This window comes from Mesoplodon bidens, assembly GCF_964165515.1.
Source record: "Mesoplodon bidens genome assembly, chromosome: 5".
Lineage (NCBI taxonomy): Eukaryota > Metazoa > Chordata > Mammalia > Artiodactyla > Ziphiidae > Mesoplodon > Mesoplodon bidens.
In genome coordinates, this window is record NC_138161.1 from 6666373 (window position 1) to 6810551 (window position 144179).

Below are 144179 nucleotides of genomic sequence, written 5' to 3' on the forward strand. Positions count from 1 at the left end.
ATTTTTTTTTTTGTGTGATGATTCATCCTTAGGCAAATTCTTAAACTTTCTAAGCCTCAGTTTCCTCATTCTTAAAATGAGAGAATAATAGAGTCTAGCTCAGACTTGCCTGTGGTGAGATAATGCACGTATTACGCATTTTCAAATTTCAGCTCCCTCACCTACTAGCTGTGTGATCTTGTCTAGGTCCCCTGGTCTTTGGGCTCTGATTTCCTCCTTTATGAAATGCGGCAAGGGCAGAAAGCATTTTGCAGTGCTTGTGCTCAGTTTAAGGTAGTGCTGTCCCACTGGGCTTGCAGCTACATGTCCTTGGGCCCTTCTCAATCTCTCTGGGCCTCAGCTTTCTCAGTTGTGAAGTGAGCGTATTAACAGCACCTGACCGTTGTGAAGATCAGTGATGTGTATCCAGGATGCTTGCCAAAGACTAAAACATCATAGTAGTTCCCTTTTAGTGGAGATGGGTGATAGCATTATAGCTGATGTCACCAGCCATTAAGATCTTCCAACCCTTGCTTACCAAGCACTTTTTCGATAATTTAGTTTTCCATGTAGCTTTCCTGTGGTGAAATTCAAAAGCTATTTCCATTTACCCAAAAGCAAACCTTAGTGTGTGCATTTGGAATGGCTTGGATTCAATTGCGTGAGAGACCCAAACATGATTCTCGCCTTATTTGGAGGCCACTTCAAATAAGGCAGGTCCCAACTATGGACTTGCTGATGGACAGTTTTCCCCCCTTTCCTCCTCTTCACTGGTGTAAGTGGGAGTCAAATCTGGGTTTCTGTCACTTGACAGCTGAAGGGGGAAGATATTCTGCCTCTTGTCAGAAATCCTTGCGTCTCTATTCCAAACCTAGGAACAGTGCTTGTCATGGACGTCAGGGTAAGTTGTAAAGGAACTAGTAGGGCTTGTACAAGGGAAAATTCCTGTCATCTTTTCTGACCTCTTGTAATGGTTACCATGCTGCCCACACCAGAATTGCAGTTTTGGACAATGACCAGTGCTTGGGATATAAATTCTTGTAACATGTTTTGGGGCTGTCTTTTACTTTTATGATTTTGCTACAAAATGAAACACGCAACTCCTTCGTCTATCTCTGAAAGGTTAAATTCTCTCCTCTTCATGTCTTTGTTATTTGCTAACTTTGGTAATCTTGAGCATCAGATCGTACTGTCCCACAGGAATATATGCGCTGTAACTTCAACTAATCAAGTTGTTCCAAGTAGTTATCCATCGTAACAATTTAACCAGCCTGGATGCCCTATTTCAGTTGGTGGCACAACCTTGACCTACTAAGCCCCAAACTTGAGATTTTTGTGACTTTTCCTCTCATTCCACTTCAACCTCACCTTACTGATTGAACTTCCTATTTCTGAGCTTCTTTTTGTTCTTTTTAAAATTTATTTTACTTATATTTATTTTTGGCTGCATTGGGTCTTCGTTGCTGTGTGCGGGCTTTCTCTAGTTGCGGCGAGCGGGGGCTACTCTTCGTTGTGGTGCGCGGGCTTCTCATTGCGGTTTCTCTTGTTGTAGAGTATGGGCTCTAGGCACGCGAGCTTCAGTATTTGTGGCGTGTGGGCTCAGAAGTTGTGGCTCGCGGGTTCCAGAGTGCAGGCTCAGTAGTTGTGGCACAAGGGCTTCGTTGCTCCATGGCATGTGGGATCTTCCCAGACCAGGGCTCGAACCCGTGTCCCCTGCCTTGGCAGGTGGATTCTTAACCACTGCACCACCAGGGAAGCCCTGAACTTCCTATTTCTGAACCCGTCTCTCTCCACCTTTACAATGATTGCCCTAATGCATCTCATCTCTTTCCTATTTTTGGGGTCGACTAAGTGATTTTCCTGCCTCTTGGTCTTAACCCTTTCAAATCTATCCTACAATGAAAAGAATCCTTTCTGGCTTAGAACCCTTCAGTTGTTCACAATTTTAACTCCCCCCCCCCCATTTAAACTTTGATTTAATGGGTCCCATTCATACTTCCAAAGTCACCCCAAGTAGTCATATTAAACTTGAATTCCTTAAACTTGGAATGTTATTCATGTCTTGGCCCTTTGTTGTTCATGTACCTGGAATCTCTTTCCACACACTGAAGACTCAAACTTCTAACATCTCCCCCTCCCACAGGTGGGTTAACCTTCCTTCCTGTCATTCTTTGAAATGATGTAAGCATCATTTCTCCTAAAAGACACTGAAATCTTGGATGGCAAAGCTGTAGCTCATTCCTTCATCTCAATCCCCATCACTTGATAAGTGTTTGCTGAACCAACAGATTCAAGAAAAGACTGCTGATGCACTCGTTCAAACACGTTTCGGTCGCTCCCTTACAAACATATATAAAAACTTTTGCTATGTGGTGTCTAAATAATTAAAAGCTGGCACGTACAGGGTGCTTGTTGTATGCTAAGAACACATATTAACCCATTACACCCTCACAACCCTATAAAGTAGGCACAAATGTTATCTACAGTTTACAAGTGAGGAAAATTGAGGCTCAGAGGTTGTGATTTGCTCAAAGTCACACACTGAACAGCCCGGCAAGGCCCAGGGTCAGTCCCACTCCAGGGTCTGCTCTAAACCACTACCGTTAACTTTTCTATGCTGTGGTTGTTATTCTACTGCGTAGGAATTGGAATTACAATGTCCTCTCCACGAGGGCAGTATTTTGCTCGCTGTTGTACCTTAGGACTCCGAATAAGGCTCGTTGGCTATGCCGAGTGAATGAATCCGCAGCCTACCACGGCATTAAGGGAATTTTCTGGACCTCTGTGCACTGCTCCAGCCTCAAATCCTACTACTGTCTTCCAAGAGCATCCTAATGACGCATGGTTCCCCCCCGCCCCCCCCCCCCCGGGTGTCCCTCAAGGGACTGGGCTGCTGCGTGTCTATTGCCCGCTTCCTCCCACCCGCCTTCCTATCCGGCTAAGTCATCGCCGGCCTGGACTGCCTTCCCGGACTAGCGAGGTTGACATCCTCAGCGTTGTACTGCATTTTCTTTAACCCTTTCTACGAGACTGCTGGGTTCTCCTAGGACTGCGGCTCGGCCTCATGATTCTATCTTCTTCTACTGCACGCGGCAACGTGGACTCTTAGCAAACGTTTTTTGTGCCCTCCGAGCCACAAAGGCTCAGTGCCCGCGGCCCCCCGGTCCCCACCCCCATCCTGTGACTTCCCCACATCCCTCCTCCCCTCCCGGGGGAAAGCTTCTCGGCCGGCCTTCTCTTTGCGGGCGACACGATTCTCAGTTGTAAGGGTTTAGCGTCCTCGAAGCAAGCGCTCTTCCGTGGGGGGCAAACACACTGGTCCCAGATGACCGTCCGTGAGGTCCTTTCCGAGAGCCCAAAGCTGGCGACCCCGCTGCACCCGCCGCGCGCCCTGGGCCCCCCAGGTTCCGCGTCGAGGGGGGTCCGCTCTGACCGGAGAAGCGGAGACCTGTCCCTCTCCCGTCCCCCCACCCACGACCCCCACCCGACCTCCGCCCCGGCCGCCCTCCCCTCCGCGCAGTCGGGCCGCCGCCTCACAATGGCCGGGTGCCTTCTCACCGCGCGCAGGGATCCCGGCCACGCGCGCTCCCCTCCCCCACGCCCCGCCTCCCCCGGGGCTCGGCCCCTGGCGCATATAGTCTCCTCCCTGCGCCCCCTGAAGCGGAGGAGAGGGAGGCGAGGCGCGCACTTCCGGCCGCGGCCCGACCGCCATTCGTCCGGTGGCGCCGGCGGCCCCCCACGGAGGAACTACTTTCTCTCCCTCAGGGGCACTACTTCGCGGAGGCGTCGACGCTGGCGGCGCGCACGGCATGGCGGCGGCAGCGGCGGCGGCGGCGGCGCGCCTGAGGTAGAGAGACGCCGGCCCGGTCAGGCCCCGGCGCGGCCTACACGCTTCGTTCACCCGCTCCCGCCCCGGCTCCGCGCCCGGCCATGGCGGAGTCCTCGCCCGCCCGACGCCCGGTGCCCCTCATCGAGTCGGGTAAGACGCGTCGCCCGCGGCGCCCCCGCCCCGGCCGCGGCCCCCTCCCCGCCGCCGCGCCCGCTCCTGACCCGACTCCCCGTCTCCCCGTCTCCCCGCAGAGCTGTACTTCCTTATCGCCCGGTACCTATCGGCCGGCCCGTGTCGGAGAGCCGCCCAGGTGAGTGCGGGCCCGCGGGCGGCGGCCGCGCTCCGGGGGTCGCGGCCCCGCCGCCGCCTGGGGTCGCGGGAGGAGGGCGCCTGGAGGACCGGGGTGCGGCCCCCGCCCCCCTAACTGCGCGTCTCTTCGGCTGCAGGTGCTGGTGCAGGAGCTGGAGCAGTACCAGGTCTGTGCTGCGCGGCGGCGCCCGGCCCGCCGCGTTCCCTGCGTCCCCTGCCGGCCCTGCCCGGGGGCCGCTCGCCCGGTTCCCATGTCCCCCGTCCCCCGTCCCGCCGCCCCCCGCCCCGCCGCCCGCCCCCTGCCCGGCCCCGCGCGGTGGTCACTCGTGTGCGTCTCGGGTCTTTGCAGTTGCTGCCGAAGAGGTTGGATTGGGAGGGCAACGAGCACAACAGGAGCTACGAGGAATTGGTGAGAGTTTTGACATTTCCATCCCGGTGTTTCCTAGCGCCCGCCCCCCGCCCCCTTTTCGGGGCTCCTGCTGGAGGGGCGAAGTGACCGAGCGGCGCTCGAAGGGGGCGGGAGGGCGGCCCGGGCGTCACCGGGACGACGGGACTCCCTCCTGTAGGTAGTATTTTCCTTTGGGGTGGCCGGGTTTGTTTGGGTAGAAAACGGCTCCGGGGGGCGAGGTGGCGGGGTGGGTCCCCAGGTGCGGTGCCTCTGGTGAGAGCCGGGGGCGTGCCAGCCATTCAGCGAGCTGCTCTCATCCGTGTTTCTCCTGAACCCGACTTGTAACTCGACCTGTGATTGGTCTTCCTCCTTTTGCCCCGCCCATCTTCTCCAACCACTTGTTCCTAGGAATAGAAGCATCGGTGTCTGAAAGGTGGAGAAATGTTCCTCTTTTTCCCCCCAGCAGAGTAATAAAAAATCTTGGCTGCTGTGAGACTGTGCCGCTCCTCCAATACTTGTGCCGCTGTAAACTGTGCTACACTTGTTGAATGCCTTAGGAAACTTAATGTGGTGAATTTTTACGTTGCTGTTTGGTGTATGTAACTTAATATAGGCTCTAAATACGCAGTTTCTCTTTCTGGAGCACCATTTAACATAGATTACAGTTCTCTTTCCATTGTATTTTGTCGTCTTTTTTAGTTGCTCTCACAGTATATGATTTGGTTTGATTCACTCGTTTTGTCCTTAGTGAAATAAAACATTTTTCAGGAAAATATTTTTCCAATTTGTATATTAGGACAAAGGATTTCTTTAGTTGCCAGGTCATAGTCAGCATCTTGTATGCACAAAACAACTGGGGGAAAAAAAAAGAGCTCCTGAATGATTTTTTACCACAGTTCTAATACCTGCAAGCAGAAGTTGGTAGAATATGATCACCATTGTTGAATTATACAAAAGAACAGAAATAGGGGGATTTGTTATCTGTATGTGAACAGTTAAGTATCTTTTTAAAAACTTAATTGAAGTATAGTTGATTTACAGTGTTGCGGTAATTTCTGCTATACAGCAAAGTGATTCAGTTATATATACATTCTTTTTCACATTTCTTTCCATTATGGTTTGTCACAGGATATTGAATCTAGTTCCCTGTGCTCTACAGTAGTACCTTGTTGTGTATCCATCCTCTATATAATAGTTGGCATCTGCTGACCCCAAGCTCCCGGTCCTTCCCTCCCCCACTTCCCCCTCCCCCGTGGCAACCTCAAGTCTGTTCTCTGTCTATGAGTCTGTTTCTGTTTTCGTAGATACTGAACACGTAAGTTTTAACAGTTAAAGTTGGTTGAATGTAACAAAAGATTCTATTTCAATTGTCAGTTTTAATATTTGCCTTCCTAGAGTTTTTTGAAGCAAACACTTAAAAGTGAATATTTTCAAGCACGTGAGCTCTAAAGGTTCTGTATCATGGCAGTTTTTATGTTTTCTTGAGTTTGACATTTTGAGACTTAAGGAAATGTTTAAAGGACTGCTCCGTTTTATTGTTTTACTCCTGTTGTTAGGTGAAAACAGTGTTGTCAGGGAAGCAGAAAAGCATTATTTTTTAAATTTATTTTTTATTGAAGTATAGTTGAATTACAATATGTTAATTATTGCTGTACAGCAAAGTGATTCAGTTATACATATATATATACCTTCTTTTTCATATTTTGCATCATGGTTTATCATATATAGTTCCCGTGCTCTACAGTAGGACCTTGTTGTTTATTCATTCTATATATACCAGTTTGCACTGCTAATTCCAAACTCCCAATCCAACCCTCTCCCACCTCCCCCTCCAGAAAAGCATCACTGACATGACTGCTGAAGTGAAAATTGCTTACATTTTGAAATAAGCGTAATGCTATAACTACTGGAGAAGTTTCTTTAAAAATAGATTTGTATATCTTTTGGCTTTTGCTGGTAGAATTGCTTAAAACTTAAAATTCTGCTTTAAATTATTCAGAATCTCTCTTTGTGATACATCCCTATGATGTGGCTGAGACATATATCTTTTCATTGTCTGGATGATTGTCTGATGGGTATCCTCTTCCTCCTTTGCCTTCCTGCCTCCTCCTCTTCCAGCACTAAATGGTAGAGAATGAGTTTCCTGTATAGAGAATTATCCTTTTGTCAAGGGTGTGAGTAGCTTCTAGTTCTCCAACAAAGTCTCCTTTTTAAAAAAAAATTTTTTAAGAAGTGTTCAAATATGCACAAATGAGAATAATGTAATGAATCTGCATATATCATAAACAAATTCATTAGCAATTTTTTTTTTCTTTTGGCCTCACCCTGTGGCATGTGGAACTTCCCTGACCAGGAATTGAACCTGCGCCCCCTGCAGTGGAAGCACTGAGGCGTCACCATTGGCCCCTTGGGGAAGTCCCCCAATTTGCTATACTTATTTATTTTTTTATATTTGGCTTGAATTGGGCTTCAGACAAGTTCCATGCATTGGGCCAAAATTAAATCTCTTTTTATCTTGCATAGTTTTTTTCCCCGTGCTGTTGATTTACTGAAGAGACTGAGTTATTCTGTAGAATGTTTCACATATTGGTTTTGTCTGATTGTTTCTTATAATGTTGTTTGTTTCTTTACTTTGTTTAGTTTATTCCTTTTTCTCAGTAGTTCGCATTCTTGGATCAGAACCACCTGGGAGCTTTATAAAATCTGGATGCCCAGGCTATGCCCCAGACCAGCTAAATCAGAATCTTTGTGGTGGGGTTGGACATCACCATTTTTTAAAGCCTTTCAGGTGATTCCCATATCACTGTTTACAAAGCTATAGTTTATCTTAGACTTGTGACCATGCTGTTATTCCAGCCTGTACTTTGGATGTAAGAATGTTTTTGATACTTCTCAGGAGAATTGAGACTAGTTATCTCTCAGTACCTAACCCTGCATTAGCAGTTGGGCCTGTGAATTTAATTGGAATTTTTATGATTTATAAGTGGTGAAGAAAGGGGAAGAATGAAATAGAAGTGTAGAACTGGGCGTGGGAATTGGGAAGGACTAGGTTTGTGAAAGGAAAGTGGTTTGATATACTTTGTGATTGAGTAACATGATAGATCAGTTTTTGTAGGCAATCTCTTAACCAGAAAAAAAAAATCAGAAGATTCTTATAGTGTAGCCTATCATTGGGGGATTTATTGTCATTAAGTCATCATTTATTTATTTTTGGCTGCGTCCGGTCTTCGTCGCTGTGCGTGGGCTTTCTCTGGTTGTGGTGAGCATTGCGGTGGCTTCTCTTGGTGTGGAGCACGGGCTCCAGGCGCGTGGGCTTCAGTAGTTGCAACACGCAGGCTCAGTAGTTGTGGCTCACGGGCTCTAGAGCGCAGACTCAGTAGTGGTGGCACATGGGCTTAGATGCTCCGCGGCATGTGGGATCTTCCTGGACCAGGGCTCGTGTCCCTTGCATTGGCAGGCAGATTCTTAACCACTGTGCCACCAGGGAAGTCCCTTGATATATATATATATATTTTAAATAATGTTTGAGGAGGCCTTTTGTGTGAGGAAAAGTCTTCAGAGTTATTTGTACTGAAATCAGTATCTGGTTTATTAGAATTGTAAGTGGTCATATTTTTTAAACTTTTACGTTCATTTACAAATTTTAGAAGTCTAGTAACATATATAGAAACAAGTATATTTGTTTTTACATTTTGATTAGTGTTTAATTTGTCACAAGAATTTAATCTTAAAGTATTTAACACCAACAATATTGTTAATTAAATTTCCTTGGGGGTTTCCACACTATATATACAAATAGATGATGATTTTAATCTATAGATGCCTCAAGATGGCAAACATAAGATCTAAGCATAATCTTTCTAAGAATTTAACTGTTGTAAGTTTGTTTGTTTGTTTGTTTGTTTGTTTATATTTTTGCCCGCTCCATGCAGCACGCGGGATCTTTGTTCCCCAACAAGGGATCGCACCTGTGCCCCCTGCATTGGAAGTGCAGAGTCCTAACTACTGGACCACCAGGGAATTCCCAGTATATTTTTATTTTATTTTATTTATTTATTATAAATTCATCTTAATTAATTAATTTTTGGTTGCCTTGGGTCTTTGTTGCTGCATGCGGGCTTTCTCTAGTTATGGCAAGCGGGGGCTACTCTTCTTTGTGGTATGAGTGCTTCTCATTGTGGTGGCTACCCTTGTTGTGGAGCACGGGCTCTAGGCGTGTGGGCTTCAGTAGTTGTGGCATTTGGGCTCACTAGTTGTGCCACATGGGCTTAATCGCTCTGCGGCATGTGGGATATTCCCGGACCAGGGTTCGAACCCGTGTCCCCTGCATTGGCAGGTGGATTCTTAACCACTGTGCCACCCGGGAAGTCCTATTTTATTTATTTTTATTTTCAAAATATTTATTTATTTATTTATTTGGCTGCATCAGGTCTTAGTTGCAGCATACGGGATCTCTCATTGTGGCGCATGGGCTCCAGAGCTCGTGGACCCAGTAGTTGTGGTGTGTGGGCTTAGTTGCCCCACTCCATGTGGAATCTTAGTTCCCCCATCAGGTATCGAACCCTTGTCCCCTGCATTGGAAGGTGGATTCTTTTTTCTTTTTCTTTTTTTGCATTATGCGGGCCTCTCACTGTTGCGGCCTCTCCCGTTGCGGAGCACGGGCTCCGGACGCCCAGGCTCAGCGGCCATGGCTCATGGGCCCAGCCGCCCGCGGCATGTGGGATCTTCCCGGACCGGGGCACGAACCTGTGTCCCCCGCATCGGCAGGCGGACTCGCAACCACTGCACCACCAGGGAAGCCTGGAAGGTGGATTCTTAACCACTGGACCACCAGAGGAGTCCCATAAATGTATTTTAAATTTATTGTAGTAAATTATTCTTTTTTACTCTTACAAACATTAAAAATAGTTGCGTTATTACAAAACTTGTTACTATATCAGAATAACTATAACTTGCACAAGTGTATCCATACTTCTTCATCTCTACTTATTTGTCAACCTTCCTTGGTTTATGAATTCACTGTCCAAACCAAGGGGAGAGTGGTATTACCATCTTGAGCTCCCTACTGGATTAAGGACTCAGGTTATGATTGAAGATTATGACTCAGGACTTGAAATTCGGGTGCACTGCCACATAGACTCTACTGTAGTCTCAAATTGAGCCTTTTTTAAAAAATAGCAAGGCTACTTATTTACCCATGTAAAACAAAAGAACTCCTGGGACTTCCCTGGCGGTCCAGTGGTTAAAAATTCCCACTTCCACTGCAGGGGGCATGGGGTCGATCCCTGGTTGGGGAACTAAAATCCCGTATGCTGTAATGCACAGCCAAAAATAAATAAATAAATAAAACTCTGTATTCCCCACCTGTATTGCCCTTAGTCATGTTACCGTTTTATTTTCATCGTGGGCTTCTAAAGACCCTTCATCCTGAGTGCAGCTTATTTCTTTCCTCTTTGTAGGGATTCTGTATTTTCTTTGTACTTGACTATAGAGATCTGTCATTCTACAGGCATTTCATTGACAACACTTGGGAACACTTAATGATCATGGTAGTGTGATGATAAGTTACAGTCTAGCAATAGAGCAGTATTAAATTAGAAATTTGGGTTTTGGTGCCAGGTGGCTAGGCTGTAATCCTGACTTTTTAGCATTATTTACTAGATATTCTAAGGCAGATTATTTAATCTCTACCTCAGTTCCTCGATTTGCAAGACAAGGGTAATAATAATTGTATCAAAGTGTTGTTGTGAACCTTATATGGAAATAAATTATTTTATTTTATTTTATTTTTTTTTGCAATACACGGGCCTCTCACTGTTGTGGCCTCTCCCGTTGCGGAGCACAGGCTCCGGATGCGCAGGCTCAGTGGCCATGGCTCACGGGCCCAGCCGCTCGGCGGCATGTGGGATCTTCCCAGACCGGGGCACGAACCTGTGTCCCCTGCATCGGCAGGTGGACTCTCAACCACTGCGCCACCAGGGAAGCCCGGAAATAAATGATTTTGCAGTGTTTATTAGTAACAATGTTGATAGGACGGTAAGGCATAATATTGTTAGACTTCCCTTTCACCTAATTTATATTTGTAGGGTCTTATGAAATAACAAAATACAGTCTCTATGAGCTCTAACACTTGTATGAATGATACCTGGTATTCACCCTCATGGATGACCACAGAGTAGGAAGGGGAACGGCAGTCTCTATACCTTAGTCTTGAATAACGGTAGTGGTGTCGCTATCTGAGTCACTTAGCCTTGACTCTGGTACTTTATTAGTTATTTATTTATTTAATTTTTTGGCTGCATCGGGTCTTAGTTGTGGCGCACAGACTCTCTAGTTGTGGCGCACAGGCTCAGCAGTTTGCACGGCCTTAGTTGCCCCATGGCATGTGGGATCTTTATTCTCCAACGACGGGTGGAACCCGCATCCCCTGCCTTGGAAGGCGGATTCTTAACCAGTGGACCACCAGGGAAGTCCCTTGACTGTGCTACTTTAAAAGAGAATAGTTATTAGTTACTTTGTTTTCATAGGCTCATCAAATCATAACAGTTATTTTCCTCTAAAGCAGGGGTCTCTAACCCCTGTGCTGCAGACTGGTACCTGTCTGAGGCCAGTTAGGACCTGGGCCGCACAGCAGGAGGTGAGTGGCAGGCAAGCGATAGAAGCTTCATCTGCCCCTCCCCATTGCTCCCCATCACTTGCATTATGCTTGAACCATCACCTCCCCCACCCCCACCACCGCCCCCATCTGCGGAAAAATTGTCTTCCACAAAACTGGTCCCTGGTGCAACGAAGGTTGGGGACCGCTGCTCTAAAGGACAAAGGTCATGTGACGTTTTTCCTTTCAAATTGTCTAAATCCTTAGATTTTTACAGCCCTAAAAATCCTCTGTGCTCTGCCTAAATATCCCTCCCTTCCTCCCTTCTTCCCTCCCACTGATGTTTTTGCTGTCTCCATAGTTTCACCTTTTCCAGAATTTGACCCTTATTTTTTTAATTATTATTATTTTAAAATTTATTTATTTTAAAATTTATTTATATTATTTTTGTTTATTTTTGGCTGCATTGGGTCTTTGTTGCACACAGGTGTTCTCTAGTTGTGGTGAGTGGGGGCTACTCTTCGTTGCGGTGTGTGGGCTTCTCATTGCGGTGGCTTCTCTTGTTGTGGAGCACAGGCTCTAGGCACGCGGGCTTCAGTAGTTATGGCTCGCGGGCTCTAGAGCGCAGGCTCTGTAGTTGTGATGCACGGGCTTAGTTGCTCCGCGGCATGTGGGATCTTCCTGGACCAGGGCTCGAACCCATGTCCCCTTCACTGGTAGGCGGATTCTTAACCGCTGCACCACCAGGGAAGCCCTGACCCTTTTTTTAAAAATTAGGAAATACTCCCTCTTCATACTTCTTGCCTTAAAATCTAACATTGCCTCGTGTTATTGTAGCCAGCCCAGCTTTCGTTTGGTTAGTGATGGCATAGTATGTTTGTTTTTATCCTTTTACTTTTGGTATTCCTGTGGTCTCATTTTTAAAGTGTGTCTCCTGAAGCAGCATGTAGTTTTATTCAGTCTTTTAGTTGGAGTGTTTAAACCATTTGTATTTAATATAATTACTTAAACATGATTGTGTTAGACCTACCAAGTATCTGTTTTATATATGTCCCATTTGTTTTTCCTCTTACTTTCTTTTGGATTAACCAGCTGTTACTCTTATTTTTTTTATTGCTTTTCCATAATATATCTTTTAATTGTTTTAGTGGTTACCCTAGAGATTATAATATGCATTACCATTTACTTTAGGTACTTTAACCACTTCTCATATAAATGGAGTTAAAACTATTAATTGTCACCCTCTTGTCCTTTGGGCTATTATCATATTTTACTTTTACATATGTTATAAATTTTTCCAGATGTTATCGTAGTTGTTTTATTTTATTTTATTTTATTTTATTTGGCCATACTGCACAGCATGCAGGATCTTAATTCCCTGACCAGGGATCATACCTGCATACCCTGCATTGGGAGCGCGGAGTCTTAACCACTGGACCACCAGGGAAGTCCCTGTAGTTGTTTTAAAGTCAATTTTCATTGGCTTATCCACCTGCATACCTTTCCTGATATTTTTAATTCCTTCCTGTATTTGCATGCCTCTTATATGTGATTATTTTTTCTTCAGTCTCCACAACTTATTTTGGTATTTCTTTTAATGAAAGGTGGTTGGCAGTGACTTCATTTTTCCTTTTTCTTTCTTTCTTTTTTTTTGGTTTGAAAACTTCTTTGTTTTGACTTTATTTTTAAAAAAACATTTATTTTTTTGATTTATTTATTTTCTTATTTTTTGGCTGTGTCTGGTCTTAGTTGCGGCATGTGAGATCTTTCATAGTGGCGTGCGATCTCTTTGTTGCAGTGCTCAGGCTTCTTTGTAGTTGTGGCGTGTGGGTTTTCTCTCTCTAGTTGTGGCTCATGGGCTCCAGGGCATGTGGGCTGTGTAGTTTGCGGCATGCGGCCTCTCTCATTGAGGTGCACGAGCTCAATGGTTGTGGCGTGTGGGCTTAGTTGCCTTGCAGCGTGTGGGATCTTAGTTCCCTGACCAGGGATCGAACCCGCCTCCCCTGCGTTGGAAGGCAGGTTCTTTACCACCGGACCATCAGGGAAGTCCCTTGACTTTATTTTTAAAGTTTCTTTTCATTGTTTAATAATTTTTACTCATTATTATTAAAAAAATAGTTTTTAAAAATTCATTTCATTTATTTTTGGCTGTGTTGGGTGTTTGTTGCTGCGCGCTGGCTTTCTCTAGTTGTGGCGATTGGGGGCCACTCTTGGTTGTGGTGTGCAGACTTCTCATTGTGGTGGCTTCTCGTTGCAGAGCATGGGCTCTAGGTGCACAGGCTTCAGTAGTTGTGGTGCGCAGGCTCAGTAGTTGTGGTGCACGGGCTTAGTTGCTCTGCGACATGTGAGATCCTCCTAGACCAGGACTCGAACCTGTGTCCCCTGCATTGGCAGACACATTCTTAACCACTGTGCCACCACAGAAGCCCAGATTTTTTTTAAAATTAATTAATTAATTTGGTTGGTTTTTTTGGGCTGTGTTGGGTCTTCGTTGTTGCGCGTGGGCTTTCTCTAGTTGTGGCGAGGGGGGGGCTACTCTTCCTTGCAGTGTGCGGACTTCTCATTGTGGTGGCTTCTCTTGTTGTGGAGCACGGGCTCTAGGCACGCAGGCTTCAGTAGTCGTGGCACGTGGGCTCAGTCTTTGTGGTTCGCAGGCTCTAGAGCGCAGGCTCAGTAGTTGTGGTGCATGGGCTTAGTTGCTCCGTGGCATGTGGGATCTTCCCGGGCCAGGGCTCGAACCGGTGTCTCCTGCTTTGGCAGGCGGGTTCTTAACCACTGTGCCACCAGGGAAACCCCCCAGATTTTTTTTTTTTTTAAGCTGTGAAATTCTGGTTGGTTGGTTGGTTCTGGTGTTTTTCTCTTTCAGCACATTAATATTGTAAAGCCAGCAGTCTTACTATTGCGTCTTTCAAGATAATGTTTTTTCCTCTGGTTGCTTTTTAAGATTTTCATTTTGTCTTTAATTTTCAAAAGTTTTACTATGATATACCGTAGTCGTTATCTATCACTACATAAAAAATTATCCTAAATTTAGTGACTTAAAACAACACAGATTAATTAAGTAATTATTTTTACTTGGCTGCGCCACACAGCATGTGAGATCTTAGGTTCCCCGACCAGGGATTGAACCCGTGCCCCCTGCATTGTAAGAGCAGAGTCTTAACCACTGGACTGCCAGGCAAGTCTCACAGATTTATTATTGTCTCTATTTAAGTCAGGAGTCCAGGCACAGCTGAGCTGAGTCCTCTGTCTCAGTCTCTCTCAAGGCTGCAATCAAAGTGTTGGCCAGAGCTGGGGTTTCAACGGAAAGCTTGACTGTGGAAGGATCTGCTTCCAAGTTCACATCATTTTTGGCTGGCTTCAGTTCCTGGAGCGGATTGTTAGACTGAGAGCCTCAGTTCCGAGTTGGCTCTTGGCTGCTCTCAGATCCTTGCCACATTGATCTCTCCAACACAGCAGCGTGCCTCATCGAAAGATGAAGGCAATAGTCTGCAGGCAAGACGGAAGTCAGTCTTTTGTAACCTAATGATGGACGTGTTACTCAATGTTAGTGTGTTCTGTTGGTTAGAAGTAACTTACTCAAGGGGAGGGGAGTTCACAGGTCTGAGTACCAGAAGGTGGGAATGTTGGGGTCCATGTCAGAAGCTGCCTACGACGTGTGCCTAGGTAGATTTCTTGGCACTTACTTTGCTTGGGGTTCTCTGAGCTTCTTGACTCTGTAGTATATCGAGTAGTTCACTGTATAATTAAAGTCCCATATGGAAAGCATAGAAGAATAGGGCAGAATACGTATTTTGAAGAGATAATGGGTGAGCATTTTCCAACATCTGGGCCATCTCTGGGTCTGCTTCTTTTCGCCACTCCCTCTCTTGACCCTGGGTCTCGTATTTTGCTTTGTTGTATGTCTCATCATCATTTTTTTTTTTTTTTTGGTGGTAGGCGGGCCTCTCACTGTTGTGGCCTCTCCCGTTGCGGAGCACAGGCTCCGGACACGCAGGCTCAGCGGCCATGGCTCACGGGCCCAGCCACTCCGCGGCATGTGGGATCTTCCCGGACCGGGGCACGAACCCGTGTCCCCTGCATCGGCAGGCGGACTGTCAACCACTGCACCACCAGGGAAGCCCTGTCTCATCATCTTTTGAAGTATACTGGGCCTTTTTGTGTTAGAAGAGTAGTGTAGTTAGTCTCAGTAAAGGATGTGCATTTTTTCGTCTCTCAAAGCTGTTAGTTTCTGGGGTTGGGTCAATCTGATTTGTAGCTGATCATCTCTGGCCTTTGGTGCAGCTTTAGTTGCATTCACTTCATAACTGGCTTCACGTGTTTTGAGGGTGGGATTGAGACTCTTACAGCAGAGTTTGGAATTTGGGCACCAGTGAGATTCTTTTTTTAAAAATTAAATAATTAATTGATTACATTTAATTTTGGCTGCGTTGGATCTTAGTTGATGGCATGCGGGATATTCGTTGAGGCATGTGGGATCTTTGCGGCGCACGGGCTTCTCTCTAGCTGTGGCGTGCGGGTTTTCTCTTCGCTAGTTGTGGCACGTGGGCTCTGTAGTTGTGGCGTGTGGGCTCTCTAGTTGAGGTGTGCGAGTTCAGTAGTTTTGGTGTGTGGGCTTAATTGCCCTGCAGCATGTGGGATCTTAGTTCCCTAACCAGGGATCGAACCTGTGTCCCCTGCATTTTAAGGTGGATTCTTTACCACTGGACCACCAGGGAGGTCCCACCAGTGAGATTCTTGAGAGGTCTGTACTTTATTGCTGAGTTGCCAGCTTTCCAAATTTGTAAGATCTTGCACTATTTTATAGTCCAGTTGTCTGTGTTGTGGTTCATGAAGAGTTCTCTCTGCTCTCCAGTTCCACCTGGTGTCCTGTCCTTAGCCACGTGCTCTGCATCCAGTTTTTGGCCCTGTGCAGTTGGTGAAGGCCTGTGGAAGGGAATCGGCATGGGTGCAACTCACTCTGAGGAGGCTCCTCAGTGTTCTAATCAGTCCTCAGCCCACAGGTGGCTCTTTAAAAGTTTGTTTCCTTTTTCCTTATGTCTGTGTCAGTTCTTCCTGCCTGTTTGCTATGGATGAAAGCAGCTGTGAGTGTTTTTTCTGTTCACAGAAGGGCTCATCCGTTTCTGGGGTACAGTTAATTTAGATTTGTTTCCTTAGCCCTGTGAAGGGGGTAGATAATCCAGCTTGTTCTTATTTTTAAGGTGAGAGTAGTGGTTTTTCTTGGCATTATCTCCTTCGAAATAGTTGGAATAGATAAATGATTACTTTTGACTTTTAAAAATTATGTGGGACAGGAATTCCCTGGTAGCACAGTGGTTAAGAATCCACCTGCTGATGCAGGGGACACAGGTTTGAGCCCTCGTCTGGGAAAAGCCCATATGCTGCCGAGCAGCTAAGGCCATGCGCCACAACTACTGAGCCTGCACTCTGGAGCCCGTGAGCCACAACTGCTGAGCCCCCCACGCCTAGAGCCCATGCTCCGCGACAAGAGAAGCCACTGCAATGAGAAGCCCACACACCGCAACGTAGAGTAGCCCCCGCTCGCCCCAGTTAGAGAAAGCCCGCACACAGCAACGAAGACCCAACGCAGCCAAACATAATTAAAAAAAAAAAAAAATTTATGTGGGACATACAACCTGTAGTTATTTGTAGGTACAACTAATTATATTTCTTGGCACATAGTAGGCTCTCAGTATTTATCAAAATAATTAATGTTTAATGCTTAGTATATTTTTTTTACTGAGAACTGGTCATTAACAGTTTGGTTATTAAATAGTGTTTTGTCTGATCTTTGATTTCTTAAAATTTCTTTAAGAAGTGTACTTCATTTGTAGGGCAGTTAGGGCAGTGTTTAGCACCGAATGGTCATGCGATACATGGAAGTTATACATCCCTTTTTTTTTTTCTTAAAGCTCCTTAGTCCATTTCATTAGGAACCTACAAAATAGAATTTTTCAATGATTGTTTATTATCTTTCCTTTTTTATGTGGAAATGGGGAAATGGCATTTTTTTGAATTATGTATATTCAAATGATGGTGTTTTAATTCACACTGAACAACAACAACAAAATCTTGATAAAACAAGAAATGGGAGAAATAAAAACTTATTTCTGAACCAAATGTGTACTTACACAATAGTGAATCACTGGGAAATGTAGTCATGGAGTAGGTAAGCTCCATGTGAAGAAAACTGCACATAGGAACTCAAAAGCGTTATAGCACATACTTTTTGTTTTTTAAATAGATAGGCCTCAAAGTTTTTTTTTATAGCACATCTTTTTAAAATAAATTCTCACTTTTTTTTTGTTTTGGCTGCATTGGACCTTCATTGCTGCACGCGGGCTTTCTCTCGTTGTGGCGAGCGGGGGCTACTCTTGGTTGTGGTGTGCAAGGCTTCTCATTGCGGTGGTTCTCTTGTCATGGAGCATGGGCTCTAGCCTCGCGGGCTTCAGTAGTTGTGGCACATGGGCCCTAGAGTGTGTGGGCTTCAGTAGTTGTGGCTCGTGGGCTCAGTAGTTGTGGTGCATGGGCTTAGCTGCTCCATGGCATGTGGGATCTTCCCAGACTAGAGATCAAACCCATGCCCCCTGCATTGGCAGGTGGATTCTTAACCACTGCGTCACCAGGGAAGCACCAGGACTATTTTCTTAGGGAAGTACGTTTATTGGCAGTTGATAATTCATCTTTTCTGAACTGCCTTTTTATATCTTTTACCTGCTTTTCTCCTGCTGTCTTATTGTTTTGCAAGAATTCTCCATATGTTAGGTTATTTTCTAGTCTGTCACATATTCTAAATTCCTTTTTCCAGTTTGCAGGTTGCTTTTTAGTTTTCTTTGGAGGTTTTATTTTTAGAGGTTTAAGATTTTTAACTTTTTACATGTCTTAATCTATATTTTGCTTTTATGGTTGTTCTTTTTTTTTTTTTTTTTTTTTGCTGTACGCGGGCCTCTCACTGCTGTGGCCTCTCCCGTTGCGGAGCACAGGCTCCGGACACACAGGCTCCGCGGCCATGGCTCGCGGGCCCAGCCGCTCCGCGGCATGTGGGATCTTCCAGGATAGGGGCACGAACCCGTGTCCCCTGCATCGGCAGGCGGACTCTCAACCACTGCGCCACCAGGGAAGCCCTATGGTTGTTCTTAAACCATACTTTCTGTACTAGAAAATTGTAAAGGCAATATTATGTATTTACTCATTTATATTTTTCCTAGGCCATTTATAATTTTTTATTTTTATTTTTATCGTTTTATTTTTTTAAAATATATTTATTTTATTTACTTATCTTTGGCTGTGTTGGGTCTTTGTCGCTGTGCGTGGGCTTCTAGTTGTGGCGAGCGGGGGCTTCTGTTCCTTGCAGTGCGCGGGCTTCTCATTGTGGTGGCTTCTCTTGTTGCGGAGCACGGGCTCTAGGCTTATAGGCTTCAGTAGTTGTAGCTCACAGGCTCAGTAGTTGTGGCTCGCAGGCTCAGTAGTTGTGGCTCGTGGGCTCTAGAGCACAGGCTCAGTAGTTGTGGTGCACGTGCTTAGTTACTCCACGGCATGCGGGATCTTTCCGGACCAGGGCTTGAACCCATGTCCCCTGCATTGGCAGGTGAATTCTTAACCGCTGCACCACCAGGGAAGCCCATAATTTCTTTTTAAATGTTTTTATGTAGAGTTTATTTTAGCATTTGGTTGGTATGATATATGGATCTAGCCTTTTCCAGATTGTCAGTCAGTTTGCAGGTAACATCTGAGTCATCTTCTTTCTCTGCAGAGAATGCAATCATTATCATTTTCTAAGTTCTTTCTGACTTTGCTCTATGGACTTTTTCTGTTCTTGTGACATTCTGTACTATTTTTATGATTGAACTTTTTTTTTTAACGTCTTTATTGGAGTGTAATTGCTTTACAGTGGTGTGTTAGTTTCTGCTTTATAACAAAGTGAATCAGCTATACATATACATACATCCCCATATCCCCTCCCTCTTGCGTGTCCCTCCCACCCTCCCTATCCCACCCCTCTAGGTGGTCACAAAGCACAGAGCTGATCTCCCTGTGCTGTTTCCCACTAGCTATCTATTTTACATTTGGTAGTGTATATATGTCTATGCCACTCTCTCACTTCATCCCAGCTTACCCTTCCCCTTCCCCTTCCCCGTGTCCTCAAGTCCATTCTCTGGGTCTGCGTCTTTGTTCCTGTCCTGCCCCCACGTTCTTCAGAACTATTTGTTTTTTTAGATTCCATATATATGTGTTAACATATGGTATTTGTTTCTCTCTTTCTGACTTCACTCTGTATGACAGACTCTAGGTCCATTCACCTCACTACAAATAACTCAAATTCGTTTCTTTTTATGGCTGAGTAATATTCCATTGTATGTATGTGCCACATCTTCTTTATCCATTCATCTGTCGATGGACACTTAGGTTGCTTCCATGCCCTGGCTATTGTAAACAGTGCTGCAGTGAACATTGTGCTACATGACTGTTTTTGAATTATGGTTTTCTTAGGGTATATGCCCAGTAGCGGGATTCCTGGGTCGTATGGTAGTTCTATTTTTGTTTTTTTAAGGAAATTCCATACTGTTCTCCATAGTGGCTGTATCAATTTACATTCCCACCAACACTGCAAGAGGGTTCCCTTTTCTCCACACTCTCTTCAGCGTTTCCTGTTTGTAGATTTCTTGATGATCGCCATTCTGACTGGTGTGAGGTGTTACCTCATTGTAGTTTTGATTTGCCTTTCTCTAATGATTAGTAATGTTGAGCATCCTTTCATGTGTTTGTTGGCACTCTGTATATCTTCTTTGGAGAAATGTATATTTAGGTCTTCTGCCCATTTTTGGATTGCGTTGTTTGTTTTTTTGATATTGAGCTGCATGAGCTGCTTGTAAATTTTGGAGATTAATCCTTTGTCAGTTGCTTCATTTGCAAATATTTTCTGCCATTCTGAGGGTTGTCTCTTCATCTTGTTTATGTTTTTCTTTGCTGTGCAAAAGCTTTTAAATTTCATTAGGTCCCATTTGTTTATTTTTGTTTTTATTTCCATTTCTCTCAGGGGTGGGTCAAAAAGGATCTTGCTGTGATTTATGTCGTAGAGTGTTCTGCCTATGTTTTCCTCTAAGAGTTTTATAGTGTCTAGCCTTACATTTAGGTCTTTAATCCATTCTGAGTTTATTTTTGTGTATGGTGTTAGGGAGTGTTCTAATTTTCATTCTTTTACATGTAGCTGTCCAGTTTTCCCAGCACCACTTATTGAAGAGGCTGTCTTTTCTCCATTGTATATTCTTGCCTCCTTTATCAAAAATAAGGTGACCATATGTGCGTGGGTTTATCTCTGGGCTTTCTATCCTGTTCCATTGACCTATATTTCTGTTTTTGTGCCAGTACCATACTGTCTTGATTACTGTAGCTTTTTAGTATAGTCTGAAGTCAGGGAGCCTGATTCCTCCAGCTCCATTGTTCTTTCTCAAGATTGCTTTGGCTATTCAGGGTCTTTTGTGTTTCCATACAAATTGTGAAATTTTTTGTTCTAGTTCTGTGAAAAATGCCAAAGGCGATTTGATAGGAATTGCATTGAATCTGTAGATTGCTTTGGGTAGTATAGTCATTTTCATAATGTTGATCCTTCCAATCCAAGAACATGGTAGATCTCTCCATCTATTTGTATCATCTTTAATTTCTTTCATCAGTGTCTTATAGTTTTCTGCATATAGGTCTTTTGTCTCCTTAGGTAGGTTTATTCCTAGGTATTTTATTCTTTTTGTTGCAGTGGTAAATGGGAGTGTTTCCTTAATTTCTCTTTCAGATTTTTCATCATTAGTGTATAGGGATGCAAGAGATTTCTGTGCATTAAATTTTGTATCTTTCTACTTTACCAAATTCGTTGTTTAAGCTCTGGTAGTTTTCTGGTAACATCTTTAGGAGTCTCTATGTATAGTATCCTGTCATCTGCCAATAATGACAGCTTTACTTCTTTTCCGATTTGGATTCCTTTTATTTCTATTTCTTCTCTGATTGCTGTGGCTAAAACTTCCAAAGCTATGTTGAATAATAGTGGGGAGAGTGGGCAACCTTGTCTTGTTCCTGATCTTAGAGGAAATGGTTTCAGTTTTTCACCATTGAGAATGATGTTGGCTGTGGGTTTGTCATATATGGCCTTTATTATGTTGAGGTAAGTTGATTGAATTTTTATAATATATAATCAGCTATGTAGGTCAAAAAAGAAGGTGGTCATTAAATACATTGTGTTGTGCTTCAAGGTGTTAGGGAATTAGTAAGGAATTGGTTTTGAACTGTACCTTAGTCAATAGCTGTGTAGCCATGTGTGCTTTCTGGCCTTGTATTTGGGAAATAATATTTCTGTTCTGAATTATCTAATTGCATTTACTTAAGTATTTTAGACATTTCAGGGCTCAGCACCTGAACCTTTGACTCTCCACCAAGTACATTTCTTTTATTTGATTCTTTGTAAACTCCTGATTTATGTTTGTGTTGCACTTTATGAATTTGTTTTAAAGACATAGCTAAAATGAATAGGTTTTATTTCTTTTGGTCATTTGGAATAGGACAGACTTCTGGGTGAAATAACTGAGTCTGGCTAGGAGATGTTTTACATTGATGTTGAAATCTATGGTCTTTACTATGTACATGTGGCTGAAGTTGTTTTTTGACCAAGAACATTTATTATTTCATATCTTCTGTTGGCTGTACATGTGTAAAATTCATGCATTTTAAAGTGCCTGTTTTGGGAATTCCCTGGTGATTCACTGGTTAGGACTCTGTGCTTCCACTGCAGGAGGTATAGGTTCTATCCCTGGTCAGGAAACTAAGATCCCACAAGATGCGTGGCACCAAAAAAAAAAAAAAAAGTGTGCCTGTCTCTTCTGTTTTAATACATCTTGTTAAACAGTATTTTTAAAAAATGAAGTTTAACTTCTTTGGGAATATTTGTGTCTTCATTAAGTTCCATATGCAGAGGTCCCCAACCTTTTGGCACCAGGGACCAGTTTCACGGAAGGCAGTTTTTCCACGGGGCAGGGGGAGATGGTTCAGGCGGTCATGCAAGCGATGTGGAGCAGCAGGTGAAGCTTCGGTCACTCGCCCGCTGCTCACCTCCTGCTCTGTGGCCCGCTAACGGTCCTCGGCCTGGGGGTTGGGGACCCCTGCCATATAGGATCCGTACTTTAATTAGTCTTTGCACATTATGATCATTCTGCTCAGAAAAGTCTGTCATTTTGATTTGGTACAACAGAAATCTCAAGATGAGTGTTTTCTTTCCAGAAGTCAGGTGATTTATGTGTAAAGTCCCTGAGAATTTTGCATTCTGCGTTTTATTCTTTTCAGGTGATCTGATGGTGGTTCTAGAAACAGCAGGAGAACTCCCCGTCACGTGCATCAGAAACCTTATGGGAGTACCTGGTGGTCCAGTGGTTAGGACTCGGTGATTCCACTGCTGGGGCCCGGGCTTGGTCACTGGTTGGGGAACTAAGATTTCACAAGCTGCGTGTTGGCCAAAGAAACAAAAAAAGAATATCAGAAGTTTTAGGGTTTTTTTCTCCTGAATAGTTTGTACGTTGGAAAAGCTTATATGGTCTAGAAACAGGGGTCATTGTTTTGCTAAGGGAGGAAGAAAATATTAATAGATTGCACAGAAATGCTAACTAAGGATGTGTCCGGGCAATGAAACTGAGAAGAAATCTCCTGAGGCAGGGGACCGTTCCTGTAAAAATTCTCCTCCCTAATAAAATAGTCCCAGGAAGAAAGAATCCTTCCCTTCCAGCATTTCCAGGGTATGATGGCAAGAGCTGCAAAAACCATCCAGCAACGTAAAAACTAAGAGTCTGAGGGGAAAAAGCCAAAATGTCAAGGCTGCCCAAGCAGAGAGACACGCTCTTTAATGACACCATTAGATCACTGCATCGATTCCATCTACAGACTTGTAAGACACCATTACATATCTTTATTATTACTTAAGCCACTGCTTTGCAGCAAATGAAGTATTCAGCAAGCCTATTTTCATGTGCTGCGCAATCTTACAAATCATAAAAGCATGTCCACCAATCTGAATGTCTGTAACAAAGTCACCCACCAACCATCTCAGTAAAGTGAGGCTTGCCTGGAAAATGCTCTTAATGCTGACTTCACTGTTGGCTAAGCAAGCAATCACTGCTCTGGGAAGCTAAAACTGGTTAACTTTTTTGAATTAAAATACATTGAAATGCTTTTAAATGAAGGATCTTCATGCCAGCACTAGAACATTTCTCTGCCTAGGTCCTTTTGTATATACTGTTAAGCTCCTTTTTCCTCTTATTTATGTAGGACTATTCTGCCATTGACTACTAAACTTGCACTATTTATTTATTTATTTATTAAAAAATTTAAAAAAATTATATTTTGGCTGCGCCATGACTGAGTTGCGACATGTGGGATCTTTAGTTGGGGCATGTGGACTCTTAGTCGTGGCATGCATGTGGTATCTAATTCCCCAACCAGGGATTGAACCTGGGCCCCCTGCCTTGGGAGCATGGAGTCTTAACCACTGGACCAGCAGGGAAGTCCCTAAACTTGCACTTTTTAAATAAAGAAGAACGTCTGTCTCATCAGAAGCTGGGGGGAATTTCTTAAGCAAGGAAGACACCAATTTTTTTTTTTTTTTTTATAAACGGCAGTGCTTTCTGTCACTTCTTATGTTTCATTGTTATACTGTACTTTTCATTGTTACAGGAATTATGACATGGTAGTTTACTTACACGTTTTCCGTTGCAGGAATTCTAGGTGTAGCTTAAAATAATTTGAGGGAAAGCTAAAGATTAGACAGGTACATATTAAAGATATTAAATATTCATTCTAGATCCTGATTAGATTATAGCATCCCAAACTTTACAGAAAAAGCTACTTTCCCCCATAACGTTCCAATTATTTATTTTTTTTTTGGAATTTTATTTTTTTTATACAGCAGGTTCTTATTAGCCATCCATTTTATACACATCAGTGTATACATGTCAATCCCAATTGCCCAGTTCATCCCGCCACCCCCACCCCCTGCCGCTTTCGCCCCTTGGTGTCCATATGTTTGTTCTCTACTTCTGTGTGTCACCTTCTGCCCTGCAAACCAGTTCATCTGTACCACTTTTCTAGGTTCCACACATATGTGTTAATGTACGATACTGATTTTTCTCTTTCTGACTTCACTCTGTATGACAGTCTCTGGATTCATCCGTGTCTCTACAAATGACCCAGTTTCGTTCCTTTTTATGGCTGAGTAATATTCCATTGTATATATGTACCACATCTTCTTTGTCTGTCGATGGACATTTAGGTTGCTTCCATGACCTGGCTATTGTAAATAGTGCTGCAGTGAACATTGGGGTGCATGTGTCTTTTTTTTTTGTGGTACGTGGGCCTCTCACTGTTGTGGCCTCTCCCGTTGTGGAGCACAGGCTCCGGACGCGCCGGCTCAGCGGCCGTGTCTCACGGGCCTAGCCGCTCTGCGGCATGTGGGATCTTCCCAGACTGGGGCACGAACCCGTGTCCCCTGCATCGGCATGCGGACTCTCAACCACTGTGCCACCAGGGAAGCCCGAAGCTTTCTTTTAATTTAATGATCAGTTTTATTGCTTTTTCAGTACTGGCGATCTTTTATTTCATGTTTGTAAAGTCCTCCTTCCATATCATGTAAGAGATGAAATATCTAGCAGTGAGAAGCAATCTGTTTAAAATTTTCTATCCATACCTTTTTTATCTGGAGAATTTCTTTTTATCCATATCTTTTACAGTTGATCTTTAAAAACAAGTCTCCAGGGCTTCCCTGGTAGTGCAGTGGTTGAGAGTCCGCCTGCCGATGCAGGGGACACGGGTTCGTGCCCCGGTCCGGGAGGATCCCACATGCCACGGAGCGGCTAGGCCCGTGAGCCATGGCCACTGAGCCTGCGCATCCGGAGCCTGTGCTCCGCAACGGGAGAGGCCCGCGTACCGCAAAAAACCCCACAAGTCTCCATTTTCAGATAGAGTTGGTTGTGTAACCTCAAAACTTAAAGTCAGTTATATAATTAAAAGTTCTCTATCCACCTGAATAGTGGAAATCTGAAAGAAAACTATTAGAATGATTTTCCACCTTACAGAAGTCATGTTGCCATTGTCCAAAGTCATTTTCTCTTAAATATTTAATCCTTTTAGTTATGTTGTTTAGGTCAGTCAGTAGAGTTACTTTAGTTGGGTTTTTGTTTTCAGATTTGCATTACTGACAAGTTCTTAGATCTGTGATTTTCTTGATCCCGTTGGAATTAACTTCTAGTTCCTCCTATCTTCCTCTCTACTCTTATGATGAGCTAATTATTTACACCAGTTTTTGGACTTTTACGTACTGACACTTTTGAAGCACAGAGTGCCAATTAATATTAAACACTTTTTTTTTTTTTTTTTTTGCGATACGCGGGCCTCTCACTGTTGTGGCCTCTCCCGTTGCGGAGCACAGGCTCCGGACGCGCAGGCTCAGCGGCCATGGCTCACGGATCCAGCCGCTCCACGGCATGTGGGATCTTCCCGGGCCGGGGCACGAACCCGCATCCCCCGCATCGGCAGGCGGACGCTCAACCACTACGCCACCAGGGAAGCCCTATTAAACACTTTTTTGAGGTCTATCTGAGCTTTGATATATCTTTTGAGTTTTGTCTTGGAATATCTGTCATGGTGGGAAACATAAGTCAGGTTGGAAAGTTGAAGATGTCACCAGGGCTTACGAACAAAAACTTTATATTGAATCCAGTTCTATTTTACATTTGAATTCATGATTCAGAACCAAAAGTAAGATCTAGAACTCGGTTTCAAATTTTCTTTGTAGCAGTGTTTCTCAGGGAGTTTGAAAATGTGTGGGGCATTGTTGGTGTCAGAATGGCGTGGGGAATATTGTTGGCATTAATGGAAGGGAGCCAGAGATACTGTGTGTCCTGAATGTGGGGACAGTCCTATGCAGTGATGTTTTGTCAGAACTTCCGCAATGCTGGTAGCATCACGATTGAGAAACCCTAGAGCTGAAGCATTAAAGTTTATGCCAGGTACATTCATATCAGGTAACATTAGGTGTATTCATGAGTTAAACTTACACAGTATCCCTTGTATTCGTTTTTTTTTTTTGATGGCAGGTTCTTGAGTCTTTTTATTTATTTGTTTGTTTGTTTTGGTTGTGCTGGGCCTTAGTTGTGGCAGGCGGGCTCCTTAGTTGTGGCTTGCAGGCTTCCTAGTTGCGGCTTGCTGGCTCCTTAGTTGAGGCTCACTGGCTCCTTAGTTGCATCACGTGGGGTCCTTAGTTGTGGCATGTGAACTCTTAGTTGCAGCATGCATGTGGGATCTAGTTCCCTGACCAGGGATCGAACCCAGGCCCCCTGCATTGGGAGCGTGTGATCTTAACCACTGTGCCACCAGGGAAGTTCCAATCTTTTGTATTCTTTTTTTTTAAAAATTATTTTTGGCTGTGTTGGGTCTTCCTTGCTGCGTGCAGGCTTTCTCTAGTTGTGGCAAGTGGGGGCTACTCTTCGTTGCAGTGCACGGGCTCTAGGCACGCGGGCTTCAGTAGTTGTGGCTCGTGGGCTCTAGAGCACAGGCTCAGTAGTTGTGGTGCACGGGCTTAGTTGCTCCGTGGCATGTGGGATCCTCCCGGACCAGGGCTCCAACCCATGTCTCCTGCACTGGCAGGCGGATTCTTAACCACTGTGCTACCAGGGAAGTCCCTTTGGTATTCTTTTATTTTTTTTTTTGAGGTATAATTGACATAATAAACTGAACATAAAGTGTTCAGGTTGATAAATTTAGATGTGTTACGTGTACCGTGATGCAACACCTCAGTGAAGATAGTGAACATACCTATTACGCCCAAAAGTTTCCTCTTCTTTATAATTCTTCCTGCTTATCTACCAGCCCCCAGTTACTTGTGACCTGCTTTCTGTAACTATATATTAATTTGCCTTTTCTGGAGTTTTATATAAATGAAATCATATAGCATGTGCTCTTTTTTCTGGTTTCTTTCAGCATAATTATTTTGAGATTGATCCACGTCGTTGTGTGTTATTAAATTTTTTTATTGCTGAATAGTATTCCTTTGTACAGACATACAGTAATGTGTGTAGGCATTCACCTGTTAATGGACATTTGGATTGTGTTCACTTTGGGGCTGTTAAAAAGAAAGCTGTTCAAGAATATTCACATACAAACCTTTATGTGGATGTGTGCTTTCACTTTTCTTGGGTAAACACCTAGGAGTATTATAGCTAGATAATATGGTAATGTATGTGTTACTATTAAAAATGCTACCCCATTGTTTTCCACAGTGATTGTTCTGTTTTACATTTCCACCAGCAGTTTCTCTACATTCTTACTGACCTTGGTCTGGTCAGTCTTTAATTTTAGCTATTCTAGTAGGTGTGTAGTGATATCTTATTATGATTTTAATTTGTGTTTCATCAGTTACTCGTGATGTTGAGCATCTTTTCATGTGTCTGGTTGCCATCTGTATGTCTTCTTTGGTGAAGTGTCTAGTCAAATCATTCTTAAAAATTAGGTGTTTTAAAATAGTGTTGATAGTTCTTTATATATTCTGGATACAAGTCCTTTATCAGATGTATCCTTTGCCAGTATTTCCTTTCAGTCTGTGGTTGTCTTTTCATTCCCTTAACAATACCTTTTGAAAAAACAGAAGTTGTTAGCTTTGCTGAAGTACACTTTATCGATTTGTTCTTTTGTGGATTATGCTTTTGGTGTCATTTTAGAAATCTTTGTGTAACATCAGGTCATAAAGAGTTTCTCCTATGTTTTGTTTTATAAATTTTATGGTTTTAGATGATACATTTAAGTCTATGATCTGTCTTGAGATAATTTTTATTTATTGTGTGATGTATAGATTAAAGTTAATACTATAATTATTTTTTGGCAAATGGGTATTCACTTGTTCTGGCACCATTTGTTGAAAAGATTATCTCTTTTTTGTACCTTTGCCAAAAATCAGTTGTTCTTATATAACAAGTCCTGAAATCAGGTATTGTTAGCCCTCAACTTTGTTCTTTTTCAAAGCTGCTTTGACTTTTCTAAGTCATTTGCATATACATTTTAGAATAAAATTGTCAATTTCTACAAAAAAAGCCTACTGGGATTTTGATTGGGATGGCTTTGAATCTATAGATTAATTTACTGCTTATTTCGTTCTTTAATTTCTCTCAGCAGTGTTCTGTAGTTTTCCTTGTACATGTTTTTCCCGTGTTTTATCAGACTTATCCCTACGTATTCACTATGTTTTGAAACCCTTGTAAAACAGGTTGTTTTTGAAACTTGCTCTCCCATCAGGTCTTGTCCAATAAGCACGTGGCTCCTGATCATCTGTTGCAAATCTGCCAGCGCATCGGTCCCATGTTGGATAAAGAAATTCCCCCCAGTATTTCAAGAGTCACGTCTTTACTTGGTGCAGGAAGGCAGTCTTTGCTACGTACAGCAAAAGGTACCTTAATTTGAAGAAGTGTTCTGCTTTGTATTATTAGCTTAATAATTATTATAATTGTGAAGTAATGTAAGCATTGTGGAAGAAAGGTGATATGTAACTAAAAACCATGCTGTGGACTATAAGCTTCTCTGCATTTAGCCTAGACGTTGAATCTTATTACATCAGTGTTTAATGGGTCCTTCTGCATTTAAAAAAAATGATAAAGGTATAGATGTTAAGCTTAAAAGCTTGAATTTATTCTGAGATGTGTTTGAGGTTTTATCAATGTGAGTTCTTATTTTTCCATTTTGTAGCTCACTTATAACTTCATTGAATGTAATTGTATGTGTCTAATAAACTCTTCAAATGCTAGAAGTATTTCATTTGATATTTAGATTCTGAAGCCCTTTTATAAGGGGAAATGATTTTCTAAATTCGGTAGCAGTTTGAAAATGAGCACCAAAAATGTACAAATGCATGGTTCTTTTTCACCAGTTTAATTTTTTTGCGAAATTATGTGGTAGCAAAATGTTTGGAATTGCTGTTCTTTTTCTGTTAGCTTGGTATAAATTACTTAGACTCAGTATATGTATGTGATATGATCTTTGTATACAACGTGGCTTGACTGCTAATGGGCAAGAATGTTGGCTCTTCTGATCCTGAGTCTACGACAAGTTCCTCCCTCATGATTATTTTTAAGATCTGTTGCTGATGTGATGCTCCCTCTTAGATGCTCCACCAGTATAAAGTTTAACTGAGAAAGAACAACCCTTCCTCTTGGTTCCAATGCCAGACTGGTTTGTCAGCTTTAGTTGTTTCTCAGTGCTCTGTGGTCATGCCACGCTGTGGCTTGAATCAGGAAACTGTTCATATTCTTCCTTTTTCTGTGTCCCTATTCACCTTGTAATTATTCTGTTTTAGGTTGTTACATAGTAGTTGCCTGGGTAGCCTGTTTTCCTGTTTTCTTTACTTGTGTCAAGCTCTATGTCGTTTTGTGATGAGCACTGCTTTAGAACTGGCAGACCTTAGAAGAAACTTCAGCAAGCTGTCCTAGGGTAGGGACCATATTTCTCTGTTTTGTACTAGTGACACAAGAGGTTGCCTTGTAACTGCTCTTGGATAATGATAGTGGTGATGAATTCATTCATGTAACACATGATATGCCTGTTAGTTTGGGGCACCCGAGGCTCAGTAGAGGGTTTATATGATGCCTTTCTTACCTTCCTCTTGCAGTTGTGAAGAAGCACATTTCTAGCACAGCATAATCTGTGTTCTGCTGCTATCTCCTATAGAGGGGGTAGACAGTTTTTCTTAGTATATTTGCTAAGAGGGGTAGGACTTGAGAATTAGTGTTCAGACTCAAAGGTCCTACATATGCTCTTTTGTAAAGGATTATGTATGATCCTAAAACAAGAGGAAAGCCATTTAATTTTGTCAGTACTTTCTAAGGAGATTAAAATCATGGTAATATTGGCCATCATTAGTTTTAAAACTCAGTAACATTTCAGTAAGTTAATTAAGTCAGGATTTTCATATAAACCAAAAAAATTAAATTTTCCTTACAGAAATTTCTGGTTTTGGAAAGTTGGATCAGTTGTGATTAAGACCTTTATCATGAATAATTGTATGGTATAATTCTGCAATGAAAAATAAAAACCTGTTTGGCATTGAGTGGGACTTGGAGTTGAAAGATCTGGTTTTATGGTCCATCTTGACTAATCATTTGCAGTGGATCTCTTTAAAGGTCCTGGAACCTTTGAGCCTCAGTTACCTCACTTGTAAATTGGCAATGATACCTACCTCACAGGGTTGTTGTGAGGATTCAATGAGATAATGTATGTGGAAAGCACTTTGTAAATTGTAAAGTGCTACACAAATGTTAGTTGTTGTTGTTGTATCTGAGATGTCTTAAATTTTTTTTTTTCCTTCAGAAATAGTCTAATAAACCTCTAGGGCTTTTCTGTTAAAGTATATTAGTTGGTAAACCTTTGAATAAACAGTTTATTACAATATACGTAAGTATTCTATAAAATCTTTCTTGGGGTTAACTTTCAAGATTTTATGTGTATCTAAAATTCATTTTAAAGACTGCAGGCACACAGTTTGGAAGGGCTCTGCCTTTGCTGCTCTTCATAGAGGAAGACCTCCTGAAATGCCGGTGAATTATGGTTCCCCACCAAATCTTGGTAAGTGAGGTTGACTTTTCAGAGGCCCAAAACCATTTTTTAATTTCTTGACCATCTTTGTAACTGCTATATTAAAACTTAAAAGGTAGTACTGGTAATGTTGTTTCAGATTTATGGTTTTCCTAAAATTATTACTAAAAGTAATAAAAGTCAATGAAAACAATCTTATTTTAATAAGAAGTCTGTACTAGTGCTTATAGTAGAAGAGAATTGGGAAGAAACTTCGTCTTTAGGATTTCTTGAACATTGATTTTTGTGACCCTCTAGAAATTGTTTTGGAGGTTTTCTTAGCTTTTTACATATTGGCTCCCCCTTAACCACTTTCATTGTTTTTATTTCCTAGTGGAGATACATCGAGGAAAACAACTCACAGGGTGTTCCACTTTTAGCACAGCATTTCCAGGAACTATGTATCAGCATATAAAAATGCACAGAAGGATTCTCGGACATCTATCTGCTGTTTACTGTGTAGCATTTGATAGGACAGGACATAGAATCTTTACAGTGAGTTAACATTTTAAACTCAATTTGGTATCATCTGGAGCACTTTAGTGTGCCTCAGAATTATCTAGAAAATCTTATAAAACATGTAGATCCTATCTTTCCTCTTTGTCAGGAATTTTGACTCAGTAGGTCTGGTGTGGGGCCCATGAATTTACATTTTTATTCAATATCTCAAGTGATTCAGATGCAGATAATCAGGCCTTGTGTGTTTTTTGTGATACAGTGATTTAGAGCAGTGGTTCTTGAGCATGATCATCAAGGATGCTTAAAAATATGCATTCCTAATACTTCCCCTCCAGCCCATTCTAGACCTACTGAATTAGGTTATAGTATGTATTAACCAAAAACAATCCAAAAAAAACCCCTCTTCATTAATCAAAAAGACCCTCTTAGCCCCAAAATCCAAATCTCTACAGGTGATTCATATTCACATTGATTAATCATGATCTAGGGAAATGGATTAACACTGAAAGATTATTTTATAATTGTAAAACTATGTATATATTTGGAATTTAATTTACCATTTTAATGTTTTAAGGGAAAATTAAGGTGGGTAAGAAGTTTAAATTTCATTTTTCAGTTGTTGAGACTCAGAGTAGATACTGAAATATTTGCTGAATGGATGGATACTTGCTGGTACTATAAATTTGAGACTCTGTTGCTTAGTTATTTAAAATGAGTGTTCTAGTCCCATTATTTTTTGTTTTTGGAATTGCCACTTAATCAACTTGTGAAACATAGATCAGTCTTAACTAACACTTATCAAATTATTTAGCTTGTTGTGAGCTAAACGAACATTTAACCATTGTTAATTGAAATGGGTGAGCCATGAACTTTCAGTTGGGCTTATTACATGGCAGAGAATTTGGGGAAAATAGTATTTATAATAGGTCTAAGCCATAGAAATGAAAACTTCGAGGTATCTTTATTATTTGATTTGAAGAAAAAACTATTATAAGTGTTCTCGGCTGTCAGAAAAAAACTGTTGTAAGTGTTCTTGGCTGTAAGATTCATAATTTGCAGAATATTCTACAGTTGGAAAGAGGAGGAGTTATAGACACTTAATTTGAGTGACATGTAAATGGTATTTTTTTAAATGATAAAAAAGACTTGCTGTATTAACACTTTATTTTGGGTGTATTTTTTCTCAGGGTTCAGACGATTGTTTGGTGAAGATTTGGTCAACACACAATGGCCGCCTATTATCCACATTAAGAGGTCATTCTGCAGAAATTTCAGATATGGCAGTAAACTATGAGAATACAATGATTGCTGCAGGGAGCTGTGATAAAATAATTAGAGTGTGGTGCTTGAGAACTTGTGCTCCAGTTGCTGTGCTCCAAGGACACACGGGGTCAATTACATCTTTACAGGTAAACCAACTTTAGTGTGCACATTTGTGTATTATCTCCTTTTCCTTTAAAACTCTTTTTCTTTGGAGATGAGAAATAGTAAGATGCTTAGTAGTTATATGCTCTATTTTAAATTTAGTAATGAAGAGAAATATAATTAATTATAGTTCCATGAATCTTAGAAGGGTGATGTAACAAATATATAATGCAGTTAATAGTTTTATGTGAAGGCTTGATGGATGACTTACTGTTTCCTTAAGGTTTATAGTTGAACTGAATGAGTGTCATTACACACTCATGGTGTTAAAGGAGAAAAATCATCAATTTAAGACTTGTGGATTTTGATAAGTGGACTAAATTTGCTGAAATATATTAATTTTTTTCTTTCATTGGGGATGTTAATTTTGAACCACATACACAGTAGACAGAATAGTATGATGAACCCCTACGTGCCCATCACCTTAGACCAATTCTTCTTCAGCCATTTCACCTTGTACCCAAAGCAAATCCTAGATTTCATATCATTTCTTCTGTAAAAACTTCAGTATGTCTTCCTAAAAGACATACTGTGTTTTATTAAAAACATTATCATCACACTTGTTTGTTGATGTTCAAATTTCCAGTTGTTTCATAAATAGCATTATTTTGTTTAGTTTGTTTGAATTAGGAATCAGACAAAGCCTGTACCTTACAATTGCTATAGATTAAAAGAATTTTAGGGGCTTCCCTGGTGGCGCAGTGGTTGAGAGTCCGCCTGCCGATGCAGGGGACACGGGTTCGTGCCCCGGTCTGGGAAGATCCCACATGCCGCAGAGCGGCTGGGCCCGTGAGCCATGGCTGCTGAGCCTGCGCATCCGGAGCCTGTGCTCTGCAAGGGGAGAGGCCACAACAGTGAGAGGCCCGCCTACCGCAAAAAAAAAAAAAAAAAAAAAAAAAAAAAAAAGAATTTTAAAACAATTGCACAGTCTTGTCCAATTTTTTTTTTGATAACCACTTGAAGTTTCTTTGTTGCGGAAGTTGGGTTTATCTATAGAGTTCCCACAGTTTGGGTACCATTTGCTTCCTTGTGGAGTAGATAACATGTTTCTTTGTATTTCTTGTAAGTTGGTTGTTGGATCCAGAGCAGTAGTTTTATCTAATGTGCATGAGAATCACTTGGAGGCCTTTAAAACACAGATTGCAGGGCTTTCCTGGTGGCACAGTAGTTAAGAATCCGCCTGCCAATGCAGGGGACATGGGTTCGATCCCTGGTCTGGGAAGATCCCACATGCCGCGGAGCAACTAAGCCCGTGCACCACAACTACTGAGCCTGCGCTCTGGAGCCCGTGCTCTGCAACAAGAGAAGCCACGACGATGAAAGCCCGTGCACTGCAACGAAGAGTAGCCCCCGCTCTCCGCAACTAGAGAAAGCCCGCGTGCAGCAATGAAGACCCAACGCAGCCAAAAATAAAAACAAATAAAAATAAATAAATTTATATAAAAACAAAAAAGACAAAACCCCCAAAAAAAACACAGATTGCTAGGCCCCAGTGCCAGAAATTTTGTTTGATTCAGAATGTTGGAGGCGGGGCCTGAGAATTTGCCTTCATAACAAGTTCCCAAGTGCTGCTTCTGCTCCTCCTTTATTTATTATTATTATTTTTAAAATTTTATTTCATTGTATCTTTTATTTTATTATTTATTGATTGATTGATTTAATTTTAGCTGCGTTGGGTCTTTGTTGTTGTGTGCAGGCTTTCTCTAGTCGCAGCGAGCGGGGTCTGCTCTTTGTTGTGGTGCGTGGGCTTCTCATTGCGGTTGCTTCTCTTGTTGCGGAGCAGGGCTCTAGGTACACGGGCTTCAGTAGTTGTGGCACGCAGGCTCTAGAGTGCAAGCTCAGTAGTTGTGGTGCACAGGCTTAGTTGCTCCGTGGCATGTGGGATCTTCCCGGGCCAGGGCTCGACCCCGTGTCCCCTGCATTGGCAGGCGGATTCTTAACCACTGTGCCACCAGGGAAGTCCTGCTCCTCCTTTAGGGACTACACTTTCAGGATCATTGATTGAGAGGCTTGCTTACCTTGAGGTATGCTCTTCCAGGCATTGAATGTCTGGTGGTCTCTGCAGTCGCCTTAGATCCATTAGTACTGAGAATGGTGCTGCTCGGTCTTTTTTTTTTTTTTTTTTTTTAAATTACATTTTGTTAGTAGATAATGATTTGTAAGGCCTTTTAAGACATGTTGGTGCCTCTGATTTGAGTTTGAGTAAGACAAGCAGAGTGGTTTCATTTTCATATGTGAATTTACCTAGGGTATATGTTAAGTGATCTATAAGTAGATTTGGTGTGAAGTTCTGTGATAAAAGTGACTTTTCTCAACTCCTGTGGTCAATATTCTTGAAGAATAAAGACTGCAGACTTATTTTTGAAGGATGACAACTATAATTGGGGTTGTGTTTTACTTTGAAAATGTAGGAAAAATTTTGATTTGCCTGTTTATTTTTGGCAAGGAGTATATTGTTCTCTAGAGGATTTCATAGGTTAAAAGTTAATTCAAATCCTAGCTGTGTTCCACAGGTTAAAAAAATTTTTTTAAATATTGTTATTTGATATGAACTTATAGGCAACATAACAGCAAATAAGAACATTTATAATACTTTTTGAGGGTGTCTGTCTTAAAACCATTAGGGAATTCTTCAGTGTGAAAGGGGAGCTCTGGTCTTCACTGAAAGCCTCATTCTTTTGGTAATGGGGGCCCACATGTGTTTACTACCTACTGAATATATCAAAAAACTCTACTTGGGTGGTGATAGGTTTTTATACATCAGAAGGCTTATCTGTGCTTGCTAGTGGTTACTCTGAAGTTCAAAGTCAAGCAAATGCATGATTTTAGTTATTAATCTTTTTCATGTTCTTTGCCTTGTTGTTACTGGCATGTATAAACCATTTTAAATTTTAGTAAAGGTTTTCTTTTTATTTATTGAAAAAAGATATGTAAGTAATATTGTTTGCAAAAAAATTGACAGTAGTTAATAGCAGATAAAATTAAAAACTTCCATAATCTTGCCATCTAGAAATAATCACTTTCAGTATTTTAGCACACACCTTCATGGGTAGCAGTATACAGTGTCACTTAATATAATTTACATTCTCAAAAATGTTAGCATTAGACTTAACTGGGTTAGAGGTAGAACCTTTTGTCTGTCTGAGAGGATCAAGTGAACATTCTTCAGGAGTAAAAGACATAATGCAGAGCTGGCAACTAGAAAAGCTGGAAGAGCGTGAAAAAAGTATCTGAAGTACTAATACAATGAGAAATTATGGGACCAAGATACAGGAGATAAGGAAAGCCCAGGGAGAGGAACTTGAGTTTGAAGGCATATGCCAGTTTCACAGGAGATGGCTGAGAAGCTTAGCAGAAATTCTGACAGACTTGTAGGGTTGGGGAGGATATATCTTGGAAGTATGTATGCATAATAAATTCATAGTAAATATGCAAATTTCATCAGAGAACTAGAAGTTAGTAAAAAGGAAATTCTAGAATTGAAACATATAACTGAATTTAATAATTCAATGGATGGTTTTAACAGCAGATTAGATGCAACTGAAGAAATCAAAGAGAGAATTAATGAGCTGGAAATGAGGTCAGAAGAAAATAAATAGATGGAAGCACAGAGGGAAGAGTTTGGAATGTACTGAAAGAGATTAAGAAATAGACAGGAAATGCTGACAAGATTCCACATGTGTATACATACATATATACCATATGTGTAATTGGAATTCCTGAAGAAGAGGAGAGAATGAAGCAAAAGCTATGTTTGTAGTGATAATAGCTGAGAATTTTGCGAAATACGCTAAAGAAATAAAGCCACAGATTGAAGAAACACTAAGGATCCTGGGCAGAATAAATATACAGACAACTACAACTACTAAACATTACAGTAAAAGCTTTAAAACCAAAGACAAAGAGAAATCTTAAGTAACCAGAGGGGAAAATAAAGAAGGAATAAAACTGACGGCTAGCTTCTCAGTAGAAGCAGTGGAAGTTGATAGACAAAGGAGTACTCTTCTTTTTTTTTTGCGGTACGCGGGCCTCTCACTGTTGTGGCCTCTCCCGTTGCGGAGCACAGGCTCCGGACGCGCAGGCTCAGCGGCCATGGCTCACGGGCCCAGCCGCTCCGCGGCACGTGGGATCTTCCCGGACCGGGGCACGAACCCGTGTCCCCTGCATCGGCAGGCGGACTCTCAACCGCTGCGCCACCAGGGAAGCCCAGGAGTCCTCTTCTTAAAGTGTTAATAGGAAATGACTGCCAGTCATGAATTCTGAACCTACTGAAAATACCATTGAACTACAATAAACACGTTTTCAGACAAATTGAGAGTTTCTTAGTGATGGCACAGCACTAACGGGAATTCGAAATAGTCTCCATTAGGCAGAGAAGGAGTGTGATCCCAGGCTTGGAGTGAGAAAGGATGAAGAGTTCAAAAAAATATGTGTGAGCAAATGGAAAGAAACATTGACTGCATGCAACAACTGTAACGTCTTAGGGTTTTCAATTATGTATGGAAGTAAACCAGTAGTAATAACAGCTTGTATATAGGGAGGAGATAACTTTAGTATTGTTAGATCTTTGCATTTTGTAATCTCTAATTATAAGACTAGCAAGAGAATATACAACTACTAAGCTGAATAGAGGGGGAAATATAAAAAGACAAGAAAAGAAAGAAAAAGAAGTGTGGGAAAAGTACTGAGATGATACTAGGTTATCATTAAATGGCATTGTAATCATAGGTTACTTGTAAATGCATTAAATGGTCCAGATAAGAGAGAAAGATTTCAGACATAATTGAAAAACCTCACCTTCAATATAAGGGTATAGGGAGTCTGGATGTAAAAAAAAAGTAAAGGATGGAAACAATTATCCAAAAATTAACCATAAGAAGGCTGGTATAGCATACTAATATTATTAGATAAAAAGGCATTAAGGCAAATACCAATTTTAGAGATAAAGAGGGACAATTTATAATGATTAAATGTTTAGGCAGGAAGAAGAGTTCTGAATTTGTATGTGTTCAGTGACACAGCCTCAAAATACATTAAGCAAAAATAGAACATACGGGGAAAAATAGACCTCCATAATATTAATGGGCAATAAGCACATCTCTGTCTCTTTCAGTAGTTGGAAGGACAATCTTTGTCATTAAGAATATAGATTTGAACAATATAAATAATAAGCTGGATCTGTATGACACATTAGAACACTGCGTATTATATTTGCATCATTTCTTTTCAGTCATAAGTGGATTATTATATAAATATTGTCCACATTCCAACCCTTAAACTAAGTTCTCAATAAATTTGAAAATACTGAAAATAATCTTAAGTATATTCTCCAATAGTGCTATTAAGCTGGAAATTACTAGCAGCGAGAATTAATAGAATAATCCTCACTTTTATAAATTAAGCAATACACTTTTATGTAACCCATGCATCAAAGATGAAATTAGAATAAAAATTTGAGAATATTTTGAACTGATTAATAATGAAAATATTATAATTATAACTTGTGGGATATAGAGTTTGGTAGCCAGCCACCAAGATGGTGCCCAGTGATTCTTGCCTCGTCATACTGTTACCCATTGGTAGTCTCCTTGTTGAATAGGGTTGACCTGTGTAACCTATAGGATACTGGGAAAGTGATGTAGGGTGACTTCCACTGCTTGATAGTGAAAGGCTATAAGACAGTGGGAGTCACTATCTTATTCTCTTGACTTGAATGGAAATGTCTGTCTTATTCTCTTGACTCACTTGTCTTGAGAGATGCCTGCTGTGTCATTTCGACAGGACACTCAGACAGCCCTATGGAAAGGTCTTCATGGTGAATAATTGGAGTCTCCTCTCTTAGCCGTGTGAGTCAGCCTTTCTGGAAGCATGTCCTCCATCCTCATTTAAGCCTGGGCTGACATCTTGACTTCAACCTCAGGAGACCCTGAGCCAGAACCACCCTGCTAAAGCTGTTCCTGAATTCTTGACCCTTAGAGACTGTGAAATAATGAACATTTACTGTTGTTTCCAGTAGCTAAGTTTTGGGATACTTTGTTAAACAACAGTAGATAATTAATACCCAGCTGAAGCGGTGCTGAAAGGGAAGTTTATAGCCCTCAATGCATGCATTAAAGAAAAGGCCGAAATTCAGTGATTAGATGTATTTCTCAGAAAGTTAGAAAAAGAACAGGAAACAATTAAGGATGGAAAAAATAAGCATAACAGTAAAGAGTATCAACGAAGCCAGAAGTTCTTTGAATGAAATACTAAAAATGGTGTAAGACTGAGATTAATCTAGGATCAACATAGAAATATCATCAATAACTATTATCATATTTGGAAAAGGGAATCACTATAGAACCTTCAGACACTAAAAAGTATATTTTAAAAGTTTTATATGGAAAATCTGAAAAAGTGAAATAGGTAAATATCAGAAAAACACTTAAGACTGGCACAGAAAGAAAGAAAATCTGAATAGACCTGTAACTATAAAATGCATTGAATCTGTAGTTAAAATTCTTTCTCTACCTGTTAGTATTTCTGTCGGAAATGTTTAACCTGAATCACATGAGGAAGCAGTCAGACAAATCCAAATTAACAGTTTATGAAAGCAGTCTATATCCTTCAAAAGCTTAGTTTCAAAAAGACAAAAGGTGGGAGAACTATTTTATAAGGAAAGTAAAAAATGTGACAAATATAAATATGTGATGTGGATCCTGTCTTTAAGAGAGGGAGAAAAAAAAGAAAACCTATAATGGACATCTGAGAAATTGGGGGAAATTTCAATATTAATTGTATATTAAATGTCTTGAGTCTTATAAATGTATTATGTAGGAGAATAGCATTGTTCTTAGGAGATACATGCTGAGGATTTTAGTGTTGAAGTGTCATGACGTCTGCCCCTTAGATTCAGATGGTTCTCAAGTCCATCCAGTAGCCAGGGGCAAGTGTGGCAAAATATTAACGATTGGTGAATCTTGGTGACTGGTATGTGAGTGTTCATTGTACTATTCTTGCAACTTTTATGCAGATTTGGAATATTGCGAAGTGACATTTGGGGAAAATGAACAAACACTATACCATCACTGCAACTGTTCAACATTAGCAAGTACTACTAAGCAAGAAAAAACAAAAATGTATAAATATTGGAAAGAAAGAGAAAAAAATTCTCATTTTCTTCTTTTTGACCATGCCGTATGGCATGTGGGATCTTAATTCCCTGACCAGGGATCTAACCCCTGCCCCCTGCAGTGGAAGCATGGAGTCCTAACCCCTGGACTGCCAGGGAAGTCCCCCAAATTCTCATTTTTCAAACAGTTTGATTACCTACTTGAAAAAGCCAAGAGAGTCAATGGAAAATGCCTTGACAGATTTCAGTTTAATCTTACAATAGTTGTGGGACCAGATAATGATAATGGCTGCAGAGTATTGTGAATGTACCAAATGCCACTTAATTATACATTTTAAAATGGTTTAAGTGGTGAATTTAACGTTGTGTGAATTTTACCCCCTCCTCCACTCCCCCATGCTAATAGCTCTGTCTAGAATGCACATGTGAGCACACAGGAAAGATTTGCATTTTAACAGTTAATAGGACAGCTTACTACCTTTAATGCATTCTTTAATAGCAAAATAGAGGATCAACATACATTAAAGACTGCTTATTTTGCCACTGAATAAGTTGTAAAAGTAGAAGTTATTATGCTCTCAGGCACATGTTATATACTAGACAGTTACTCAGAGTGTGTGATTTCAGGAAAACTATTTTGACTTTGGAAGTAGACATGTGAGATTGCAGTACAGAATCACAAAGCCAAAAGGGACTTTGAGAAATTGCAGGTCTTACTGTTTGCTTTATTTAGAGATGCCTGTTACAGTCATCGATGAGTAGCTTTGAGGCTTTGAGGTTTAATAAAACATGGCTATATGTCAGCGGTACTGCATTTGAGGAAATGTTGTTACTTAGAAGCAGTAAAAGGAAGACTTCAAAAGTTAAAAATGCCTGTTGGGTACTAAAAAAAAAAAATCTCTTAAAACACAAACTTAAGAGGATTTACCTGGTGAATTCTATTAAAACCTATTAGAACTGCTGAGAGCTTAGTAAAACAGATAGATATAGGACCCATGTCCTAAAACCAAAACTTTCTTATAAACCATCAATAATCAGTTTGCAAATATAATGAAAAAAGTACATAATTCACAATAGCAACAAAAGCTTCACATAGGAATAAACTTACCAGGAGATGGGGAAAGGTCTTAAAAATAATGACAGAACCTTGGGTGGTGGGGAGGGAATAGTCTAAATAAGTGAAAATGTCTACCATGCTCCTGAATCAGGAGATTCAATGTTGTAAAGATGTCACATCTCCAAATCATGGTATAAAGTCAGTGTATTTACATTTGAAATCCCAGTTGCTTTGTTTTAATGGAACTTGGCATGTTATCAAGTTCATTTAGAAAGAGAAAGATAAGCACAAATAGACCCCCCCAATCCCTCAAAGAAACAAAAAACCCTCAACTTTTTGCCATACTAGATATTTTGAAATGCTTTAAAAGATGTTGTAGAGAAAACAGTATAGTGGCAACCCAGGGCTAGACAAAGACATCAGTGAGACAGAATAGAGAGCAACCAACGACTTGTGTATCTGTCATATTAAGTCACCTGTTTTCTAACTAACTTTAATTAAAATTCTTAGAGTACTCTGTGTTTGCAAGGTTACAAATTTTACCTTGTTGTTTTCATTTTAATTAACAAGAATATCCAATTGTCAATATAATTTCCGTTATTACTTTTAATGGGATATTCTCTAAAACTCATTGTTAGTCCATATTCTGAAACATCTACTTAGATGTAAATAATCACTTAAAAAACCCTTCATTTCATATATTCGAAGAGAAGGAGCTTAGAAGAAGCTTCGCTGAAGAAGTCATAGGTTCAAATCCTATCTCTCTTACAAAGTGTATATAACCTTGGGAAAAAGCATGAAACAGAGATAATAAACTATATCTCTCTGGCATGTTGTAATGATAAGTAAGTATGTAACTCATACGGAAAAAAAAAAACCCAACCCATTTCTTCCCAACACTTCCTTTTCTCTTAATGGCAATACTGGTCTTCCTTTTGCTTAAGCTCCTTTATCTTGAATGTCTCATGAGTCAGCAAGTTGTGTTGCTTCTTTCATGAAGGTAGGGGGTACTGCCCTCCAGTTAAGGTTCTTGGATCAATTGGATTGATTCTTGGCTCTTTATTTTATCTGTGCCTTTTCAATCAATATTGTATACTGCTGTCAGACAAATCTTTGGGTTGCCTTCAGCGTTTTACTTGAGAAGTACAGTTAACCTCTTAACTTGCTGTTATTGGGTCCAGATTTTCTATCCATTTAACCCATTTCCATACCACTTCTAAAACGAACACTTAGTCTTATAGATCTTTCTGTTAACTATCACATATCACATTCCCTCTCACTTTTGTATTTTTGTTCATCTTATTCCTTTGCCTAGTACGTTTTTCTTGTTTTCCTTATATTTTTCTCTTTTAAGCTGCCTTAAAAGCTGCCTTTGGTCCAGGATGTCTCTGGACCAAATTGATCTTGCTTTCTCTAGCTTGTTTGTGTAGCACAAATGTTAGCCCTGTTCTGAAATTATGATATAATTTTTGTGTTTTCTTATAATACTTTTATGGTTTTGTTATTTAAATATTTAAAATGTTGATCACTTGGAATTTATCCTGCTTTACAGTCTGAAGAATGGAGCCATTTTTCCCCAGATGGTTGCACAGTTGTCCCTTTACCATTTATGCATTTAAGGTCCATTGTTCCCTCAACTGATTGAGATGGCTCCTTTATCTTAAGTCTTGTGTATTAGGGTCCAGTTTGGACTTCACATTTTTCCATTGGTCATTCTGTCATTGTGTACCTACTGTGCCCCATAGTTTTAATTAATCGGCTGTGTGGTAGATTTCACATGGATAGGACTAGATCTTTACTTTCTCTTTGTAAAAGTTTTTCTGACTATTCTTGTTAGTTTTGAAAATGATCATTTATTGAGATCACATTACATTTAGAAATTAGAGATAGACTTCATATTTTTACAGGTTATGAGTTTTCACTGTAATAATATCACCTATGTTTTGGATTTCTTGTGTTTTACTTAAAGTGTTAGTTGAAGTTATTAACTTTGAAAAACTGTTTAACTTCAGTAGCAGCTCAGGAAGCTGAGTTGTAAATGTTATTCCTTTTTAGTTTAGCCCAATGGCCAAAGGCTCTCAAAGATACATGGTCTCTACTGGTGCTGATGGGACAGTTTGTTTTTGGCAGTGGGATTTAGAATCCCTGAAATTCAGGTAAGTGACTTTAATTGTGTAATAAGTTTTCTTTTTTAATGTTGTTACAGTTGAGTTTGGTGACATGAAATCTGATTATAAAGAGAAATTGTGTATTGTGGTTGCCTTTTTACTTTTGAATTTAATTTTTGTTATATACAGCTTATGTGCCATATTGACTACTGTTTACACTGTACGATTTAGATAGTTGGGTATGTAAAAGGAGCATAGCCATGCTGTCTTAGTGGGCACATCTTTTTGAGAAAGAAAAAGTGATAGTATATATGTGAACATTTTGAAAAATGTTAGAAACGTATAATTACATAGGCAGAAATTTAGGCAGGATCATTTAAGAATCAGACCTGGATCATAGCCCTGCACTGCCCAGTGTGCCCGCTAGCTACATGTCTCTATTGAGCACTTTGGATGTGGCTAGTGCAATTGAGGAATCGAATTATTAATTTAAATTTAACGGACACGATTCAGTTATTACAAAACTTTTAAGCATATTTCAAACAACTTGAGTATTTGAATTTAGTTTTTCAGCTATAAGTTTTATGAAATCTGAGTACAGATCAAGTATTTTTAATGAAAACTGTTCAAATTGAGATGTATTATTAGTGTCTACTATGATCTGGAAGATTTAAAAGATTTAATATGAAAGAACCTAAAGTTCTCAATAAAATTTTATTAACATTGATGTGATATTTTGGATATATTGGTTTAAATGAAGTAAAACTAATTTTATCTTTTTACTTATAATGTGGCTACTAAAAAATCCTAGTTTTATCTTTATACTTATGATGTGGCTACTAAAAATTTAAAGTTACACGTGTGGCTCGCATGCCCTTTCTGTTGGACCATGCTATCACCCGGTGGTTCTACATCCTGCTCTGAGGTCTCGATAATGGATTCTCTTACACTGTCTGAGCTTTAGTCACCTAAGTTCCAGAACGGGGGTTAGTAGGCTTGTTCTTTCTGTATACTGTGTTCTGTATAAGTTTGGGGATTGGACAGTCCTCTGAAATCCATCCAGCTATAACAGCATATGTGGAAATATTTGGTATACTGTGAGGTACTAGAAATAAGATTATAACATTTAAATATGCTAGATTAAAACCAATATTTTAAACCATGTCAATGTGCTAAACTAATGTATTTTAAAACATCTTCTTTTCAAGTCCACGTCCCCTGAAGTTCACTGAAAAGCCTAGACCAGGCGTTCAAATGCTTTGTTCTTCTTTTAGTGTTGGTAAGATAACTTTAGTGTTTTTTTCTTAGTTTTATTTTAGCATTTTGAATGACCACATTATGAGAGAGAGCTGGCAAAAAGGAGGCTTGAAGTGTCCATATGAGCAATTCCTGTGCCATGTGCCCTGTGTGTATGATAAACCAAGAATGTGGTTCTTTTAACTGAACTGCATGATTTTGGTAGTTTAAATTTGTTTTCCACACATCTTGTGAAATTATTCTCCATTTTCTTTCCTTGTACAGTGGACTTGTGTGAAACCTTTCTTTTTGGGAGAGGTCAAAGATCTTTCTCCATAGAAGTCTGAAAATTTGAACAAGTGAACTTTATATTCCATAGCTAGGTTTAGGTGTGTAAAGCTGTTTGGGAAGCAGAACCCCTTTTCCTGCATTTTCAGAGCCGCAGCATCTTAAAGTCATTGTCACAACTAATACAACAGAGGGAGATAGTGAACATTTCCAGACTGAATTAACTTTTAAAAATTAAGCCTCATTTGATGTGTGCTTCCTGCCCTCCCCGCCACCCCCCGCCCCCCAGCACCACCAAACAATTCTCCGACACTAGTTGGGTGTCCTATAATTCAACTCAATTCTGACACTACCTACCTAGAGAACAGTGTGAGATCCCACAGGTTAAGGGCTCAGTCCTACAAGATGCCCCACCTACCCACAGCCTCAGACCAGGTTGTCACCTGTGCTTCTGACTGATGGGCTATACAGAGCAGAGATTCCCACAGCTTCCTCCGTGGGTTTGATTAATTTGCTAGAGCAGCCGACAAAACTCAAACATTTTACTCACTAGATTTTCGGTTTATTATAAAAGGATATAATTCAGGAATAACCAGATGGAAGAGATGCATAGGATAAAGTATGTGGGAAGGGGCACTCTCTGGGTGTGCCATTCTTCTCTGAGATCCACCTGTCCATCAACCTGGATTCTCTCTGAAACTTGCCCTTTTTTTTTTGCGGTACGCAGCCCTCTCACTGTTGTGGCCTCTCCCGTTGCGGAGCACAGGCTCCGCGCGCGCAGGCTCAGCGGCCATGGCTCACGGGCCCAGCCGCTCCGCGGCATGTGGGATCTTCCCGGACCGGGGCACGAACCCATGTCCCCTGCATCGGCAGGTGGACTCTCAACCACTGTGCCACCAGGGAAGCCCTGAACCTTGCCCTTTTGAGTTTTTTATGGAGGCTTCATTACATAGGCACAGTTGGTTAAGTCATTGGTCATCACTGTTGATTGAGCTCTCTCCCAACGAAAACGGATTTATTGAGATAAATTTAGTTTTGGCATAGAGAGCTTGCTTAATTTAATATAGAAATTTGGTTAAGATATTTGTTACAAACTGGATTTTTTAAACCTTAAAATTTTTATTTCAGGTGGTATGTTTTTAGCCACAGGTAGTACTGATCACGTAATCAGAATGTATTTTTTGGGTTTTGAAGCACCTGAAAAAATCGCAGAACTTGAAAGTCACACTGTAAGTATTCATGTTTTAAAATTCTGTAGATTGTTAATATTCCTGTTGGTACATAGCCTCATACTGCTAAGGGAAATTGTTACAGATTTTAATTTTAACTTAAATTTAGGGGGAATTGGATTTAAAGGTGAAGCATGATATTGACAAACTCAGCACCTTACGATGCCAGATACTTTGCAGTGGTTATTTCAGCTTTAAGTCTAGACTCTTGATTATGATAATTAATCTGGGTGATTAGGTTTGAATTGGGTCTATTTATCTAAACCAAGCTCATGAAATTAGAATGCTGTTTTATCAGTGTGTACTAAGATAGATAACTCTCAGTATTCTGGAGTGCTGGTTAGCGGGCAGGTCATCTGTTCTCCTACAGGAAGTTCTGTGAAGTATTTGATTAAAAAAATCACTTTAAAAGAAATTATTATTATTTTTTTTTGCACATAATCATCGAAGTGAATAATGCCTTGTTTTCAGCTACTTAAACCTTTTATTTTGATCACTCTCTACACATATCAATTTTTATACAGATGTAATTAATTGCAAATACTGCTTTAATTTTAGAAGTAGGCTTCTTTTTACCACATGTGTCTATCTTTGAGGCAAGAGCTGTGTCTTAGCCTTATTAGGTTCGTAGTTAGATTCTTTGCACTTAAACGTACAATATGTGTTTGAATGGCAGGGTTAAGCAGCGTAAGTGCGTATCTCTAGCTTTAAACCAAATATGCTTCTGGCTCTAAAACTGAGTGGGTTTTCTTTGTGTACAGACTATGTAGATGATTACTTTTGTGTTTGGTTTTTTCCCCTCTTTAGGATAAAGTTGATAGTATCCAATTTTGTAACAATGGTGATCGGTAAGTAAGTGTGTGTGTGTTTTTTTAAATTTTTTAATTTAATTTTTATACAGCAGGTTCTTATTAGCCATCCATTTTATACACATCCGTGTATACATGTCAATCCCAGTCTCCCAATTCATCCCACCCACCCCCACCCCCACCCCCCACCGTGTTTGTATTTGTGAGTGTGTTTTTAGGTAACTATACTATGCTTCCTATTAGTATAACTAATACATCACTTTGTAGGTATATATCATATTGCAGGTACTTGTTAGTAAATGTAATAATTGAAGGAAAAGTGTCTGGGGCAGGGAGGAAACAATTAAATGTAAGTTTTTAGAACTGTAGTTTCTGCAGCCTCCTATGACCAAAAGTCGTTTTTCTTTATCTCACTGCTGGCTAAATGTTTGATTTATAGGAAAATTAGGTGTAAGGATAAAGAAATTTGTTATATTTGAGTAGTTAAAAGAAAATCTTTTCTAATCAATCACTGTGATGTAATGCAACAGAATTATCACTTAAATTACATCCTTTGTGGTCCCCAGTGTCTTTTCAGGTACCTTTCCTAAACTGTGATTTTTTAACACTTAACTTTATTAAATGATAGATTTATTTTTACACATGGCTAGCATGAATTAATTTGAATTTAGAGTTAAAATGCTTATAATGGCGCTTTTGGTCTTACTGTTTCTTCCATACATCTTTAATTGTCCTTCTCCCCCCCAACCCCCCTCCAAATACTTATTGTACATTGTCTTTTCAAAACTCAATCTATTCGAGAAGCTAGTGATTGAGTTTGAAATGTGCTTTACTTAATAGGGCCAGGCAAATCATAGCAAACCAAATTTTCTCTGTTTAGATATGCGCTAAATTCTGTGTCTTTTGGAATTAACACCTATAGATTTACCTGCAGTCAAGATAGCTACAATAAAAATTTTTTCACTTGAAATAATAACTGTAGCCCTTGGTAGCACGTATGTGAGTAGGAGATGTTCTTCTTTTCTTTTAAGGTTTTTAAGTGGTAGCAGAGATGGAACAGCACGGATTTGGAGATTTGAGCAGTTAGAATGGAGAAGCATCTTACTGGATATGGCTACAAGAATCTCAGGGTAAGTTGAGATGGTTTGTTTCTAAGTAGGTGCATCCTAAGTACTTGGTCTCTCTCTGTCTCTCTCTCTCTCTCTCTCTCTCTCTCTGGTTGGTTGATTGCTTTGTTCAGGGGACTGGAGCCACCTCCTGTTAGAAGAGCTACGATCTAAGTGAATGGCTCCCTCCTGCACATCTGACAGATAAATACTTAAACCTCGTATATTCTTTTTTTTTTAGAATTAATTAATTAATTAATTTTTGGCTGCGTTGGGTCTTCATTGCTGTGCGCGGGCTTTCTCTAGTTGCGGCGAGCGGGGGCTACTCTGTTGCTGTGCACGGGCTTCTCATTGCAGTGGCTTCTCTTGTGGAGCACAGGCTCTAGGCGCATGGGCTTCAGTAGTTGTGGCTTGCAGGCTCTAGAGCACAGGCTCAGTAGTTGTGGTGCATGGGCTTAGTTGCTCTGTGGCATGTGGGATCTTCCTGGACCAGGGCTCAAACCCGTGTCCCCTGCGTTGGCAGGCGGATTCTTAACCACTGTGACACCAGGGGAGTCCCCGCCTACTATTTCAAAAAATATATAAAAATAACTCAAGTATATCAAATGTGAAAATTTTCAGAAAATTCTACTTTTTGAAGGTAGGATTTTGGAATTTTTAAGAAGTCACTTACAGCTACTTCTGGTGAAAAAAGCTAACAAACACACTTTATTTAGGTTTAAAAAAATTGGGCTCCAGTGGGAGTGAAAATTTTTCTTTTTGTATGCTGAAATTTTGGTTTGTAAAATGGCATTGAAGGCAAGTTTGTCTAACCGTCCCCTCCCTCAACCTCCAAAGTCTCAAGAACGTATCTTGAGCATCTCTGAGATAAGTTTAGTACTTTCCAATATAAATATTACAAATTTCAAATACATTGCTTTTTTGGTTTGTATATTTTGGGAGGCCGTACAGGTGGTGGAAAGAATATGTGTTTTGGAGTCAGACCTTTGCTCAAATACCATTTACACTGTTTATAGCTATATAATTTTGAGAACATCATTTAATATTTATTAATCTGTTTCATCATCTGGGAAGTGAGACTACCTGCCTTTAAGTATTATTGGCAATTTTAAAGCCTGGTCTAGAGTAGGCATATCAATGTTATTAGCAGTTTTTCTGAGAAATGTCACACATTTTAGATCTTCATGTCTGCTTTATTTTTAGTAATAGTAGGAGAAATTAACCCATTCTCTGCTGTAGCTCAAACAGTTGTATTGGATTTCAAAATAAATTTGATATTAATATTTTTGTGGAATGATCTGTGGTAGAGAATGGAAAGAATACATACTAGAAATCTGATAATCGTTGTTCACAAACAGATCTTTACAATTATTTAGAAATGTTACATCTGGATATTTAGAAGCATCTTAGTGTGAAAATGAATAATAATGAAAGAATGGCAGTGAAGAACATTTGAAATGGTATTCGCCCATGAACAATTATTTTATTAGGCAAAATAGGAATACCATTGTAAAAACTTGAATAAAAATTTAAAAATGAGACTGAGAACTATTTATTTTTCTTGTTGTCACCCTCTCTTCATGGAGAGAACTTTTCTTGTATTTTCCTTCATGGTGGAAATATTCTTTTCTCATTTGAAGTTTTACTTATTTCAAATCTTGAAAGGCAGTGTTTTCTGTGTGTAAAAATTGATGGATATATTTGTTTTAGTGTTCTAATCTTGGCTAATCAGCTTGATGAAATGCAACACGTCTGTTAGTAAATTCAAATGAAGCATGGAGGGTCTTAGCCTGTATTTCATTTTTTCATTTATTTATTTATTTGGCTGTGTTGGGTCTTAGTTGTGGCATGTGGGATCTTCATTGCAGCATGCAGGCTTCTCTCCAGTGGTGGCGCTCGGGCTCTGTAGTTGTGGCACGTGGCCCAGTTGCCACATGGCCCAGTTGCCCCATGGCATGTGGGATCCTGGTTCCCCGATGAGGGCTCAAACCCGTGTCCCCTGCATTGGAAGGTGGATTCGTAGCCACTGCGCCACCAGGGAAGTCCCTTTTTGTCTTTTATGTTACACTTCCTCTGACCAGTCTAGTTAGAGTTATTCTCTCATTTGTGTTCCATGGTGCTTACATAGATAGGTGTTACATAGCACTCATTCCATATTCTTGTAGCCGTTTTCTTTAAAATACATGTTTATTATATGCTTAATCATTTCTCAGAATGTGCTCTATGATTTTAGAAGCAGCTAGGTCCCCCCTAGTCCCCCCAACCCCATACTACTGACTGCTGTATTTTATACAGAAGCTTTGCATATTGCTTTCATAAAGGCAGCAAAACACTGCAGACGTGTATCCAAGACCGTTCTTGGCAAGGACGTGTAGGAACAGTTTATAGGGAAGTAGAAAGAGATGAATACAACTCATTTACAGTTCAGCAAATTGAGAGTATGTCAGGCACTTTACTAGACATTGGGGTCATGAAGATGAATTACCTTCTTTCTGTCTTCCTGAAGTTTTTTGTCATCTATAGAGAGTGAAGCCGTTGAAAGTATTACTTATAGGGCTTGGGGTCAGGAGAAGGGAATATTTAGAAAAGAGGTAGAGAGAAAAAGCTTTGCTTTTATGAGCAGCGGTGGTATTCTGAAATCTGCCTGTATTCAGTCTCCGAACTGTTTGTAAATCATCCCTTACCCCTCGAGATTTTGCCCTTGTCTGTTTATAGACAACCTTTTGCGGGTCAGATGTGAAGAACTCTCTATCGAGTTGGTAAGGTATGGACATGAGCTGGATTACTTCAGTTATTTCTGTATCGATGAGGGATTGTGTACATTGTACAGCCTCCTACACATATAGCATTGCACATTTCTTATTTTTTTTCTTAGAGATTTATCTTTAGAAGAGGAAAGGTTTATGAAACCCAAAGTAACAATGATAGCTTGGAATCAGAATGATAGCATTGTTGTCACAGCTGTGAATGATCATGTCCTCAAAGTGTGGAATTCTTATACTGGACAACTGCTTCATAACTTATTGGTAGGTAGTTTTTATAGAATATAACAAATCAAAAATTTTTGAACTCTAATTTTATTTTTAATAAACATGTTTCATTTATATTATCAAATGAATAGAAATTTGTATATATACTAATGTATAAATTACTGTCATTAATACATATTTTAAAACTCTTATACACTGTGGCAATATGGGCTTTTAACTTTAAACCTGTAACTTGCAAACCCTCCTTAACTGTATGACTTTGTTGAATAAAGGGACATGCTGATGAAGTATTTGTTTTGGAGACACATCCCTTTGATTCCAGAATTATGTTATCTGCAGGACATGATGGCAGCATATTCATATGGGATATTACAAAAGGCACCAAGATGAAACATTATTTTAATATGGTAAGTGGAGTGAGCGGTATCTTCATGCATGTTTGCATTTGTTTCAAGTATTTGGATAATGAAGTGTAGCCAGAAACTGATTTGCATATTTTGGCAGTTTATATTTCTAGAAATCAGGGTACTACTTAGTCTGATAAATATCTGATAGCCATATATACATACACACATACGTACAAATGTGAAATTAATCTGTATAACTAATTTACATGAGGGAAAGATTTTCAAAATTTATTTATTTAGCTTTGGGTGTGTGAATTTGTCCCCGCCTGTGTTTAGATTGGCAAAATTATTGTAATTCACACAACTTTTTCACTATTTAAATTTATTAAAACATTTGATAATAAGGACTTCCTGGCCATCCAGTGGTTAAGACTCAGCACTTCCAATGCAGGGGAACTAAGATCCCACATGGCACGTGGTGCGACCAAAAAAATTTTGATAGTAAAAAATAATACTCAGTAGAGTCATCTAGGGAATCAAACATCATTGTTTGTTTTTCAGCGTTTCTTCTTTTTGCACATGAATATTTGAAAACCAGATTACGATCTTATTGCATGTTTTTAGAATTTCTTATACATAACTACAATACAGTTACCAAAATAGGCAAATTTAACATTGATAAAGTAGCATTGTCTAATCCAGGTTTATATTCACATTTTGTCAGTTGTCCTAATAATGCCTTTATAGTTATATTTTACCCCTTGGACCAGGATCTAATTCAGGATCACGCATTGTATTAAGTAGTTATGTATCTCTAGTTTTGTAAGATCAATAATTCTGCCTTTTTTTTTTTTTTCCCCTATATCTTGCCCTTTTACAGGCAAATAATGTTACAGGATGTCTCTGTTTTGTCTGATATTTCCTCATGATGCAATACTGTTACACATTTTTTTGATGTAATAAAACATAAATGATAGTGTGCCCTCCATGCATTATATTAGAAGGCACATGATATTTATATGTTCCACTGTTATATGGTGATAATGATTAATATTTGGTTAAGGTGGCATCTGCCAAGTTTCCCAACTGATTTTTAAAATAGTTGTTTTTTTCCTTGTAAATTTTAAACTAATTTTTTCAGACACTATGTAAATGTCTGGTTCCTCGGTAAACTTTCACAAGTATCAGTATCCATCAAAGGCTTTCTAATGGCATCGTTCTTTACATACTTATTAGTTGGCATTCTTGCACATAGTTCTGTAATCCTTTCTCATTTTATGTAAAGAATGTTTTTCAAACCCTTAAATATTTTTTAAGAGTTTGCAAATAGATTGTTGACAGTAAATTCAGCCTATCTTAGAAGTATGTTACCTATATGGTTAATTTACTGTTGTTGAGTATTTAAGTGGTTTCTAAAATATGCACAGCAACAATACTTTGAATGTTTTTATACATGGCTGTTTAGGTAGATCTCTGATTATTTCCTTGGGATAAATTCTGAGGGAAATGTGTAAAAGGGCTTGTACATTGTTAAGACTTTTGATTTATATATATATATATATATATATATATATCTCATATATAATGATAGGTTTATAAAATTACTCTTCAGTTTATATTGAGATCCTATTTAAACTATAATTAAGTTTTGAGGCAATGTAGTAGCATCCTATAGGTGAATGATTCTTAGATATTTGATTGAAGACCATCTTAGTTCATGTGTTCCATGTTTTTGTTGTTTTTTTTTTGACCTTAAAATTTTTATTTCAATGTGCTTACACTGGACAGTTTCTTCAACAAGCAGTTTAAAATACAGTTTTTTATTTATTAACATTAAGTGCACTAAAACAACTCAAATAGCCTGACCCAAGTACATCATTGGGCATCTATGAAACTTGCATCTCTGTTCAAATTACTGGAAAAAGAACTAAGCCTTCTTCAATTTTTCTATGGCCTTAAAATTCATAGGTACATCCATCTTTTACTTAGCCTTTAAAACTCAATAGGAACATTACATACTACATTTAATCTATTAAAACAGAAAACTACATTAATTCAGGCTTTAAACAGAATATAAGCTAAAATAACCTCTAAGCCAAAGAGTAATCTGAAAAAAGTCTCAAATGGGCAACGATGATCTTATTTCCAGTCAGACACCAAAAATTGGCCTTGTATACTGAATTCTTGTTACCTTTACTGCTCAGCTGAGAGTCTCCTAATTCTCTAATGCTAGACAAATTATGTAGGGTTGTAAACTACTAACAAAAACAGTATTTCATTAAGTAAATAGTTAACATAATGTGACACTGAAGTGTTCTCCAGGCACAGTTGCAGGTCGGATTTTGTCAGGAAACATTGTGTAGGACTCTTCAGACTGCGGGTAAACACCAGAGTCTGTCTTGCTCTGCCTAGGTGGGTTTACCCAGTTGGGAAAACTTGCTTCTCAGCAGGTACCCTTAGCAAAGCTTTTGGTGCAGTAATTTCCACATGTATGATAGGAGAGTAGCTGCCACCATCTTTGCTTTACCAGCCAAGGGCTCTCCCCTCCCCACCCTCCTCTGCTTTACTTGGACTGAAGGTCTCAGGACAGAGGTGTGAAGTGGTGCCAGGGTGCAGGTTGGGCTGTGGTGGAGGTGGCTCTTCAAAGGACCCTGGGGGTGAATCTGTGTAATAGGAGGGAAAATATTTACACATTTTTTTCCTTTTTATGTTATGAGAGAATGCAAATTTGTATACATGGATTATCTTATTCAGCAAGTCCCTAAATATCCCAATAGCTTAATCCCCCCCCCCCCATTTTGTTCATTGGCACTCAGTCATGTGTGGTGTAGCAGTAGTGAATTGTTGCTTTTTGAGCAGGTATTTAGGTATGTATGTGAGTTTGTTTTGGCAGTTAGTTGGGTGGATGAATCCTTTTTCCAACGCTGATTTAACTTGTCCTAAAGTTTAATTATTGGAAAGTTATAGGCTGAGACAACAGATAAGCATAGCTCTACACTACTGAGTTAATGAAACAACTCATTTAACTATAAATTGATAATACTAAACTACTCTAATTTACAGTTAAAAAACAAGAATAAAACAGTTTAAAAGTTATCTATTTAAGGCAACATTCATGATGCACTTAGAGTATCCTTTCTGAAATTTGTGGCAGTTTGAAATAAGGTAGTTGCAGGTGTAGGCATTTACATATGCACCCTTGAGACTTTGCAGCATTACAAATTTTGCATTTCCACTTAGTCATCTAAGTGGAAAGCTTAAACTCCATAAAAGTATTGATTTTAGTTCATGAATTCCAAACTTTATTAATCTTTAATCATTTCCCTTGTAGGTTATTTTATTATTTTATTTTTTTCCTGTACGCGGGCCTCTCACTGTTGTGGCCTCTCCCGTTGCGGAGCACAGGCTCCGGACGCGCAGGCTCAGCAGCCATGGCTCACGGGCCCAGCCGCTCCGCGGCATGTGGGATCTTCCCGGACCGGGGCACGAACCCGTGTCCCCTGCATCAGAAGGCGGACTGTCAACCACTGCGCCACCAGGGAAGCCCCTCCCTTGTAGGTTATTAATCAAAAGATTTTTGTTACATATTGAAAGAAAAGTTTGTGAAATTGTCATTCACATGTAAGAAGTAAAGAAAGCCTTCATTTGGATTGGTTTATGATCCTTCATTTGATCAATTTGAGAACTAATTCTTAGAAGATCTTTCGAGATTTTTTTCTAGGCTAGTGGTATCTAAAATGAATTTTATTTTCTGAAAATATTAACATGTGCTTAACGAAAAATTTGTTTAAAAATTTGTTTTTTCAGAAGTTGATACAGCAAAAGCTCTTACATAGAAATGGTCATACATTTTTCCCTCTGTGTTTCCTAGATTGAAGGACAAGGACATGGAGCTGTATTTGACTGTAAGTTTTCACAGGATGGACAGCATTTTGCCTGTACAGATTCTCACGGTCACCTTCTGATATTTGGTTTTGGATGCAGCAAGCCATATGAAAAGGTCATTTCATATACTTTCTTAGCATGTAAAATAGTTATAAAGGATGTTTTGAAAATAGGTTAGATGTATTGATTTAATTTTTTTGTCTTTTCAAATAAAGTTAACTGGTTAATAATTTATTTTCTTTAACATGTATAAACCTCAAAATATCAATTTGTAAACTTCCCTTTTCTAGATTCCCGATCAGATGTTCTTCCATACTGACTATCGGCCACTGATCAGGGATTCTAATAATTATGTCTTAGATGAGCAAACTCAGCAGGCTCCTCATCTTATGCCTCCACCATTCTTGGTAGATGTAGATGGAAATCCTCATCCAACTAAGTATCAGAGATTAGTACCAGGCCGAGAAAATTCTGCAGATGAACATTTGGTTCCACAGCTAGGTTATGTGGCAACAAGTAAGTTCTAAGTCTTTTTTTTTGTTTTGTTTAATTTTTAATTTGAAAAATGTAAGTAATAATACAAAGAACTCCTGTACTTTCAGATTCACCAGTCCTTAATATTTTGTTTTATTAGTGTATCTCTAGATACATATTATTGTTTTGAACCATTTGACACTTAAGGTCTGGCCCTCATGTCCATTTACCCCTAAATACTTCAGTATGTATTTTCTAAGAACAAAGGTATTTTCTTATGTAATCATAAACAGTTATCAAAATTAGGACGTTTAACAATTATATAATGCTGTTATCAAATCTATAGTCTATAATCAAATATTATTGTTCTAATAATGCCTGTTATAGCTTTTTTTTTCTCCCTTGATGTAGACTTTAATTTGGGGCTGCACATTAAATTCTGTTGTCATTGATTAAGTTCAGGTTATGCATTTTGGAAAGAAGACAACATAAATGGTAGCCTTCCTGGAGTATCATGTCAGGATGCTTATGATTGTGTTTTGTGCACTTATTGGTGACGCTGACTTTGAACACTTGGTATCCGCCAAGGTTTTCCACTATGAATTTTTTTTTTCTCTTTGTAATCATTAAGTAGCTTGTGGTTTAAATAACTTGTTCTATTGCAAACTTTTAGGCTCCATTGATAATTTTTGCCTGAATCAGTTGTTACCCTGAACGTTGCAAAACGGTTTTCTAACTCTATTATTATTGCATCTGCATTTTATCATTAGCTGGCCATCTACTACTCTCCCATTTATTTATTTATTTCATTTATTAAGTTTTAGTATGGACTTCCGGGTTGTTATATAGTGGGTTACAATCTAGTACTATCATTGTTTAGTTGCTCATATTATCCTTGGATTTGGCTGGGAGAGCCCATTCAAGCTGAGTTTTGTGTATTTTCCCAAGTCCCTATCACTCCTTGAGCACTTCCTTACTTTCTGGCAAAAGATGTTCCAGTCCCGCCTTGTACTTTGCCTGTCCTAGCCAAGTACAGAGTTTTTTTTTGTTTTGTTTGTTTTTGTATTTGTTCATGGCAGCGTAGTGTTTTCCCCTAATACTATTAAATGAAGAAAAAAGACGCTTCTATTTTGTTTGGATGAGGATTAATTTACTGAAACTAAATCACCTTAAGGTTAAAGATTAATGTAAATCACTATATGTTTACTCTTTCAAATTTTTTTATTAGTTTGATTGAAGTATACTTTATATACAACAAAATTCACCACTTTTAAGTTTAGAATTCAAATGAGTTGAGAAAAGTTAAACAGTCCTGTAAACCACCACCACAATCAAGATACAGAACATTTCCAGTGCCCCCAAAAGTTCTCTTGGGCCTGTTTGGTATTAGTCCTCTCGCTTCTCCTGGCCCCTTGTAATGACTGTTTTATTTTGTCACTTTGATTTTTCTTTTTTAAGGAATTTTGTATAAATGAAATCATACAATATGTAGTCTTTTCTGTCTGGCTTCTTTAACTTAACATGGTGCTTTTGAGATTCATTCCTGTTGCAGGTATCAGTCGTTTTTTCCTGTTTATTGATAGTGCAGCATTGTATGGATATACCATCATTTATCTATTCACTAGTAGCTGAAGAACATTTGTCTTTTTTCCATTTTGTGGCTGTTTTAAGGAGTGCTGAAATACCCAACTATCCTGTGGATTTGTCTTATTTTTTCCTTCAGTTCTCTCAATTTTTGCTGTATGTACTTTAAAATTCTGTTATTATGTACATACACATTTCAGATTGTGCTCTTGGTGAATTCTTTTTTTTACAATTTTATTTATTTTTGGTTGCCTTGGGTCCTCGCTGTGCGTGGGCTTCCTCTAGTTGTGGCGAGCGGGGGCTACTCTTCGTTGTGGTGTGCGGGCTTCTCATTACGGAGCATGGGCTCTAGGTGCGCGGGCTTCAGTAGTTGTGGCACGTGGGCTTCAGTAGTGGTGGCTCGCGGGCTCTAGAGCACAGGCTCAGTAGTTGTGGCCCGCGGGCTTAGCTGCTCTGCGGTATGTGGGATCTTCGCAGACCAGGGCTCGAACCCATGTCCCCTGCATTGGCAGGCAGATTCCCAACCACTGTGCCCCAGGGAAGCCCTGAATTAATTCTTTCATCATTATGAAATGTCCCTTTTTATCTTCAAGAGTATTTCTTGTTTTGAAGACTATTAACTTTGTTTCATATTAAAGTAAATAATCCAACTTTTTAAATTAGTGTTATCATGGTGTATCTTTTCAATTCTTCTAACCAATATATCTTTTATATTAAAACAGGTTTCTTGCAGGCAGCAATCCAGTCTGACAACCTGCCTTTAATTGGACTATGTAGACCATTTACATTTAATATAATTATTAGTATAGTCAGGCTTAAAGCTCTACATAATGCTACTTGTTTTGTCTTTATCCTTTCTGTTCTTTGTGCCTTTTCTCCTTGTTTTCCAAACTTTTTTGAAGTTGCTTATTTTTTAGTGTTTTATCATTATTGCCACTAATGTTTTATTAGCAATACCTGTTAGTCTTACTTATTTTTAATGGTTGTTCTAGGGCCTAAATTGTCAGTGTGTAGTTTGCAGACCCATGGTTTTATCCATGACCTTTTATGGGGTCTTAGAGGTTATGACTATCTTCATAATAATATGGAACTATTATTTACCTTTGACATTTGCACTGATGAAACAGAAGCAGTGGTGGGTGAAACATTTGGTACCTGAGCACAAATCTAGGCTGTGGCACCAAACTACTAGCGGTCATTGTATTCTCCACTGCTTTGAACACACATTTTAAAATATTCTGAGTGTTTAAATTGGAAATATGCTTAAAACAGTTCTTGTTTTGTCTGAAGTCTCTATTCTGGCTAGTGGGAACATGTACTATTGCCAGCCCTGTGAAAGTTCTGGCAATTTTTTGGCATTAAAAAATGGCTTGGCTTTTTCATGTTTTATTCCCCAGCGTGGTGGAGTTTTAACCAATGTGTGCACATATTATTTAGCCAAAGAATCGATTCCTCATTGTGTACCTCTGAGCTTTCTATTCAATCCAGTCCTCTCTGATATTCAGCCCTGCATATTTTAGTCTTTTCCCTGCTCTCAAACTCTGACCTCTGTCTCTCAACTCATTGTGACCTCTGGATGGTACTTAGGTTCCCTCTCCTTGTTCTGTAGTCTGGAGATTGCCTCCAGGCTGTTACCTGGAGCAGTCAAAAGACTGGGCTCCATTGTCTTCTCTCAGGGATCACAGTCCTGTGCTGTTATCCAATATCTGAAAGCCCTTCTTTCATATATACTTTTTTCTAGTGTTGTAGTAGTTTATAGTGGAAGGGCACTGTAGTACTTAAGCCTTTATGTGTAGAACCCTTCTATAGTATTTGAATGGTGACTGCATTATGCCACGTAAAAACAAGTATCATTCTTGATATTTCCCAAGTTACATTTAAATTCAGTGCTGTGAAAGAAAAGTTACATAGGGTTTTTTGGGGAGGGGAGAGGATTAGAAGTCTCCTTTTCTGCTGTTTTCCCTTTGGTTCCATGTTGTGATCTTAGGGATGTTATGTTATTCCTAGTTCTAATTAAAGTCTTGTTATCCTTTTACGAATTTTTTTTAAATATACATTTATTTATTTTATTTATGTTTGGCTTTGGCTGTGTTGGGTCTTCGCTACTGCGTGCGGGCTTCTCTAGTTGTGGCAAGTGGGGGCTACTCTTTGTTGTGATACGAGGGCTTCTCATTGCGATGGCTTCTCATTGCAGAGCACAGGCTCTAGGCGCACGGGCTTCAGTAGTTCTGGCACGTGGGCTCAGGAGTTGTGGCTTGTGGGCTGTAGAGCGCAGGCTCAGTAGTTGTGGTGCACAGGCTTAGTTGCTCCATGGCATGTGGGATCTTCCCAGACCAGGGCTCGACCCTGTGTCTCCTGCATTGGCAGGCGGATTCTAAACCACTGTGCCACCAGGGGAGTCCCTTGTTATCCTTTTAGATGAGGGCTCCACTTCTTGCTGTTTTAGTTCATTTTTTGACAGTGGTCAAAAAGTTTCCATGGTTTTTGTTTAGCTCTTCTAAATTCTTCACTGATTTCCACAGTAAAATGGAGATGTTATCAATAAGATTTAAGGGATCTAAAAGTAGATTAGTAGGATAGAAGGATAGAAGTATTTTTCCCCCTGAAATAGTATATGATATTTTTCAGTTTCTGACGTGTTACTATGGATGCAAGTATATCTTTGCATTCTTTTTGCCTAATACCCTAGTAATTTCAATTTGTTAAGGTTCTGCTTATAAGCTTATAAGCTGGGGGGGTGGTCCATGTTATATATTATGTTCAAAGAAGATGCGTTTTATGGTGGGAGGATATGTAACGAGTTGTTTGCATGAAAATGTCAATGTTTAGGCAAATTTCAAGACCCCACAACCATCTAACACTTTTTATCCATTAACACTAACTGAACCTATTAAGTATCTCTGAAAATGTATTATTTGAAAAATAAAGAAGCAAAGACACTTAAAAATATCTGATTTTGTATGTGTAGGATTATGGCTATGCTTAAAGCCTATTTGAAAGAGTGACTTAAGCTTGGTGGGAGAGGCATGTGGAAGCTGCCTCCCTCACCTGTGCGTACTTGGGGTGGGAGAGAGCTGGAGTTGGGAGTGGTCATTTGTTGAAGGCCTAAAAGGTGTTACTTACTCTTTTTTATTTCATAAGACAGAGAAATGCCACTGCTTTTCTCTACATCAGAAATCGCACATTGTTGGTTGTTATAGTCAGAGAGACCTTGGGAAATAAGATTTTAATGAAATACTTGTATAAATGAGGGGCGTTAATGTGAAACAGAAAAACAAGACTTTCACTTTCACTCAGGTGTGTTTCCAGGTGCTCACTTCTAGGGATTTCAGAACCTCTGTTGAGGTTTTTGTTTTTTTGGTTTTTTTTTGTTTTGTTTTTGTTTTTTTGCGGTATGCGGGCCTCTCACTGCTGTGGCCTCTACCGCTGCGGAGCACAGGCTCCGGACGCGCAGGCCCAGCGGCCATGGCTCACGGGCCCAGCCGCTCCGCGGCATATGGGATCCTCCCAGACCGGGGCACGAACCCGCGTCCCCTGTATCGGCAGGTGGACCCCCAACCACTGCGCCACCAGGGAAGCCCTTCTGTTGAGGTTTTTGTGGTACTTAGCACCCTAAAGTTTGTTTTGAATTTTTTCTATGACTTAATTAGTTATGAATATAAAGGATATCTTTAATTGATTATTTTTGAAAAACAAGAATTCTGACAGTTGCTAATGTAATTTTAATTGTAGCCTATTGACAGTTTTTACCTCTTCATATGTATTATGATTTCATATTCATTCATTGAATTTGCAGGTGATGGAGAGGTAATTGAACAAATTATAAGCCTACAAACCAATGACAGTGGTGAACGAAGCCCAGAGTCCAGTGTTCTTGATGGAATGATAAGACAGTTGCAGCAGCAGCAAGATCAGAGAATTGGAGCCGGTCAGGATGCTGTTCCGAGTGGACTGTCAAATGGGGAAGAAACACCCCGAAGAGGTAATAAATAGATGAGAGATATTTTGCCTTAATATGGCTGGATTGAAACTGAAGAATAAATGAAATCATTGTCCCCTACATGCAGTGTAAAAAAACCTTAAGCAATGTACGCTTACAACTTGAGTAGTTGTCTGGAGGTAGCTTTATTAGGTGTACGGTTGATGGACTAACAAATGGACATTTGAATTTCAAGTACTATGAAAGGCTATTGAAATCTTTTTGCTCTAAAATAAGAGTATTTAAAAAATTACATTAAATAGATAAGAGTAAAGAACAAAGTGTTTTCTAAAGGAAACACTAGGTTTCCTTTCCTTTATAATCCTTAAAAAACTGAATTGAGTAGAGCCCTAATGTTTCTTGAATCAGAAAGCTTGAAGTGAGTTTTCAGGGCAAAGTACTTGATATTGGAATGTAGTAATAATTATATTAGTGGAAATAATCTGTGGAGATGTGTGGAGATGGGTGATTGTTATGCAGCTGAAAACTCACTCTGGAAAAGCTAAAACCTTGTGGAAGATAAGAGAAGATTTGAGAGGCTGTAAAATGCTATAAAATTTCCTGTCTCTTTATATCGTTCAGTGCTGTGTTCTGAACAGTTTCTTCAGCTCTTTCTGCCCTTTCACTCTTTTTTTTTTTTTTTTTTTTTTTTGCGGTACGCGGGCCTCTCACTGCTGGGGCCTCTCCCTTTGCAGAGCACAGGCTCCGGACGCGCAGGCTCAGCGGCCATGGCTCACAGGCCTAGCCGCTGCGCGGCATGTGGGATCTTCCCAGACCGGGGCCCAAACCCGTGTCCCCTGCATCGGCAGGCAGACTCTCAACCACTGCGCCACCAGGGAAGCCCTGCTCTTTCACTCTTGATCTTCCTTTCATCTAATCTGCCTCGTAACTGGGCTTTAGATTTTTTTTTATTATTATTTGTTTTTTATTTTGGCTGCATGGCTTGTGGAATCTTTTTTGTTTGTTTTTAATTTCTTTTTGGCTGCATTGGGTCTTCATTGCTGTGCATGGGCTTCTCATTGTGGTGATTTCTCTTGTGGAGCACGGGCTCTAGGCGTGTGGGCTTCAGTAGTTGTGGCATATGGGCTCAGTAGTTGTGGCTCACGGGCTCGAGAGCACAGGCTCAGTAGTTGTGGCATGGGCTTAGTTGCTCTGTGGCATGTGGGATCTTCCCGGACCAGGGATCGAACCCATGTCCTCTGCATTAGCAGGTGGATTCTTAACCACTGTGCCACCAGGAAATCTCGGCTTGTGTAGTTCCCCAACCAGGGATCGAACCCAGGCCCTTGGCAATGAAAGTACGGAGTAGTAATCACTGGACTGCCAGGGAACTCGCAGTACTTTAGATTTTAATTTGTAGCGACTGTTAGGTCTACAAGTTTCATTTTTTTCTCTTTAAAATGACTTTAAAATTAGTGCCTTATACTTTAAGTTTTACTTCTTTTTTTTTTTTAAAGAAGATGTTGGGGGTAGGAGTTAATTAATCAATTAATTTTTGCTGCGTTGGGTCTTCGTTTCTGTGCGAGGGCTTTCTCTAGTTGTGGCAAGCAGGGCCCACTCTTCGTCGCGGTGCGCGGGCCTCTCACTATCGCTGCCTCTCTTGTTGCGGAGCACAGGCTCCAGACGCGCAGGCTCAGTAGTTGTGGCTCACAGGCCCAGTTGCTCCGTGGCATGTGGGATCCTCCCAAACCAGGGCTCGAACCCGTGTCCCCTGCATTAGCAGGCAGACTCCCAACCACTGCGCCACCAGGGAAGCCCACTTCTTTTATATATTTAACTGTTTTGGATTCTAGCAGCACAGAATTGGGTCTATCAAAACTTTGTTCTTGACATACTCTTATTGTTCATTTACACATGCTCCTCTTTTATTTGTTTTAAATCATGGTAATAATCTACATCTTTTTATGTGGTCCTGTCCTGTTTCCCTATCCCAAGATAACAACTATTCTGAATCTCATGTTGAATCTTTGCCTTTTAAAAAATAGATTTGACACTCTTAAATGTATGAATAAAAAGCATTTGTTTTTAAACTTTTTCCAAAGGTTTATAAAGGTTAACTTTATCAAAAGGTTTATAAAGGTTTATAAAAGGTTTATAAAGGGACTTAACTTTTTTTCACGTAGTGCTGTATTTTTAAGATTGCTCAGTTGTCACATTGGATTAATTTTGACCATTGTGTACTCTGTTGTATATCTGATTTTATCAATTCATTCTCTTGATGGGCTTTTGGGTAGTTTTGAGATTTTGCTAATCCCAAACAGAAATGCTATTAACAGTCTTGTATGGGTCTCGTATACACTTGAAAGAATTTCTCTCTCTCTGGTATGTTTTTCTTCTAAATTTTAGAGTAAGATGTGAACTTTATCCCTTAGGCTTCATTCTATATCTTCCAAGAACCGGAACGTTCTTTTATATGATCATAATACAATGATCACAGTCAACAGACTTTACAATACTACACAATGTACAGACTATACAATACTGCTCTCTGATGTACAGTCTTTACATTTCCCCACTTGTCCCAAAATTGTCCTTCATGGCTTTCTAAAATTTTAGGGTTTAATCAAGCCTTGGTCCATGTGCTTAATTATTGGGTCTCTTTTAATTTAGAACAGTTCCCTCATGGCACGGGTACTTTTTTTTTTCGCGGTATGCGGGCCTCTTACTGTCGTGGCCTCTCCTGTTGCGGAGCACAGGCTCCGGACGCGCAGGCTCAGCGGCCATGGCTCACGGGCCTAGCCACTTTGCGGCATGTGGGATCTTTGTGGACCGGGGCACGAACCCGTGTCCCCTGCATCGGCAGGCGGACTCTCAACCACTGCGCCACCAGGGAAGCCCGGCACTGGTACTTTTGAAGAGTTCCGGCCTGTTGTTTCACAGAATTTTCCTCAATTTGAATTTGTCTGATTATCTTATAATTGGATTCAGGTTAAACATTTTAGGTAGAAATACTGCATAGTTGCTGTGTTCTTCTCAGTGCATCAGAGCAAGAGGCACAAGATATGTATGCATTTTTCTGCACCTTGCTTTTTTCCCTTAACAGCGTATTCTAGAAATCACTCTCTTTCCATTCACAGAGCCTGTCTTCATTCCTTTTTATAGCTTCATAGTACTCCACTGTGTGGAATAACCAGTCTTTGTAATTAATCTGTTTATGGCCACTTAAGTTATTTTTCATGCTTGCTATTACAAGTAATGTTGTGATACATAACATATATTTTCCTCAAATTGTTGGAGAATAATACTATGACTTGGGCAGTCAGATTTAGAATTTAGGGCTTCCCTGGTGGCGCAGTGGTTAAGAATCTGCCTGCCAACATAGGGGACATGCATTCGAACCCTGGTCCGGGAAGATCACACATGCCACAGAGCAACTGAGCCTGTGTGCCACAACTACTGAGCCTGTACTCTATAGCCCACCAGCCACAACTACGGCGCCCATGTGCCACAACTACTGAAGCCCATGTGCCTAGAGCCCGAGCTCCGCAACAAGAGAAGCCACGGCAATGAGAAGCCTGTGTACCGCAATGAAGAGTAGCCCCCACTTGCTGCAACTAGAGAAAGCCCACACACAGCAGCGAAGACCCAGTGCAGCCAAAAAAAAAAAAAAAAAATTTAGAATTTATTTTTAGTTCTCAATTCAAAAAGTGTTTCTTAAACATCAATATATTTTAATATAAATTTTGGATTAATAGGGGCATTTAATGTCATTTTTAATAGATGGAGTATATAATATGTTGTGCAGGGCAAATTGGTTCACATTTGATTGGTGAGCAGAATGTTGTACATAGAAGAATGCAGAGGTTTGTTCACTCATATTTGAGTTTTACCCTAAGCAAGGAGAACTGGCGTATTTGGAGTAAAATTTAATAGCCTCCCGTAGGAAAGGATATAGCCCCCAGTTTTTTTTTTTGTTGTTGCATTAGTAGCAGGATCCCCTTCACCCTGTGCTTCAAGAAAACTAGTACTTTGCCTGGGATTCCCTTCACATCCCCCCAGGGTGGTCTCCATCCTTTGTGACTTCCAGCTCTTGGTAGGTTTCCCTGCCTCCTGTGTCTACCTGATCAGCTCTGCATAGTCTCAGGGCTTGATGTGGTCTGCATTGCCCTGTTACCCACTCTCCTAGCTCCAATTCAGGTGCTGCCAGCATTTCCCCACTTTGCATTTTTGTGAATTTTTAATAATGGGCTCTGGCAGCTTGCCTGCTTGAGTGGCTTAGATGATCTCTTTAGGTCACAAATAATGTTTGTTGTTAGAGCTCTTATTATAAAGCCACCACAGTTTGAGGCATCTATTTGCAATGCTGATTTTTCCAGAAAGATGTGTTTTTTAGTTTGCAGGTTTGAGGAAGGCGAGGTTTTTAGGACTGCAAATATAACATTATTATAGAAAATGCTTGTACATTAAATTTCAGAAAGTCTAATAAAAATGGAAATTGAGGTTAATAGTTATGTTAATGTTTGTTCTGTAGTCTACATTTTTTTTTAACAGATCTTTATTTATTTATTTTGGCTGCGTTGGGTCTTCGTTGCTGTGCGCGGGCTTTCTCTAGTTGCGGCGAGCGGGGGCTACTCTTCATTGCGGTGCATGGGCCTCTCATTGCGATGGCTTCTCTTGTTGCAGAGCATGGGCTCTACGTGTGCGGGCTTCAGTAGTTGTGGCTCACGGGCTCTAGAGCGCAGGCTCAGTCGTTGTGGCGCACGGGCTCAGTTGCTCCGTGGCATGTGGGATCTTCCCACACCAGGGCTCGAACCCATGTCCCCTGCACTGGCAGGCGGATTCTTAACCACTGCGCTACCAGGGAAGTCCCCATGTAGCCTACATTTTGATACATTTTGATCTCAGTCACGTTAAGATTCTTTTTTCCAAAGTTTTTTCAGTAGATCTTTTTCTTTTTTGGTTTGTGTCTTAGGAGGAATGTATATGCATATTAGATTGAAGTTTGTTTTGTCATCATTCTTGACAATTTTCCCCTAGGTTTTAGAAGACTAAGCTTAGACATCCAGTCCCCTCCAAATATTGGTCTGCGTCGTAGTGGACAAGTGGAAGGTGTTCGTCAGATGCACCAGAATGCTCCACGTAGTCAGATGGCTACAGAGCGTGACCTGCAGGCCTGGAAACGAAGAGTGGTTGTACCAGAGGTACCACTAGGCATATTTAGGTTTGTTTTAGGATATCTATTAATATTGTTTATATCTGTGAAAATATATCTATATGGTTATTTACACATATTTTAATCTTTAGTGGTATAAATAATCATATACATATATTTTAGTAATGGGTTGGGATGTATTTTAATTGTGGTAGGAAAATGTCAAAATTGTTCTCTAACTCCATAACCAATCTTGTTTCATCTATACAAACACCCCCCTGTTCTCCCTTCAGTATTATTTTGAAAGATATTCCAGACATAATATCATTTTGTCTAAAAGTATGTCAGTATGTAATTTCTAAGGATAAGGAATTGTCTTAAAGTGTAACTATAATGCCATTGTCATATCTTAAAAAGCACACAATTCCTCAGTAGAACCAAATAGCCAGTGTTTAAATTTCCAGTTGTTCCAAATGTCATGTTTTTAGTTTTTTGCAAGACTATTTCATGAGTGGTAGAATTCCATCAGAAGGCCCATAATATCTTTGTCTTCATTTCTTTTCTTTTTTCTTTCTTTGTGATGCTAGCAGGAAATGATACTCACTGCCCAGGTTCATTCATTCATTAGGGATTGTAAAATAGTGATATTTCAGCTCTGAAGTCTTCATTATCTTGGATACTTCCAAATAAAAATTTACCCACGTCTACTATTTGATTATCCAGTAGTAAAGTTTGTATATAAAAAACAAGTTTGTGTATAAACAGCAGGATAGCTGCCTGCTCATTTTGCTTTATTTACCCTCAAAATAAAGATTTATTCCTTTATATTCTCCCACAGTGGCCAATTTGTGTGTTTGTGTTGTTCACTGTATTAATTACACTGCTGTGATTTAGCTTATTTCTAATGTCCTTGTTAATGTTTAAATTTTTTAATCTCTGGCCAGGAGGAGCTTCTTCAGGTTGGCTCCTGAGTCCTTTCGAAATGATTTAGTAGCCTTGCGTAGCATCTTTGCTGTCAGGCATGGCAGGGTGTTACAGGTTCTTCTTGTAAATTTCTTGACCTAGACTTAGGATTAGTCTTTTCTCTTAAGCGGCCCTATTTTCTTTGAGTGAGAAATGATATTTCATAAGTATAGTGTGGATCATAGGGTTTTCCTTGTACTGAATTGTAATGTACTGATTTTCAAGTTATCAGAATGGAGGCAGCAAATACTGTTTTTCATTGATATCTAAAATGTTTCAGTATTCTGTCATGTTTGTGTCTCATAATACCTAATACCTAGAAGATAATTTTGTAAAAGTTTTCATGTGTTTAGCCAGAAGAGTCAGTTGATTGGTGGAGTAATATTGGATAATACTTATATTTCATGCAGTGAATTTAAGGATGTTTATAAGTATACGATAAACTAGTGAAAAGCAAAATCTGGAATTGGGATGAGAAATACAGAAAATCACTGTCGTGTATGCAGCATTCTATAATTAAGCCTTAAAATTATGTCTGAGTTGCATGGTCATCAGAACTGAAAGTGTCATTTTAGGATACTTTTTGTTGTCAAAATCAAGGGAAGCAAACAGGTATCAGGAGTGAAAGTCCTAAAGAATATTTCCTTAAACGAGCATTTATTTTCTTAACATACAGGAAGACTGGAAGTAGTTTAAGGCTAGAATCATGGTTCCCCAGTTAATCAGGGACTCAGGCTCCTCTATTTCTGATATCCATCTTAGGAGTGTGGCTTCCAGTCTTAAGGTCACCTCAAGGTCCAAGATAGCTGGACTTTATAATAGCTATCACATATTGCATCTGTGATAGATGTTGAGATTTAGGCCAGAAGAAGGAAGAGAAGGCAGAAGGCGGCAAAAAGGACATTTCTAGTTGAAGGAATTTCATTTAAGCAGACTTAATGGTCCCACATGACATGTCTCCTCATAACTCATTGACCAGAATGTCCTCATATTGGCCATACTTAGCTACAGATGAGGCAAGGTAATACAGTCTCTATTTAGAGCAGCAGAGAGCCTAAGATGAAAATTGAGATTTTGCTTCTAAGGAAGAAAGAAGAGTGGATTTTGTGAGTCAGCTAGCTGCTGCAGTATAATTTTCCCAGAGAAGAGCATAGCTCTTTCTAGAGCTCTATTCTAAAATACACTTGAGTTTTTATGAAGGAGATGCTGAGTGATACAGTAGAATCCTTTAGAGAATGGATTTGCAATCTTGGAAAATCATAGGTACATTTTGAGTAGCTAACACGAGAGATTCTGTTTGAGTTGGTCTTCATAGGGCCAATCAAAATGTAAATGAATGAATATTTCTGTGTTAAATATGAAAAATAGGACCTCCTAGCTGCCTCTGAGATTTTGGTTATATTAAATTTCTAGAAGAGTTTAGTTTGCCTTAAGTTTTGTTATAACTTTAGCAATTTTCTGTATTAATTAAAAAAATACTTAAGTTATGATTCCCAGAATCGTAATGATTAGTTTTTCTCTATATATCCTTTATTTATCAGCAACTAATATAACTGGGTACTTAAATTTGTAGGAAGTTGGAAGACTTCAGAATAGAGAAAGGTGAAGAAGAAAGAAATCTTTATGTAATTGGAAGAAAGAGGAAGACTCTCCATCTTTCACAAAAGGTAACCTAAATTCCATTTCCTTAGGAATAAACAAATTAGAAATTAAACTGAAATTTATAGTTTTCTTTTTGATCAATGAGAATATTAGTAATATTAGTCTTCTGTTTGGGATTTAAAATAGTAGACATAAAGTTGTACAGGTGTTAGGAAAAGTGGCTTGAAGCTTGCGGGAAGTAGCCTAATGCCTAACAGTGATGAAGGATTCTAGAAAATTATTGTTGGGATTTCCCTGGTGGTCCAGTGGTTAAGACCCTGAGCTCCCAATGCAGGTGGCATGGGTTTGATCCCTGGCCGGGGAACTAAGATCCCACATGCCTCACGGCACGGGCTAAAAAAAAATGTTATTGTCCAATAACCACTAGAACATTGCCAGCCCATCAAAAGCATTTGGTATCCATTCCCAATCACTACTCTCTCGTTTCTCCTGCAGGTAACTAACTGTTTGACTTCTAAAGATGCTGGTTAGCTTTGTCTGTTTCTGATGTTTTCCAAATCATGCATTTATAAAAAAAATCTTAGATGTCACAATGGTTTGCGACAAAGCCCAGCCCTACCTGAGAAAATCTTATTCCTTAGTGTTTAATTTCTTGACCATCATATGTGAAGCATTAACAAGTTAATGGAATTTACACAAAATGTATGCACGGTCAGTGCTACAAAACTGGTGAAAATGGTTGTGTTTGTAATATAGTCTCTCAGTTGATCATTCAATTTTGTAGCCCTATTGTGAGAAATGGCCTGTGGCATGCCTGTCTGCCACATTAACTGCCTTGATGCATGGTGTTTTTGCTTATGACTTGGGCTTTGAGAATTAAATAAAAATAGTTTCTATCTTATTATTTAATTTAAAAATAATTCAAATCTATTACGTCAAGTACTGAAAAGAAAAAAATGTTGACTGAGTATCTTCAGCTATAGTTAGGATATTTTCTCATGATAGAAAACCTTCAAAGTTAAATTTACTAAAATTTTTAAGAAATTAATTTTTTCATTTGTTTTATTTTTGCTGGAAAAGTTTTGAAAGATTTTTAAAAATTTGATTACTCTGCTATTATGTATTCAGAAATTTCTAATTTGGATTTGTAATTTGATAAATTACAATCTGTATAATTAAATTACATCAGAAGTTATTCAAGAAAGTTATAAAGTTAAATACAGAGAGCTTTAAAAATTTCAATTTAGGGCTTCCCTGGTGGCGCAGTGGTTGAGAGTCCGCCTGCCGATGCAGGGGACATGGGTTCGTGCCCCGGTCCGGGAAGATCCCACATGCCGCGGAGCGGCTGGGCCCGTGAGCCATGGCCACTGAGCCTGCGCATCCGGAGCCTGTGGTCCGCAACGGGAGAGGCCACAGCAGTGAGAGAGGCCCGCGTACCGCAAAAAAAAAAAAAAAAAAAATTCAATTTAGCTTTTAGTCTTAAAAATATTATCTATTTTAAACCCTGTATTGGATAAGAAGGCTAAGCCTTATACTTAATCTGTTTATGTACAAAGTACAGATATACTACATAAGTGTTTATGTACTGTATGTATGTCTGTGGTATTACAATTTGAGGGAGCAAATTAGGAGAAAGTCAAGTTTCCTGTAGGGTAGTGGTAATGTAAAAAAAAGGATAAGAAACACTGATCTAAATGGAATCATACAGTATGTATATGTAATCTTTTGTATCTGGCTTGCATTTGCCCTTGTGAGATTTATCTTTGCTGTGAGTAGTTGAAGTTCATTTGTTTTCACTGTTGGAAAGTATTCCCTTAATGAGAATGTTGCTGAATATGAATTAGGAATAGTATGCTAGGAATAATATTGGTTTCAACATTTTGTACATATTTCTTGGTATCCGTTTGTGTCTTTCTTTTGAGTATATGTACTGGAGTGAAATTATTGGAGCACAGGATATGTGTATATTCAACTTTAGTAGTTAATGCCACATGCGGTTTCAAAACGATTGCACTCTTATAGTGAGATAAGTATTAAAGTCTCACTATGTTTGTAGATCTCTTTGTTTCTACTTACTTTGCTTTGTGTGGTTTGAAGCTATGTTATTTGGTGTGTACAAATTTAGAATTTTCCTCCTGAATTGAACCTTTTACCATTATGAGCTTTTCTCTAGTAACGCTTTATTCTTCAAATTCTTGTATATGAATGTAGCTGTGCTAGCTTTCTTTTGGCTAGCGTTTGCATAGTACACGTTTTTATCCTTTACTTCCTGTCTTTCCCTTTTATTTTGTTTTTTTAAAAAATAAATTTATTTTATTTATTTTTGGCTGCTTTGGTTCTTCATTGCTGTGCGCTGTTTTCTCTAGTTGTGGTGAGCGGGTGCTACTCTTCGTTGCGGTGCACGGGCCTCTCATTGCGATGGCTTCTCTTGTTGTGGAGCACAGGCTCTAGGCGCGTGGACTTCAGTAGTTTTGGCACATGGGCTCAGTAGTTGTGGCTCGCGGGCTCTAGAGCACAGGCTCAGTAGTTGTGGTGCATGGGTTTAGTTGCTCCGCGGCATGTGGGATCTTCCCGGACCAGGGCTCGAAGCTGTGTCCCCTGCATTGGCAGGCAGATTCTTAACCACAGCGCCACCAGGGAAGCCCTATTTTCTGTCTTTTTTGGTTTTAGGCTGTTTCTTGCTGTTCTGAATTTTTTTCTGACTGAATATATTCCATTTAGTTAGTTCTCTTCAGCTGTGTGTATCCTGCTAATAACCTTGTGTTTTTAGTTTTAGTTATTGTATTTTTCTGTTCAGAATTTTCCAGAGTTTTCAGTTTTCTGCTGAAGTTCTCATTATTTTAATCCCTTGAAAATCAGCCTTGGTTATTTAAAAAACCCATTTCTGGTAATTTCATTATTTCAGTGTCTTGTTCCTCTGTTAATCTGTTTGCATTCTGTGTTGATTTTTTTCTCATTTTATTACAATCGCATTTTCTTTGTTGCCTGTTTTTTTTTTGTTTGTTTTTTTTTTTTTTGGCGGCACGCAGGCCTCTCACTGTTGTGGCCTCTCCCATTGCGGAGCACAGGCTCCGGACGCGCAGGCTCAGCAACCATGGCTCACGGGCCCAGCCGCTCCGCGGCACGTGGGATCCTCCCGGACCGGGGCATGAACCCGTCTCCCCTGCATCGGCAGGCGGACTCTCAACCACTGCGCCACCAGGGAAGCCTGCCTGTGTTTTTGATTGAATGTTAGATGTTAGAGATGGTTTGAAGCCTAGGATGGCATTTCTTCTCCAGAGAAGGTTTTAATTTGCTTCTGGTAGGCTACTAGGGCCATTCTCAAGCCTGTATCACCTTAACCCAGACAAGGATGGGCTTTTAGTTCCTTGGGATTACTGTTTATCTGTAGTTTACCTGTAGGTCTAGATTATAGCCCTTTGGGCTAACAGCTGAAGCTTGAGGTGTTTGCCTATATATAGGAGACTCCAAATTGTAATTTTTGTTAGCATAACTCAAGAGTTTAGTCTGTCAGTTTTTTGCTTACCTGCTAAACCTTTCAGCTTCCTCTGCCAGAGTGAAATTCTAGGGTTCTTTTTTATTGCTTGTATCCTTTTTCGTGTATTGGTCCTGTAAATCTTCATAGCCTTGTTAGGTATATAGGGCCCTCGAACCGTTTTTTTTTTTTTTTTTTTTTTTTTTGCGGTACGCGGGCCTCTCACTGTTGTGGCCTCTCCCGTTGCGGGGCACAGGCTCCGGACGCGCAGGCTCAGCGGCCATGGCTCACAGGCCCAGCCTCTCCGCGGCATGTGGGATCTTCCCAGACCGGGGCACGAACCCGTGTCCCCTGCATCAGCAGGCGGACTCTCAACCACTGCGCCACCAGGGAAGCCCCGTTTTTTTTTTTTAAATATATATTTTGACAGATTTTCTTGTTCTTCTTAGTGGTAGTTTTGGTCCATCTGAATTTACATATTATTAGTCATGAAATTCATTAATAGGAGTTTTTTCTTTAACAAAAAAAGTACTGACAAATTAAGGAAAGAAGAGTTGTATTAAAATCAGCCAGGATATATTGTTCAGGATATGTTGAAATGATAAAACATTCCAATGATTATCAAACAGATGGCACTAACGTGAAAATTGATTTATATATCAGTTCTGGGAATACGTACTTTCACTGAGGGATCTCGCATGTGTGATTTCAGTGTTGTAGGAATAGCATGTGCCCGCCCCCTCCGCCGTTTCAATCTAGCTATTTTATTTGGCTGATTTTAAAAGATTATTTAATTATTTTGTTTTAATTAAAAAAAAAGATATTTAAAAAATTCAAGCACAGCTGAAAAGTACTGACAACAAATCATCCAAAAAGTTAAAACCTGGAAGTAACTAGGATTGATATTTGAGGATCATTTCAGATATTTCTCTATACCTGTGTATTCACAGAGTGATATATTCCTTAAGGTTGCTTACTGCATCATAATATATGAATATATATTTTCACTTCTGAGATATGTATTTTAAGGTGATTTCTTTTTTGGATTATAGTTATTCTTATCTAATTTATGGTAAGCCAATTAACTTATGGTTTAGTTTGGAAAATGATGATCTAATGTGCCTAAATTTAGCCATGTCTTCTAAATATCTTAAAAGTAACAAAAACCAATCTTGGTTAACAGTATGTGGCAAAAATACCCATTCAAGAATATTTTATTTTTTGAACTATTATTATTATTATTATTTTTTGCCTTAAATCCTTTTGGGATTAGATAGAATGCGAAATACTTTATTGAAGATGTACTTACTTAAGTGTTGATTTTCATCTGCATGTTTGTGTTTCAGTCTGATTCCGTGGCTTTGATGTCACAGTCTAGGCAGAGGACATGTAGGCGTAAATATCCAAATTATGGTAGAAGAAATCTTGGACGGCTTGAGTTGTCTTCTGGAAATGAATCTTCAAGCTCCGTAAGACATGTGAGTTTCATAACTTTAAAATATGCAAAATAATCTTGAGTAATTTGTCTTAATTCTTTACTTTGAATCTACCTTGAAATTTTGTGAAAGTATCGTATTCTCTAGAGATTAAGATGAAATTTCACATTTTGAATTTCTCTAACAATTTTGAACAGCTTTGTTATACCATATAAGTGTACAATCCAGTGGTTTTATTTTAGTATGTTAACAGAATTGTACCATTACCACCACTATTTAATTTCAAAATATTTTAATCACCTAAAAAGAAACCCTGTACCCATTTGCAGGTACTTCCCATTCCCAGTCCACCCAAGCCCCTGGCAACCACTAATCTTTCTATCCCCGTGGTTATTTGTATTCTGGACATTTCATTTAATGGAAGCATACAGTATGATCTTGTGACTGCCTGTTTTCACTTACTATGTAATGTTCAAGGCTGATTCCATGTATAGCATGGATGAATACTTCATTCTTTTTCATTGCCCAATATTCCATTATATGAATAGACCACAATTTGTTTACCCACTCATCAGCTGGTGGACATTTGTATTATTTCTACTTTTTGACTGTTATGGATGTTGTTCCTTATCAGCATTAATGTACAGGGTTTTGTTTGGCCATAAGTTTTCAGTTCATTTGGGTTTATATCTGTGAGTCAATTTGCTGGGTCATATGGTAACTCTGTATTTTAACCTTTTGAGGAATTGCCAGACTGTTTTTCAAAGTGGCTGTATTATTTTATGTTCCCAGTCAGTAATGTATGAAGTTTCCAGTTTCTCCACATCCTTGTCCACACTTGCTATGTTCTGTCCTTTTGATTTCAGTTGTCCTTGTGGATGTGAAATGGTATCTCACTGTGGTTTTGATTACATTCCCCTAATGACTAATGATGTTGAACATGTTTTCATGTGCTGTTTTCCACTTGTATGTCTTTGGAGAAATATCTATGCAAATCTCTGGCCCATTTTTCAATTTGGTTGTCTTTTATATTGCTATAAGGGTTCTTTATACATTCTGGATACAAATTCTTTATATCAGATGTATGACTTTGAAATATATTCTCCCATTTATTGGATTGTCTTTTCACTTCTTTGCTTGTTTCCGCTGAAGCACAAAAGTTTTACATTTTGATGAAGTCTAGTTTGTTTTTTCCTTAGTTGCTTGTGCTTTTGCCGTCATATCTAAGAAGTCTTTGTCTTAACCCTTTTCTTGACTTACAGTAATCATATGTAAGTTACTGTTCTTCTTTTTGATTTTTTTTGGGGAAACCAGTATTTCTGTAAAGAGTTTTTAAAGGTTAATATTAGAATGTTAGTATTTTCTAATCAGTAATGTTTTGAGGATTGAAATATTACATAGGGATGAACAATTTATTTGAATTCCTCTATAAAGCATTAGAGTAGTAGTCAAATATAGGGTTTGAATTTAAATCCAGATTCTTCTACTTCAACAAGTTGGTTAAACTTTTGTGCCTCTGCCTATATCTGTAAAAGTAATTAATAGTATGTCCCTCAGAGGTGTTTTGAGAATTCGTTTAGTTAACCATGTAAAGTGTTTAAAACACTGCCTAATATCCAATAATGTTAGCTGCTAACCATTCGCTTAAATGATTTTGTGTAAGACCTTTCTTATTTATTTTCTTCTTCTTTATATGTATTGAGCATGTTTTAACCTTTAATGATTTGGGGTAATTATGATAAATGTTCTCATCCGTCCTCACTAGTTCCTGGCATATCTTTCCTGTGTTTTTTTTTTTTTCTTTCCCCTATGTACTCAATTAGATACATGTATATTATTTCTCCTTTTGTACCCAAAATGTCACATACCACAGATACTCTTTTGCACTTGGGTTTTTTCACTTAAAATATTCTTAAAATCACTTTGTATCAGTTCATAAATGCCTTCCTTATTTATTTATTTTTAAAGAGTTGCATCATATTTAAGTTATCTGACTGTAACAGAGTTTATTTAACCACTCTCCTGGTTATGGGTATTTAGGATGTTTACAGCGTTTTCATTTTAAATAATGCTACAATGAATAATCTTGTAGATGTATGTATTTGTCTAATGATGGAGATGTTATCGGGGGCGGGGTACATTCCTTGAAATGGGATTACTGGGCCCAAAGATAAACATGTTTGCATCTTATGAGATGCTGATAAAAATTCCTCCTAAAGGAGAATTCCAACTTGCTTTTCTCCCTGTGGCGTAGGAGAGTGTCCGTTTTCTTACTGTTTACCAACAGAGTGTGTTACACTTTCTAATTTTTGCCAGTTTAATTGGTGAGAGATGGTATCTTAGTTTTATTTTTTATATGTTTTGGCTATTCTTTTATGTGATAGAATATTATATGTAACATGAAATTTACCATTAGCTGTTTTTAAGTATATAGTTCCGTGGCAGTAACTGCATTTACAGATGTATGCAACCATCACTGCTCTTAATTTCTAGCACTTTTTCGTCATCCTGAACAGCAGCTCTGTACTCATTAAACAAGAACTCTCCCCATTTCCTTCTCTTCCCAGCCCCTGGTAACCTCTCTTATACTTTCTGTCTCTATGAATTTGCCTATTTTAGGTATCTCATGTAATCACAATATTTGTCCTTTTGTCTTTGGTTTATTTACAGTGTAGTTTACATTTCTCTTATGTGTGAAGTTGTACATATTTTTATATATTTAGAGTCTTTTTCATGTTTGTCCATTGTGTATCATGTCTTTTGGCCATTTTTATATTGTGTTTTTGGCCTTTTTCCCCCTTCAAGTTTTAATTTTTTCCACCCTGCTACATTACTGTATTTTTGAGTTAATTTTATCATTGAATTCTGTGAAGTTTTCCAGGTACACTCTCATTTATACAGTATTCAGTTTTACTACTTCCCTTCTAATTTTTATACTTTTAATTGATTTTTCTTGTCTAATTGCAGTGTTTAATACTTCCAGTACCTTGTTGAATACTAGTGGGATAGTGGACCATATTCCTGTTGTCAGTGGAAATGTGTCTGCTATTTTCACAATAAATAAGATGCTTTGTTTTAGGTTTCTACAGTATACATATATATTACACTAGGGAAACATCAACTAATTCTTATTTTCTTAAGTGTTTCTGAAAAATCAGGAATGATTATAGATTGAGTTTTAATTTTTAGATCACTAGTATTAATCTTATGATTTTATATCTTAATTTGGTTTATTTGCAATTAATGGGGAACTTCTAAATTAACACAAGTATAAAGTAGAATGTTAAATCTACTTGACCTTTTAAGATAAGTCATAATTTTGTGTTACAGTAGTTTACCTCCTACAGTGGTATGAATTCATTCTCCTGAGTGTTGCAGATGGGTGGAGATTGTTGTGTGTATGTGTATGTTGGTTCCATTACTCTTTGGTTTGGAAAGCACTGATAGTAGAAAAAGTATGGGTTTTAGAGTTGGCCTGGTTTCTGATTCCATTTCTTATACTTACTCTTCTGTGACCCCAGGCGTATTTCTTTACATTTCTTAGCCTTGAGTTTCCCTATATATGAAAAGGTAGTAGTGGTCAGGTAGTGACTTGAGATAATACAAAACTCATTGGCAAGACGGATCCAAGATTTGTGGGGTTGGAATCTTGTATAATTTTAGGGACGGTCTTTAGAAAAAGAATTCAAAGTTACAAATAGACACAGGGCCTTGGTAGGCAAGTTAAATCGAAAGCCTCTGAAACTTAAGTTTCATTAGCTTTATCTTAACCCTGCCTCTGTTTACAGAAGTATTTTGAGAGTTAATGCAGATAAAACATTTAAAACTTTTTCCCAGAATGCATGGTTTCCACGTAGTAGATTTTAAGAGTTTATTACTGTGATTTCTTATAAGTCTATTTTGAGCATAAAAAGCAGACTCCTGTTGAGTAGATCTAGTGTGGTTGGCCTAGGAATCTGTACTCCTTGAATAGCATTGGGCTCACATTTTGAGGAACATTTTTTAAGAATATGTTTACTTTGCATTTTGCCTACTCAAATGAAGTAAACAAAATAGCTATTTCCTTGCAATTCCATCTTTTTAGTTTTGTCTCTCCATGGCATTTTCATTATCCATTTATGATTCACTTAATGTAAGTAGCTGTTACAGGAAAAGGTTGTATCTCAATTTAAAAGTACCTGCTTAGTATCCAAGACCAGAATTTAAAGTAGACGGCAGCTATTAGGGTTGTGGGAATTAGCTGCTTGTTCCCCTCTCTTCCTTTAAAGACTTACGTGTTTCAGGTTTAAAAAAAATTACACAGTAGGTACAGCGATTTCCCATATACTGTTTCCCTAAGTGTTTCCTATTAATAACATCTTGATTTAGTGAGGTACATTTGCTACAACTGATGAACCAGTTTTATACATTATCATTAACTAAATTCTGTAGTTTACATTAGGGGTCACTCTGTGTTGTATGGGTGTAGACAAATGCATAATGTTATGTATCTACCATAATAGTATCATACAGAATAGTTCCACTGTCCTAAACCCCCCTCTGCTGTACTTAATCATCACTCCCTCCCTCTTCCTGAGCTACGGGCAACCACTGATCTTTTTACTGTTTACATAGTTTTGACTTTTCTAGAATGTCATATAGTTGGATCAAACAGTAGGTGGCCTTTTCACATGGACTACTTTCTAGTAATATGAGTTTAATTTTCCTCTATGATAAGTCTATATTTAGCTCTGTAAGAAACTGCCCAACTGTTATCCAAAGTGGTTGTGTTACATTTTGTATTCTGATGAACAGTGAATGAGAGTTCCTGTGCTTCACATCTTTTTAAGATATTATTTCTTCCCAACTTCATCTATAGATTCAACACAGTTCCAGTCAAAATCCCAGCAAGTTTATTTTGTGGATATTGGCAAGGAGATTCTGAAGTTTGTTTGGAGAAAAAAATGACCCAGAATAGCTAACAATACTGAAGAACAACAAAGGTGCAGGACTGATAGATACTACCTGACATTAAGACTTAGTATAAATCTCCAGTTTTCAAGACAGTGTTGTATTGGTGAAAAAATAGAGAAATACATGAATGGAATAGAATAAGGAACCCAGAAGTAGACCAATAAAAGTATACTCAACTAGTGTTTGATGGAGGAACAAAGACAACTCAATGGACAAAGCGTTGTCTTTTCAACAAGTGGTGTGGAACAACTGGATATCCACATGCAAAAAAAAAAAAATCTAGACACAGTCTTTTCACAAAAATTAACTCAAAATATATCCTAAACTTAATGTAAATATAAAACACAAAATTATAAAATTTCTAAAAGATAACGTATAATAAAAATCTAGGTGACCTTGGGTGTGATGATCACTTTTTAGATACAATTCCAATAGCCTGATGCATGAAAGAAAAATTTGACAAATAGAAAAGCCTGAAAGATGCTGTTAAGAGAATGAAAAGACAAGCCATGGACTGGGAGAAAATACATGTAAAACTCATGTCTGATAAAGGACTTGTATTCCTTTTTTTTTTATTAAAAAATTTTTTTAACATCTTTATTGGAGTATAATTGCTTTACAATGGTGTGTTAGTTTCTGCTTTATAACAAAGTGAATCAGTTATACATATACATATATCCCCATATCTCCTCTCTCTTGCATCTCCCTCCCACCCTCCCTATCCCACCCCTCTAGGTGGTAGGACTTGTATTCTTCTTATTTTTTTTTATTTTTTTTGAGAAAAGGACCGGGAAGGTCTTTTTTTTTTTTTTTTTAAATTAATTAATTAATTAATTAATTTTTGGCTGTGTTGGTTCTTTGTTGCTGTGTGTGGGCTTTCTCTAGTTGCGGTGGGCAGGGGCTACTCTTCGTTGCGGTGCGCGGGTTTCTCATTGTCGTGGCTTCTCTTGTTGTGGAGCATGGGCTCTAGGCGAGCAGGCTTCAGTAGTTGTGGCACGTGGGCTCAGTAGTTGTGGCTTGCGGTCTCTAGAGCTCAGGCTCAGTAGTTGTGGCGCGCGGGCTTAGTTGCTCTGCGGCATGTGGGATCTTCCCAGGCCAGGGCTTGAACCTGTGTCCCTTGCATTGGCAGGCAGATTCTTAACCACTGCGCCACCAGGGAAGCCCAGGACTTGTATTCTTAAAACTCAATAAGAACACAACCCAATTTAAAACTCAACAAAAGATCTAACGGGGACTTCGTTAAAGAAGATATACAGATGGCAGATAAGCATATGAAAAGGTGCTCAACATCATATGTCATTAGAGAATTGAAAGTAAAATGAGATACCACTACCCACCTATTACAGTGGCTTGAGTCCAAAACACTGAGAACATTTACATTGACTTATTAACTTTGCTCAGAGAATGGCCTCTTGTATCAGTTTATTTTGTAAATAGTAGTAGTGTTAAGTCTCACAAATATTTTCTATTGCCTAATTCTTTGATAAGAAAAAGGATGTAGTAAAGACACTTGCTTTTTGTTTTAAGTTTACCTATTTTATTACCCGGTTATCATACTTACTCCTGAGATGATTAGAATGACTGTGTGGTTTCTCTTGCCTTGTGTTATTTAATCTCAGAGATCAAGATTTTTATTTTATTTTTCTCCCCCTCACAAAATTAGGAGACTTCCTGTGATCAAAGTGAAGGTTCTTGTTCTTCTGAAGAAGAAGAATGGAAAAGTGATAGAAGAAGTGAAAGTGACAGTGAAAGTTCAAGGTACCTGTTTTTACTCGTTTTAATCTTCTAAGCATTTTAGCCATGACGTTGAATGGAATCATACTTGAATGGCATTCAAGGTGTAAGAGCTTCCAACTGTGGAACAACTAACATTGAGTTTTTAGTACATTTAAAAGGAGAAGAAAGCTGGATTAACAGCTGTTTCTAAATATTTTGGGGTTTTTTTTGGACTATAAAACATTTGAGCCAACAGTGTAAATATGTGTACTCAAAACATCAGTTTAGTCTTGGGCTACGTTTATAAAGAGGAGTATACAATGTCTGGTAAAATCACCGTTAAATTTATTACTAGTTATTGCATATGTTGATGAAAGTTCAGTTAATTATCAAGAAGAAAAAAAAATGGAATTTTATTCAAGCCAAACTGAGGATTATAACCGGGAAGCAGATTCTCAGGAAGCTCTGAGAACTGTTCCACCTGTTAGAAGCTGAAGGCATGGTCATGTGCATTTTCAAGACAAATGATGGTACATCAGGATGACATACTGCTATTTTATATAAAGTTCACCAAGGATACGTAGTCCAGGTAAACTTTTACAAAGTGAGCACCAAGTACTGTGACCCCCCTACAGAGCTGGGAAAGAATTTATTCTTTTAAGAAGTTAAATTGCTAATGTCAGAAGAAAGAAAAAAATTTGATCTTTACTGTTGAGCAGGCACTCCCATCTTTGAGCAGCTCTAGTTAATGTGTAATGCCAATGCCCACTGCACATTAGGGAGGGTGGAGGCCCAAATGGACACAGAGAGAGAATTTTATGTTTAATTTTTCTTGTCCTGCCTTAAAATATAAACTTTATTTTATCATACGTATTATCTTTTGTTTAGTTTTGGTATCCAAATTTCATGGGACTAAGATGTTAACATCTGTTCCTTGTCTTGGTAAATGTCAACTTTGTCCTGGCAAATGCTCCAGCCAGAAACCTGGACATCATTCTCTCTTCATAACATTTCCATCACCAAGTCTAGAAAATTCTCCCTTCTAAATATGACTCAGATTATTTTAATTTCCATTGATACTGTGCTTTACACACCACCATACCATACTCCTGGCTTCCTTTCTTGTCTTCTTTTATTCTGTTATGCTTAGGAGCTGGAGTGATTTCTAGAGCACTTGTCTACCCTTGTTTTTGTTTGTTAACTTAATTTTAATTGTGGTGAAATATACAGAACATAAAATTCACCATCTTAACTGTTTTTAATTGTACAGTTCAGTAGTGTTAAGTACATTCACAGTGTTGTGCACCCAATCTCCAGAACTCATTTCGTCTTGCAAAACCAAGACTGTGTACCTACTAAACAGCAGTTCGCCACTCCACCCCACCCACCCCTGGCACCCACCACTGTCCTTCCTGTCTCTATATTCACTGTCTTTTAATTCAACTTTTCTTGAATTTTATTGTACAAAGCAGATGCTCTTAAGATTTTTAAAAACAGCTCTTTTTATAACATAAAATGTAATACAAAAATAATATTTGTAATAGCTTTTGGAACTGTGTGTTTTATCAAGCCTGAGAGGTATGTGGTTGGACAATGATGGCCCCAGTAGAGGATTTTTATCCTTTTCTGTGTTTGCTAAAGCTGGGAGTGGGCCAGGGGCTAGTTTTCTAGTTTCCTGTTTGACTCTGCTTTTGCTCCAGGGTAGGTTAGGACTAGGCCCTCTCTGGGATCTTTTCTCGTATCAGGGAGAGTCCCCCTCTTGGCAAGAAGCTTTGTCCACTTAGAGCTTTCTGTTCTGTGCTTGCCTTGTGGCTCTCAGCGTAGTCACTGACGGTTTGTCCTTCCAGTTAGAAATTGTAGCCCCATTTTGGAGCCTCCTGCGGTTCAGGGGCCGCGCTGCTCTTCTGCACAGTCTCTCCTGCTTTCGTAGCTACACTTCACTTTTGGAAAGGGAGTTATTAGTTGGCTCTAGATGTTGCCTTCTATGAGGTCTCATCCAAATTATACTTAGAAAAAATTTCTCAGGCTCATATCCTTTCCTAATTCCCAGTGTCAGTGAAGATTTTTCTCCTTCTCATGGTCTCTGGTCATTTCAATATGCACTGATAGGGAGGGCAGTCGAAGCTTCCCAGGATCTTTTCTTTCCTCCTTGTTGTCTCTCCTCTCTTAAGGTTGTAGGATGAATTTACTCTTAGGGCTTAGATTCTGGTTCTGTATGACTGAGACTGTTTACCTCCCTAGCGGCTCTTCATCTAGATACTCTGATTGGACGGCCGATGCAGGCATCAACCTGCAACCTCCTTTACGAACGTCATCCCGTCGACGAATTACTCGGTTTCATAGTAGTTCAGAGGACGAAATGTCTACTGAGAATGTATCTCCTCCAAAAAGGAGACGAAAGAGAAAGAAAGAAAATAAGCCTAAAAAAGAGGTAAGAAAAGTATATCTTTAAAAATACCATCTATCTACACTTTTATAGTTTCTGTCCATATTTAGAAATTAGAAATCTTTGGGAATTTGGAGGCTTTATTATTATTATTTTTTTGATCAATATACATCATCAGGAGTCAAACGTAAAATGCAAACAAACTTATTTTTGGAAAATCTCCTTGGTTGTTAAAACTTCTCTAATCTGCTCTGAGTTGGACTTGGCACTTACACCTTTCTGAATCTGTAACTTAGAGGGAAAGCTCTGTTTTGCTCAGATCCCCACCATAACTCTTATTTTGTCCTCCAGTTCCAACACCAAAAATATACTTCAAGGCATTTTAAGATCCTTTCTTCTTGTTTTGTCTGCTGTTGTCCTGTTTCCCATTTTCATTTGACATGTTCTGTCTTCATACTTTTCTCCTAATTGTAATATTGCTATACCTTGTTCCATGTACAGTGCTACATGTGCTCCTGTCATATAGGTAGCTGTTGTTATTTAAAGATGCTGTGTCTTTGTGTTAGGTATCTATTGCTGTGTAACAGATCATCTTGGAACTTAGCTTAAAAACAAGAAACATGTATTATTTCATGTTTTGATGAATCAGGAACTTGGGAGCTGATTAGCTGATTTTTGGCTCATGATGTTGCAGTCATCATGTTAGCTTGGGTCACAGTTGTCTAAAGGCTTGACTGGGGGTGGACCTTTGAAGTTTGTTCATGGGACAGTTGGCTGCTGGCCTCAGTTCCTCACCATATGGGCCTCTCGATAGGGCTGCTTGGGTGTCTTCTTGACATGGTAGCTGATTGTCCCCAGAGCAAGTAATCCAAAAATTAAGCAAGGGCTAAGCCTTTTATGACCTAGTCTTAGAAGTTGCTCATTGTTACTTCTGCTTTTTTCAATTTGTTAGAAGTAGTTGGAGCCCACATTGAGTGGAGGATACCTACGCTCCACCTCTTAAAGAGGAAAGGAGGAGTATCAAAGAATTTGTGGTTATATTTTTAAATTACCAGTCTTTAAAAAAAATTTTTTTTTCCATTATGGTTTATCACAGAATATTGAATATAGTTCCCTGTGCTATACAGTAGGACCTTGTTGTTTATCCATCCTAAATATAATTGTTTGCATTTGGTAACCCCAAACTCCCATTCCATCCCTGTACCACCCCCCTCCCCCTTGGCAACCACTAGTTGTTCTCTGTGTCTGTGAGTCTGTTTCTATTTCATAAAAGTTCATTTGTATCATATTTTAGATTCCACATGTGATACCATATGTAAAATTATCAGTCTTAAAACCTCAAATCAAGAGTAGACTCCCTGAGATGATTAGTCCATGGTGAAATTCACTGTGGAGTCTTGGCAAAGGAGCCTTAGTGTGTTGAAGAGGATCCAGCTGGAAATTAGACCCGCTTCATAGGATGTAAAGTGCTATGCAGAATCTGTTAGAAATTCAGGAGACGCTAGGAAAGTGCTTGGTAGATCTACAATGCTTGCACAGCTGATAATGTTCCTGTGTACGTTAAAGAACCAAATACGTATGCTGTTTAAAAACTAATCATTAGGTGACATGCTAATAAAACAACCATTCTGAATGTTTTTCAATTAAACAGTGCACGCTGCCCCTTTCTATTCTATTAAACTTTGTTCTCTTCCCCCTGGCAGACTCTGCGGAGGATGACTCAGGCAGAGCTTGCAAACATGGAACGTCTATATGAATTTCATCCTCCGGTTTGGATAACTGACACCGCACTTCGGAAGTCTCCTTTTGTTCCTCAAATGGGCGATGAGGTGAGAGTAACAAAGTTTAAACATGTGGATAATGGAACGTAAAATTAATATTACTCTTAGGTTTTTATGTTTAAATGTATACTTCCCTTTTGTAGGTAATATATTTTCGACAGGGTCATGAAGCTTATATTGAGGCTGTCAGAAGAAATAGCATTTATGAACTGAACCCTAACAAGGAGCCATGGAGAAAAATGGATCTTAGGGTAAGATGATGGTATTATTGAATCATTAAATATTTACCACATACATGTATAGTTAAATTATTTATAAATCCATTAAAAATAACCTACTTGGAGGCATACTGCATTACTACCTTTCTGTTAATTTCCAACTTAAAAACATTTCTGCTATTACCTGCTAAGCATTAAGGTCTAGTCAGAAGACACGCTTGTCACTGGGCACTCTGTACATTATTGGAAGGTAGCTTGGCTGTATATATCAATCTTAAAATGATTGTACCCAGAACAGATTTTCAAAAGAGAAGTGCAAGTTTTCAAAAAAACCAATACAAATTGGAGAAAAAGGTTTGACCTCACATGTAATAAAATACAGAAAAAACTTTAGCTTCTCTGTACTTAACCAGTTTTATGTATATACATATTTTTGACATTTAAAGAAAGAAAATACCATATTTTAACAAGTAGCAAAGGTTTAGTTTTGTTAATAGTTGTTCAACTTGGTGATAAGGGTGCATGAAACAGGTACAGGCTCCCTATAGGGTATCTTGGCAGTTGGAATTGAAACTGAAAATATTTAGACCTTTTAAATCAGCAGTTCTACTTTTGGTAATTTAGGAAATAACCAGAGTGCATATAAATTTAAATTCTATATCACTGTTTATAAAAACAAAAAATTAGGAAAAAATCCAAATATCCCACAGTACTGAATGAACCAAACCATGATATATATTCACACATTTGGCTACTATGTAGAGCCCACCATGTTACCGAGGCTTTTAAAATGTTTGTAGAATGAATGTTAGGTATTCACAGTGTGTTACTAAGAGGAAAAACGGGATGTGAAATTCTGGTTTTGGTTATGATAAAAATTTAAAGACATATGGTCAACCAAAATAAATACATTAAAATGTTAGTGGTGATTACATGTAGAGTAGTATTACAGGTGATTTTTAATCTTTATACTTCATATTTTTGATACTTTCATTAACTGTTAGAAGATGAAAAAACTCAGCGGCTCTACTTCTATGAATTTGGCTTTAGACACATTCAAATTTATGTCTCTTTCATTTATTACTGTGTACCTGAGGACAGCTGATGCTCATTTTTCTTGTTTTCTGTATTTACGAATTTGCCTTTCTCACTGTTTGCTATTTGTAACACCAAAATCAGTACTCAAGGTGCTTTCTAGTCATCTGCAGACATGCACAGTGTGGCAAAAGATTTGAGTTGTCTGCCCAGCATGTTCTCAGCTGAGGTTGAACAAGGTGATACTTCCTTCTTTTGAGCTCTCATATTGTATAAATAAGTGTTCTTTTTGCAGTCTATTCAGTGCCACATTAAACATTTTGCAGATTTTTGTGCTTTTTTTTCAGAGTTTTGTGTTGGTGACTTGCTGTTTAAGATGGTCCCCTAGCGTAGTGCTAAAGTTCTGTCTTGTGTTACTATGTACGAGAAGCTGATGATGTACCTTATGGAGAAAATCTGTGTGTTAGATAAGCTTCCTTTAGGCATGAGTCATAGTGCTGTTGGTTGTGAGTTCAATGTTAATGATTCAACAATGTAGATTAAATGACGTGTCTCGGGCTTCCCTGGTGGCGCAGTGGTTGAGAGTCCGCCTGCTGATGCAGGGGACACGGGTTTGTGCCCCGGTCCGGGAAGATCCCACATGCCGTGGAGCGGCTGGGCCCATGAGCCATGGCCGCTGAGCCTGTGCGTCCGGAGCCTGTGCTCTGCAACGGGAGAGGCCGCAACAGTGAGAGGCCCGCGTACCGCCAAAAAAAAAAAAAAAAAAATGACGTGTCTTTACATAGACATTCACATTATACAAGATACTATCTTAATTAGGTGACTGAAATGTTACGACTGGGGGCCTGTAGCCACCTAGCCTTGTACTCCCTCCAGGAGCAGTGAGTGGTTCAGTGTTCACTGGGAACTCACTAATTCATCATTTTGGGTGGCACTATAGAATAGTAAGAATGCTGCAGATAATGAGAACCAACTGTATTTTTAGCACTTTGTTTGGCACATTATAACAATAACATTTTGTGCAGTGAATAAATGGATGAATCATCTCATATTCTTAGTATTAAGGAAACAGGTATTGGGGGAAGGCTAATTACAGTATAATGAGTAGGAGGCTGTATCATGGTAGGAAGTTTCTCCCTTTCCCTGTCTTACCCCTACTGCCTGGAATAGGTCATGGCACATAGATCTTCAACAAATATTTATTGAAATGTGTTAGATAGAAATTTAATGTCAAGTTTTTGAAGAATAGTAAGCCAAATGCTTATATATTTTGATTTGCATAGTACAAAATTATATAAATGAAAATGTTTCTCTAGGAAGAGAAGAAAGCCAGAAGGAAATTCTGATTGTGCACAGTGGTTGTGTTTAGATACTGAGCTGATGGGTGATTTGTGTGTTCCTTCTTATACCTTTGTTGTGTTTTTTTCTAAAGTTGGTATATTCCTTATGTTAGAAACAGTGTTAAATAGCGGTCTTCAAAAAGATGTGAAGATTTAGCAAAAACGATTGTAATTAATGGTAAATTAAACCCTTCTTCTGGTTTGGAATCCTGAATTGTGAGCTGACTTAATTTGGCAATATGTGGAGAATTATCATCTTGAGGAATTGCTTTATTTTAACCATTTATTCTTTTAAAAATATCTGTTAAAGGATCAAGAGTTGGTCAAAATAGTTGGAATACGATATGAGGTTGGTCCCCCTACACTTTGTTGCCTCAAACTAGCGTTTATAGATCCTGCGACTGGAAAACTTACGGACAAATCTTTCTCTATTAGGTATGTGTTACTTTTTTAAAAATGGCATTATTTACATTTAGATTTTCCCTCTCGCTGATCAGCATGTCCTTTGCATTCAGCTGCAGGGTACATAGTAGAACACTGTGGACAGCCCAAGCTGTCAGTTGACGTTCTGATAGATGGGACCCACTGGAAGTACAAATGCTGGTACTGCAGCAGCAGCAGTTAGGCGGGAGCGTGTTTCATACATTTTTCTTGCCACTTAAATGTGTAGAGAATTCTGGCCTGAAGTGGAAATTGCTTCTGCATTTGTTTTTGAGAAAATGTTAGAATAATTTGCTAAACCTGTGCTGTCCAATATGGTAGCTGTTAGCCACGTGCGGCTGCCGAGTACTTGAACTGTCGCTAATTTGAATGGAGTGTGACGTGAGTGTACACATTGTAGTTTGAAGGCTTGGTATAAAGGCAAAGAAGGTAAAATATCTCATTATTTTGTATTGATTATGTGGTGAAACAATATTTAGGATATATTGGGTTAAATAAAATATACTATTAAAATTAATTTCACTGGTTTCTTTTTACTTTAATAAGGCTAGTCAAAAATTAAAAGTTACGTATGTGGCTCCCATTGTATTTCTTTTGGACATTGCTGCTCTAGACTATAACCTGCTGTGTAGGAAATTTAACATTCTTTTATTTTTGTTTAGATATCATGATATGCCAGATGTTATTGACTTTCTTGTATTGCGTCAATTTTATGATGAAGCAAGACAGAGGAACTGGCAGTCTTGTAAGTCTGTCCTTACTGAATTTTATATATACCCTGAGAAATGAATCTCCCATTTTATTGCTCTAAATTTTTTGGTTTTGGTGCTGCTTATTATGGTGGATGCAAACATGTAAATTCTGGAAAGAAATATAAGACTGCTAAGTATATTTTGCTTAGGGCTTGGTATGGTATGTGACATTTTGGAAGGATGATTTCTTACTCCTGTAATATAGGCTAGAGTAGACCTTCTGTGTCCTTTCAGACTTGTCCACACTGCATTACTTCCATCTTTAATGTGACACTGGTATAATTCACAAAATTACCTGTAATGTAAAACAATAAGAAAGTTGAAAAATAACACAATAATGTTCTGGTATGCCAGAATATCTTACCTTTGATAATCATATCAACCCAGACTTAAATAGGTTGACTTGAGGTAACCATTCCTTTAAAACATAAAAAATTTGTGTAAAACTTACGCTTTATAACCATGAATTGTATGGGTCGACAGAAAAAATAAAATCACCTAAATGTAGGCACTAACTTTTGCATGTGGGTTTCTGAATGTGGTTCCAATGTGGTTTTCATGGTGACTATTTAAGGCAGGCTGGTAGGCTCACTTGCTTGACTTGTGTAGGTTATTAATCTCCTCAGGACATAATTGATGACTGTACTTAGGCCAGCAACTGTAATAGTTACTTCACAGGTGTATATGTATTACTTTCCAGTATGTAATGCTGTCTGGGGATCTCATGTATTGAGTTTGACTTTAGTCACCTAGGAGGATGAAAAGTCATTCTCCTTTTATCAATTTTAGTGAAATACTAAGTTCTACCTAGGCTGTGTCAGCTGGTGTACACATTCATAAATGATGTTCAGACTGCATTAATTTTCCTAATTCCTGCTGCCTTTTTCTGCAGGCAATAGAAACAGGTAAATAAATTCCCTGAGTTGTCCCTATTTGAAATGAAATCTTACTGGAGAGTGTGGGTGCTCTTAGTAGACTATTTTTAATGGTAACGTCCACACAAGTAATCAGGGTTATTTTGGGGACTGGAGGTGTAAAGGAAAGTTTTCTTGAAGAGAAACATTTAGCTACCAAAGACAAAACAGAACCAAACAAAAAACAAACCAGACAGCTGGAATATGTAGAAGTTAATGTTGTACAGCCAAGTCCCAAAGAACTTTACAGTTTCCTAGCCAATCTGGTTTTCCACCCCCATGATGTGTAAATTAGAAGCTCTCATTTCTACCAACATGCCCATTCAAAAAAATTTCTTAACCTCGATTCTCTACAAGTAAATGCTAGAGATTGATTCCTGACTACCCCTTGTAATTTGGTGGGTTTTGTTTTATTTTTGAGGTTGTGAAATTATTGTATCATATCTTCTATGCTAATTAATTTGTTTTTGCTCCCCCATAGAAATCTTACCTCTTCTCCTGAAGTTTGAGCAGTTATTATAGGAAGTTGCTTGTGAGAACTTCTTACTGAGCAGATGTTTATCCTGCTTTTGACTAGCCAAAATAGGTTTATTTGAAAAATCTTAATGGAATAGAAATGCCCATTTTTACCATGAGAAAATGAATTTTTTAAGCCTCCTTTTAATTTAAAGTTTTTAGTCTTACACCAAAGAACTATTTTTATCTCAACTGAAAGTATTCTAATGTTAGATAAATAGGGAAGACAAATATTACCTAACTAATTCTTGGTGTCAAAGACTGGCTCACTTAGTAACCATATATTTTTGTATTAGGTTTCTCAAAATGAAGCCCCTGGATTTGTTATTATTACAGTAATACTTATTGTAACAAATATTGTAATTGATATTTGTTAAATTAGGTTATTTACATTATAGAATTGGACAGAAATCATGGTGTTACATCAAAATTTTAGTATATTCCTTCCATTAAAAATGTTTGTTGTTAAAATTTATTAAGACTTTTTTTTTAAGTTGAAGTGTTTTGGAATATCTGTATTAATGAAATACTGTCAAAAATAGAACTTTATTAATGGTAGAAGGGTGGTGGGATGAGGGGCTTATGGGTTTCTAATGATTTGGAAGTAAAATATACATAAAGATCATGTTTATATAAATTTGAAAATATATTAACCTCAAAACATGTAGCTCCAATAGTTGTGATATTGCTATTTTTTTCAGTTTTACAGAATTTATTGAAAGCATACTTTCTTTAGTCACGACCATTTGTGGGGAATATTCTCTTTCTTGGGAGTGATATGTAGCTTTAATTTTGATTGATAATATTTCTGTAAAACTTTTCTTGAAGAAAGAATTGTTAATCTACCAAAGAATTATTAATGAAGGATAAGTAACTTTTTTTCATATTGATTTTGTTTTGAAAATGATGGGATGGATGGGAAGGAGGAGATAGGGTTATTACAGCAGTCTGTGTTTCTTTTGTAATATATATAAAACAAAGATCGAATACAGTTTCTTTCTCTAGAAGTTGTTAACAGTTATAGAATATATTTAGAAATGTATGTGTATAATCTAAAATCACTGAAGTCAGTTGAAGTATTCTTTCCAGTTACTTTGGTTTGTATAGGGAGCTCTCCTAAGGTCTGTTTGCCTGCTTTTATATTATGCTGACATAATGGGATATGTGGATGTTTAATTCTTTTAAATAATAAATACGTATTTTCAAGGGTACATTTAGACCTGATTTTTATTATGAGATCTTAAGAATTAGAACACCGTTTTATGTGGAGATATTTATATAGCAGCAACTTTAGAAGAATCATGGATTAACTTCTGATCATACGTTTATAACTTGTTTTATTCAGGAAAAGTTACATATTTCATAAGTATATTTAATATGCTTATTAAATATTTATCGATTTGTATACATCATTGTAAAAGATTTTTGAGTTTTGTTAAATTTTTTTCTTTGTAATAGAACTTACTTTGCAGTGGGCATTTGGATCCATTAAATAATGGAACCTAGTCATAAACCGTTTTCATCAATTATATTATATGGTTTTATACCTTTGGTAAATTGCCGAGTGTAGTACTATGTCTTTTTCACATATGTTTTATCACTAAAGATTGCAGGTAAGTGGCGGAGAATGGCTAAGTTTAAGATAAAAATATTATTTGATTTGTTTTATCTGTCATAGTTATTTTGTAAGTTAAAAATGTTAATGTTAGCAAATTGATGTCTCAGACTTGGTCGTCTCTCTTATAGGTGACAGGTTTCGTTCTATCATTGACGATGCTTGGTGGTTTGGAACGGTGCTGAGTCAAGAGCCGTATCAGCCACAGTACCCTGATAGTCATTTCCAGTGTTACATTGTTAGGTATGTATGCAGATGAAAACCAATCATCTACAAACATTTGTTCGTTGCGGCAGGTTGTGGTATGAATGGCGTGTTTCAGGTTAAAAATACACCATTGAGTTCTTTGTTAAGTCACGTCAGTCTCACCTTTGCAGCATCTCTCTAGAATGCCTCTGTTACTGGTACCCACCTTGGTACAGGTTCTACTTGCTTCCCTGGGACCTATTTCCTCAACCCAATATTGCGGGATCATTGTTCAGGAGCACATGTTACTTCATTTCCCTTGTTCAAAAAAAGTCTTTGCTGCCTTTCCCTTGGCTGTGGAAACAAAGTCCACATTCTGAAGTGTGGCATTCAAGGCCTTCACACTGTCTTTCTTCACTTACTCTGGGTACAGGCCACACAGGATTTCTGGTTTTGTCCTTGAATCCACCATACATTTTTATACTTGTTTGTTATAATCTATTCGAAAAAAGACATACTGTTAATATTTAAACTTACTGCTACAGTGAGGTTAATTTTTTCATTTTCTATCTTTTTGTTTACTCTTGTAGTGGGTACCTAGTTATTAGCCACAGTTTTTTTTTTATTTTTTATTGGAGTATAGTTGCTTTACAATGTTGTGTTAGTTTCTGCTTTACAGCAAAGTGAATCAACTATACGTATACATATATCCCCTCTTTTTTGGATTTCCTTTCCATGTAGGTCACCACAGAGCATTGAGTAGAGCTCCCTGTGCTATACACAGTGTTCTCATTAGTTATCTATTTTATACGTGCTATCATTTGTCTTTATGAAAGGCTAGCCAGACTTTTTTTTTTGGTTTTAACAGGTGGGACAATACTGAAATTGAAAAACTTAGCCCATGGGACATGGAACCAATACCTGATAATGGTATGTAATTTTTAAACAATGAAAATACATTTTCAAGTTTTTATGTTACTAATGCACATAGAGCACATTTGTGGTCTTTGAGAAACATTTTTAAATTATTATGGTAACTGTGAGCTTTACTAAAACAAGTGAACAGAATTATGTGTATCTGGCTCCTTAATTCTTATCCTGTTTCCAGCTTGTTGCTCGCTGTATCTTAGTCACCAACTGTCATTTCTCATGTAATTGTGCTTTAGTCTCTTCTTGATCTCCTTCACATAGCCTCCATTTCTCTTTCCTCATCCTTATTCTTTTACCCTTGTTCTTTCTTCAGAGAAGAGCTGTAACCTGACTTCTGTCTGTCTTTTGCATTACCTCAACTTGTCTGAGAGGTAGAGGTCTCTGTTCCAAAGGCCTTCTCTTCTCCAGTGCTTGTTGGTCCCACTCCTTTGAACTTCTCTTGGACCTGGTATTTACACTTAGTTCATTCCCTCCAACAATTTTAGTTTCCTCCTTCCTAACTCCATTCAAGTTTGGATTTGTGTCTTGTACCTTAAAACAGCTTTCATTTCATTTTCTTGAACATTTCGCTACTGAATTACTTCACTCTTGTTAGACTTTTTTTTTTTTTTTTTGGCGGTACGCGGGCCTCTCACTGTTACGGCCTCTCCCGTTACGGAGCGCAGGGTCAGTGGCCATGGCTCACGGGCCCAGCCGCTCCGCGGCATGTGGGATCTTCCCGGACCAGGGCACAAACCCGTGTCCCCTGCATCGGCAGGCGGACTCTCAACCACTGCGCCACCAGGGAAGCCCTTGTTAGACTTTCTGAAGGGGTACCCTTTATATCTGTTGCCTCCCATCTCTCCACTGTCAAGCTTTCTTTTATATTAGTGTTGATTCAACATAAAAACATGCAAGAACTTGTGTCCTTCCACATCCACCATTTTTGACACATGAAATCTTTGTGTTTTCTTCTTGTGTCTGCCTTAAGGGTCAAGCCCTTTTTCCTTTGTGTTTTATTCTCTGACATATCTCCATCAACTGTTGCCTTGCTTTACTTTGGAAATAAGGAGTTTTTTTTTTTTTTTCTCTCTCTTTTTTTTAAACACCTTTATTGGAGTATAATTGCTTTACAATGGTATGTTAGTTTCTGCTGTATAACAAAGTGAATTAGCTATACAGATACATATATCCCCATATCTTCTCTCTCTTGCGTCTCCCTCCCACCCTCCCTTTGCCACCCCTCTAGGTGATCACAAAGCACTGAGCTGATCTCCCTGTGCTATGCGGCTGCTTCCCACTAAGGAGTTTTTTTCAAAAAAAATTTTTTAAAATAACTACACTCTTAAGAGTCACCAGTGACTCCTTTATTAAATTTTCTTTTGAGCTTAGTATCTTAACAAATAATACTTAGCAATATGAAATGACATTTTGCATTGTATAAAGCATATATAGATAAGTGAAAACCAACATTTTTTTGAGGTCTTACTCTGCTGCTAAGAACTTTATATGTATCCATTCATTTAATCTTACTCTGAGGTGATGCTCTATTATTAATTTTACAGATGAAGGAACTCAGGCTCAGAGCGTTTTCAGTAACTTAGCTAAGTCACACACCTCTAGAAAGGATAGGAGTTTGGATTCTAGCCTAAGCCATCTGGCACCAACCAGTGCTTTTAACTGCTAGTTATAGCTGCTGCTTTGTAGATGATACCAAATCAATAAAAGCACTTACATAAAGAGATTTTACATGTTAATGAGGCCAATAAGTCTTTAGAAGAGTTATCAAAAGACATGAACAGGCAGAAAAATAAATTTGGAGGCATATGAAGAAAAGCTCATTTGCATTATCAGTCTCGGAAAGGTATATTAAAATAATAATATTTTAAATAATAATTTAAAATATTAAAATATCGTTTTACCTATCACATTGTTAGATTGATATGTTTGTCTTCTTTCTGTTGACATTTTTCTCCTTTTTTAAAAAATAGTTTTCAAGAAACTATTCTCTGAATATTTACATTGCCTCTTGTTCTTTTTAAAAATGTGCATACTCCTCCATTATCAATTTTTCCTGCATTTTTTTTTTTTTGTGGTACGTGGGCCTCTCACTGTTGTGGCCTTTCCCGCTGTGGAGCACAGGCTCCGGACGCGCAGGCTCAGCGGCCACGGCTCACGGGCCCAGCCGCTCCATGGCATGTGGGATCTTCCCGGACCGGGGCACGAACCCGTGTCCCCTGCATCGGCAGGTGGACTCCCAACCACTGCGCCACCAGGGAGGCCCTTTACTGCACTTTTTAAACATTTCATTTTGAAATAGTTTCAAACTTAAAAATATTACAGAAAGAGTACGAAGAATTTCTGAACACCCAATTTTCTCAAATGTTAACATCTTAACACAAGTATAGTGCATGTATCAAAATCAGGAAATACCATTGATACAATTCTAATCTTACCTTTTTCAAATTTTGACCATGGTCCTAATGTTCTTTTACACATTGGATTTCACTGCCATGTCTTCTTAGTCTCCTTTAGTCTGGAATCCCTGAATCTTTCCATTATCTTTCATGACCATGACAGTTTTGAAGAGCACTGGCCACTTTGTAGAATTTCCCTCGGTTTGCGTTTGTCTGGTGTCTCCTCATGATTGAGTCCAGAGTTTGCATATTTGGCAAGAGTGTCAGAGAAGGGACGTTGTGTCTTTCTCAGTGCATCATATCAGGAGGCGTGTGACAGCACTTGGTCCTGTCACTGGGACTGTGAACTTTAATCATGTAATTTAGGTGGCGTCTGCCAGGTGTTTCTGCTGTAAAGTAACTTCTTTTCCCTTTGATGAGTATCTTGTATATGAACTTGGACAACTGAATTTAAATATAGTGTATATTTAGTTTGGTTTGATTTTTTTTTGTTGTTGTTGTTGTTCATGCAATCATAGTTGATCCACCTGAAGAATTAGGAGCTAGTATTTCTGTCACTTCAGATGAGCTAGAGAAATTGCTCTACAAACCCCAAGATGGTGAATGGGGTCAGAAATCGAGAGATGAAGAATGTGAACGAATTATTCGTGGTATAGATCAACTTTTGAATCTTGGTAAGTTTCTTTACAGTGACAAGTTTCATGTTCAAGATTTCTTTTCCACAGAAGTATTTTAAAACAGTAGCATAATTGTGGTTATGTTCTTTATTACAATTTGTATTTGTTACTATTTGGGCAAGCCTATAGTGCTAATTGTAGCTCTGTTTATGAATGATTTGTAGAGAAATATCACTTAGAGGTAATGAATTTCTTGATGAAAATTCTTCCTTCTGCCATTACAGATATAGCAGCAGCTTTTGCAGGTCCAGTTGATCTCTGTACATATCCAAAGTACTGTACTGTAGTGGCCTATCCAACTGATCTGTATACAATTCGAATGAGACTTGTTAATCGATTTTACAGGTCAGTAGAAACCTACTTTAAAAAAAATTTGAAAAGATATTTGCCCATTTAACCAGGTAGAGTTAAGAGAGGTAGTGGTGGCTGATAGTGACAGTGGTGGAGTGGGGGCTGATTAACATTATTTTCTGTTACATTCTCTTCTTTTGTTACAGTCATTTCTTGGTCCTGTGTGTAAGACAGTGTGTTAGATGCCTGTTGGTAGGTATGGATAGAACCTGGATAAGGAGAAGTACCACGTTTCATTCCTCAGTCTTTAGTAGTCTGCTTTTTTTGCAAAAGCTGCTCCATTTAAATGTAAAATTTAGTTAATAATGACTTTGGCCTTTGAAAGATTAAATCCCCAGAGTCATCAACTTTTTATCTCTGGCTTCTAGAGCTTTGAAAACTATAAAATTTCCCATTCTCAGTGATTTTTTTTTTTTTTGCGGTACGTGGGCCTCTCACTGTTGTGGCCTCTTCCCGTTGCGGAGCACAGGCTCCGGACACGCAGGCTCAGCGGTCATGGCTCACGGGCCCAGCCGCTCCGCGGCATGTGGGATCTTCCCGGACCAGGGCACGAACCCGTGTCCAATGCATCGGCAGGCGGACTCTCAACCACTGCGCCACCAGGGAAGCCCAGATTTTTTTTTTTTTTTTTGTGGTACGCAGGCCTCTCACTGTTGTGGCCTCTCCCATTGCGGAGCACAGGCTCCGGACGCACAGGCTCAGCGGCCATGGCTCACGGGCCCAGCCGCTCCGCGGCATGTGAGGTCTTCCCGGACCGGGGCGCGAACCCGTGTCCCCTGCATCGGCAGGCGGACTCTCAACCACTGCGCCACCAGGGAAGCCCAGATTTTTTTTTTTTTTTTTTTTTTTTTTGTGGTACGCAGGCCTCTCACTGTTGTGGCCTCTCCCGTTGCGGAGCACAGGCTCCGGACGCACAGGCTCAGCGGCCATGGCTCACGGGCCTAGCCGCTCCGCGGCATGTGGGATCTTCCCGGACCGGGGCACGAACCCATGTCCCCTGCATTGGCAGGCAGACTCTCAACCACTGCGCCACCAGGGAAGCCTGACTTTTTTTTTTTTTTTTAAAGCAGGTGATGGTTTTCTGTATGATTCAGCTGCTTTGAGAAATTATCTTTACACAAAACTGACTTCTTGAGTTCACATTGTTGATGTTAATTTACCTCTGAGTGCATTCGTTCAGAAACCAGTTTGTGAGTTTATAGTCAGATTGACTTTCTTAGGATTGATGGTATTTAACACATTTTCTTCATTGAGTCTCAGTAGCTTCAAATATACCTATAGGCAGTGTGAAAAGGGACGGTTGCTCTTTTGGTTTTCTGGATGTGATTAAGTGATCTGTTATGACTTTCAGTCCTTAAATGTATTCTCTGCAGTTCAGCTTCCAATATAATTGCTTACGACTGTGATCAAGTTGAGAGTATTAGAAAGTTATTCATTATAACTTTGCACTTATGGTTTAATTAATATATCATGCTGGCTTAACATGCTGGATTTTTTTACTTGGTTTCTGTCTTTTCATTTTTTAAGCCCTAAATTGCCTATTTTTTACTTTGAAGGAGGCTATCTGCATTAGTTTGGGAAGTCAGATATATAGAACATAATGCCAGAACATTTAATGAACCTGAGAGTGTAATTGCAAGATCAGCTAAGAAGATAACTGACCAGCTTTTAAAATTTATCAAGTAAGTGACCTCATATTATAGATGTTGTGGAAAAGTGACTTTGCATATTGTGCTCTTAAAACTATCCAGTTCTCAATTTGTGCTCTCTGAATTATACCCTTTTAGTGTGTTACATTAAATGACATTTCTTTACGTTTCTTCTTTTGTGATTGTAATTTAGGTAAAGGAATGAGAAATTGAATAGTCCAATTTTTTCTATTTTTTAAAATTTTGAAAGAATTTTATACTACAGAGAGTTGTCCTATGTATACATATACCCTTCACCTGTTTTCCCCTTAGGTTAACATTTTACACAACTGTGGTGTCCTTATGAAGTGTTAAGAAATTATCCTTGGTACAGTACTATTGACTAAAGTGTAGAATTTATCTGGATTTCATCAGCTTTTACATCAATGTCTTTTTCTGTTTCAGGATCCAATCCAGAATTCCCACTGCATTCACTGTTTTGTTTTCTTTGTCTCTTTTAATCTGTTCTCTAGTCTTTCCTTTCTTTTATCATCTTTTTTTTATGAGTGCTGGACACTTATTTGGTACTGTGTAATTATTTGGCTCGTCTGATATTTTCTCATGATTAGATTGAGTTTTAATCTGTTTTGGATTGTATCCTGTGAATATTCCACACTTTTCTTGCACTTGGAAATCGATTTGGACTAGTAGGATGAAAACTGACCTGCAAATTGAGATCCAGGTTCTAACCTAATCTGTTCTGGTGAACTTTCTGGGTGACTTTGCACATATTACTCAGCCTCTTTCCTTTAAAATGAATGATTTTGCTATATGATCTTGTATGCCTTTCCCCCAGTTATAAGATTCTTTGAAAGAATTATATACTGGAGAAGATAATTTATAAGCTCTGACATCATTTTCAATATCTGGCTACAAACTGCGGAATAACTGATTCCAGCTGTTTCACTCTCCTGGGCTGAATCTGTCTGATGTCTGGAGGACTCAAACTTGTTGCCTCTCCTCCCAAAGTTTCTTCTTTCTACTTCAGGAAGGTCACATACACATTTTCATCTCCGTTGTGCCTAGATACCCCTATTTTATGATTCTTTCTTCTGCTGTGTTTACAGTGAGGTTAAGATATAATTTGTTTTAGTTTTTACTTCCTTTTTTGCTTCTATTCTTTTTTTATCTCAAATCAACCATTTTCCTGGTACTCACTGTACAAATATTACTAGTGCTGATAAGTTTGAAAAACTCATCCGTGTATTCATCCAATTGACGCTATACATATAGTATTTCTGTACACACTTAAATTGAAAAAAAAATTCACTTTCAGTGTTCTAGTATGGTCAGTTGTTTCCACAGAGGATAGAGTAAAAACCTGATATTCTACTGCTTGAAATTAGGTGTGCATAGTTGGGGAACTGTTTGCATAGTTGGGGAACTGTTTGTATCTTAACCTGTAGTTTGAATATTTGGAGACAGGGACTACATTTGCATACTGTTAAATTAAAAAATTGTCTTTTAGGAGTCAAGACTGTACAAATATCTCAGAACTTTCTAACACTTCTGAAAATGATGAGCAAAATGCCGGGGATTTGGTATGAAGTTTGTCAATTTTATAATGATTTTTGTTAATTTCAAATGATAACTTAAAATGAAGAGTGAAGTAGAAAACGTTGGTTACCTAAATCAATTCTTGCTATATTCCAATGAACTATGAAAATAGGGCACTTGATAAAACTACATTTTTAAATGATCTAGATCATCAATGAGGTAATAGCCAATAATTGATATTAAACAAACAAGTTATGTCTAAGTGAATTAACTTAGGTGTGGAATATGTTCTCTTTCCAAATTTGAGATAGAGAAAGGTGTATTATAAGAAGTACCTTGGATATGTTTGGTAAAATCAGCATCTGAGGGAATTCCCTGGCAGTCTAGTGGTTAGGACTCGGTGCTTTCACTGCCGTGGCCTGGGTTCAATCCCTGTTTGGAGAACTGAAATCCCACAAGCCATGTGGCACAGCCAAAAAAAAAAAAAAAAAAATCAGTATCTGAGAGTTGGATTTAATTGTAATTAAAAATTAATGAACTTTACCATGCTGTAAGTACCCTAAAATCCTTCACTCAAGATGGTGTTGAAGTGTAAGTAAAGGCAGATGTCATTGATGTTGTGTAATTTCACTTCATAGAAAATCAGGTTGTTGTATGGAGTTGCAGGAAGGATATTTTTTTAAAAACAGTGTGGTGTCAGTTTCTACACAAACTATTATTGTAGTTCACTGATTTTCATTGGAATAAAAATAGGGATGCCAATATGTGATTTAGGGAATAAGAAAATGTGTAGCATACAAAATGTAGGAATCTGTGGGAGACTCTTTCTGAGTTTTGTGGAAGAGGTAAAAACACATTTAAAGCTCCTTGGGCATGTCTTCTGTGGACATGCACAAGGCAACTTTTGATAGCTGTATTTTGGATTTAGTGCATGTTTATGTTAGGGAATGTAAAGGGTTATTAAGAATAAGAATAAGGGTTGGTTTCTTGGAGGGTGAGTGCCACAAAGACCATCTGATAATCTGTATTTTGAGATTTTGTTAACAAGTTATAACCCTCGTAAACCTAATGTCTTTGATATGCTAAGATTATTGCATATCTAATGAAAATAATTAACACTTAAAATGCTCTGATTTTTATTCCTAGGATGATAGTGATCTTCCTAAAACATCTTCTGGAAGAAGGAGAGTAAGTTAATTTGTGTGATTAACCTTAGTTGTTTATTTACTCTGTGTTTTAAAATCAACATAAGATTTTAGGTGTTGTCTTTGAAAAGTTACATTGATATTGATATTGAATATTTTATAAGAGAAATGGGAGAAATCACCGTAAGGTGGATGGCTAGGTAAGGTTTAGTGGGAGGGTTGGGATTTGGACTGTGTCCTCAGAATGAGATAGAGTAAGAAGAGGACACTCGAAAAGTAAGGGTTATTATGATTCAAGCTAAAAATGTAGGAAAGTGTGGCATGTCAGTGGGCTACTGAGAACATTGGCCTGACTGGTGTAGGGGTTGAATTTTGGAGTGAGCAAAGTGGTTGTGCCTGGCTGTTATGTTGGGAGCAGATTATGGTGATATTGTAAACCAAAGATTTTTAAAAAATTTACAGTAGAGAGTCAGTTTCATAGCCAAAACAGATAGATTTTGATTAAAGTTAGATAGATTTGTATTAAAGTTAGGAGTTCATTGCAAGAATCTCAGAGAAAAGGTGGGAAACTTAGTCAAGAACAGTGCTGGCTGGGAATTCCCTTGCGGTCCAGTGGTCAGGACTCCGCACTTTCACTGCCGAGGGCTCGGGTTCAGTCCCTGGTCAGGGAACTAAGATCCCACAAGCGCACAGTGGCGTGGCCATTAAAAAAGAAAAGAGAATAGTGTTGGCTTGCAATAGAGAGGAAGGAAAGAAGATGAGGCCTTTTAATGGGAAAATTAACTAGGATTTGGTGACTGAACCTTTTTTTTAAAAATGAGGATTTGGGGCTTCCCTGGTGGCGCAGTGGTTGAGAGTCCGCCTGCCGATGCAGGGGACATGAGTTCGTGCCCCTATCCCGGAGGATCCCACATGCCGCGGAGCGGCTGGGCCCGCGAGCCATGGCCGCGGAGCCTGTGTGTCCGGAGCCTGTGCTCCGCAACGGGAGAGGCCACAGCAGTGAGAGGCCCACGTACAGCAAAAAAAAAAAAAAAAAAAAAAAAAAAAATGAGGATTTGTTGGGAGGATAGGGGAGAACAAAGTGGGAGATAAGCTTTGGATATTGGGTAGTTAAAATTGTGGTGTCATCAGCAGTTCTTGAAGCTCTTATGTAATATAATATGTTAATTAAAAGTAAAGTTTATTAATTGGAAAATGCTTAATAGTGTTATCTTATATTTCATTCAAATGCTGCTTAAATTTAAGCTTTTTATCACATCAATTTTCATAATATGCTGCCTCAAATAACAATGAAAAGTTAAGACTTGAATTATTACCATTTTCATATAATTTCATTTCTAAACAGACTTCTAAAAGTATTTAGTATCTGTTTAGTATTTGTCATGATTGCTGTAGCAAATTATAAATCTAGTGCCTTAAGCAATAAAAATACCTTGTAGTTGTGTGGATTAGAAGTTTGACATGAGTCTCACTGGACTAAAGTCAAGATGTCAGCATAGCTGTGTTCCTTTCTGGAAACTCTAGGGTAGAATTCATTTCCTTCCATTTTCCAGCTTCTGGAGCCTCATGGTCCCCTTCTTGCATCTTCCAGTCAGCAGCATAGCATCTTCCAGTCTGCCTCTGACTCTTCTGCCTCCCTTGTATGAGGACCCTTGTGATTACATTGGGCCCACCCTGATAATCCAGGACTGTCTCCCCATCTCAAAGTCTATCTACTCTTTTAGTCATATCTGCAGAGTCCCTTTTGCCATAGTCACAGGTTCTTGGGACCAAAATGTACACATCTTTGGGAGCATTATTCTGCCTACTACATTATCCAGTGTGATACTTCATATTCTGTGAAAACATTTTCTAAACTTAGGAGATAAGTGGTGGAATGAAAATGTTTTTAGAGTAACAGATGTGACATTGGGTTTTTTTAAAGAGTGGATTTTTTCCCCAAGTAGATAGAAAATCATGTAATGACATATTATGACATAATACAGAAGACAACAGCTCAGTTGCATTCTTACCATTATACTATACCATACCATAGTGTGACTTTTCCAAGATTGAAAAAACTTCTAATATTATGAATGTATTTTTAGGTTCATGATTGGAAAACAAGGAGCATCAAAGCAACCAATTATGTTGAAAGCAACTGGAAGAAACAGTGTAAGGAACTAGTGAACTTAATATTTCAATGTGAAGATTCTGAACCATTTAGACAACCTGTTGATTTGGTTGAATATCCAGTAAGTTGTCATTATTTGAATGTTTGGGGCTTTTCTTGTTGGTGTAGAGGAGATTGGGGTAGAGGTATTCAAATTAAAAAGTAAGGTGTCTAGAATTCCCTGGTGGCCTAGGGGTTAGGATTCTGGGTTTTTCACTGCCGTGACCCGGGTTCAGTCCCTGGTCGGAGAACTGAGATCCTGCAAGCCATGTGGCGTGGCCAAAAAAAAAAAGAACCCCCCCCCCCCCCCCCGCCTCCAGCAACCAAAAAGTAAGATGACTAGGTTTCCTGTTAACTTTGTCTCTGACCACTAATTCAGCTGTGGAAGAGTTGTTTTACACAGTTTTCTTGAATTAATAGCCACCCTTGTAACTTGGGTTAAGACTTAGTTAACCAGTGTTACATAATATAATTGAAGGATTAGTAGGCCCAGCCCCAGGAAAACTAAGAATTGGTTAAAAGTGTCTGTCTTTACTTTCTAATAGGGAAATTGAAAATGACCTTAAAAAAAAAAAAGATTAGAAAGCACAAATTTACTGTAGGAAGCTTAGAAATTATAGAAGGGTATAAAGAAGGAAATAAAAACTATTTCATATCTTGCTACCAAGTATATAATTTTGTTATATTTCTTGTCCATATGTTTGGATGTCTTTTTTAAAATTATTGATGATTCTTAAGATCCTTGTAACCTTTTTTTCTTCTGTCATTTTGAATATTTTAGAGATTTGATGCACTTAACATTTCTAAAAACAGGAATTGAATCTTTGAACTAATTATTGTTTTTAAAACCTAGGATTACCGAGATATTATAGATACTCCAATGGATTTTGGAACAGTAAGGGAAACTTTAGAAGCGGGAAATTATGACAGCCCTTTGGAATTTTGCAAAGACATCCGGTTGATATTTAGCAATGCAAAAGCATATACACCAAATAAAAGATCAAAGGTAATTTTAAAAGTGGTTTATAAAAAAAATAGAGTATGTGTGATCTGTGTAGTTGGTAATTTTCTAGTGTTTGGTAGAGGTGGGAGCATAAAAGATCAGTGAGTAGAGTAAGACCACTGTTAAGCATAGAGTGCCACTGCCCAGCATAGAGTGCCACTGCCCAGGCATCTGCTTAGGAAACATCATTTCCTTGTGACACTGTTCCGCTTTCCTCAAGTTTTATAAACAAAAGAGGATTGGTGCGAATGAGGACACCAGTGAAAAATGAACAAATTTGATTTTGATGTATACAGTGAGAAAAGTCTGTTTTCTTACATATGGGAATCTTGAAAAGTGGATTGGGAACTTAGTGATAGAGGCTGGAAGAATATTAAAAGTAAGAAAAGGAAAATCTGAAGTGGGCGTGGACTACTGTTGTCATACTAACATTTTTTATCTGAAGAAGAAACACATCGGCCATCTGATTAGTTAAGAACACAAGTAGAGTGGACATTCCTAAATTTTTGTTCAAATGTTCTATGTTGGATAACTTTTCAAAACTTGTTGAAACATAATAAATACACAAAAGGGTACACATACTCTCAGTGAATATTCATAAACCTTGGTAGCCAGTGTGCTGGGTAATTTAAAAAAAAAACACAATAATTTGAGAGTAAGACTTTAAAACAAAGCCCGTGCTTGATGTTGCAGCACTCTCTCTACCAGCAGTGACTGTCACCGCTGCTAGTTAACCCTTTTGTCTTAATTTCACTTCCCCTCATTACTTACTATCAGACTCTGCCTGCATTATTATTTCTTCTCGTAATCTGAGAACCTTTTCATGGCCTTCAGTATCCAAATGGCTTATTGGATCAGTTTAACATACAAGTCTAACATTCTTCCAAGCTTGTGTTATTGTCAGTATTCACCATTTGTGAGACTTTCTTTCCAGACAGAAAATGAATTTCATTCATGTCTTTTTCCCTTTTGCTTAAAATATATGTTTGAGGATACATCACACAACTCATGCATTTAAAGTGCACAATTTAGTGGGTTTTAGTGTATTACCAAATTTTCAAAATTGTGGTTACATATATATATATATATATATATAAAACATAAAATTTATCATTTTAACCATTTTTAAGTATATAGTTCAGTGGCATTAATTACATTCACAGTGTTGCTCAGCCATCACTGCTGTCTATTTCCAGAACTCTTTCATCATCCCAGACAGCAACTCTGTCACCAGTAAGCAAGTAACTCCACATTCTCCCCTTCCCTCAGCCCTTGGTAACCTCCAGTTTACTTTGTATCTCTCTGAATTTGCCTGTTCTAGATATTTCATACAAATTGAATCACACAATATTTGTCTTTTGTGTCTGGCATATTTCACTTAGCATAGTACCTTAAAGGTTCATCCATGTTGTTGCCTGTATTGGAACTTCATTCCTTCTTCTGGCTGAATAATATTTCATTGTATGGGTATATGACATTTTGTTCATTCATCTTTTTTATTTATTTATTTTTTTTGCGGTACGCGGGCCTCTCACCGCTGAGGCCCCTCCCGTTGCGGAGCATAGGCTCCGGACGCACAGGCCCAGCAGCCATGGCCCACGAGCCCAGCCGCTCCGCGGCATGTAGGATCCTCCCGGACCGGGGCACGAACCCATGTCCCCTGCATCAGCAGGCGGACCCCAACCACTGCGCCACCAGGGAAGCCCTGTTCATTCATCTTTTGATGGACACTTGAGTTGTTTCTACTTTTTGGTTATTGTGATTAATGGGAATACAAGTATTTGTAAGAGTTCTTGACCTCAGTTTTCTTGGGTATATATCTAAGAGTGGAATTTCTGGTTCATAGAGTAATTCTATGTTTAGCTTTTCAGGAACCACCAAACTGTATTCCATAATGGCTGCACCATTTTGTATTCCCACTGGCAATGTACGAGGATTCTAGTTTCTCCACATACTTGCCAAAATTTGTTATTTTCTGTGTTTTTAAAAAAAATTATAGCCATCGTAGTGAATGTGAAGTGTTATCTCCTTGTAGTTTTGATTTGTATTTATGTTATGACTTATTAAAAATTATATCTAGAATTTATTTTAATTAGATATAGTAAGACATGCAGACATGAATTGTCATGAAGGAAGAACTTTATACTCACAGATCCCTAGAAACAGAAGTATGAAACAAGGTTGATGAGTAGGCAGGGGGGGAGGGGAGGGAAGGGAAGAGTATGGATTGGGGTTTTCACAGGACGGCAAGGCAGGGCAGGGCAGAGTGAACAGTCTAGGATTGGCTAGTTTGTAGTAATTGGAGCTTTGATCTGTAGGGGTGTCTCTAGATGTCTGATTCCTGGCCCTGGGGTGATTTGGGTAGCGGGAATATTGGCTTAGTGTATGAGAGTTTGATAAAGAAGACTTTGTTAGGCGTTTGGTCTCTGGATTGATTGTTTTCTGTATCAGAGGTACACCTGCAAAAAAAAGCCACTTGCTATCTCTGGGAACTAGCCCTGGGATGGGGTAGTCTCTCCAGGATCAAGGCTCCAAATGCCAGAGCATCAAGGATATAGAAAATAAGAAAATACAGTCAGTACACTAATGATGTTGAGTATCTTTTCATGTGCTTATTGACCACTTGTATATTTTCTTTGGAAAAATATCTATTCAAGTGCTTTGCCCAATTTTTAATTGGATTTTTGTCCTTTTGTTGTTGAGTTGTAAGAATTTTTAAATATATTCTGGATATTAAGTCCTAATCAGATGAATGTTTTCCAGTCATTTTCTCTGTAGGTTGTCTTTTCACTTCTGATAATGTCCTTTGATGCACAAAAAATTTTTTTTTTTTTTTTTTTTTTTTGTGGTATGTGGGCCTCTCACTGCTGTGGCCTCTCCTGTTGCGGAGCACAGGCTCCGGACGTGCAGGCTCAGCGGCCATGGCTCACGGGCCCAGCCGCTCTGCGGCATGTGGGATCTTCCCGGACCGGGGCACGAACCCGTTTCCCCTGCATCAGCAGGCGGACTCTCAACCACTGTGCCACCAGGGAAGCCCCAAAAGTTTTTAATTTTGATGAAGTCCAATTAATCTATTTTTTTTCTTTGGTTTCTTGTGCTTTTGGTTTCATGTTTAAGAACCCATTGCTACTTAGCGTCACACAGCCTGTAAGATGCCCAACACTATTATGGAACAATTTGAAAAATATGTGTCAGAAGCTTAAGTGCCATTTGATCCATTAATTCTAATTTTATTAATAATAATAATAATAATAATAATAATTTTTTTTTTTGGTACGCAGGCCTCTCACTTTTGTGGCCTCTCCCATTGCGGAGCACAGGCTCCGGATGCACAGGCTCAGCGGCCATGGCTCACGGGCCCAGCCGCTCCGCGGCATGTGGGATCTTCCTAGACCGGGGCACGAACCCGTGTCCCCTGCATCGGCAGGCAGACTCTCAACCACTGCGCCACCAGGGAAGCCCTTAATAATTATTTTTTATAGACAGTCAGTATTAACTGTGGAAAAGACTACTTGCACAAAACATATATATTAAGGAGTAATTTATGGAGGCAAATGTTTGGAAATAGTGTTCAAAATAGTTTAAAAAAATCCACTGCCAAATTCAGTGTCATGAAGATTCACCTCATGTGTTCTTCTAAGAGTTTTATGGTTTAGTTCTTATTTAAGCTATTGATCCATTTTGAGTTAATATTTGTATGTGGTGTAAGAGAGAGGTCCAGTTTATTCTTTTGCATGTAGAAATCCAGTTGTCCCAGCAACATCTGTTGAAGTGACTATTCTTTCCCTATTAAGTGGCCTGGCACCCTTTTTGAAAATCAGTTGGCCATAGATATATGGGTTTATTTCTGAGCTCAGTTCTGTTCCATTGGTTTATACATATGAGTGTCTGTCTCTGTGTCAGTACTATAATGTTTTGTTTACTGTAGCTTTAGTAGTAAGTTTGGCAATAAAGGAAATTTGAGTCCTCTTACTTCGTTCTCTTTCAGGATTGTTTTGGCAATTCAGGGGGTGCAATTCATTATGAATTTGAGGATTGACTTTTTCCATGTCTGTTTTGATAGGGATTGAATTGAATGTGTAGATTGCTTTGGGCAGTATTGACATCCTGACTACTGTTTTTCTATCCCTTAATGCCAGATGTCTTTCCATTTATTTAGGTCTAATTTCTTCCAGCAATGTTTTGTAATTTTCAGTGGAGAGTCTTACAGCTCCTTGGTTAAATTTATTCCCACATATTTTATTGTTTTAGATGCTATTTGAGATGCAGTTGCTTTCTTAATTTCCTTTTTTGCTTTTTCATTGTTGGTGTATAGAAACAGAGCAGCTTCTTGTGTGTTGATCTCATACTCTGTAATTTTGTTGGATTAATTTATTAGCACTAATAGCTTTCTTGTAGAATCTTTGATTGCTTCTATATATAGGATCATTTCATCTGCAAATAGAGATAGTTGTACTTCTACCTTTCCAATTTGAATTATTTTTATTTCTTGTTTAATTGCTCTGGTAGAATTTAAAGTACAGTGTTGAATAACAGTGGTGAAACCAGGCATCCTTGTATCATTCCTGATCTAAGGGGGAACGATTTTCAGTCATTTTCCATTGTGTATAATGATAACTGTGGGGTTTTCACACATGCCCTTTTTCATGTTGAGGAACTAATAATTTTAGCACTCATTTTTGTTAAACAATTTTATTTTTAATTCAAATGTATTATTGAATTTTTCAGATGAAAGTGGTGGTACTCAAGATTATCAGAGCTTTCAAACTTAATACGATTGAGGGAAAAAAATCACTCTTGTTAAAATTGGTGACTTATGCTAGAGTTCACGTTTGAGGGAAAAGAATAAATATAATATATATACAAAATACTGGAAATAACTGTTAAAGATCACTTCAAAGATAAAGAGGGATTACAGATTTCACATATTCTTATTATATGTACATGTATATAGGTTTCCTCCTGTATTTGAACGTACCCCATTTCTAGGTGAAGAACCAGCTACCTTAGGACACATCTTGATAACAGATGCACGGAATAGATCAAAATAAAGCACAGATGCTCACAGATACACAGTTCAAAACTGTGGCGACCTGACTAAACAAAATGAGTCACAAAGAGATGTACACCAAGACACATCATAATTAAAATGGTAAAAGCTAAGCATAAAGAGAGAACTCTAAAGACAGCAAGAGAAAAACAAAGAGTCATAACGTAATGGATACCCCTTAAAGCTGTCAGCTGATTTCTCTGCCAGAACTTTGCCGACCAGAAGGCTGTCGAATTACATATTCAAAGTGCCGAAAGGGAAAATCTGTTGTCATTATACTTTTGTCAAAGCCCATAGAATATTCAGCACCAAGAATGAACCCTAATGGTTTTGATGGACTTTGGGTGATAACGTGTCAATGACAGCTCAGCAACCATAATAAATGTATCTCTCTGGTTTGGGACATTGCTAAAAAACAAAAACAAACAACAAACAAAAAACTGTGGCCACCTGATGCTGAGATGCTGAGTGTAGTTGCTGGGGAAGGAGCTTGGCGGTGCTACTCTTGCTGTTTGGGGTACGCACTACCTCTATAACAGCTGGCTGCAAACAAATGCTGAACCAAATGTTTTCACCTGTGTTCATCAAAGTAAAAATCTTCTTTGGATTTTTTTTCAGTTAGCGAAAACAAGTACTAATAAAGTAGGTCTTTTGTAAAAGTGAAGTGGCAGAAAGTAGCGTTTTTGAAAGTGGGGATACCTGTATATGTATGTGTGTGTATATATATATATGAATATGAGAAATTCATACATTTTACATACTTTTTAAAGGTTCCCCAGTGTTAGTCTCTTCACCCTCCTCTACCATGCACCAGAATGATTGATATTTAGCTTTTGAATATTAGATTTTTACTTTACAAGAATGATTGTGGGTGAGTAAAGAGTACTTCCTGTGAATACATAGCTGTGCCAGAAAGTTATTTATAGTGGCACTTAATATCACATTGCTGTTCTTTTGAAGATTTGATGTTATTTAATTATAAAAGTTACTAGAACACAATCTTTCTTATATAAAGTTATAGGGCATAATGCCTCCTTTTGGATGTAAGCAATCATTTTTTTCCCAATAATAATCTAAGTGGCATCAGAGGCAGTCAGATTTCAAGTAGAGACTAGTGTAGAAGTGCTTTTGTTCCCTTGCCCCAAGGAGACACTGCTTTTCTGCTGCCTAAATAGCAACCTTAAAACCAACCAGGGGGCTTCCCTGGTGGCGCAGTGGTTGAGAGTCCGCCTGCCGATGCAGGGGACACGGGTTCGTGCCCCGGTCAGGGAAGATCCCACATGCCGCAGAGCGGCTGGGCCTGTGAGCCATGGCCGCTGAGCCTGCGCGTCTGGAGCCTGTGCTCCGCAAGGGGAGAGGCCACAACAGTGAGAGGCCCGCGTACTGCAAAAAAAAAAAAAAAAAACCCTACCAACTTGCTATCTAACTTTAGGAGAAGGAGGCATTTTGGGGATTTGTACACGTAGATGTGGAAAAAAACAGTTGAGAACCATTGACATACAGACATAAACCCTAGATACAACCCTAGGGTTGATTGATTTAAAATTACTTTCTTTTCATCAGAGAAGTGTATATTTGATACTTCCACTGTCCTTGCAGGGAAGGGATAGGAAATAAAGTAAGGAACAGTCATTTATCTATAAGTGATATAATAGATTACAAGTAGCCTCAATGACTAATTTTACTTGTAAAAATATTTTAAAAGATATTTTATAGTACTAGTTTTGCTCATGTCCTTGCAGATTTACAGTATGACGTTGAGATTGTCTGCCTTATTTGAAGAAAAAATGAAGAAAATCTCTTCTGATTTTAAGATTGGTCAAAAATTCAGTGAAAAACTTCGAAGAAGCCAGAGGTTCAAGAGACGGCAAAATTGTAACCGTGTCAGTCAGTCTAACAGAAGTATCAGGTAAATTGGTTATTGCAGTCTTGGTGTGTAGTTTTTAAAAATTTCCGGTTGTGATACTTCTTTGATTTTATTAAGCTAAAAATTCTTAATCATTTTACAGTATATTCAGAAAAGAATAGTCATTGTTTTTTATGGCTTGAAAGCATTCTCTGCATATAGAGCTGTTGCATTAATTTTTAGTTATATACATTTGTAAGCATTTAATGAAAAGCATCAACTAAATCTTACTAAGGATTATTCAAAATATTACTTGTCTTTTGCATAAGAATTTTTTTTTTTAAATGCAGAGGGTAAAATGATTACTGTGTATGGCTATTGAGCATTTGATCGTGTAAGGGAAAATGCCAGTTAGATGTAATGCACTCTGTTTTCACTGGGGATTAGTTGTAGAGAAGAAATATAAAATGCAGGATTTATTCTCTTTATAGTAAATTAATATTAATTTATATTTTGCCATTTATGACTATGTAGCTCACATTAATATCAAATTTATAGATATTTTGAAGTGTTGAAATATGGAAATTGAGATTTTTAGTGTTTAGTTCGTTTTTACATACATTTAAAAATAATTAATTTATTTTATTTATTTATTTTTGGCTGCGTTGGGTCTTTGTTGCTGCACGTGGGCCTTCTCTAGTGTGGCGAGCGGGGGCTACTCTTCGTTGTGGTGCATGGGCTTCTCAGTGTGGTGGCTTCTCTTGTTGCGGAGCACGGGCTCTAGGCGCACAGGCTTCAGTAGTTGCAGCACGCAGGCTCAGTAGTTGTGGTTCATGGGCTCTAGAGCACAGGCTCAGTAGTTGGGGCACATGGGCTTAGTTGCTCCACGGCATGTGGGATCTTCCCAGACCAGGGATCAAACCCATGTCCCCTGCATTGGCAGGCAGATTCTCAACCACTGCGCCACCAGGGAAACCTGTCATGTATATTTTGAATGTGCACTATACCCTTGATGGATTTCCTCATGGTTGTTCTTGGTATTACACCATGCATCTCAATGCAAAACAATCTACTTCAGGTTAATACTATTTAATTCCCATAGATATAAGAATTTTGTTCTAGTTTAGCTCCCTTCCCCTTCTTATTTGTGCTGTTACTGTCATACAGGTTATATCTTTATATGTTGTTTTATGAAGTTGTCTTTTAAATCAGATAAGAATAAACAAATTACTTATACTGTTATTTATATTTACTTATGTAATTACCTTTCCCAGTGGTCTTTATTTCTTTTTATAGATTTGAACTACCCTCTGGTGTCATTTCTTTTCAGCCTGAAGTCCTTTAATATTTCTTGTAAGGCAGACATGAGAGCAGTGAATTCCCTTAACCTTTGTTTATCTGGGAATGTCTTAATTTCACTTTTATTATTTAAGACTAGTTTTATTATTTAAGACTAGTTTAGTTGGCAGTGTTTTTCTTTTAGCACTTTGAATGTGTCATCTTACTGCCTGCTGACCTCCAGTGTTTCTGATGAGAAGTCAGCTGTTAATCTTACTGGGGTTCCCTTCCTTGTGCATATGGAGTTTTCTCTTGGTGCTTTCAAGATTTTCTTTTTGTCTTCATCTTGCAAATGACTATAGGTGTGGATTTCTTTCAGTTTATCCTTATTGAAATTTGTCCAGCTTTGTGGGTGTATAATGTTTTTCATCAGATTTGGGTGGTTTTCAGCCATTATTTTCTTCAGATACTTTGTTCTGCACCTTTCGTCTCCTTTGGGGCTCCCATATGTTGGTATGTTTAATGGTCTCCCAAAGGTCTCTGAGGCCTTCTGCATTTTTTTCTTCATAAAGGATGGGATAAAAAGGAAAAGTTTTCATTCTTGAGCCACTATCACCTTGTCTACTGTTAAAAGTCAAGTTTATGATAAGTATATAAGCATATAATTATTTCTTTTTGTATTACCCTCCAGCTGATATTAATGGAAGTTAAAATTTTGACATAACAAGTTTGAGTTTTCTTTTTAAAATTTTTTTATTTTTTAATAAAAAGAGGAAACCAAGATGTTATGTTTTACAGTCACTTGTCCCCCTCCCATTTGTAGCAGACAGATTGGATTTAACACATGGAAACTGAAAGACTACTTGTCTTTAAACATGGTCTGTTTACATTTGGAAACTTGAATTTTCTTGATTATGATAAATAATAACTGCTAAAAAGAATTCTGTTTTTTAAAAATTGAAGTATAGTTGATTAATTGTGGTTATCTTTAAGCTCAGATGTCTTAGATACTCCTAAAAGCTCCTTTATCTTTTTGTTTTAAAGGAAAACAAAACCAAATCCTTTTGTTTTAAAGGATTATCTTTAAAAAACATGAATATTACTCAGATCTGTAATTTAAACCCAAAGATTGTCTTATCTTAAACTTCCACTCTTTTTCACAATAATCCATGGCTCAGGGGCCAATTTTGGTGAATTGGCACTTAGATGTAAACAGATTGGTCTCAGAAAAAAACTAACTTGTTCTCTTTTTTGCCTCTCTGTTCTTTCTCTTCAGGTTTTGTCAATTTCTCCTAATTTTATACTGTCCTTAGGAATATATAAATAGGAGCCTAGAGGGAATGTTGTCATATTGAGGCTCAAATTTGTAATATGGGCAGTTCCTTGGGGGCCAAGTGGTTAGGATTCCAGGCTTTCACTGGTGTGGCCTGGGTTCAATCCCTGGTCAGGGAACTGAGAATCCTACAAGCCGTGGTACAGCCAGAAATCAATCAATCAATCAATCAATCAAAATCAAATCACATCACAAGCTCTATTGCAGATATAACTTTAAAAAATTTTGTAATATGAATGAATGCCTGTATTACATAAATGTTGGCTCCCCTTAGCATTTAATCCAAAGAATCTAAGGTATTCAGCATGATTTTCTGTAATTCTGTTACTTGGATCATTTGTTCATTACTCAAATTTGGAATAAAATGATGTCATATTTAAAGAGAACAGTAATCCATGCTAGAATAAGATGTTAATAATGAATATTTTAATGTCTTGATCATAAAGTTATTCTCAGGTTAAGTAATAATACACTTTATTTAGGCATCCTCTGTTTTGTTAAATATTGTCTTATATTTTCTATCTTTGATCAGAAATATCAAGCAGAAGCGCTTAAAATCTCAGGCAAAAGTAATTCCTGAGTTGGTAGGTTCTCCTGTCCAGTCTGCCTCGAGTAGGGCAGCTTATTCTGCAAAAAGCCGCAAGACAAGTGCTAGTGTCTCTCCGGGTGTTACTTCTGGTGATTCTTCAGATTCAGCGGCATCATCAGAAAGAACGAGGAGAAATACACCTGTCACTCTAACAAATGGTTCTACATTATCTGGTGAGAGATGGAATGTTATATATTCACCTGTTGAGCACTCACGTTTGTAACATTGGTAGTTACTGTGGGTGTAGAGGAAAGAATAAAGAAGTAAGACATGGCCTTGACACTCAAGGAACTTAAATTTAACAGAAGAGATGTAACTAACACATGGAATAATTAGATTATATTTGATAAATACTGTTCTTTGCAAGTGGTGCAGACACGTTTTAAGCAAATTTGAATCCTTCAGGTTTTAAATAATGTGATATAACTACTTTTTGTGCAAAATTTGACATTTAAAAATTTCTTTAAATTAAAAAAAGGACTTGGTAATCATGTAAGTTTATGCTGATGACCTAGTAAATTCTAAACTGTTTATTTTATTACTATTTGGTGGTATAACTGTAGCTGATGCTGACCCTTCGTCAGCATTGTGCGAATGAGGCCATGGTGTGTACATACTTGCATATTGCTCTGAGTGATTTTGGTGACTTGTGATGATGGTATAATGATTACTGTTGTGATTTAAAATAGTAGGATCAAACAGGTAAAATGCAGCCACATTTTAGAGACTGGCGAGCCTTGCAGAAAAGTTTGGATTACTTAATAGGGTCCCTTGTTGTGAAGGAATCACATGACGAATTCTGTTTCAGGAAGATTAATCAGTTTGGCAGTGATATGTGGGGAAGGAGAAGAATCTGGAAACATAGTCAACATGATGGGAAGTGGGATACAGTAGGAGCAGGCAGAGTGGGCAAACTGCAGAACAATTTCAAAGGAAAAAACACGATTTGGTGATTGATAACCCTCTAACAGCCACTCTGTTCTTTGACGTAGAGTTGGGTTGTAATATGGAACAGAATTTTGTCTTTCAACAGTATGTTCCCACTCATTTTGATGAAATATTTATTTTGTGATAGGCATGCAAGAACTGAGCCTGGATGAAGGAACAGGAAATTTTGGTTTCCTATCTTTTTTTTTTTTTTTTTTTTGTGGTACGCGGGCCTCTCACTGTTGTGGCCTCTCCCGTTGCGGAGCACAGGCTCCGGACGCGCAGGCTCAGCGGCCATGGCTCACGGGCCCAGCCGCTCCGCGGCATGTGGGATCTTCCCGGACCGGGGCACGAACCCGTGTCCCCTGCATCGGCAGGCGGACTCTCAACCACTGCGCCACCAGGGAAGCCCTGGTTTCCTATCTTGTGCTTACACTTGTGCATATACTCATTAAGTATTATGGTGGGGGGAAATGACCTGTACTATCTAAATTATTCATCTCACACCTTTTCTACCTTTTTTTGGTGTGTGTGTGTTGAAATGCTCTTTCTTGAGCTTGAAAGCCTGTATGGTACAACTGTGCTGTTAGGAAGGGCTACTAGAAAGAGACCTGAAAGCCTACTGAAATACTGGACTTGAAATGATTGTCTTTTCTATAGGAAATACCTGTCTCATAACAGAAGGAAGAAGATAGTGGAGCTAGTTAAATTTTTAATGAAAGCTTGTTTATAAAATATGTAAACTGTATTTTCTGAATCCAAACCAGTATTAACATGTTACTTTCAGAAATAAGAGAACAAACTTGATTTCAAATGCTGATTATGTACCTTTTAATACCAAAATGTTATCAGCTATTCTTTGGAACGGTTATAAAAAATATACTCTCCTCTTCAGAGTATTTTAAGAATCTGCTTTTAGTCTGTTGTTGCAAAATAACTGCTTGTGTGTAAAGATAGGAGAATATATGTAATGAACTGTTGATGCTTCATTTTTCTTAGAAAGTGAACTGGAAGATTCCTTAGGTACCTCTTCATCATCTTCAGCTTCAAATAGTTCAGAGGAAAGCAAAGAGAGTTCAAGAGCTCGTGAATCCTCCTTACGTAGTGGGTTGGCCAGGAGCAGGGTGACCAGAACCAGAGCCGCTAAAAGAAAAACTGGTGAGAAGAGGCTCAGTGGTACTTTGGAGAAATGTATATCAAGAGAATTCAAAAGCTAAATATTGGATGGTTTATTTATTTATTTACTTAAAAATTTTTTTTAAATTTAAATTTGTATTTATTTTTTGGCTGCATTGGGTCTTTGTTGCTGCACATGGGCTTTCTCTAGTTGCGGCAAGCAGGGGCTACTCTTCGTTGCGGTGTGCGGGCTTCTCATTGCGGTGGCTTCTCTTGTTGCAGGGAGCACGGGCTCTAGGCGTGCAGGCTTCAGTAGATGTGGTGCTTGGGCTCAGCAGTTGCGGCACACGGGCTCTAGAGCACAGGCTTGGTAGTTGTGGCACACAGGCTTAGTTGCTCTGCGGCATGTGGGATCTTCCCGGACCAGGGCTCAAACCCGTGTCGCGTGCATTGGCAGGTGGATTCTTAACCACTGCACCACCAGGCAAGTCCTGGATGGTTTATTGACTTAACACATCTGCACATGATTACATGTCCTTCAGGCGTTTTTTTTTTCTTGAGGTATAATTGACATATAACATTAATTTCAGGTGTACGATGTAATGATTTGACATTTGTGTACTTTACAGAACGATTACCACAATATGTTTAGTTACTGTGCGTCACCATACATAGTCACAAATTTTTTTTCTTGTGATGAGGACTTTTAAGATTTAGTCTTAGCAACTTTCAAATATGCAATACAGTATTATTAACTATACTTGCCATGCTGTACATATCTTCATAACTTATTTATTTTATAACTGGAAGTTTGTACCTTTTGACTCCATTGATCCATTTCACTCACTTCCTATGCACCCTCCCCTCGGGCAACCACCAGTCTGTTCTCTGTATCTACGAGTTTGTTTTTTGTATTGTTTTTGTAGATTTCACATATAAGTGAGATCATAGGGTGTCTTTCTCTGTCTGACTTACTTCACTTAGCATAATGTCCTCAAGGTCCACCTGTGTTGTCACAAATGGCAAGAGTCCATTCTTTTTTATGGCTGAGAAGTATTCGTGTGTGTGTGCGTGTGTATCTTCTTTATCCATTCATCCATCAGCGAACACTTAGGTTGTTTCCATATCTTGGCTGTTGTGAATAATGCTGCAGTGAGCATGGGGGTACACATATCTTTTCACATTCATGTTTTTGTTTTCTTTGGATAAATAGCCAGAAGTGGAATTGTTGGATCACATAATATTTCTATTTGTAATTTTTTGAGGAACCTCGATACTGTTTTCTATAGTGGCTGCACCAATTTACTTTCCCACCAGCCGTGCACAGGGGCTCCCTCTCCTTCAGATCCTCACCAACGCTTGTTATTTCTTGTCTTTCTGATGATAGCTGTTCTAACAGGTGTGAAATGATATCTCACTGTGGTTTTGATTTGCATTTCCCTCATGATCAGTGATGTTGAGCATCTTTTCATGTTCTTGTTGGACATCTGTATGCCTCCTATGGAAAAATGCCTCTTCAGATTCTCTGCCCATTTTTAAATTGGATTGTTTGTTTTTTTGCTATTGAGTTGTATGAGTTCTGGATATTAACCCCTGATTAGGTATATGATCTGCAAATATCTTCTCCCATTCAGTAGGTTGCCATTTCATTTTGTTGATGATTTCCTTTGCTTTTTAGTTTGATGTAGTCTTGCTTATTTTTGCTTTCGTTGCTTTTGCTTTTGGAGTCGGATCTAAAAAATCATTGCCAAGAATGATGTCAAGGATTTGTCTACCCGTGTTTTCTTCTAGTATTATGATTTCAGGTCTTACATTCTTTAATCCACTTTGAGTTAATTTTTGTGTATGGTGTAAGGTAGCAGTCTAGTTTTGTTCTTTTGCATGTGGCTGTCTAGTTTCCCAACACCATTTATTGAAAAGACTGTCCCTTCCCATTTTTATATTCTTGGCTCCTTTGTCGTAAATTAACTGACCATATATGCATGGGTTTATTTCTGGACTCTCTGTTCTGTCCTTTAAACTTTTTAAATTTAGAAAGGTAAACTTGTTTTGGCATTAAAAAAATAAGGAACATCAGTACTAAAATGAAGTCATTTAAAAATGTTGAAATAAGGAAGACCTTTCTAATTTTACTGTTACTTTATTTTTAGGTCCAGTTTCTTTAGAAAATGGATGTGGCAGAAGAGCCACTAGAAAGAGAGTCTATTTAAGTGACTCTGATAACAATTCTTTGGAGACTGGTGAAAGTCTAAAAGCCAGAGCTGGAAGTAACCGGAAAGTGCTACGAAAGTGTGCTGCTGTGGCTGCCAATAAGATAAAGTTAATGAGTGACGCAGAGGAGAATTCTAGCTCTGAAAGTGTCTGTTCTGGCCGTAAGCTGCCTCACCGCAATGCTTCTGCTGTAGCTAGAAAAAAGTTATTACATAATTCTGAGGATGACCAGAGCTTAAAGTCGGAACTTGAAGAAGAGGAGCTAAAAGGTCAAAATCAGCCATCACCACTGTCCAGTTCTCATGCTACCCAGAATACTGAAAACGGAGATTCAGAGTCAGAAAGTGATTTGCGGGTAGCCCGGAAAAATTGGCATGCTAATGGTTACAAGTCCCAAACTGCAGCAACTTCTAAAACAAAATTTCTTAAGATAGAGTCTTCTGAGGAAGACTCTAAAAGTCATGATTCAGATAATGGACGTAACAGAACTGCTGGCCCATCAACATCTTCACAGAAACCTAAGGCAGAAAGCATCTCAGAGGAAGAGGAGGAAGCAACTTCTGAGCCAAGAAGATATGGTGGTAGGAGATACAACACAGGTCGCAAGAACGCTACTTTCCTTAAGAAAGCAAAAATCTTCAGTGACTCAGAGGACTCTGGATCTGAAGCAGAAGATGGAGAAGACGGTAGATGTCATAAAATGGAAATTAACCCGAGTTCAGGGAATGTGAAGTGTGAACCTATTGCTGGGTCCCAGTGTTTTTCAGATCATGTATCTGAAACTGATCTGGATTCAGATGATGACAAGAAAACAAAAGAAAAACCAAACAATTTTATGAAAGGTAATTCAAAACATTTAACCTTGGTTCACTGATTTTTCTCACTGTCCTTTTTTTATAGCATACATTGTCTTTTCCCCCCATGAAACTTTTCTTTGCCACCTGTTTTCTCTCCACCCCCTGCATCCTCCATTAGTCTTTTCTCTGTGTACTGTTGGTTGAGTACATTTAGTTTTGCTCATGTAACAGGCAGCCTTGGCCATAGCTGTTTTTAATAGAGATTTCACTTCTTATAATGGAATGGGGATATTAATAGTATTGGCTATGGGCTTAAGAAAAGCAGAGGCCAGCACATTTATAAGCTGTTGGTGATAATAGTTTGAGGAGAGGAGAGAAAAGGGGTGGTTGAAAGGAACGTGATAAGTAATAATAATAATAGCAGGGGCTTCCCTGGTGGCGCAGTGGTTGAGAGTCCACCTGCCGATGCAGGGGACACGGGTTCATGCCCCGGTCTGGGAGGATACCACATGCCGCGGAGTGGCTGGGCCCGTGAGCCGTGGCCACTGAGCCTGCACGTCCAGAGCCTGTGCTCCGCAACGGGAGAGGCCACAACAGTGACAGGCCCGCGTACCGCAAAAAAATAAATAAATAAAATAATAGCAGCTAAGAACAGTTACCAAGTTACCAAGCTATTTCTTATCAGGAAGTTTTTCTAAATGCTTTACATTTATTTATGAACCAGTTTAGTCTTCATATCTTTTATGAGATAAGTACTATTATTATTATTATGTCCATTTTACTGATAATAACTCTGGAGCATGGAGAATTTAGATAACTTGCTGAATTAAGATTGTCCTGATAAATGGAGATTGAAAAATATTAAAGAGCAAGAGGCATCTAAAGCTAAGACTAACTGTCGTGTGTGATGGAACCTGTGAAGTTAAGAAGTTTCAGGGAGGCTGAGAGTGATGAGTTTGCATACTTTAGTGCAGTGATGAAGAGAGTGTAGTTTGTATTCATGTAAATAAAATACTCTAGTGTCAAGTGTTTTGTGTATATAGACAGAAATGCATGGGATGTTATTGATGGGAGTATGTTATACTTGTGGATGGTGCTGAGGCTGAAAAAGTCACTGTTCTAAAGTAGTAAAAGCCCAACCCATTCACCGCCACCCTCTTTCCAAGTTAGAAAGAATCTCGGACTTCAGTTGTTTAAAATGTTGAACATTTAATTCCTTTAGACTTAATCTTCTATTAAAAAAGAGTACTCTTAATTTTTAGACTCTGCATCACAAGACCATGGACAAAGCAGAAAAGTTGCCAGGAAAAGGGTCTGTTCCAGTGACTCAGACAGCAATTCGAAGGTGGTTAAGAAAGCATCAAAAGCCAAAACGGGTCTCCTAAGAGTTCCTCGAAGATGTGCCACCACCGCTACTAGGATCAAGCTAATGAGTGATGTGGAAGACGTCGGTTTAGAAAATGTGTGTACTAGAAGCAAAAAGGGAAGGAAAAAGTCCCTCCATTTTGCGTGTACCACAGCTAAGAAGATAGCGAGTGATTCTGAGGGAGATGTAAACTGTGACGTGCCAAACGAACAATATGGCTGTGAAGGGAAGCCACCTGAAGCCGACTCAGACGGTAGCACAAAAAGTATTAATCAGTCTTTAAATGAAGACTCAGACTCTGAAGGTATGTTGAATTCAAGACACAAGAACAGGCATACCAGTAGTCACAAAACAAATGTTGCACCTTCCAAAGCAAAGAATTCCTTGATTGGGTCTTCAGAGGAAGATTCAAAAAGCCATATTCCAGGGAATGAGACTGGTAGAAAATGTTCTTCTGAGTCAACTCCGGTGCAAAAAGCTACTGCAGAGAATAACTTTGAAGAGGAACTGAATTATGGGCTACGCAGGTGGAACGGCAGAAGACTCAGGACCTATGGGAAGGCTCCTTTCAGTAAGACAAAAGTGATGCGGGATTCGCAGGAAGCAGCCGAGATGGCAGAAACAAAAAGGAATAGACTGCATCCTGAATTGGAAAATGTGAAAGCTCCTGAAACAACAGGGAGCTCAAAGTGTGGACCTGACACTAGTCCCAAATCTGAATCAGATTTGGGATCTGCCACTGAATCAGATGCTGACTTTACTGATGATACAAAAACCAAAAAGAGGAAAATGAAAGGAAAAGCAAAAGTAGTTAGAAAAGGTAAAACTTTTACAGCTAACGTATCTAAAACCGTGAGACGACAAAGACAAAGCAAACGTCCTAGGTTAAATGTGGATGATAATGACTGGGAGGATTTGGACTATGCAAAATCTAAAAGAGTTCTTCGGCGTTCAAAAATAAAGACGAGAAATCAGGGTAGGAGGACCGTGAGATACCATGATGGGGATGATGATAGAAGCTTAGAAAATGTGTTAGATTTTGATGATTGCACCTTATGACCTTGAGGGAAAACCAGTTCATTTAAAGAGGGAAATGGACTGGAACTTATAGTGAAAGCTGGCTGTTGAAATTATTTTTTGTCCTACAATTCAGGGAATATATTTATATTTTTCTATGAAAAGTTATGAATGTGACTAAATCATGACTGTTATTTTTATTTGCACTTGCTTGCCTTTGTAGCAGCATTCAGCACAGGTGCCAAAATATGCTTCATTTTGGGGGCAGATCTACTTTGACAGTATTTACATATAGCAAGAGTTTGAAATATGTTAAACACTAGACATTCTGGTTATCATAACCAATGAGCATTACTTTCATGGTAGCAATTGTCATACAGTTATTTTCAGAATTCGTCAAGAGGTGGTAGTTTCTAGTCCCAGTCCTATTGTAGTATGAATTTCATGTGACCTTTGTTTACAGAGTCTTCATAAATATTCTGTGCATACTGACATAACAGTTGTGGGAGGGGTAACCATGATGAGTAGGCAAGGTACCTACCACTTTTTTCTTTCCCTGGCTACTTGAGTAGAATGCATTATACCAGATTGGTCATTTTCATTGAAATGGTTTCCAATTTTTGTTTCAAAGCCCTGTTGGGTCTTTCTCTTTTTCTTTTTTTTTTAAGGAAAATATCATCCATTATATTTTATAAACTTGAATTTATAAAGTGCTGGTAAATTTTTTTTTTTTTTTAACGTTTGTGCATTTTAAACCTCTAAGGCCAGACCATAGTACTAGCATTTTCTTTTAAATTGTGCACTAACAAAATGCTATATGATTTGTCTTTCCAAGATCTCCTGGTTTCCATGTACGGAATTTAACCAAAATCTTGGTCTTCCATAGTCTTACTCTGTGAAATAGAGGAGTTTGTGTGCCTTAGATTTAGATAAAGTGTGTTCTTTAATAGAGTGTACAGGGCTAAAAGAGTCAATTATGTGTACTTTCCCCCCATCTCTTGAAATTGTAGCGCTGATTTTTGTTCAGAGTGCAACCACAAACCTCATTTCTGTAGGAAGAGAGTTAAATGTCGTTCTCCATCTCTTGTAGTCCACTGCTGCCATGTGCAATCCCAAGCATTCTTTGCTGGTGCAACTAAGTATCTTTATTAGTGACCTCTAGTTTAAATCTAAGAAACGGTCATGTGTTGTGGGAAAATGATTTTGAAATCCACTTAAAGCGTAATTTTTACATCATCCAATACCATAGTACACTTATTTTCGAGCCAAATATTTTTACTTGATAGGTTGTGCTACTCCAAACAGTATAGGTGGCCATTCCTAGCTTGTTTGTGCCTGAAGATGGACTTGATTCAAGTGGTTTACATATTTTGTAGCTAAAGGGGTATGTTACAGTACTCCCACCCTTTGTTATTTATTGGCCCTGTGTTTGGTTTCAGACAAAATGAACCCTTTTCTCCTGTGTATCCTTAAGGTGGCAGATAAGGAAAAGCATCAGACTCTGGTATCAGTGTGAGAGTGTTGTTAAGTGTAGCTACTTTTTAGTTATCTTTTCCAGTTGACATGGTAGAAGGTACTTTCTCTTTCTACTCTGGTATAAGGGGAAGGATGTTCTTAGACATTACCAACTGAGGTAGGTGGTATACCTACCTCTCCTTTGGTTGTTGAGAGAGCTATCACCACTTCAAAACTATGATGCTTTTCTTCTCAAAGCTCGTGTTAACTGTATTGTTAACAGATTGAGTCAGGATAATTGTCCTTGACTACTGACCTGAAAAAAATTAATGGCATGCTCTTTACTTCCTTAATTTTGAGAAATGGTGATAGATTTCATATCCATTAATTTATTTTAACTCTTCTTAAGCTTCTCTGTTTTATATCTATTCTCAGGGTTATAACTCCATGTTTACCATCACCTGGAAAAAGGTACCAAAAAAATCCATAAATAAATATGGAATATATTCATAAATACATCAGTTCTTTTGGTAAAATGATACTTTGACCATTTAGGCTTCATCAATAGAACTAGTCTTATCTTTTGGACTGGATTAACTGAATTGATTGGCTGGTCAACCGTTCATAATTGTTCATTTTGTCCAAAATGGTTAGGCCTTTGTGTGTAGAAGCAATATTTTGGTTTCATCTGAAAAACAAACAAACAAACAAAAACCCCCCAAAATTGGCCTGGTGACTTTGAAAGCATGGTTGACAATGGTAGCTTCTCAAGTTCTGAAGTAAAACTAAGGGATTATAGAAAGAATCATTTTTATGGGTTTTTTTGGTCACGGTGCTATTCCTAAGGTTAACTTTGAATATGTGACACACACTGCTAAGTACCTTTAAGGAAAATTAATAAATAATTAATAGTTCAAAATGTTTACATTGAGCACTAGAACATGTTTGACTTTTTTTCTACTTTATGTGAAATGAGCAGGGATTTAATGCACAGATGTACTTTAATATGTTTGGGATCAGTTTGTATTTTTCTTGTGAAAAAAGACAAAAGGTTACAAAGTGAATGTGAACTGATCCAGAAGTAAGTGCTATAGCTTTCAATTGCACTTGAGGTAACTTAATGATGTATATGAAAAAAAGACTACTGTGGTTGTGTATGTCCAAAGTCCTATGAATTTTATTCATTTATGGTTAAAAAAAAAGTTTTGAGGTGTATTTAGATTTGATTTTTGATTCCTTTGAAAGACTAATTTTACCAAGCATATTAAGACAAAAAGATTTCAAACATTAAAAAAAAAAGGTGAGGTTTAAAAAAGCTTTTTTCCCCCCACTTCCTGCTTATTTAAAAAGGGTATACTGACAATGTGTAGTAACTTCTGAATAAAAGGAAAAGTTTATCCCATTTTCAGATAATTCCTAGGGTAATCATTCTCCCTTTATTTTAGGGATTAAAAACCCTTTGTCAATTTAGTAATCCTTGAAAGAATGATAAAGCATTTATTTACTCACAGCTTCTAAGTTACAACAAAAAAGTTTCTTCTAGATAAAGAGTTGTACCTAAAAAATAAATTAGTTTTATAATAAGAGAATGGGGGGAAAGAACTTATGTTTTAGGAAAAGGCACTTCAAAACCTAGAAGTGCAAATGGGAAAAGGAGACGTAAACCAATAAACATGCCATCTGAAGGTAACTACTGTCCAAAAATAAGACACATCACTGAATCCTTCACACTCCATTGCTTGATGACTTCCTAAGTAAAAATTCTTATTTAGAGTAACGTTGGGTCCATACTGTGTTCCCTGTCCCTCTTCCAGCCTTTTTTTTCTTTAGAATAATCAGAACACAGAATTTATTAACTTCACTGTATGGTATTAAAAACTAAAATGAAAGGATTTTATTAATCTCTCCTGTCAGTACAAATTGAATTTGTGTTACCTGAAAAAAATGAGAGGTTTGTATATCAGTAGATTGCAAGAACATTGTTAAAGGTGCATACAATATTTTTGGTTTTCCTTTCTACTCAGTTGTACTTGTTTTTTGAGTAATATTTAAATGGCTAGAAAAGGTTTTTTTGCCTGCCTTTTTATAGCTGAAATGCCATCTGCATCCTTTTCATTGATACTAAGTCAATATATTTACTTTATCAGATATCTTGTGGTTGTCACCAAATCCTTTAGTTCGTACATTGTATGGAAATTATAGTTCACTTATTCTAGTATGATGGAGTTTAACAAAGCACCTTCATTGTAGAAGAACTTTCCGTCTGTTCATTATTTAAGTTATATCTCTCAACTTCTGCTGTGGGTATCAGGGAATAATAAAGCAGAAACCCTAAGAAATTTGCAACCTAACAGAATAAGACTGTCTCTTATTCTAGTATTCGGGAACATACATACCAGATCAAATATATTTGTCAAAGCTAGGGAGAAAATGGAGGATTGTGGAAGAATCTAGTCCAACTTGATTAGTAAATGCTAATCCTACTTATAGCTCAAATTGTGAATTTAATGGAAAGAACTGAAGTGTGAAGAGTATAATGGTGAGGGCTGTGTTGTCTTTTCTCACATTTTAAGAGAAGTTTTATAGCTGTTTCTTAAAATTACAGATGTTGCCTACAGATACATGGGAATTCTCAAAGCTAAGAGAAAGTTTTACCAATCGCTCATAATCTGCCAAACTGGTTCCTAATATGTTGTTAATTTGGTAGAAGAATATCAAGACTTTTACTTGGTATCTCTTTAAGGATTGCTTTTATGGATTTGATGGAGGGAGGAGGGGCGGGGGCACTCACAGCATTTGAGTCCTACAAATTTGCAGGCTCTATCTTTGGCAGCATTCAAGTCGCTACAGACTATTTGTCAAGACCGATAATTTCATTGAATTTAATTATCTGTGCTACAGCATATTGTCTGGTCATACTTTAGTTTTTACATTAATTTTAAGGTAAGTTTTATCATTTATTAAAATCTTTAATGGGAATTAGGACTGTAAAGAGAAAGAGGCATTCTGAAAATTGAAATGAGATGGCACAGACTATGTGGACTGCAGCAGCCAGCCCTACCTACTGTTGGTTCCACAAGGAAAATTATGTAGAAATCATTACCTTTTTCGATCAGTGGTTAAATGTTAAAGGAATCTTTAATTTTTAATAGGTTGAAGTTGATTTCCTAAGTTTTGATCCAACCTTAGTCCTTGGACTGTACGGACATATTCACTTCATCTGTAAAATTCTACCATTTTACTGGAGCTTGTCAAAAAGGCAAATCTTTAATTTTCCACTCCCACATGAGAGCTCTACTTTCTTTCTAAATTAGCTCGTTACCATGACTGAGTCAGCATTGTCAACTAGGAACCAATTTTTTAGACAACTGAAGTAGTAGAGTATAATAAATTTAAGTCATCATCATTACAAGCAAAGGCTTTTTTTTTTTTTTTTTTTTAAACTACTACGAGCCTTCTAGCTGGTTAATTCTGAGGTCTGCAACATCCAGTCAATTTCCATTGCAGCTCATCTTTACCTCTTGTCTTAAGCAACTCTCCAACCTTTATCCATTTGTGATTCCTTCTCATGCAGGCAGAATGCAGGGCTACAGTTTGTTGTGAACCAGGGGAAACTGGAGGGAGTCAGATGTTCTTGCAAAGGGGCTGCCGTTGGACTGTCTGTGGCCCTGCTGCTTTTCATTCGTAAACTAATAAAGTAGATGGAAATGCCAGTATTTACTTCTGATATCTTCTTATCCTGCCTATGTTAGTCTGAAATGATGTAAGATCTCTCTGAAAAAATTCATTAAGCAGATAAATGTAAGATCCCTGAATTCATACTTCATATAGTTTTTATCAGATTTTTAGAAAAAAAGTTGCAGTAGCCATCACAACTCTTGTGAGAATCATTATATGACTGTTACCAATTAATTGCTCCTAGAGATGAAAGACTATAGAGTCAGATTAGCTGTAGATGCAAAACAAAACAAGGTTCTATGTACCCATCACTGAATGAATTAAAGACTTAAGTTCATGTGTTCAACCACAGAAGTGACCAAACTAGCAGAGAACTCTTGGTTACAGAATTATTCCTGACAATCCCTTGATCTGACACTGCCATACTACAGACATTGACATCTCAGTGTTACAAACTCCCCCTAGAAAAATGTTAAACCCAGTGAGTTACAGAAAACACTATTCCATAGCCCTTCTCTAAAGAGACTTTCAGTTTATGGGATCTTCTGGAAATTTACGCTGTAAGGAATATCAGTAGTAAATGCTATTTGCTTCCTGAGTTTTGGTCATTTCATTGCCTATCAATGAAGGAGAGACAATGAAGAAAGGACATCTCAGATCTGCTCTGATAAGAGGCTTGCAGGACAGAGGTTATGACTTGCAACTAAAATGTCTCCCCTTTATAGGGATTTGATTTATCCACCAATCACAGTGACCAATAATGTCTGTACTTAAAGTATATGAAATAGGCTAGCATATTTTCATTTTGATTCAGACATTCTTTTATATTTTTCCATTATCAAATTTGTTTCTAATACTCCCACTTGAAATGCTGATAAGATTAAAATTTTTTATGCTTCTGTAGCAGTGATACGAAGTTTACTTTGGATTTAGGAATGCAATTTTGTATCATGAAGTATCATAATTGGAATATGAATGATCCTTAAAATACAGAAACTAGAGATGGCTGCTATGAATCAGAACTGTAATGTCTATATCCAAGTTTCTATTCACTACAGACTAAATTAGAATACATAGTGATCTCTGAGTTATAATTTCAAGGGGTCATCTAGGTAAACTGTGATGGAGCACTATTAAAGATGTAAATTTTCACTCTACTAATGAAGTTTTTACCATACCCAAATAGGGGATTATTTACAGAAAAGCAACAATGCCTCTAGCACTCAGTGATTGTTCCAACATCTGTGGCTGACCCAAGACCATCTAGGACAGTAGGACTTTTGGGATTATACTGATTTGTTAGTATTAAATGACACGATCACAGATGTATTTTTAGAGCAGTATCCTCCAAAAATTTTGAGCTTGTACCCTAATACATAAATTGGACTTCTCTCTAACCCTGAATTATCCTGTATATATTTCTAAAAACTGTTTGTGATTTTTCTCAAGGACAATAAAACACTTTATAATTTACCAAGTTCTCAGTAATAAAATTAACACTGACTTACATGTATGTATTATTATATTTTAAAAAGTTCCCCACTGTCATTCTTCTGTCTTCCTCAGATTGTTTTTATCTTTATGAAATTCCCATTTTATGGTCTAAGTCTTTAGAGATACAGCTTTATCAAGTTGGAGTTGCTTATACAGTATAACTTATTCCTGTAGTCTCTCCCCTCTGGACATAGTTCATATTTCCTTAAAGCATTTTTAAAAGCCTAATTATAGTTTCTTCTGTAGAATCTTAACTTCTCCCTTATTTTGGATTACAAATGTCTTAAGAGTTGGTATTACTAGGTTCCTAAGTTGTCAGTATGTACTTTCATCACTACATTAAAAAGGAATTAGTTAAAAAATAAAAATAAAAAGGAATTAGTTAATGCAATTTAAATCATTTTGTCCCACAGAAATTTTTAGCGTAATAGGATTTTATCTATACCATTCAACTGGATATGTTGTTGGGAATGAACCAATTGTCTATTTTTAATATTTTTTTCAACCTGCAAATGGATGCAGTTTGTTGACTGATAATAGCATATCCTTACCTTACCATAAGGTACAAATGTCACCTTAATTTTGCCATATATTTTTAAAAACTTCGTCTGTTGTAGCATATTTATATTCTAGCATTTGCTTAACATTGACTTAACGTGCTGAAGTTTCATTTTGAATCCAGGGTTGGTTTGCTGAGATAGTATAATTTAACAACATTGAAGTGGTAAAGACACCACTTTAAGCCAGTCCTCCTGTCACTCCCCAATTTCATGTGCAGGGGACTCCACGGAGCCCAACCAAGAGTGTGGAGCGGGGGGAGCTGCTGCATGGAGCCCCGCCCTGCTGAGTAGCTCAGCCTGCTAAAGTGCCGTTTTTGCAATGCCGTGGGACTTAGATTGAGCACATCATGTCTTTAGAAGTAGAATTTCACTGGAAAAGCAAATAGAAGACTGAGGCATTTGTGGGGGGTTGCTTTTAGCAGAGTAGTTCCTAATCTACTTTGGGAGAACTTTCATGGGTCTTGGAGAAAGCACAAAGCACATCTTTGAAACGAGTTTCAGAGACTTAAGGTAAAATCTGAAGGGTTTTTCTTTTGAGTGTGGAAGACCTTCCTCATAATCCTTGCTCTGTTGTTAATGAACATGTCAACCGACAGAAGCCATTTTCACCTGTACTCATGTGCCCCTGGTGACAGAAAGATACACATCTTCCCTCACAAAAGGAAAAACTAAGAAGGCTGGTAATTTGCAGTTTCACTGCTACAGGGTAACCGTGTTGATAGCTGAGAAAACCCTTATTTTCTCTCCTTAGCAGTGAAAAGGATATAGGGGAAGTGAGTCCTCCAGATGTGTGGTGATTTCAGTATCTGCAGCCTGTCCTTATCAACTGCTGAATGTCTGGAAACACGAGGCAGGGTCCTACAACCTCAGCCCCCTGCAAGACTTGTGAACCTTTAAGACAGTTTTAGATGGTTTGACGCAGTGGCAGCAAGACCAGATTGCCAACAGATAAGGCCCAATATTCAGGGGCTAATGAACTTCAGATGAATTTTTATCAAGAGATACTTTTGCCCATTAATCTTGTATTTGAAACTTGAAAATACGGCATTCAGATGTTGGCAAAAATAAAAGTGATGTGAGCCCATCTAAGCTGGCAGATGTGGAGTGGTAGGCCCAGCACCATGGGGCAGCTCAGCACGGCCCCACTGAGATCCATCTGAGCTACCTCGGAGGCTGCCTCAGGCCACGTGAAGGACCTGCCTCTTGGCTGGTGGATCCCGTCACAGTTTCTAGCTCACAGCTACAATAACACTTCCTCAAAGGAAGCTTTCCTTGTCCCTTACGAAGTTAGGTTTCTAGCGTATTTCTCACAGCGCCCTGTGCTGCTTCCTTACAGCAACTATACTTGCGTGTGTAGTTATTTCTTTTAGAATATTTAGCCCTATCCTCTGTGTGCCCAGCATATACCAGCTCAGAAAGTATCTGAATAATAGTGAAACTAGGATTTAATCATTTCAGTTATATAAAATGCTGAAATAATTTGAAAAAAATGAATCTAGGATGAAGATCACATTTCAGTTATATAAAACTAATATACAGTTCCTTTTTATCTACTAGTTACCCATGTAATTTTTTTTGACTGAAGGAAATATTGGTGTTGGAACTAAAACCTTAACGATCTTGAAGCAGGGCTGATGCTGTATCATCAGTCATGATGGCATTTCCTTCTTGTTTAGGTTCTAGGAAAATTATTTCAGAAATCGTATTGCGTATTTTAAAGTAATTCAACATAGAGTATTAGAAATGATACCAAAAATTTAAAACCTACAAAGTTCTACTGGAAAAATTCAGATTTTTAAGAAGGGCTTTTAGGTTAGTGACTGAACGTACTTAACTCCATTCTTACAAGTCTCTACTGCTTTGAGTGACAGTTACCCTTCCAGATTGCAAAGTATGCCAGGTGCAAGGGATCGTAGCTTCTACCCAAGACTTCCTTTTGTAGATAAGGAAATGGAAGGTTATATCAATGTCGAAAACGTATCACTGTTACGTTTTTTAATTTAGCAATGTGAGTAGTTTTAACATTTATTGTTTCGGAATGTATTGTTTCGGAATGTAAGTAGTAGTAAAATCTTGTGTTACAAGATTTTTCCATTTATGTGAACTTTCACTCATTTTTCAGAATCTGTTCCTAGACACAGAGAACCCAATACAAAAATGAGAACATGTCTGCATAATCAGAAGGATGCAGTGCCAAATGCCTAGTGAAACTCTGAAAGCAAAAATGGTGCCTGGGAAAGTTCCCCGCAGATGTGCCACAGCTGCTGCAAATAAAATAAAAAATAAATGAGTAATCTAAAGGAAACGATTTCAGGACCAGAAAAGGGGAGGATTAGGGAGAGTAGCAGAAGACTGCCCCGTCGAAATGCTGCTGCTGCGGCGGCTAAGAAAAATTACTGAATGTTTATAAAGAGGATGACACAACCATAAATTCTGAAAGTGAAAAGGAGCTAGAAGATATTAATAGAAAAATGCCTTTTTTAAGGAGGTTCAGATCCTGGAAAGAAAAAAGCACAGTAGTGACTATGAAAATGTAGAGTGGAATTGAAAACCAAGGGCCACAAGTAAACTGGCAGTTGCATTCTGCTCCTAGCTCTAACGTTAATCCCTTGTTGGCACCTTCTGAGGAATTTCTAAAAGCCATAATCCAGTGGGTCAAAGTGGGAGGACGGCTTCCTCCTAGTCAGCCCTTGTACAGATACACGTTACAGAGAATTCTGAGGGGGAAATAGATTGTGGAGCCTGTAGCTGGAGAGGCGGAAAGAAAAGACAAATGGCCTGTCATGAGATTATTCCTTTCCAGAGAGGAAGGGCCTTGAAGAAATCTCTTGATTCTTTAGAGGAAGAAAATAATGGGAATTGTACAGGGTTGAGATTTCAAAATCTCAACCTGATGCTAATTTTCAGGGTTCTGCATTACAGTATAAAATTTCAGACCACCACGACTATAGTGTCATTAATGAAATAAGAGAAAAAAAGGCACATTTCAAAAGGAAGTGCCATTGAGCCTATCTGACTTTTGATTGAAGCAAATACTTTAACAAGATCCAGTCCCCATAATTCACAACCCCCAAAGTTATAAACAACTTAAACTAGAAGGACCTGGGGACTCAATGATGGGGATGTTGATAAATGAGTTCGGAAGTAGAGCGTTGGAAATAGAGAAAATCCATTAATCTTCTTTTGTTTATAATATTGGAATTCATACTGAATGGTGACCACTTGATACGACTAATTCAGGGAATATGTATTTTTCTATGAAAGCTATGAATGTGACTATCACAACTTTTTCTCATTTTTACTTTCATGTAGCAGCATTTACAGAGATGGCCAAAATGTGCCTCACTATGAGGCAGATCTTAGTTTTAATGACATAGAAAATAAAAAGTATAAATATCAAAACAGTCATATTTTTAGATGATACAGTCACATCCTCTTATGTTTCTCTACAGCACCTTAAAAGAACTTGATGAACTTACTACACATTTATTACAGTCTCATCACAATGGCAGCATGTCTGGGCTATTTCAGTCCTTCACTAGGATTGGAAAATCTGGTCTTGAAACTATAAAGAACTTATTTGCAATGAGGTTTAATTTGTTAATAGTTGAAATTAAGATCACCAGATTAAATGAACGCACTGTCAAATTTTTTAACACGGTAACATGCTATTGGAAAACTGAATTGTTAGAAGCAAGCTGTTTTCCCATTTAAAAATATCTGTGAATATTAATATAAGATTTGCATGTGTAAATCTGAGAGAGTAAAATATAGAAACTTAAGAGTTTCTATTCCTTTTTCATTAGACTAATGTAGTGCATATTTTTTGGTTATACAGATCAACCGAGTGTCTTGATTACTTGAGAAATTTGTGGTTGCATGTCTGCTTAAAAAAAGGCTTTTTGTTGTCATTTTCTTTTTCTTAGCATAAGCCAGAGTATTTCTAACCTACAGAGTCTGTGTTCTTTGCTCTGTTTATAGTATATTTTCATCTGAAATGCTGATACCAGTAACTTGTTACTAGTACAGGTGAGAAAGGGAAGAATTCCTAATAAACTGCTAATATTTTTAGGTGCATGAAGTTTGATTTTTGATCTTTAATGAAATGTTTAAACCCATTTTCAGTCCCATATTTACACTTAATTTCATAGAAACTTCTTATTGGGTATGCTATGTCCTCAACAAATGCCATAAAATGAAAATGTTAAAATCTCAGTTTAAGACTATTACATGCAAAGTTTTTTGACAGTTTCAGTGTCATGAAAATTTCATTTTGAAATTATAACTTAACTGTGGTGGGGTTAATTTCTGTCAGTACTTGAGATTGTATCATCAGCCTTCTTTCACAGTGGAATCCCTTTTCTGGTTGAGTATTTAATTTGAACATATACGTGCCTTTTTTAAAGTGTTTGGCCTAAATTTATTGTAACTGCATGAAGTAAGCATTTGTTTAAAATTTAACATTCTTGTAAAACTCTCTCTCTCTGAAATGTATGCAGAATTTTAATCACGGCTAAATGTACTATCATTACCCTATTTATAATTTTAATCAGCTTTCCACAAGTGATTTTTTCATAATGTAATTGAAATCAAATTTAGGATCTTACTGGTAAAACTGAAGCTATTTTATTGAACAAAAGGACTAAGTGATGCCCAAACTTTTATTCTGCAATTCAGTCATTCTATAAAACCAAGTAACCCAGGAGTGTTCATGCAGTTTTAAAATATTACACTGGTAATCTTGCATATTCTAGCTTGCTAGCTATACCCAAAGTTTCCTAAGCTCTAACTGGATAGCAATTTGGTCTTATTGTTTATACTTAAATGTTCAAATTTCTTCAAAACTCAATATATTATTTTGCAGTAATGTATAAAATTGCTAAATACTGATTTTATGGAAAGGCTTGTTCCACTTCTTTAAACAAGATGTTTCTAGCAACAGATTTCTGAGATTTTTTTCTTTTAATCTCAAGAGGCTCCCCCGACCCCAAATTAGCACTTAACTTTGTTACTATTTATTGATAGGGTTCCAGAATGTAAGCAATGCCCTCTAGTTTCAGCACAACTAAATCTAGGTGAATGGACTTTTTTTTTTTTTTCCGTTGCAATACTGGGTATTTTCATTTAAACTATAGTGTAGTGTCCCTTTCCTCTCCTGCTTGGATTAGTGCTCCGTTAACTTTGTCTCGATTAAATTTGAAAGAAGAGAACCAATTCAGAAATTACATACTTTGCTTATTAATGAAAGGCTATTTAAAACGAAAACAAACTTTGTATTAGAAATGGCCGTTTTAAAAAAGAAGCAACTATTTTTGCATTCTCATTAAGTCTTTTAGATCAGCTTGACAAGCATCAGCTTTTGAAATGTGACTTCCTATTGCCAGAGTAAAGGCTCATTTTTACAACACCGCGAAGCACTGTATTCCTTCCTGCCCTTCCATCCGCCCTCTGTCCACTGTCCCTAGGACGCGCCGGCCTGGCACCTACCTGGGGCGGTCGCGGTTTGAGGCCGGGTGCTTAATAAACCAAAGCTCACCCAGTCACTCCTGACGGAGAAGAAAACGGAAACGGATTTAACGAAGGAAAGGTAACCTGACTACCTTCTTCCCGGAGCGCTGCAAACTGGGGCTGGGTCGGGCAAGCCCCTCCTCTGCCCGTTACCGGCCGGACAGGAGGAGGCCCCTCCCCCCGGCTCGCCTCTCGTTTCTCGCCTCTCTAGCCCGCAGTCATCCGATCTCTCGGTGGCCCCTCCGAGCTCAGGCGGCGGAAGAAAAAACGCTCCGGGCTTGCGCCGCCGCAAGGACCGGGGCGCATGCGCGGGGGTGGTGCCTGGGGTTGGGGTCGGTGTGTGGCGGTGCTGAGAGACGCCTGCGCGGGGCGCTTGCGTCGTGCTGTGGAGCCGCAGTTCGGCCGGGAGGGTGTGAGGGTGGTTATGGCGGCTACGTTCTTCGGGGAGGTGGTGAGGGCGCCGTGCCGAGCTGGGACGGAGGACGAGGAGGAGGAGGAGGAAGAGGAGGGGAGGAGGGAGACGCCCGAAGACGGGGAGGTCCGGCAGCAACTGGCGCGGAAGAGGTGAGGTCTTGGGCGCGCAGGAGCAGACGCGCAGGCCCAGGGGTCGCGGCGGCGCCGCGCTCGGCCCCGGTCCTCGGGGGGCACAGGGGGTCCAGGCAGCTCCGGGGGTGCCGGGTGGAGGCGGCTCGCGGGGCCTGCTGCAGGCTCCGTGGAGCCGTCGGATCCTCGTGTCTTTAAAGGCATCCTTTAGCTTTGATGCAGGTCGTTTCCTGCGGGCTTGTTAGGTTTTCCAGCGCTGCAGGGCTGTCTTCCCGCCCCAGGTTTGTCCTGTCTTTGGTTTACGGACGTAAGACAGGTCTTTTAGAACTTTCTTCTCCGCCGCACACCTCAGTTAGCATTACGTGTCAGTAGCAGATGGATATGTCTTTTTAAAAACTGGATTATTTCCAAACACACAGACACTGGAGAAAATAGTAAAATGACACTTTAAGCCCATCCAGTCACGTAAGTTCAACAGTTATGAAGATTTTGCCACATTTATCTTATCTCCCTGCACCCCGTAGGTGGGTCCCAGTCACCGTGGCCTTTCACCGCTACAGTTTTCCGAATGCGTCTCAACGACATAGGCGTTGTCTTACGGGTGCTGTCATCCCCCTTGACAATTAATAATACCTTTTGGACACTGTGTAATAGCCAGTCCGTGGGCAGATGTATGAAGTTGTCTCAGACGTGGCAGTTTACAGTGGGCTTCTGGAAATCAGAATCCTGGCCAGGCTCGCACCTTACATGTAGATGTTTCCTCTTTTGAGCTTCCTTTCGTTTGGAGCAGTCCCCCTCCTTTTTCACCCTGCCTGAGACACTGATTGTCCTGCAGGATGTCCCATGCTCTGGATTTGCCCGATTGCTTCCTCTTGGTGTCATTTATGCAGATGTGTGTCCATCACCTGCATTTCCTGTAAAGGGAAGCTCCTTCTAAGAGGCTTGGTCAGTATTTTGCTGGCACGGATGCCTCGGAGGTGGTATCTGCAGTTTCTTACTGCACACTGTGCCCAGTTGTCCCACTTTTAGGGATGCTAAGATGGATCGATCAGTGGGTCAAGCTGGACAGCTTGGTCCCTCTTGTGCAGTTCTCCAGGAATTTTGCAGCAAAGGGTTTTACCTGTTAGTTATCGTCGCCTGAATCCATTGTTTCCTTAGGATTATACTTAGGTTCTTTATAGAATTAAAGTTTGCATTTTACTTAATACAAAATCATACTTACAGTAGCCTTTTTGTCTTAGTATAGTACTGATTACATTTAAATTGCTTTCGTTTCGTCTTTCGTTTCTTGTGTTAGGGAGGTGCGGCTCCTTCGAAGACAAACAAAAACAACTTTGGAAGTTTCTCTGCTAGAAAAATATCCTTGCTCCAAGTTTATAATTGCTATAGGACATAATGCAGTAGGTAAGTGCAAGTGCATTAGACTACACGTTTTGTTGAAAGAGCAAAAGCTGAAGTTACGTATTTATTTCCACCATAGAAGATTTCAGATGTCTGTTACTTTTTTAGAAAAAGTCGTAGCAGAGGAACTTTGTATCTGAGTGAATTCTATCCCTGCTCATGTGGCACTGTCTTTTTGATAAGCTTGAAAAATGAGATTTAGAGGAAATATTCTTGGCTTTGGGAACTTACGAAGTCAAGGAAACACAGTTTCTAGTATACAGGTTTTCTTAGGCTTCTGGGCCTGTCGTGGCCAGACTGGGAGGGCAGCGGTGGCATGTGCAACACGGCCCCCCTTGTCACAGTGGTCCTTGTATGTTTTTGAGTTAACCAACTCCTTTAAAAACATATGGAGCACTCTAAAAATGACAATAATAATTGCTACATTTTTCAGTACTTGGTTTCTAAGATCTTCATATATATGAATTCATTTGATAGGTTAAAGCCAGAACGGTGCAGAGTGCAGCTAGAACAACGCACACACACACAAGTACACAAACCTGTATCGTTTTAGGGGGTTCACAGGCTTGGAGGAGAGCCTTGGGGAACCCCAGTGAAGATTCCTTGCACTGTAAGGTACCCCTAGTGCTTGTAGAGCAGTACATGGTAAATAACTGCTGACTCATTTACAAGAAGTTCTCCTGGCCTGAAATTTTCCACAAGGGTGTTACAGTGTGAGTCTGGTAAAGTCCGTCAGCAAACCTGTCTTCTCGATTCCTGGCTCCAGTACCACCTGTACTCAGGGTGTGGCCTTTAACTTCTTGAGGCCTCAGTGTGTTTTTCTGCAAGATGGTGGTGTGCGTAAGGTTGATGGTCTCAATGGCTCTTTCAGCCCTAAGATTCTCAGGTAACTTGAGTATCTTTTTTATTGAATAGAAAATGCAACTTGCGGAACCAGACACTAACTTATGCGAATTGTTTTTCACAGCATTTTTGTCATCATTCATCATGAATTCAGGAGTCTGGGAAGAAGTTGGTTGTGCTAAACTCTGGAATGAATGGTGTAAGACAGTGGACACTACACACCTGTCCCCCACAGAGGCTTTTTGTGTGTTTTATCACCTAAAATCGAATCCCTCGGTATGTGGGGCCTGACTTGTATGTTTAAGTGGGGTTCCTTAGGCATCATTTATGTAGTGTTCCTTTGAATTCCATGTTCCTTTATGTCTCCTTTTGGGCTGAGGAATTCTGCCTGTAGGCAGTGGTAGTAACCACTTTTTTTGTCTGGTTCTTGTTATTTTATTTTATTTTTATTTTTTAAAATTAAAAACAAATTAAAGAATTTTTTAAATTAAAAAACCTTTTTTTTATTGAAAAATGAGATTTAGAGGAAATATTCTTGAAGCATACTTGGTCAACAACGTTGTCACTTTTTTGTTTATATAAATGTTAATGTGGTGTGTTGGTAAACTTCTGAGGAAATTCTGAAATAACTTTTTTAGAAACAAACCAGAAACATTAGATATTTAAACTTTGCCCTCATTCAAAGAATGATTTAAGCTGGCAAAGGTAAACATGGAAAAACGCGTACTCGCTGTGGAAGCAGGGCGTTCTGCTTTGTTGCTGTATACCCACCCGGTATTCAGCCAATGCTGAGCACAGCCTAGGGACTCAGTTACCATTGAGCAAATGGATGCTTCGTGCATTCTAAATACAATTCTGTTGACCTTAAGCTTTCATCCTCACCTGATTCATCCTGATGTTTTTTTTTTTTTTCTTTTGGCCGCTCCCCTTGGCTTTCGGAATCTTAGTTCCCCGACCAGGGATCAAACCCGTGCACCCTGCAGTGGAAGTGCAGAGTCTTAACCACTGGACCTCCAGGGAATTCCTAATTCATCCTGATTTTTTAAGTTATGAAAGATAACTCTGTAGCTGATGCCTAGTGATTTCATTGGAACCGTTTGTCCTAATCCTATCCTTGGGTTCATTGAGAGAAAGCAGTGTCCTGGGCGGTTTGGGAGACAGGTCAGGCAGGTGAGGTGGCCGGGCAGGTGATGTCTGTCTCGCCACCTGCTTGTCTGACAGAGTGCCGTTCCACAGCTGCTGAGTGCTTGAACAGAGGCCAGGGGCAGGGATTCAGACAGTGCAAGAAGTCAGTAATTCCATAATACTATAATGTTAGCCTTGAAAACTATAAAATTTGATTCTGTAATACTTACAGTTTGTTTTTGTAATATGTTATCCAAAGTTATTAAAGTTTACATAAGGATTTTTGTAAACATCCAGTATTTATAGGAAATGAGTAAGAAGGAAACTAAGCTTTTTTTTTTTTTAAGATTTTTTGATGTGAACCATTTTTAAAGTCTTTGTTGAATTTGTTACAATATTGCTTCTGGTTTATGTTTCGGATTTTTGGTCCCGAGGCATGTGGGATCTTAGCTCCCTGACCAGGGATCGAACCTGTGCTCTCTACATTGGAAGGCCAAGTCTTAACCACTGGACTGCCAAGGAAGTCCCAAAGCATGTTCTTTATCTGATCCTTAGTGGAAAGTTTTCACTCTAGAATACATCATGGAGGTCAAGCAGTAGAAATTTCTGTTACTGCATTTAGTTATACCATTGATTGGTTGGATGTCTCTGGACTATCCAGAATCTTTGTGTCTTTCTCTTCCCCCTATCCCTGGGCCCCCCTTTTCCCTCTTGTGCTTCTTCTTCTTCTTTTTTTTTTTTTTTTTGGCCACACCACACTGCATGTGAGATCTTAGTTCCGCCCAACCAGGGATCGAACCCGTGCCCCCGAAGTGGAAGTGCAGAGGCTTAACCGCCGGATCACCAGGGAAGTCCTTGTGTTTCATTTTTTCCCACTTGTATCATTAAGTGTTAGTGTTTCTGGCGATATTTCAATAGAAGACAAAGTTGACTTTTATGGATGCTATCATTCCACAAGCATTAATAATCAGGAATGTCATCCTTTTACAGCATTGTGCATTGCATGTTTTCACTTCAAGCACACGGTCTGGACATGGTTTCTAGAATAATATCGCCTTCCAGGCATCAGCAGTGTTCTGGGGTGCCGCTGGGCTGAGATGCTGCTGGGCTGCTGTCCTGATAGCACTTAATGTTTTTGTAACGCTTTTTGAATTTGATCTTCACAGTGTGTGGCACCACCCAGCCCCGGAAGGACGGCAGGCCTGGCGTCGTCTCTGTTTTATAAAGAGGCCTCCGATCGTACTTACTGAAAGTATCTGTAGAATCTCCTGTGCCAGCCCTCACAATTGCTCTGTCAATGTGCACTTTTCTCTGATACTAATTGCCAGTAGTGACTTGATTCTTAAATTTTAAATTTTAAAGAAAAATAAGGCAGTAGCAGATTAAGCAAAACAGGTGTTATCCAGAGGTTATGTTGGGATTCACGTGATATGCATATGATGACAGTGTGGGGGGGCTGTTACATTTATTTGACCTGACAGAAAACTCGGGATTTGACTTTCAGGTTGTGCTCTGTCAGTGTAGTTGCTACGTTGCTGAAGATCAGCAGTATCAGTGGCTGGAAAAGGTAAGAGGGATTCTGGGGTTGTTACTTTATCAAGGTTCAGTTTCTTTACACTTAAACCCTTGTAGTCACATGTTGAGGCGGGGTAAGTATTTGCTTTTTCCCTTAGAAATATCGTAGGAGTTTGCTATAGAATATAAAGAATAAAAGAACTAATTTGGCAAATGTGATCAGCAGTGTGCTAACGATCATTGGTCATAGAAACATAAGCCATAGTTGGAACAAGTTACCCCCATGAAACAGAGCAGGGTTGCAGCCACGGGTGAAAACGGGCTGTGCTGACGATGCTGCCCGGAAGCGCAGGGACGGGAGGTGGGAAACTGGGTTCCTGGGGTTGGCTCTCAGCTGACACTCACACCGGGGTTTCATCCATTTTTCGTAGCATTAGAATGGATCAGTTGAGGCTTCATTTTGTGGGAAAATTGACCACATGGTATGTGTCCACTAAAACAAATTTTTCAGTGAAGAACTTAACTCAGAAATTTTAGAGAATTTTGGTAGTTGCAGGTTATTATTATTTTTTAATTATTTATCTACTTATTTTTGGCCGCATTGGGTCTTCATTGCTGCGCGCACTTTCTCTAGTTGCGGCGAGTGGGGGCTACTCCTCGTTGCAGTGCACGGGCTTCTCACTGCGGTGGCTCCTCCTGTTGCGGAGCATGGGCTCTAGGCGCACGGGCTTCAGTAGTTACGGCTCGTGGGCTCTAGAGCACAGGCTCAGTAGTTGTGGCACGTGGGTTTCAGTAGTTGTGGCTCATGGGCTCTAGAGCACAGGCTCAGTAGTTGTGGCGCACGGGCTTAGTTGCTCCGCGGCAGGTGGGATCTTCCTGGACCAGGGCTCGAACCCGTGCCTCCTGCACTGGCAGGCGGATTCTTAACCATTGTGCCACCAGGGAAGTCCAGTTGGTAGTTGGAGGTTATTTTTAAATGAAATAGCCCTTTTAGATATGTCTTTTCAACATTGCAACTTAAATCTTAGGCATGTTTTTATGTAGGTATTACAATTAAGTTCATTAGAAATAAAAAATTTGGTGTACATCTGCTTTAAACCAGATTGGCATACTTAGAAACATTTATTAAGTTATTCAATGCATTGTATTAAATGTGGAATTTTCTAATAAGATCTGTGGATCTTATGGTTGTATATGTGATTTTATGCCGTGTACCTATGTGTATTTTCTAGAGAGAGGGTCCATAGCTTTCAACAGATCTCAGAAGGGTAGGAAACTGCCATATTAATTTGTATTGTTGATTTATGTAGGGCGTTTTATTATTTTTTACTGTGGAACAGCTTTTCTCTCTCAGACTTGAAAAAATGTAGAATTATGCATTTCCAAAACAGAATTTTTTAATCAGTATTTTTTCCCCCGGGGATACTCTTTGGGTCCCCCTGCTGTTTGGGTCATGTCAGCCGCATAATCCTGATAATCACACACAGTCCAACAGTTGTCAAGTATTGTGGCTTCAGATGATAAGTATTTTAGAGAGGATGATAAATCAGGCCTTGTGAGTAATGTTATAGCCCTTAAATGGGATGTATCTGCTGACAAATGTATGTGGTGTTAAGTTTTGTGTTTATTTATAAAGCTACACTATAATTAAAGTAGCCTTATAAATCACTTATGGCACATAATATAAAATCTTCAGTTCCCTTGCTCTTTGAAATAGCCATTTTGTTCTCTTCATAAAATATTTTCAAACAAGGTGCAATGACCTAAAATCTGCTCTTTTTTCCTTAAAAGATAGCTGCCTTTTTTTTTTTTTCCTTACATCACCAAAGATTTTAAAAGCTGGAAGGGTCCCTGGAAATCCATGAAATACCAACTTAGGTGGACATTGAGGTCTTGAGCAATTGAAACTTAGTCTACAATTGAAATAAATTTAAAAGCGAATTTAAGAATCATTTGCACTGATAAAACACTGTTACGAGTGCAGCTTGCAAGTGATGTTCTTAGAAACATCCTTAATACAGTGTTCTTGAACCTATTATATTAGTGAAAGGATCACTTCCTGTTGCTGATACAACACTAGTCTAACTGGAGCGTTCTTAGAGATACCTGTGTTAGAAGAGATCTTGATCACATCACTTTATCCAGTAAAGAATGGGTATCACTCCCATTCACTTCTATTCAGTGTAACACTGTTCTCAACACTGATTGCAGGTAGTGATCTTAGAGACAGAACACACTGGAACAAACCAAAAAGAATACTTTGCAGGCATCTGTGGTGGGCGGGAGCGGGCATACACGAACAGGTGCTCATAGTTGAGTGACTGCCTTACCTGCCGTGGCATCCCTGGCTGTTAGTTGCTCTGCTTCCTTTGTTCCTGACTTCATTCAATCCAGGTCACATCTCCCTCAGGTAAGTAGTCCTTAGTTCACAGGTGAGGAAGGTAACTTGGAGAAGGTTAGCCAACTAGAAAGTGACAGAATCAAGATCAGACCCAGGTGACGGCACAGCAAAGCATGGGTTTTGTTTTTCCATGGACAGTTCCACCCCTGCAAGGTGTGTGTGTGTGTGTGTGTGTGTGTGTGTGTGTGTATGTATGTGTGTGTGTGTGTATATATATATATGAATGGAGTAGATAAACAACTAGAGGGATGTTTCTATTCTGTCACAAAATTATATGTATATATTTTAATTTGAAATCAATTTTGTGCTAGGTTTTTGGCTCTTGTCCAAGGAAGAATATGCAAGTAACTATTCTCACATGTCGACATGTTACTGACTATAAAACTTCAGAGTCTACCAGCAGTCTTCATACTCCTTTCCTGAAAGCCCTAAAAACACAGAATTTCAGAGAGCCTCCTTGCTGTTCACTGCTAGAGCAACCAAATATCGTACATGACCTTCCCGCAGCAGGTGGTATTACAGTGCCTAATGTTCACATTTTATCTTGTTATTGCTTTATTCGTAGTTATTAGTTGGACTAGTAGGGGTCTTTTTGGGGTAGTTTGTTAATGATGATCGATACCATTGTATTGCTGTGTGTCCTCACTGATTGCTCTAGTTGCTGGTATATTCTGTTTGGTTTGTGTGTTGAAACTTTGCAGACACACAGTTGTATGAGGGCAGCTCAGGGTTCTTAACTGTTAGCTTCAGTTAAGTTACCGTTCAGGAGTTACCGTTTCTTTTTGGTCTTTGATAACTCATCATGGAAGCCAGTGTTAGATGTAAATTGTTGGTGTATGAGAAGTTGGTAAAGTATGTTTTAATTGTCAGAAGCTTCAGATACTGAATTTTGGTAGTTGCTTCAATAGTTTATTTTTTATTCCTGTTACCAATTATACCCTAACATCATATCAAATTATGATTGTCACTTTTTAGTGACTAATATGTTATAATATATAATTCAGTGTTATTTGTTAATAAATAAAAGGTTTTTCACTTTAAATGTTAAGTTTACTAGAATAAATGGCTAAATATTTTACATTATGCGTTGTATATTTATTATTTACATTTAATTTACTTTAGTGTAGTCAGCAAAATTTTAATCTTGTGTCTTAGCTAACCCAGATGTGTCTCAGTAGTATGTTCAGAAAATGCAATATAAACATACTTGTAAAAGCAAGAGATAACTTAGGAAAATAAATTGGCTTTGAAAGAAAATGTGCATTATAATTGGTTCACAATGTCAGTAAATGCTTTGATTAAAAGAGGCAACAGAGATGACTCTTTTTAAAAGCAGCCTTTATGAGTTAGAGGTATTTAATTTCAAAAGCATATAACAGAAAACTTAAGTGATTTTTTTCTTGTATATTCATAGTTCTGAGTTATTGTCAAGTATGGAAAATCTCTGCAATTCTGTACTTATGTTATACTGATGTGATGAAATTAGACCTAATCACAGTTGAAGCTTTTAAGCCTGTACTTTCTTCCAGAAGCTTGAAAAGTTTGGTTAAGGTAAGGTTTTATCTCATTGACTTAATAGCTGAGTTACTATAATGAACTTAGTAACAAACATAAATGTATGGTATCGGTGTGAAACCTAAGCAGCACGCAGAGATCCTTTTTTCTCCACATAAAGAGAAAACTGCTGGTCTGGCAGTTTGAATTTGATTGTCACATATTCTTCTAGATATACTTCTGTAACTTGGAGAATATTTTGTTCATGTTTTGTCAGGATAGATCAGTGCTTTAAATCCCAGATGTTTGCGTGGAAAGATGTTTTCACTGTTCAAGAAGTTTCTGTAACTAATTAATTTGGAAGGTGTAATTTTTGAGAAGGCATTTTTGAGCACAGTATGGATCAAATTATCGTCATGTTTATTCACTTAATTTTGCATGGGACTAGATGAGATAAATCTGTTCCCTGTTCTCAGTCTGGATATATCTGTGGGCTCCTTTCCCAGAAAAATACATATGGGAACATGTATAGAAAAGTTTTGCCAGTAATTTCAGGTAGTTTAGGAACTCCAGTCCGCTCCCTAACAGATTAGCTGAAAGTCCGTGGGCTCCTGGTTTAAGAACTTCTTCCTTAAAGGGAAGAGATTATAACAACATTGTTGCAGGTTGGAAGCCTTGTTTTATTCTAGAATGGCCATTAGTGTTAGGGCAGCTTTTCTTGTAAGTTCTGTTGGCGTCATCTTGTTTCATAGCTCTCATAAATTGGTTAGATTGTCAACTCCGTGGGAACGTTTTCCCTTTTGGTGTCCCCAGATCATCCTGAATATGATGTGTAGAAGGCCCTCAGCCATTTGTTGAATTAGTAAGAGTGAAACTGTAGCTTAGTATAATTCAAGTATATCTTTCAGATGAGCTAGAGTCATGGATAATCTTTCAGACAAATTGAGTCATTTTGTATTTAGCATCTCCTTCCGAGGATATAGTAACTAATAGTGTTGCTTGCACCTGTAGTTAACCGACTGGCTCTTCCCACTTTGTTGAGAGCAGGGGCCATGGCCATTGTGTCTCTTCTGGGCACTTTCATTGGAGCATCTTTGCCACAGACATCGTGGCTGCAAGCATGTTCACTGCAGAAATTTTCATCACATAACTAATTGTCTGAAAGGCAGTTTGCCATAAAAGATAAAATAACGAAAAATAAAAGAGGGACATTAAAAAGGACATAGTGAAGCATGAGAAATGAATAAAAAATTTAGAAAGATTTTATTGCAAAATACAAAATATTTGAATACATGTAAAATGTCTGTAAATTTATGGCGGTACTGTGCAAATAACAGATTCTGTGGGTTGTACGTAAGCTCTTGTCTTCCAAGTTGTACATACGTGTGAGCATACGTGTGTGTATGTACATATACGTATACATATATGTGCGCGTGCGTGCACACACACACACACACACACACATATAGGCTTGTTGATTTGTCTCTTCTTGCACCTTTTCTTTTTCACCGAAATTTCTTCCTTCATTAAGAGAGGTATCAGTT

The 144179-nt window shown here is 38.6% G+C and overlaps 2 protein-coding genes across 2 annotated transcripts in view; both read left to right on the plus strand.

Annotated features, from left to right (window-relative positions):
• Positions 1 to 3790: 3790 nt before the first annotated feature.
• Positions 3791 to 120800, plus strand: BRWD1 (bromodomain and WD repeat domain containing 1). The gene is made up of 41 exons (XM_081234920.1): positions 3791 to 3958; positions 4060 to 4118; positions 4255 to 4284; positions 4467 to 4526; positions 28414 to 28564; positions 30634 to 30732; positions 31076 to 31236; positions 32388 to 32609; positions 42849 to 42949; positions 44110 to 44180; positions 45554 to 45654; positions 46462 to 46502; positions 47495 to 47593; positions 50445 to 50595; positions 50832 to 50966; positions 54778 to 54906; positions 55082 to 55307; positions 60646 to 60831; positions 65806 to 65989; positions 68457 to 68550; positions 73307 to 73438; positions 80013 to 80107; positions 82307 to 82496; positions 84155 to 84280; positions 84376 to 84483; positions 87136 to 87260; positions 87929 to 88011; positions 91195 to 91306; positions 92118 to 92179; positions 95094 to 95249; positions 95477 to 95597; positions 97160 to 97285; positions 98760 to 98832; positions 99935 to 99976; positions 102021 to 102167; positions 102939 to 103091; positions 109881 to 110047; positions 113128 to 113357; positions 115111 to 115269; positions 117378 to 118280; positions 119498 to 120800. Exons 1-41 carry the CDS (start codon positions 3910 to 3912, stop codon positions 120658 to 120660), a joined length of 6822 nt encoding a protein of 2273 aa, XP_081091046.1. The 5' UTR covers positions 3791 to 3909; the 3' UTR covers positions 120661 to 120800.
• Positions 120801 to 133659: 12859 nt separating this feature from the next.
• PSMG1 (proteasome assembly chaperone 1) overlaps positions 133660 to 144179 on the plus strand; it is a 12027-nt gene continuing 1507 nt past the window's right edge. The window contains exons 1-6 of the mRNA XM_081234225.1: positions 133660 to 133877; positions 135154 to 135260; positions 136225 to 136376; positions 138730 to 138792; positions 141453 to 141651; positions 142556 to 142692. Coding sequence (XP_081090351.1) covers positions 133738 to 133877; positions 135154 to 135260; positions 136225 to 136376; positions 138730 to 138792; positions 141453 to 141651; positions 142556 to 142692 — 798 coding nt within the window. The 5' untranslated portion in view covers positions 133660 to 133737. The remainder of the gene's footprint in view (positions 133878 to 135153; positions 135261 to 136224; positions 136377 to 138729; positions 138793 to 141452; positions 141652 to 142555; positions 142693 to 144179) is intronic.

Excerpts from the sequence above, each read along its gene's own strand:
- BRWD1 (XM_081234920.1), top strand. The coding sequence starts at position 3,910 with ATGGCGGAGTCCTCGCCCGCCCGACGCCCGGTGCCCCTCATCGAGTCG. Across the intron at positions 4,119-4,254 it reads CGTGTCGGAGAGCCGCCCAG|GTGCTGGTGCAGGAGCTGGA; the intron begins GTGAGTGCGGGC and ends CTTCGGCTGCAG. Across the intron at positions 102,168-102,938 it reads TTGATTTGGTTGAATATCCA|GATTACCGAGATATTATAGA; the intron begins GTAAGTTGTCAT and ends TTTAAAACCTAG.